The sequence below is a fragment of the Tenrec ecaudatus genome, chromosome 4 (assembly GCF_050624435.1).
Source record: "Tenrec ecaudatus isolate mTenEca1 chromosome 4, mTenEca1.hap1, whole genome shotgun sequence".
In the NCBI taxonomy this organism is placed as follows: domain Eukaryota; kingdom Metazoa; phylum Chordata; class Mammalia; order Afrosoricida; family Tenrecidae; genus Tenrec; species Tenrec ecaudatus.
Genome location: NC_134533.1, coordinates 118,382,177 through 118,512,305, shown reverse-complemented (window position 1 = coordinate 118,512,305; position 130,129 = coordinate 118,382,177). Strand labels below are relative to the sequence as shown.

Below are 130,129 nucleotides of genomic sequence, written 5' to 3'. Positions count from 1 at the left end.
AATAAAATGATCCCAAAAAAATTTTAAGAGCACGCCACACCTGCATTCTCCTAAGGGCTAGACTGCCCCTCCCCGGGCTGGTCAGGGGAGGTAGCAATCCACTTTATCACACCAACAGTTAATGGTAAGAAAACGTAATGGAGTTAAATCTTCGGGGTGATCAGAAAACTGACTTTAGACTTTCACCCTGAGTGTGGCTTTCCACAAAGCTAGCACTCCAAAGTTAAATCCCAGTACACCCAAACCTAAACATTTGTCCTTCTCAAAAGCAAAAATCTCTTCGCTGTTTGTCGTGAGCCAGAAATGTCATGACTAAGGGCACGTGTGACCACAGTGCCAAAGCTGTGACGAAGCCAAGCCTATCCTGAGATCCCTCTTCAGCCACACAGCACAGTGCAACCCAAGATAAACACTGACCCAGAAGATCTACCCAAAAGCACCAGTGTGCGACCAAAGGTTAGCACTTACTCAAAAGCAAAGATTATGAGGGCCCGGGGACTATCGCTGTTGTCAGATGGCCAGGAGGCGGTTCTGACCCAGGATAATAACCCCGTCCTCGCCGTGTGCCTGTGGCTGAGCCCTCTGTCACAGCCGCCACTGTGCCGCCCAGCTCGTAGAGGGCCTTCCCCTCCGCTTTAGCCGGTGTGATGTCCTCCAGAGACTGGCCCCTTTTCACAATGTGTCCAAAGTATGGAAGACAAAGTCTGACCGTCCTTGCCTCCAAGGAGCACTCTGGACGTATTGCTTCCCAGACAGATTGGTTTGACCTTCTGCCAGTCCACGACACATTCAGTGGTCTTCGTCAACACCGTAATTCAAATCACGGATTCTTCTTTGGTCTTCCTTATTCAGGGTCCAACTTCCACATGCACACGAGGCCATTGGAAAGACCATGGCTTGGGTCTGGCGCACCTTAGTCCTCAAAGTAACCTCTTGGCTGTCAATAGTCTAAAGCAGTGGTGCTCCACCTCCCTAAGGCCGCGACCCTTTCATACAGTTCCTCATGTGGTGGTGACCCCCAACCATAAAGTTATTTTTGTTGCTACTTCATCACAGTAATTTTGCTACTATTATGAATCGGACGACCCCTGTGAAAGGGTCTCGACCCACAGGTTGAGAACCACGAGTCTAAAGCGATCTTATGCAGCAAGCTGGAGTCCTGGAAATGAAATAAGCAGAGCACAATTTAAAAGATTGTTGAACCACACAGCCTTGCCCCAGAGCGCGACGGTGCTCATCTCCCACGGGCCTTGAGACCCAAGCAGGCCCGCAGCGTGGGAGCCCGGGTGTGGTTCTGCAAGAAAGTGTGGTCACTGCGGGAAATTTCCTGAATCGGACGCCTGGTGGGAGGAAGCAGGGGGCAGTGACCTTGAAACTGTGTTGCCACTTAGCCCCTGGAGCCACTCCTGTGCAGCTGTGGGAAACGGGCCTGGAACAGAGTGCATGCGGACACATTCTCGATGCTGGAAGGTGAGTAAGAAGCAGGTTCGGGGGGCGGTGGGGAGACCTTCACATTTGTGAGTTGGAGAAGAGTCCCAGTCACATTCTCCTAATTAAAACTCATCCCCACAATGTCCTCCCAGAACAGTGCTGCCTCCTGTTCCTCTACAAGCACACACTGATCTGATAGGGCCGGCAGGCCCTCTCTAGGAGCAGATGGGTTTGGATGTTTTCATTCTCCTTGTTTAAGGGGCAGCCGACGCCCCTGTGCCCGCCCCAATGCTAGCATTAGGTTTCTCCCCCAGGGAACTCAGTCAGGGACCTCTAGGGTTAGGACACTGCCCACCTTGTTAGGTGTGTAATTAATGAGGTCTGGCTGCCCTGAGACTTTATAAACACATTGTTAAATGAATTCCCTGCCCTACCCCCTCTCTCTCCCTTAGACCTGGCTTCATGGAGGAGGTGAGCACCCAAAACTTTTTGTCTGTCTCTTTATTTATTCCTTTCAATTACACAATCACTCCACAAGACCCCTTCCTTTGTGGGGGCTTGTTCTCCCACAGCAGCTGGTCTGCAGGACTGAGAGCACAGGCTTAGCAGCACATCAGGAGGCTGATTTTTTTAAAATCATTTTATTGGGGCTCGTGCAATTCTTATCACAAAGCATACATCCATCCATTGTGTCAAGAACATATGTACATTTGTTGCCATCATCATTCTCAAAACATTTGCCTTCTACTTGAGCCCTTAATTTCTGCTGCTCATTTTCCCCCTCCCTCCCCCCTCCCTCGTGAACCCTTCATCATTCATAAATTATTATTATTTTGTCATATATGACACTGTCAGACATCTCCCCGCCCTCTTCTCTGCAGTCCCTCCCTCAGGGAGGAGGCTATACGTAGATTCTTGTAATCAGTTCCCCCTTTCTACCTCACATTCTCTCTACCCTCCAGGCATCGCCACTCTCACCACTGGTCCTAAAGGTATCATCTGTCCTGGATGTCCTGTGTTTCCAGTTGCTACCTGTGCCTATGTACATCCTCTGGTCTAGCCAGATTTGTAAGGTAGAATTGGGATCATGATAGTGGGGAGGAGGAAGTATTTAAGAACTAGAGGAAAATTATATGTTTCATCGTTGCTACCCTGCACCCTGCCTGGTTCATCTCCTCCCCACAACCCCTCAGCAAGGGGTGTCCGGTTGGCTACCATTGGGCTTTGAGTCTCCACTCTGCACTCACCCACATATTCAATGATACGTTTTTTTTTACCTTGATGCTTGATACCTGATTCCTTCGACAGCTCGTGGTCACACAGGCTGGGGTGTTTATTCCTTGTGGGCTTTGTTGCTTCTGAACTAGATGGCCGCTTGTTTATCTTCGAGCCTCCAAGACCTCAGACGCTATATCTTTTGATAGCCGGGCACCATCAGCTTTCTTCACCACATTTGCTTATGCACACGTTTGTCTTCAGTGATCGTATCAGGAAGGTTTAGTCCTTTGATGTCTGATAACTGGTCCCTTCTACACCTCGTGGTCAGCCAAGCTGGTGTGCTTCTTCCAGCTTTGATGCTTCTCAGCTAGATGGCCTCTTGTTTATCTTCAAGCCTTATCTAGCTACATCTTTTGATAGCCAGGCACCGCAGGAGACTGATTTTAAAAAACATAAAACATTTTTAAAAATTTTCCTGAGTCCTTCTTACCAGCACTGGAGTTGGTGTGGAGGAGGGAGGCTAAGGAGGCTGAGGCCAGCTGCACAGCCTGTGTAGGATGGTGAGATCTGAGGGGTGGGGCATGCTGGGCTTAAGCCTCACCACTGTCTGGGACCTTCTCCCACCAGCTCACGGGCTCTGTGGACATTCCTCCTGCGCCCACCTTTGATCATCCCGGGGAGAAGAGGATACCCACCGAATTTGACTGTACTCAGCCCCTGCCTGATAGGGGAAGTGGGAACTCCCAAATCTCTGGGTAACTCTGGCTTAAGCAGCTGGCCCTATGGGGACTATGCTGGTGGGAATCCTGCCTGAAGGTGGTTTTCTTTTCTCCTTCTGGCAGAGTTCTTGAGCAAGCCCGCTCCCCACCCCAGGAGAGTTCTCCTGACTTGTAATGCACAGTCCTCCCGCAAAACAATCATCATAATTGCGGTCTTGGAAACCCACAAGGGCAGATCCACCCGGCTAGTCGCTGAGTCAGAATTGACTCGACGGCCGTGAGGGTGACTGCCTGGTTTGTTTGGCACACTGGGACAGGAGCTCTCTGACAAAGAGGGACCCCATTCAGTCTGTGGTCGGATCATCCATCCAGAGCCACAGAGCTCCCAAAGACCACCAGTCCTCAGCAGCTGCCGACTCGGTCTGTTCTTGTTTGGGACCCCGTGAGAACAAGGGCCCCTCCTGCGGTGCGGTGGAAAGGAGCCACGGAGCGTCAGAAAGGTGTTTTAGCCGCAGCACACGCTGGGGTCGCCCGGCCCTTTGTACAGACGATGGCCTGCCTGCTCCTTTAAAAGTGTTGAGCGAGAGGTTCACCAGCCATTTCCCTTCTTTTATGAATAAATCCACTCCTGACCACATCCCCTCAAGGGGCAGGTGGGCAGTTTGAAGCCACCCCCTGCTGCTCGGGAGACAGTGCGGGCTTTCTACTCCTGCAAACAGTTACCTCTGGGAAGCCGCAGGGCGTCCTGTGAGGTCTCTGAGCTCTTCCCTCGCTTCCCACCACTCACTGACTGCCTGGCCCCATTCGCCTTTCCCCACCGCTCTTGTGGGACAACCACGTCGTCTACCTGCAGACAAATGGTTCTCTTTTCCCTTCTTAGAACAAAACAAACACTCATTGACCCAGCATTTTGCATTCACCGTCCTACTACCCTCTCTACAGCTGCCGGCCCGTCTCTGCAGGCGTCGCCAGGGTGTATCCCTTCAGCCCGGGAGAAGAGCACTTGTCCTCCACCCAGCGCTGGGCGACAGCAGTGCTTTTGTGGTGGATTTTGGGGGTCAAATGACCCTTTCACAGGGGTCACCTACAACCATCGGAAAACATTTGTCTGTCTTAGGAACCGAGACACTGTTCCTCTATCCACTCCAGGCGGTCCGCCCACATGCAGATACACCCACCTACAAGTACCCCAGTGAAGACTGTTACCACGCTACACCATGCTTCCCGACGAAATTTCATTTATTTGCCATTAGAAATAAATACTGCGCAATATATAATTACATATTGTTTTGTGATGAATCACTATGCTTTAATTATGCTCAATTTGTTAACAATGCAAATACATCCTGCATATCAGATATTACATGATGATTCATAACAGTAGCAAAATTAAGTCATGAAGTAGCAACAAAAATAATTTGATGGTTGGGGGGTCACCACAAGCTGAGGAACTGTATTAATGGTCTCGGCATTAGGACGGTTGAGAACCACTGGTTTAAGCAGTCCTCTGACGGACACGTGCAGCAACCGACACCATGTTGGTTCCCCGGGCAATGAAAGGGGCCACCAGCAGCAGGCAGAGAGAGCAGAGTTGGGCCCTGGTAATCATGTTTGGGACAGCTGTGGGGCTGCCTCAATCCTGGGGTTAGGCTGGTGCCAAGAGCACCCTTGGTCGCCTCTCTCAGGTGAAGGCAAATTGGTCCTGAGGAGACAGGGCTGGAGGGAGGTAGAGGAGGTGAGCACGAAGTCTAACACAGCCTGTGCCCTGGGCCTGCACTCAGGATCGCCAGCAGAGATGCCAGCCCCTTAGGAAGCGTGTCTTCTTCAGCCGCCTGCCCGCCTCTCCAGTTGTCTGGGCATAGACCAGTAACTCTAAACTTGCCTCAGTGCTGAGAGACTGAAAGACATGGCTGGGAGGCCCAGGAGGGTCACAGGAGAGCCTCATGTCCCCCAGGGGGAGGGAGGGGTGTGACAGCTCTGGTGAGCAAAGGCAGAGGCTGGATCCCAGGGCTCTGGACTCACCAGGCCGCCCCAGCAGGTGTCACCTCAAGAGGGACTTAGCAAGCCCACAGAGAGGTGAGGAGGTGAGCTGGCCGCAGGCAAGAGTGCAACAGCAGTCAACCACACAAAAGCCCGCTCCCCTGTGGGCGCCTTTGGATCCTAAAACCGAACCCCTCCCCAGGACCCACTTTCAGTCAGACAAGACAGGCCTAGAAGTGAACCAGACCACCTGCGGGAGAGGCATGCACTGGTCAGGACAGGCTAGGCTTTGCACTAAAACAAAGCTAGAGGCCACTGAGGGACGGACGGGCACACGCGCGGGAGGAGTGCTGCTACCCTGGGGGAACTGTTGAATGGAAAATGATCCGTTCTGTAAACTTTGACCCCAACCACAAGAAGAAGAAAGAAGAGTGTCGCCTGGCCAGGAGAAACGTAGCTAGTGCCAGTGAAGAACTGTGGGAGAATCGTCGCCTCTGAAGCTGACTTGCTGTGTAAACTTTCACCAGGAACTCAATGGAGGTAACGATTTCACACGCGTCAATCCGTGTTCCAGCACGGGAGGAGACGTGTGCGGAGGCACCTCCTCCGAGAAAGCATGCCCCCCCTTCTCCTGGCTGACAGCTCAGACAGACTCATGCCGTCAGGGTGCTTCCAACTGCCACTGTGAGTTTCCGGAACTGAGAAACTGTACAGGAGGCGAAAGCCAAATCTTTCTCCAAAGGAGCAGGTGTTACCTAGTTCACTTAGGGACAGGGGGTTGTCCCTCCCAGGCCTGCAAAGGCCCCCATCCCCATCCAGGAGGTTGGAAAGAAATCAGGCAACCATTAGACACCTATGAAGACCCCAAACTGAGCATGCTCCTACTCAAGGCCCCAGCCAGGAGGGAAGTACACCTGGGTGGGCCGAACTAGGCCCAGGCTCATGACATCACCTAGGTGGGTCTAACTCAGCCAATGAGGGCAACCCAAACCATCAACCACCCCTCCCCAGCCAGGGGGCGGGCTAGAATAAAGGCTGGGACCCTCTCTTACCCTGCTCCTGGTCAGAGGCAGAAGGAGGGGGAGGGTCATCCTCCCTCTGTGGGCACACAATGGCCCGCTCCAGGCCTACTTGGGGCCCACAGCCTTTGGGCCCACGTGCTCTCAGCCTCCAGGGTTCTTGGGCTTCCGGCCTCCCAGGATCCCCCCAGTTCCGCACATGTGGGTGCTCTTTTCCACGTGGTTGTTCAGGCCCAGTTGTGAACCCTTTGAAACGTAAAACCTGAAACTTGTCCCGTCCTTCATAAAATCCCACTTGGATTACCAACGGCCTTCGACATGAATTCTTTCATCATGGGGAGCCAAGAACCAAAGTCTGACCCACTGGAGAAACCTAACACAGGTGCTAGGTCCATACTGCTGAACTTGCTGCTGGCACCTGATGCACCTGGAATATGGACTCGGCGTGGTTCTGCCAACTGGCGTGTGGTCACCTAGGAGAATGTCTTTGTTCTTAGACAACACGGACATATTTCGGGGTTAAGGGACAACAGAGTACTCTCCGATAATTCACATAGAATAATGAGACATACATAAAGGAGCCCTGGTGGTGTAGTGGTTACGTGTGCGTTGAGCTGCTAACCCGTAAGGTCAGCAGTTTGAAACCACAAGCTGTTCCAAGGGAAAAAGACAAGGCCCTCTATTCCTATAAAGATGGACAGCGCCCAGACCCAGGGGCAGTTCTGCCCTGTCCTGCAGGGTGCCTGTGAGCCAGCATCCACTCAGTGGTTGGGAGAGAGAGGAGCCATGGTGTCTTCATGGTGCCATGCTTCACAAGGGTGCCGGCTGCTGACCATGAGATTCCTGGTTCAGGCCCATCAGCTGCTCTGCAGGAGACTGCTCACTCCCATGGGATTCACAGCCAGAACCCCTGTGCAGCCACTGGACTCGGTCCTCCTCAAGGGTCGCTCTGAGTCAGGAAGGACCGGATGGCAGTGGACTAAGTGACTGATCTGCTCACCAAAAGATGACCGATCGCAGCCTCCCCAGGGCGCTGCTCAAACTGGCCGTGCCTGGGGACGATTCCCTGGAAGCAGCCATTGAAACCCCTTTGCAGCACAACGCGACTCTGACCCACACGGGGCTGGCCAAGAATCAGAACAGATCTGATGGCAGGGTAACTGCGGGGTGTGTGTCTGTCTCCCTCACAGGTGCAGGCTCCTCAAACACACGGACACCCATCTCCCTCCAGTCCTCCACTTAGAGCCTGAACAACATCCCAAGTCGCATCTCCATGGAGCATCTCCAACTCCGTCTATCTGCAGCATCTCTGCTTTTGCTGAAGTGCTTTCATCACGGAGGAAAAGCCGCCTCCGTGAGACCTTGTGCTTCCCCAGCTCAATGTCCTGCTTCTCAGTCCTGCCTCCTGGTGACCTACATCGCAGACGAACCAGCAGTTCACACTAAGGGCACCAGACGGCGCTCTGGGGCAAAAAGAAATAGAAGCACTATTATACACTCGGTTCCCATTTGATTACTTCCCTTTGGGGCTGTAACGGTGGCTCCCCACGTTCTTCACCCAATCCCGTCTCACCCGCCCAAGCTCATCTCTTCTACTTGTTGGACTTCGCATTAGCCACGGAACAGTCTTTCTTGAGTACCGGCTGCTTATATAAGGAGACTTACCAAAAAAAAGTTTGTTGGGGAAACAAGGGAATGGAAAAGCCACAGCACTTGTCCATCAACTCTTTGACACTCCCTCATATAAGGGCGATGTCCAGGATTAGGGCTGGCGCTTACGGTCCCCTCGAGGCATTCCACAGAGACAGATAATGAACTAGAAAGCTTGGTCTTGCTGTGCAAATACAGACTAGTCTCGTGACGTGACGGACGTGACGTGGTTATCAGAAACCTCTTCCAGCAAGCTGTCATCCACTTAGCTTCCACCTCTTGGCAACCCCAAGCGGAATGGATCCAAATACTGCCCAGACCCGAATCTTTCCCAGGATGGGCTCTGAGAGTCGCAGGGATTTCAGAAGCTGGACTTTGGAAATCCACCACCAGGCTTCTCTTCCTAGTCCAGCTGATCTCGGAAGATCTGTCAAAACCTGTTGAACTGGGGAAAATGAGGAGCTGATCTCAAGGGCTCAAGTAGAAAGAAAGTTTTGAAAATGATGATGGCAACAAATGTACAAATGTGCTTGACACATGGATGGATGGCTCGTGATACGCGCTGTAAGAGCCTCCAATAAAAAGACCTTTAAAAACCCCCAAAACTCACCTGCCGAGCATCATAGTAACACATAAGCTTCCCCCGACAGACTGGCAGGGGCTGCACATGATATGTATTGACCAGGAATTGAACCTGGGTCCCCTGCATGGGAGATGAGAATTCTGTGGAAACACCACCGCCCACACAGCTTGCCTCTAGACTTGCATTATGATGTCCATTCCCAGGGTCTGGCCACTCCTGCATAAGAGCCCTGGTGGCCTAGTGGTTATACATTGGGCTGCAAGACCCAAGGTTGCCAGTTCAAAACCACTAGCCTCCTCCACGGGAGAAAGACTGCTTTCTACTCCGGCAACAGTTAAACAGCCTCAGTTAAACTCACAGGGGCAATTCTATGCTGTTCTGTAGGGTTGCTAAGTCAGCATTGACTCAATGGCAGTGAGTGGGTTTTTTCTGTTCTCTCCTGACAACATGTCCAAAGTATGTAAGTCTTGCCATCTCACCTCTACGGAGCGTTCTAGCAGTGCTTCGGGTTTAGTCAGCGCAAAAGAGGAAAGCACTTGACGAGATGCATTGACACAGTGGCCACGACAAAGGGTTCGTGAGTGACTCAGTTGGAACTGACCCACTGGCACCTAATAACAATAAACGTCTCCATGTGACCTCTCATGGAAGCCTTAACCACGTCAAGAAGGATTTTCCTGGCCAAGAAGGCAGGTCAGATATCCTTCCTTTCCTGAGTTTCTTCTGAACATCCTGCCTGTAGCTCACAATTCAGGAGTTAATGCCTTCGTCATCCCGACAGGTATCCGGCTCAGGATGGGGAGGCTCGGAAATCTTGAGTCAAACTTTAGTTCCAACCCTCCCAGGCGACCCATGGCTTAGGCTGTGCAGCCATTTCCTCTGTTGTGAGGATTAAGAGAGATGCTGCTCATGAACTTGTTCCTTAAACGAGACTTCAGAGCTCTAAATACTCCATCCAAGCAGCTCTTCCCTGGGCTTTGGTGCTGCGGTGACCTTGAATAAAAGCCGGGGAAGCTGCCGGGAAGAAACCCCCAGCCTCGGGGTGGGGGTCGGGGGTTGGAGTTGGTCAGTGAGTGAGCTCTCACTGCTTTGAACACTCCCAGGGCAGCGGAGCAGCAGGGCTGTCTCAAGGCCCCATCCCTTCCTCTGCTTGCAGTCCAGTGTTGGAGACCCAAATTGAACACGTGCTTTCCGTGGTGATGGGCTGCGAGCAGAAGGTGTCTCTCAAAGAGTGTAACCTCGTCGCAGTCTGACATCCCCTGGGAGCCCCTTCTGGCCCCAAAGGCGACTCTGAGCTTTTCAAGTGCGGTGGGATTCAGAAAGACCTCTTTGCCTCCCTCCGCCTCCTTTCTCGGAGGTCAGCTGTGCAGAGGTCCCACCTGGGGCTGGGGCGGAACAAAGCTCGCCTCCTGCAGGGTTCCTCCCAGTTCCCCAGGGAGAGCGGTTCCCTGAGGCTCAGCAGGACACCCGGCTTTTCTTCAGGCTCCCTTCCCTCCGACCGGCTGGCCTTTCCTCGGGGCAGTTCCAGGCAAATTTAAACAGCTCCCAAGGGACATTCCACTCCCTCTGTGGTGGTATTTTGGGGAGCGGATGTGAACTTCCCAGAGGGGGCGAGGTGTCCACTCCCAGGCTCATCGCCACCACCAGCCCCCCCCCCCCCCGCCACGTCCCTGTCGCATCCTCCGTGAACGAACCACATTTACAATGGGGGCGGGAGACAGGCCGTCCAGCCCTACAGAGATCTGAGAATTTGGGGTGCAAGGCCCTATCATTGCAGTTGACACAGGGCGCTGGGCGGCAGAGCTGAGCCTCAGAGGCAGCCTGGCCGCCCCCTGGCCCTGTCCGGATGTCCCGACGCCGAGGGGCCCCGGGCTGGGCGCACGACCCGGCTCGGTCCCTTCCCGGAGCGGCGGAGTCGCACCCCCTCCCACGCCCCCGCCCGGCGCGGCGCGCTGTGAGCATTTATGGTAATGTTTGGGTTGGGGCGAGAGGCGCCGGGTGCCCCGCCTCCCAGGACTCCCCGGGCCGGACCTCGGGGCGCACAGGCGCCCCGCCCGGCTGGCTGGCGCGTTCGCTGCCCAGGCTGCGCTCAGCCCCGGGGCGGCCAGCCGCCGGGACCCGCGGTTCTGGAGGGCTGCGGGCAGGCAGGTGGGCTGGCCCCAAAGGCCGGAGGCGGCCGGCGAGGCGGGGAAGGGTCCGGCACCCCTCCCCCATCCGCTGAGCCCCCTCGCTCGGGCTTAAGGCTCCCGAGGCCCCGGGAAACTTCCCGCGCGAGCACTTCCGCTCTCGGATGGTCTCCCCGCAGCCCCTGGCAGGGAAGGGGCTGAGAAGTCAGGCCAACCCCTCCCAGGGGAGTCGCTGGAATGCTGGGAGCCTGGGAACAGACCCTGCAGGCAGTCCCTGGGAAAGCCAGGCTGTGGGAATCCCACCCTCAGCCCCCTCCCCAGGCTGGGTCTTCAAATGGATGTCAGAGACGCCAGCTCCCCAACAGGGGGCTTTGTGTGGGTAGAACCGCCCCCCACCCCGACACCCACCACCACCACCCAGACCCAGCCTGGCTCGACCCCAGAGTTCAGTAGGCCAGCTGTGACGAAGACACCCCTCCCCCACCGCCGCTTCCCCTGCTCCATCCAGAATAATCGCCACCATTGTGCCGCACGCTCCCCGTGCCTCACTCCCCTCCGCAGGACCCCTGCACAAAGAGGCCTTTGCAGCCTCCAAGGCCCAGGATGGAGATGAATTCACGGTGTTTCCAAGTTTAAAAATAGCCCCTCCCAGCTCCCCAGTAAGCTGCCTCTCTTCCTTTTCCAAGGGGTGCTTCTGGGGTACATCTCCCTCCCTTCCTCCTGCCCCGGTCAAGTGCAAAGGACCCGGGGGAGACTGCATCCTGCCGGGAAAGGGGCTGCTTCCCCCCATTCAATCTCGTCCCCCCACGTCTTCCACCCAGCCCCCCAGTTTCCGGTTTCCTGGCCCAATGGTGTCCTCAGCATGACTGTCCCCCACCCTGCTTCCCTCCCGTGCACACTCGCCTCTCCTCTCAGACCCTCGTCCTGGAAAAACTCCGTGGGCCCCTCAAAGACCCAGGCAGGATCCCAGGGCCTAGCCCTGCCAGGGGCTTCCCCAGCCTCCACAGCTGCCAAGATGGCTGGACCCCTGCCCTCCACCCTCATGCAAGCATGTCTTTATCAGCTTCCTTTATCAGCTTCCTTCCTTCCTTCCCCGGCTGAGCCCACCCTCCTCATGATGCCCCTGGGCCAGAGGGTGGGTGGAAGTTCACTGTGCCCACTACAGTGGGGCAGGGGGACAGTCCTGGCTTCAGGTCCCACTGCGGTGAGGCCTCCGAGGACAGGGCCAGGCCTGTGTCCTTGTACCTCCAATCCCACTGCGGGTGGGACCACTCAGAGCCCCACCCCTCCTCCCTGCCTTACAATGCACAGAATGGACACCCTCCCAGAAGACTGACCTCCAAGGGCCCAGAGTATAACTACCATCCCACTCAGCCTCAGTCTCTCCACCTGTGACCAGAGCTGTACCACACTCACACGCAAAGCACCACGGGCCCCACCAAGTCCTCTCATCTCAGGAGCTGGGGTGTATCACAGGCTGGCTGACACAGGAGCCTTCCTCCAGGAGAGGATTCATTAGGACTGTCCCCAGGACGCACCCTTGGTCCAGACCTACCTCTGCGCCACCCTACCGCTGCCAACCTTGGCCCCAGCGAGGAGCCCTTCTGGTTTGGGAGGCCCACCACCGCCTCCCTGACCTGACCTCCTCTTGTTCGCTGCAGCTTCGCAAGATTCCTCTCAGAGCAGCTGGAGGGTCCACCCCCCCCCCCCCCCCCCGTCCCTGTCCCCCCATTCCTCCCTCAACCGTGGTTCTGCTCGACCTCCTCCACCCCCTCCTCCCTCTCCTTCCCGCGGTGAATCCTCTCCCAGCGCCTGACTGCTCTTTAGTTTGGAAGCTCTAAGTGCCTGGCTTTAGCCACCCCAAAGCTGCCTGTCCCCTGACCTCCACACCCCGCCTCTCAAAGGCAGACAGCCCCGGGCGGCTGGCCGCCTTGAAGCACAGCCTTTGTGCTTCTTTGGTGGGGCCTGCAGGGACGAGGGGTGCCATCCGGCCCTCGAACCTCCATTCCCAGACACTGGCGAGGCAGCTCCTCCACCCCCCTGCCGAGGGCGGAAGACGCCTTCGGAGCGGACTGCCCTTGGCGGTTGGCTGGCTTTGTTCTTGGGCCGGAGGAAAGGCGAATGATTAGTTAATGACGTTAAGTGAAAAGATGGTGGGGGTGGGACAAGGAAAGCAGTGAGCTGTGCCCTGCGCTCGGCCTGCGGGGCAAACAGCCTGCTGCAGCCATTCCCACTGCTGCCCCAGGACGAATGACAGCACCTCCATCCCGCTCTGGCCCTGCGCCCGAACGGACATCACCCAGCGGGCTGGGGGCCCGGGGTGCGCGTGCTCTGGGCTCGGCCTCCCGGCCCTGGGGCTGGCCTGGGCTGGCATGGCTTGGGCTCGGGCGGGCTGGAGACTAATGGAGAGGGCAGAGGGAGTCAGCATAGCTCTGAAAGACAAGGCTGATGTGGTTTTCCGGTCATCTCTGCGTCATCAAACGCCACCCGGAGCGGGCGCTGTTCGCCAGCCACCTGGCCTGCCCGGCAGTGTTTGCTGCCTCACGCCTCCCCTCCCCCTCTGTCCAGCACGCAGGCCGGCCTGCAACCCAGACTCTGGCCCGCTGCTCTCCTATTTGACCTTCCCTGTGGCATGGGCACCTGGCTGGTGTGGACCCCCTTTCCAGGACCCAGGGCAGGGGGCTGGGGATCCTCAGCAGACAAAACTCCCGCTCCCCTTCCCGAAGCTGCAGAAGAAGAGAGTCGCGGCAGGGCTCCGCACACCTTGCTGCGCGGCAGGCCCCACTCGGCAACCATGAAACCAGACCGGATGCCGCTTCTGGGCCCGCGGAGCCTCGATCAATGGGGCTCAGCTGGGCTGGGGCGCGGGGAGCTAGCTGCTGCCTACTACAGGTTTCCAGAGAGGGCCCAGCTCAAGACCCATTAACTCTTTCACCCCCTCTTCATCCGGGCGCGAAGACAGTGGGATCCAGGCTGGCCTCTCGGCGTGAAAGAATCCTGAGTGGGCTTGGACAAGGTCCCCGCAGGGCAGAAACGGTCCTGTGGAGCCCACTCGGCGGTCCCGAAGAGGAAAAGTCGGGTCTGGGGATCCGCTGCTCCAGAAACCACAGCCCAGGATACCTTCGGAAGCAGTTCCGCCTTGTCGCGCCCTGGGTCGCCCTGAGTCGGACAAGATTCAGGCCAGTCCCCTAATAAAATGATTTTTAAAAAAGATTCAAGGCAGATCCGTTTGTTTGTTTTAGAGGGGGCACGTGGGCAAGAATGAAAAGCTTGGTCCCACGAATTCACGAATTGCAGGCGCTCCATTCCCCGAAACTGGCACCTCTGGGCCTGTGAGACTCGGCACAGGGCTCTTCCCCAAAGCTGCCAGTGTGGGCAGCGAGGCTTGCGGGCAGTGCCAGCCCGGCGGCCTTCTGCGCAGTGGTGCAGTAATTCCAAGTCCGGACGCACTGAGGCCCAGCTGAGTTTTTCTGTGGTCCCCCATCGGGACGCCCACTGACACCCCCCCCCGCGCCCCTCCACTAGGAGATCCCCCAGGACTACATAGGCTGGCCAGGTTGGAGGTTGGGGTGCGAGCTGGTTCGGACTCAGGGCGACTCTGGGCATCCGGGTCAGCTTCTCCCCGCAGCCGCTTCGGCCAGGCGGTCGGGCCCCAGACACCTGTCATGCCCCTCACTTGTGCCCAGTGCCCGCCCCATGCCGGCGGCGCTGCTCCGCAGCTATGGGTTCCCAGCGCAGGGGCCCGCCCTCCCGGCTGCCGCACACGCGGCGCGGGCGGGGAGCGGGGGGCGCGCGGGGCGGGGCGCCGGCCCCCTCCCCCGCCCCCCTGACGTCAGCCCCCGGCCGCCCGGGGCTCCCGCACTCGGCGCTGGCCCTCCCGTCGGGAAGCATGGGGCTGCCTGAGCTCTTCTGCGCCTTCTTGCTGGCCGCCTGCTGCTGCTGTCGCCGCGCCGCCGGTGAGTCCCCGGGGCCTGCGCTCCTCCCGGCGCGGCCGGGGCAGCGGGCTGGCCGCCGGCGGGGCCCGAAGCGGGGCGCCCCGCGCGCGCGCTCTGCTCGGGGCTCGCGGGCACCGTGCGCCGTGTGCGCGGGCAGCCCTTCTTTGCAGCCAGTTTGCCGCGTCGGTTCTCGGGCATCCCGGGAGAAGGAGCCGGGAGGCAGCCACGGTGTGGGGCGGGAAGGGGTGGGGCCGAGCTTCACAGGGGGGCCGGAGACCGCGTTTCCCCCAGGTGCTTACTCCGGGTTGGGGGGCGCAGTGGAATCGGGACGAGGACGCAGGCGCACCCCCAATCCTGAATTCCGCGCCCGCCTGTTGCTGGAAAAGGCAGCTTTCTTAGCTGGATGGGCGCGCCGCTCCCTCCCCCCTCCGCCGGGCACCGGGCCAGGCTGGAGGTGAGCAAGCGGGTGGGGGAGACGTGCTGGCTCCGGCAGGGGTGCGGGCGGGCGGTTCACCTCGCGCCTGCCTGGCTGATGGGGTCGTAGGTAGCGGAGACGGGGAATGGTCCTTTTCCTCACTTATCTTGTTGGACCTCCCGGACGGGCTGGAGAACTCGTCCGCCCTCGTGGGAAAGAGCGTCCCAGCACCTACGGGATTTTCTCAGGAGCCGCGTAGTGGCCCGGGCTGCCCTTGTATGGCCGGCAGCAATGTCGCGTGCCCCTCTTGGCGCTCTCTCCCGGGTCCCGGCGGGCTCCTGCTTGGGCGGGGCGGGGCAATGCCCGGCCCGCTGGCCGCGCGCCCGGGAGACGCGTCCCCAGGGCTCGCCGCCTGCCGCCTCCCAGGATGCCTTTATTTCTGGGCAAAGGGCTAAGTCGGCAGCGGCCTTCCTTAGCAGCGTTCTAGCTCAGGGGAAACGGAGGCCGGGAGTCGAAGACCATCTTCTCTGCCCTCCTTGTCTGGGAGCCCGCTCAGGGCAACTACCCCAGGCACCCCAGTCCGCCCAGATGGTACCCAGTGACGTCACCGCCACTGCACAGGGCTGGCAGCGTGCTGGCACTGCTGATGTCACTCCTGCCCACTACGTGGACCTTGCCTTGACCCCTGGGGAGACAGGCCCCTCGTCTCTCCCAACACTCAGGATGGAACACCCGGGCCCGAGGGGGTACTGAAGAAGGCATTGTGGGGCGCCCCCTGGGACTGCTAGGGGGTCTGAGAGGGGATTCTTGGGGGCAGAGGGTGGAATAGTGACGTCTGCTCTTAGGGGAGGGCACACAAAGGGCCTTGTATGCCCCAGCCTGGCACATGCCTGGCATTCCCACCCTCTGACCTCATTGGAGAGGAGCGGGCCTGGATGGAAAGGGGCCTTCCTCTTGGCTCTGAGCCCGGGCTGCCCCTCTGCCAGCCTCACTGCGAGGGGCCTGGCGCTCAAGGTCTCTGCTCCAAGGGCCAGGGATGCCAGGTCCTGTTCCCCTGAGCTGGGAGAGGGTGGGCCTCAGCTGGGGGCAGGTGCAGGGAGTGGCTGAGTTTGGGGAGGGCTGGGCTCTTCAGTTTCTCACAGTGGCCGGAAGCACAGCTGCAGCTGAGCCTTTGTGTGGGGAGGGATGGAGGGCAGCTGGAGCTGACACACTGCTGGTGGCATGTCCCCCTGACCCCCAGGTGTGCCGGGAGAGGCGGAGCAGCCTGCGTCTGAGGTGCTGGAGGTGGAATTGGGCAGCACTGTCCTCCTGAAATGTGGCCTTTCCCAGACCCAGGGCAACCTCAGCCTCGACTGGTTTGTTGTGAGTGCCAGGCCCAGAGGGCAGCAGGGGATGGGACGGTTTACCTTTCCTCCACCCACCCGCCCCCAGGACCCCCACAACCCTCACCTCCACTCGGCCCCTCCCCTTAGGTCCACAAGGAGAAGCGATTGCCCATCTACAGGGTGCGCCAGGGCCAGGGCCACAGTGAAGCCGGCGAGTACAAGCACCGGCTCAGCCTCCAGGGCAGGGGAGGCACCCTGGCCTTGGCGCATGCCAGCCCCCAGGACGACGAGCGCATCTTCCTGTGTCAGGGCAAGCACCCACGGTCCCCAGAGCGCCGTCTCCAGCTCCGAGTCTACAGTGAGTGCCCTGCCTTGCACCTGCCCTGGGCAGTGTGGCTCCTGGGGAGGGGTGGCCTCATGCCCCTTATCCTTTCTCACCCACCTAGAAGCGCCGGAGGAGCCAAGCATCCATGCCAATACCGTGGGCATCTCTGTGAGCAGTGAGGAGCCCGAGGAGGTGAGTCGTGACAGCTAGCAGGGGGGGCAGGGCGGGTCTCAGAGACAGGGAGACTGACAGCCTGCCCTTCCTTAGGTTGCTACCTGTGTGGGGAGGAACGGGTACCCAGTTCCTCAAGTCACTTGGTACAAGAACCGGCTGCCCTTGAAGGAGGAGAAGAGCCGTGAGTTCCACCCCACTTACCCCTGAAAGCTTGTCTGTGGCACCCTCATAGGGACCACCTTGCCTTCTGCTCCAGCATCTGATGCTTGAAAGTATTTTCCTAAGAACTTATTGTACCTGAATACACACACACACACACACACACACACACACACACACACACACACACCCCTAGACTGAAAAACTCCTTCCTTCCCAAAGGAAATCTCTGCTCTCGATTAGGGTGTCGTCTCTCAAGCCCATGTCTGTCTATATATAGAAAATCATTTTATTGGGGGCTCATACAACTCATCAGAATATATACACACATCCATTGTGTCAAGCACATTTGTACATTTGTTGCCCTCATCATTCTCAAAACATTTGCTTTCTACTTGAGCTCCTGGCATCAGCTCATTTTTCCCTCCCTCCCAGCTCCTCTCTCTCATGAACCCTGGATAATTTATAAATTATTATTATTTTGTCATGTCTTACACTGTCCGAAGTCTCCCTTCACCCACTTTTCTGTTGTCCACCCCCAAGGGAGGAAGTCACATGTAGATCCTTGTAATCGGCTCCCCCTTTCTACCCCCCTCCCTCCACCCTTCTGGTATCAACCTTCTCACCACTGGTCCTGAGGGGTTCATCTGTCCTGGATTCCCTGTGTTTCCAGTTCCTATCTGTACCAGTGTACATTCTCTGGTCTAGGTGGATTTGTAAGGTAGAATTGGGATCATGATAGTGGGGGGAGGAAGCATTTAGGAACTAGAATAAAGCTGTATGTTTTGAATGTCTGCATATTACACAGGTAAATCCATCTAGAAGTCGACTTTCTCTGTAAAGGTTAAACCAGTGGGTCTCCATTAGGATGTTTGTCCCCAGCCCCCAAGGGACATTCAGCAGTATCTGGAGAGATTTTTGGCTGTGACAACTTAGGTGTTGCGAGAAGCCAGGGACGCTGCTGACCCTCCTATGAAGCGCGAAGCGCGAGGCAGCTGCTCGGCTCCAGATGGCATTAGGGCCGAGTGGAGAAACGCAGGTGTAAGTGGGATTGTGCTTATTGTGACACTTTGTTCTCCTCTGACAACGAATCTTTGGAAAGTGTCCAGGCCGGTCTATCTGCATCTGCCCAGAATCCCACGGAAACAACCAAACCCACTGCCATGACACCGATTCTGACTCATCGCCACGCTGTGGGACAGTGTTGACTGACTGCATAGCACTTCTGAGGCTGTAGATCTTTTTTTATTTTAAATCATTTTATTGGGGCTCATACAACTCTTATCACAATCCATACATCCATCAATTGAGTAAAGCACCCTTATACATTCGTTGCCCTAATCATTCTCAAAATTTGCCTTCCGTTTGGGTTCCTGGAATCAGCTCATTTTTCTTTTTTTCCCTGCCCCTCCCTCCCTGCTTCCTCCTCCCTCATGAACCCTTAATAATTTATAAATTATTATTTTATCTTATCTTACACTGCCCAGCGTCTCCTTTCACCCACTTTCCTGTTGCCCATCCCCCAGAGAGGAGGTATATGTAGATCCCCGAGATCGGTTCCCCTTTTCTCTCCCCCCCTTCCCTCCCGGTGTCGCCATTCTCACCGTTGGTCCTGAGGGGTTCATCCGTCCTAGATTCCCTGTTTCCAGATCCCCACTGCACCGCTGTGCATCCTCTGATCTCACCAGGTCCACAAGGCAGAGTTGGGGTCATGGGAGGCTGTAGCTCTCAATGGGGATAGACAGCCTCCTCTTTTCCTGAGGAACGGCAGGTGGCTTTGAACCACTGGCCTATGGTTAACAGCCCAGTGCTTAGCCCCAAACCCAAAAAACCTAGCCGTGTTGCTCTCATTGAGTCAATTCTGACTCTCGCAATCCTGTAGGGCAGGGTAGAACTGCTCCGGTGGGTCTTTAAGATTGTTACTGTTTACAAGAAGGGAAAGCCGCTGGGACTTTCCTCCCCACCGGAGCAGCTGGTGGTTTCAAACTGCTGACCTTGCAGTTAGCAGTGCAATGTGTAACGGCTCCACCACCAGGGCTCCTGCACTGTGTGCAGTGTCCGCTAATGAGCCAGCTCCCCATCAGTAAATAGCTAGTGTTTCCCAACCTTTAAAAAAAAAACCAACGCCAAATCCTTTGCACTCACATTGTACATGGCCGCTGTGTGTAGCGCCATGGGAACATAGGGAATCTACCTTTGTGTTTGCACCAAGTCCCCTCCGAGGGGCCACGTTCCTTTATGGCTCCCCTGGGAAACCCACAGGCAGGCTTGGTGGCGGCTGAGCCTTGCCCTTCCCACCCAGGAGTGCTCGTCCAGTCGTCCCAGACGGCCGAGTCCAGCGGGCTGTACACTGTGCGGAGCGTTCTGAAGGCCCAGCTGACCAAGGAGGACAAGGATGCCCAGTTTTACTGTGAGCTCAGCTACCGGCTGCCCAGCGGGAACCACATGAAGGAATCCCAGGACGTCACGGTCCCCGTGTTCTGTGAGTGCGGTGCTCCCTGGGACCTGGCCCCGGCCCCGCCCCGCCCCCCTCCACGCCGTCCACAGGCCTGAGAGCCGCCTCTGTGCCTCCCAGACCCCGCGGAGAGACTGTGGATGGAAGTGGTGCCCACGGGGGCACTGAAGGAAGGGGACCGCGTGGAGATCAGGTGTTTGGCTGATGGCAACCCCCCACCCCACTTCAGCATCAGCAAGCAGGTGTGGGGGGAGGGCCCACACGGGGTGCACTCAGGGCTGCAGGAGGAGGGGTGAGGGGTCGGGAGGGGAACGGTGCTCACCCCGCTGTCCTCCCAGAACGTCAGCACCATGGAGATGGAGGAGAAGGCCACGGACGACAACGGGTTGCTGGTCCTGGAGGCCGCTCGGCAGGAACACAGCGGGCTCTACGAGTGCCAGGGCCTGGACCTGGACACCATGGTGTCGCTGAGTGACCAGCGGGAGCTGCTGGTGAACTGTGAGGAGGGGCTGGGCACCAGGCCGGCGCCAAGACGGGGCCCTGGGTCGCGCTGACACGGGCTGACATTGGCTGTGTCCGCAGATGTGTCAGCTGTCCGGGTGAGTCCCGCCACCCCTGAGAGCCGAGAAAACAGCGACGTCACCTTGACCTGCAGAGCAGAGAGTAATCAGGCCCTGGTGTTCCACTGGCTGAGAGAGAAGGTACCAGGCAGGCCGCTGTGGGGCGGGGCGGGCGCCTCCTTCCAGAGCCGACCGGTGGTGTCTCCCGCAGACAGGCCAGGTGCTGGCCGAGGGGCCTGTGCTCCAGTTACACAATCTGACTCGGGAGGCCGGGGGAGGCTACCTCTGCATGGCGTCTGCCCCCGCTGTACCGGGCCTGAACCGCACGCGGCTGGTCCACGTGGCCATTTATGGTGAGGCCCTCTGGGCAGAGAGCAGGTGGCTCCTGGGAGCGGGGTGAGGCAAGTCCCCTGTTGCCCGAGTCTCTGTGGGCAGCCTGGTCCCCGTCCTGAGGGCAGGGCTTGTCCCTTGTGGGGACCTCTGTGGGGAGTCAGGAGGCCAGCAGACTGAGCTGCCTCCCTCCTCCTGCCTCCTCCCAGGGCCCCCGTGGATGCCCTCCAAGGAGAAGAAGGTGTGGGTGAGAGAGAACGAGGTGGTGAGCCTGTCCTGTGAGGCACTGGGACATCCTCGGCCCACCATCTCCTGGAATGTCAACGGCACCGTGAGTCCCGCCCCCACGAGCCCACGCTGCCCTCCCTGCCCCGGGGTGGCCAGGCCAGAGGGCCCCACCGCCTTCAGCTGCGCCCGCCCCCCATAGGTACATGAACAAGACAAAGCCCCACAGCATGTCCTGAGCACCCTGAGTGTCCTCGTGACCCCAGAGCTGCTGAAGACGGGCGCCGAGTGCGTGGCCTCCAACACCCTGGGTAGCAACCGCACCCGCGTCTTCCTGGAGCTGGGTAAGGGGCTCTGGGCTGCAGGTCCGGCAGGGCACGCCCAGGCACGGGCATTAACTCCTGGTGCTTATCCTAACCCGCCTTCCTCTGCCTCCCAGTCAACTTAACCACCCTCCCACCCGACTCCACCACCACCACTGGGCTCGGCACCTCCACCCCCCTCAGCACCTCCACTGCCAGCCCCCATGCCCGAGCCAACAGCACCTCCACAGGTAAGAGGTGGGCGGGGCCGGGAAGGGTGCGTGGGGCTGGAAAGGCAGCCGCCACGGTGGCAGCAGGTGACCGGCAGGGTCTTTGTGGGACAGAGAAGAAGCTGCCGGAGCCCGAGAGACAGGGCGTGGTCATCGTGGCGGTGATTGTGTGCATCCTGGTGCTGGCCGTGCTGGGCGCTACACTCTATTACTTCTACAAGAAGGGCAAGCTGCCTTGTGGCCGGTCCGGCAAGCAAGAGATGTAAGCAGGGTCCTTGGCACACTCCCCCCAGCCCGCCCATCTCATACCGCCCAGCTTGCTCCCTCCTCCTGTGCCCACTGGCCCTGCAGAAGGTCCAGGGCCCTGACTCTGGGGCCAGCCCGCTCTACCGCTCCCCTTCCCCCCTCCCACGAGCTGGTGCCCAGGCCACCAGAGCCCCCAGTCCAGTCCAATTGCCTTCCCCACGGACCTCCCCTGCCCTTGAGGTGCCAACCTCTCGCCTCCCTCCCTCCCTCCTCCCAGCACGCTGCCCCCGTCGCGTAAGAGTGAAATGGTAGTTGACGTAAAGTCAGATAAGCTCCCTGAAGAGATGGGGCTCCTACAGGGCAGCAACGGTGACAAGAGGGCTCCGGGAAACCAGGTAGGAGGCGGTCCTCGGGGCCGTGCCCAACACCTCCGCAGGGCCCAGGCCACCCACTGGGGCCCCTGCTCTTTACTGGGATAGGCAGGGATACAAGTGTCTGCAGGCCCCCGGGAGAGGGTGGCTCGCCAAGCTGAGCAGCCTGTCTCCTGGCCTTTTCCTGGGTACCATTGGGGCGTAGCTTCCGGGGGAAGGGGGGGCTGGATGTCAGGCTCTCCCTCCCACCACCTCTGCCCTCTCCTTGCTTTCTCCCTTGGGCCGCTGCCTTCATCAGCTTTGCTCCTTCCTCTGCTGGCACCTTGAACTCACTCTGGCCATGTCCTGAGGCTGTCCGCTTACTTCTCCAACTACAGGGAGAGAAATACATCGATCTGAGGCATTAGTCCGCGGACTCCACCGAGCTCCCCGCCCTGCCTGCCACAGCTCCTGCTGCCCGTTCCCCAGCTCTCAGGAAGGTGGCCGGAGCCTCCTGCTTCTCTGAGGCCTGCAGAGAAGACCCCATATTTCAGAGGCCCGGTGGGTGGGCAGGGACCGGAGCCATCTGAGAAGCCCCCCCCCCTCCCTCCGAGGTCCCCGCTCTGGGCTCAGCCCACTGCAATTCGCCATTGCTGAGGGATGCTCATCCCCCGGGAAGGAGGGGGCTCAGGACCCAGGAGGGGGCAGGAATCCCCAGCAAGATCTGTTCTACACGTGCCCTAGATATGCAGACATCCGTCTCAGACCATCAGCTGATTGGGGGGCTCCCCGCTGGTCTTGTCCTGAAGGCTGGCTTCAGCCATTCCACGCAGTCACGGACGCAGCCCTTGCCCAAATCGCAGAACCAGGTTGTTCATGAATGACCCCAGCAGCAGCTAAGCTGTTGCTGCTGCCACCTTCCCGCCTGCTTCCGTGGGACCCTTTTCGATCCTCCCTCCTCTGGGCTGAAGCCACGACTGGTGTCCTTGCAAGACATGCTGGGTCTGCCCACTGTCCCTGGCAGCGGCTGCTTTCCAGTTAGACTCAAGGCCCTGCCTTCACTTGGCTGGACTGCCCTCAAGGGACCACCCACATCTCTGAGAGAAGGGCAAAGGCGAGGCCCCGCCCGTGCTTCATGGAGATGAACGTAACAATGGAATAGTACGGAACTGCTACAAATTGGAAAAGGGCCCACCCAATGAGGAGTCTGGGAGTAACGGGGGCCTGGCCAGAGTTGGGGTGTGTGTGTGTATGTATATATGGTTTTGTTAGGTGTAAATTTGCAAATTGTTTCCTTTTATATATATATATGAAATAAAGCTTAATTGTCCCAGAAACCTTGCATTGCCTCTACCTCCCGTTTGTTTTTATTGTGGGCAAAATAGTAAGCGTTCCCAATTCAACTTTTTACAAGAGTGGCTGCTTCCACTGTTCTGAACCGTCCCCCCAGTAGCAGACCACTAAGTGGGGTCAGCGCGTGCCCAGGTTTCCTTCATGACCAGCACGGCCATGCTGTGTGCGCGCCCAGCCCCGAGGTGGGTTCTTCGGTCGGTTCCACCGTGGCTGGCTTGCTGCAATGGAATTCCTGTGCAGACTTCTGCTCACGTGGAAGGATGGGACAGAGAGACTCGGGGTTCTCCCACCACTGGAAGCCCCGTGTATGGCCCCGGGCTGGGCTCCTTATCCCTGGTGCCACCAGAACCCCACAGGCGCGCGCTCAAATGGGGACGACGTCGACAGGACATGAAGCTGTAACTGCTAGCAGGGACCAGGGGTGAATTCAACTTCTGTTGACCACCGGACAACTGCCCCGCTCCAGACAGCTGGCGGCACGGCCGAGCAACTGCCGGCCAGGCGCAGCCTTTTCCCTCGGCCCTCGGCAGCAGTGCATGCTCCCTGGGGACCCCAGTGCCCGTGACGTGCCCCCTCTCCCAACACTCTGGCAATGAGGGCCCCAGCAAGTCTGCTAAAACAAATGAAACTTTATTTAAAAATATTTTTTTTGTACAGACATGGGTGCTTGAAAAAGCTCTTTAGTTAACTGTGTATGGAAATGAAAAATTAATAAATAACATTAGTTTAACAGACCTCTAAACATTAATACATTGGCAAACCAAAATGGACTTAAATGAAAATGAATCTTAAAGCTCTGCTATTCTCTGTAAGAATATTTACCTTCTGTTTTCTTACTCTTTACAGGTGAGTGATTAAATACTGCTAATATAACTTTTTTTATATTAATGACACACTTTAAAATAGTCCACGAGGAGCTCCTCTCGGGCCCGGGTGTGACCCCGACCCCAGAGTGCACCCCTGCCTTGGAGCCGAGCACGGGCTCCCCAGCCCCATCCACACCAAGAATGTCAACATCCGGAATGAGGGCGACTTGGGAAAGAGTTGTTTCTCTCCCCCATGTCTGGATGAGTCCGAGGCAGGGAAGACGAGAGGAAAGGCCGACAGGGAAGATGCCACCCCGCCACGAGCTTGCCCTGCCCCTCCCACGCTGACCCTGGCCGTGAGCCGCCTCCTGGCTGCTCTCCCTGCAGAGCAGAGGGCTAGCTGCTTAATGCTCTGGTTGGAGTCTTCTGATGGCAGGAAAGCCAAGTCTGAGGGAGAGGCAGGCAGGAGGCCGGCCAGGCCTGGACCCAGCCCCCCCCAAAAAAAGACCCCAAAACAAACAAGAAACACACCCCAAATCCTTCCCCTCGGAGTTTGTCCTGCAGTGGTCGTTGGTGAGGGCGGCTGGAAGCCACGGGCAGGCGGCCTGCTCTCCCCACAGGCAAACCACGCATTCACGGCCCCTTTCGTGCAGTGAGGGTCCCCTGCGTGCCGCCCCTGCAGGGGCTGCTCCTTGGGGCAGAGGAGCCCCAAGGCAGAGGAGCAAAGACTCTGGCGTTTCCATATTAAGTCCTAAAATGCAGCCTGGGACACAGCGCTGCCTTAGAAAGGCACAAACGTTTGGCTTCCCACCCCCCTCAGTGTGCTAAAAATTGTTTTGTTTTGAATGAAGGAAAAAGATATATAAGGTTAAAAACCCCACGTCACCCAGTCAAAAAGCAGCTGGAGGAGGTACCTCATAGCTGCCAGGCCTCTACCACACGTTCCAGCAGGAGGGCAGGCTTCTCCTCCAGGGCCAGGACACCCAGACACCGCAGGGGGGGGAAGGTCGGCAGGCACCAGGCCGGCAGAGACGCGGAAGAAAAGACACATTGACGGCACTCGTCTCTTCAAACGCCCAAGACCACCCTGGCCGCCCTCACTCCAGACAGACACACAGTCTGATGACACACATGCCGGTGGACCTACAGGCCCTGCACTCCCACCTGAGCATGCTCAGCAGGGGCGTGGCATTGGCGTAGCCCCAAGAGCTGCATGTAGCCTGTCTTGAGCAACACTCCTGTCTGGCCCCCCAGTCTGGCCCAGGGTGGAAGGAGAGTGTGTGCGTGGCCATGTGGCGCTCTCACCAGTGCAGCTTGCCAAAGCGGTAGAAGATCTGAGGGTGGCTTTCGGCCTTTGCTCTGTACAAATACAGGGAGGGGTCGGTCACATTTTTCTCAAGCAGTATGCACAGGGAGGGGCAGCAAGGCCTCCAAACAGCTGTTAGTCAACAGCTGGCCCTGCAGCGTGGTGCTGTCCATTTGACTCTGAATGGGCCTCTCGAGGCTGGGCCCTGCTTTCCCACCTATTAAGCATGCTACTCTCTGGGGGCACCAGCCCCTGCACTGCCCTGGAAACCAACCTGGACCACCCAAGTCCCTGTGGAGGCACCAGGCACTGGTGCCCCCAACTCCTCCACCCAGGAACCTGGGTGGGGCCAGCAAATGTAGTCCGGTACCCTATCCTTTCTCCCATGCCTCGACCTGTATCTTTGGATTATTAGGTTACTTCTGGGTATATCAAATGACTCTGCTGGTTAAAAAATTATAATTATGAACCCCCTTGCTAAGTCAGGACAGGCACTAGGATGAGAAAAATAAGAGCAAAAGACTCAAGTAATCAAGTGTAGTTTTTACAAAGACAGAAAGGCTTATAATACAAGACTAATGTTAGTGCCCCTAAGTGCCCCCCTAATACACGCTCGTGCAGGAAAGCCACTTTGGAGGCACCTAGGAAGGTCTGCGTCAGAGAACTCCTGCGCGCAGCTCACGGCCTCCGGGGCTGGGCAGGGAAGGGACATCCGTGTGCCCAGAATAAACATAACCCCCGAGTCCACGGGCAGCCGCAACTGCGGGGTTTTCCATCGAAACATTGACGGCCCGGATGAAGCCAGGCTGGGGTGTGATGCTCCACACAGCCGAGTACTCTTTTGGGAGAAGGGGCTGCAAGGCTGGTCAGGAGAAGGAAAAGAAACAGTGACCAGAAGTTCCCTAAGAATTTCTTCCATGTCACAAGCATGCCCATAGGCCTGCCTGACCGCTGTCAAAACAGCAGTCCAACAGCCACCGAGTTTCCTGCTGATGTAGGGCCTTTGTGCAGGGCTGTCGCTGCTCGGTGTGCTGCCTCTCCAGGGTCCATGATGCTCCCGGGAACGGGACAGCTGCATGGGGCCACAGGTGTTGATTCAAAAGCTGAGAAGTAGGACAACAGGCTCAGGGCGACATCTCCCCACTCCAGCTCTGCGAGCTCCCGTGCAGCCTTGTAATGAGGACCTGGTGGGGTTCCAAAAGCTGACAAGCGGAAGGGCAAACAAATAGCCTCTACCTTACCTTCTTCCACTTTCCCCAGAAAGGAACGCTCCCCACTGCTTCCTCCAGACATTAAATAGCTCTCTGCAGTTCTAAATACCGGTCCCTACTGTAGGCTGAGCGCAAGGCAGTGGGAAACAGTACTTCAGTCTGAGTTTTCTAGTCTCATGGTCTATGCTACTCGTCTCTGACGGTAAGCTCTAGGGTCTCTAAACTCTATCCTGACCCAACCCCCAATGTAGCATCAAGTTTAAGCCAACAGTGGTTCAAGATCAGGACTCCAACACCTTCAAACCGTGCTAAGGTATAAGATTAGCTGCAGACACTGAAGGATCAAAGAAGATCCTAAGTAGTGTGGGAGACAGTGACAGGTCTCAAAATAGTGGTTAAGGAAGACTTCCTGACAAGAAGTCAGGGGCCCGGCAGCTCAGTGAAGAGGGAGGCAGGCAACTGTGAGGAGATGCTTTCTTTAAGCACGTTAACAGCCCCGTTGTCTCCTGAGCTACCCGGACCTCCGTCTCCATCTCAGTGGCTGGTCCAACAGCTTCCATGGGAATCCATCCGGACGCTGGGCACCCACCCACGAGACCTACACAAGGAATCTGAGCCAGAGCAGTAGGGCTAATGGGCAAGTCTAGATGGAGTTGACCATGCAGGGTGGCTCTGTCTCGAAAGTAACTAGGAATTAAAACCACACAATCTCAGTGGAAAGAACTATTTTGGGGCCAAATGCCACTGCTAGACAGCCCAAGGACAATCCCCCACTACGGACACCAGCAGGTGGTGACAGGGAAGAACACATGGTCTAGGGACACTTCGCCTCATGGACATGTGCTGATCGACACAGTTAGGACAGTCAGCTCAGTGGTCCCCTGGGTGAGAACGGCTTCTTTCTGACTGTCAGGATGTGAGGTAGGAGAATATTCTGCGCCAACACCACTGCTCATCATCTACAGAAAGGACAAGGACTTACTGCTGGTGCCTTAGCTAGAACATACAGAATTAGTCCCTACTTTGCAAATAAACTGTTGTAAAACAAAACGAAACAACCGACCCTCCCACCTCCCAATGCTAAGTTTGCTGGTTGGACCATCAAACAATTTAATTTTCAGTAGAGGAAATAAGCATCTTAAGGAGGGGGAACCCGCCCCACCAGGGGAAAAAACCCAGAAAGACAATTGCATAAAAAAAAAAATTCTAGAAGATCCTAAAAGTAAGAAGTGGCCTGAAAGTGTGTGTGGTCAGAGGGGACTGGAAGGAGGGCTTGAGGAGGAGGACACCCTCTGCAGGCCTAGTCACCATGGACACATGCTGACGGGTGACGGCCCAATGGAGGGAGGCATGTCCAGAGCGCTATGCTCATGGGTGAGGCCTGGAGAAAGCCCGGTCCTGGGTGTCCTGGCACCAAGGCCAGTTCTGAACCGCAAAAGCCAGGAAGCCATGGGGAGAGCAGAAAATGGACTGATCAGGCAGTCACGCATCTGAGGAGAAGGGAGACAGCAAAGTGGGTTTAACCATATCGACCTGCTAGTTAACTGAGGAGGGACTCTGCATAATCGGAGGAGGAAATGGGGGGAGGGCACGCTTTGTCCCCAACCATGGAGGCGTCACTTCATGAAAGGAGGGTTTGGATTACTGGTTAAACTCACAGAAGAACCAAGTAATTAAAAATTGCCATACAACTCAGAAGAGGTTATTGGTTATCTTCCAAAACGTCAAAAACTGACTGCCACCAAGTCAATGCAGACTGGGAGACTTTAAAGGGCAAGGAAGAACCGCCCCTGCGGGTTTTTGAGATGGAAACTCTTTATGGAACTGGGTGGGAAGCCCTGTCTTTCTCCTGAGGGGAGGGGTGGCTGACCGTGCGACCTGCTGACTGCAGCTAGCAACCCAAAGCATCACCACTACCGCACTGGAGCTCCTATGGGGAGCTTGGAAAGAGCCTTAAGACCAGAGCCGTGTGAAGATGTTCTTATGACTTGCCTGGAAATCCCAGAGCAACTCAACCCAAACTCTCACAAACCGGCCCGAAGCTTTAATCCTGCACAGACACATGCCGGACACACCAAGTTCTGCTCAGCACAGGAACTGGGCCCCACAGCCACAGGCCTGACCATTAGAGCCTCGCCAGGAGAGGAAAGGATCAAACTGCCCTCGGCAAGGAGAACTGTGAGCTCCACATCTCAGTTTGCATGCCCTGACCAAGAAGGGGTGCCGGCAAGAGCAGCCGCAGCGCCGTAGCTCCCTGCGGGTCTCCAGGCAGCGGGCAATGTCCACCGGCGAGCAACAATTCTAACCTGGATGGGCAGGGAGGTGGCTGTCACTTTCTGTAGTTCATGTCTAAGTAACAGGTGAAACGGAAGGGCACCTTAAATGCAGCACTCTCCTGGCTTTGAGCACATTGTTTACGATTTCCTGCATCCTGCCCTGTTAGCCTGCCTCCACCCTCTGCTAATCCAGGGCCTCCGGTGTCGGTGTCGTGTCTGTGGTGGGCAGCGCTGCTTCCTGCCCTAGAGCAACACCATGAAGATCCGGTACCATCGGCTGTGGGAGGGTGAAGGTCTCAGAGGCAAGAGGCTAGAACAGAAAAAACATCTAAGGATAGCTGAAAGCCACAAGAAACACGAGCTGGAGTTTTAGACTCAAAGGTGACAAGATTAGAAAGAAGGGTGATCTAAGGAAGGTACTCCCTGTCTGGCCCCCTCAAGGCAGACCGATGCTGTGCATCTCGGTGAGGACAGTGATCAGCTGTTCAGGCTCTGCCAGGGAGGGAGGTCACACAGCGCTCGGGAAGTGGGCAGAGACACTCCGGCAGCATGGCGACCTGGGTAACACTGCAGACCGGACTCTGTACCACAGAAGCGGCCAGTCTTCCCTCTGCCTAGCCAGCAAGAGACCACAGCACACGAGGTCTGACGACTGTGGGGCACAGGGCCCCAGAGTGCAGAGGCCAGGAAACTGCGAGGAGAGAGGGGGAGACATTACGTTCCCAAAGCCACAGGCACAAGAGAAAGCCAAGGTGTTGGGGGCACCAGTGAAGGAAGTGCGACCATGGTGGTCCCCCGCTCCTTACATGGCAAGACTTATCCAGTTCTGAGGATACACGCCAAGCGGCCCGCGGGAGCAGAAAATACTGGACCCTGGACAGTGAATGCCCATCCATGTTGTGCCACTTCATGGACAAGGCGGCGAATAGCAAGTGGCTGAGGCTTCCTAAAAGCTTCATGGCCTCCGGGCCAGAAGGCCACCCCAGAAGGAAATGCTCGTCCGTTCCCTTGAAGCAGAGTAACTTATGACTTGCACAAATCGGGCACCAAGGCAACCGTCTCCCGCAGACAGTTTTCTGGGGAGGGCGTGGAATGTGTGTGAAGGCCTCTATCAGTCATTCTGTGATTAGGACAATAACAATCTCTTATTTCAACAAGTTCAATGTTCCTATACAAACAGTGCTTTGGAGTGGCCAGTGTTAGCTGCTAGTATCAAATATGATTATAACGGTAAAGCAACAATACCCCCCCGCATCCCCCATCTACCAAACAAACCCACACCACCATACACAGTAAAGAACATCCTGTAAGCTGCTTGGCCTCAGTAAGGCTGGGGCATAGCAAGCCCACTGCCAGAGAAGAACACGGAGGAGCAGTAGGAAGCAGGAGGTAGGGAAAGGGCAGTCTTCTAGAAACACACAACTTCTGCTATGCACAGGATAATCCGAGTGAGAGGGGAGTGTTGGCATTCAAAGACACTCATACTAGGGCTGGGTATAACACCGCAGAAAATGCAAGTCTTTTACAGATTCCCTGCCTGGGAGCAACACAATCAGCAGGTTGATTGTTATCATCTCAGGACACAGGCACAGACAACCCAGGAAGGGCTGCATCCTCACTGAAGGGTTTACAGTATAACATGTGCCCTACTGCATTTTGGACCATCCCCCAGGGAGACTCGACTACAGGGCAATGCTTCCCATGCACGCTCAAAACAAGCAAACAAAACACCCTAGCTGCTCCGCTTTCCTCCCACTGTTCTGAAATCTTGGAACCACAGGCGTGAGATCCCAGACGGACAGGGCAAGACTTGGCTGCGAGGCTCCCGGGGAAGCTGGCACTGGCAGGTGCTCGGCGGGTGGTGAGGACAGGCAGGAACCTCCAGCTTACTGGTCCTCCACAGCTGCTGCAGGGAGGGGAGGCGCTAGGTGGCGACATGGGCGGGAGAAGAAATTGAGACAAATTCCCGGAGAATGTTCTTGGCCATTTCGATGTTGTTGTGGGCAATGACCAGAGCTTTCTGGATGTCTTGGTAGGAGTAACCCTGACTCATGAGGCTCTCGATCTCACTGGAGAGCTGAGGTGAGGTGGCGGCGGTGGCGGAAGCGGCAGCAGCAGCAGCGGCACCCCCGCTCTGCTGGCAGGCACCCACCTTCCGTTCAGAGTTGATTCTCCGAGGGAACGGCTTGGGGGGCCGCTCAGGAACTTGAGAACTCTCAGTGAAGTCTAGGAGAAATAAGAAACAAAGTATTTGCAAATGTGGGTGGGTGGTGGTGGTGAGGGACACACAGGTTGTTATGAATGGCAGTTAGTAACAAACATTAATAACAATATGCTACCATTAGGATATCGTTCTGGGGGAAAAAGATATCACAACTGTGCACACGCCTCTTTGGGAAGAAGGTGAGGTTTTAGAGCTCAAGGGCTCTCGTTCTCATTGCCAAGGTTCTACTCAGAAGGGACACCCCACTAAGCTTACAGGAACCTCTTCCGTGAACAGAACCACTCGCCAGCATGCGCACGCGAACACCTGTCTCTACATCAGGCTGTACACTCGGTACCAGGTTTGCCCACACATTATTGTCTTGGTTGTTTAAAAAAAATTCTTGGGGGCTAAAGAAAGTAGATACTTAAGGTCTCCTTTTTCAAATAAGGAAACAGAAACTGGCTGAAGCTGTAGAGCACAAGTGCTAACCAAGATGGGTGGGTAGTCTTCACTGCCTGTACATCTCTGCCACCAGTTGTCCTGAGAGTCAGCTCAAACTCCCAAAGGGACAGCAAGTCTGTGTGCCGTCCTACCACGCTGCCACAGGCGACAGCCAAGACCCAAATGTGGGCTAGCTCCAGGCCCTTCCAGGGTGCACCAGAAGTCTGGAGCCCTGTGGTCTGAACCATCACAGCTTAGGCACCTGTCACAATGCAGGCTCACAGCAGCAAGAGCCCCTCCCACACAGGGGAGCCACCCCTTAGCCTCGCCAGGCAAAATCCTAAAAAGCCTGGCTCACAGCTGAGCTTCCTAACTTGGGCCCTAGAACCAGTTTCCTTCCCATTTGGGCAGTAGGGTTTCGCTCAGAAATGGGGAGGGCACTCACCGGTGGCGGAAGCCCCCTCTAGAGAGAGCCAGGCAAAGGCAGAGCTGGCGGTAGAGATGTCTGAGAGAGTCCGCCGGGCCAGCACTGCTGGCACAGGTGGCTTAGGGACGTCGTAGCCATCTTCCTCCATCTCAGACTCCTCGGTGACGGCATTGGCATGCGCTGCCGCCGAACTCCCGTCACCTAGAGAGAAGTGTCGGCAGTTATTCCCGACTCCTTCTTTTAACTACAGGGCGGTCTGTCAGGCAGACGCTTACACGGCCATTTTGTTTTCCAGGCAACAAACAGCTACCCAGTGGTTACTGACCAAAAACCGTGTGAAGTCCTGTGGGTGGAGATAAACACACAGAGAAATAAGATCTGCTCCAATCCTGCAACTCTCGTTCTCGAACACGCCCAAGGAGCCCTGCGAGGGCGGCAGCCCCGCGCCAGCGAACACTTCACAGGCCCTCACCACGTTTCCGCTGGGTCTCACCGCAGAACACCGGCCAGAGGGCTGCGCGTGCCGGCTCCTTGAACGTTCCACTTGGTGAACTAGCTAGCATGGGAGCCGAGTACTCGCCACCCCACACACAATTCACCGGGAATTAAACAGAAGAAGAGCGGCTTGTGCTCCAGGCCAGGGCCACGGAGTTCACATGGCCCGCCCTGCAGGAAGCCAAAGACTGAGCTCTCACTTAGACACAGCCATCTCATTCGACACACACCGCAGGCCCGTGCCAACTTCACACCAACCACCTTCCAAGCAGCCCAATGGGAACTCACCAAAGGTACTGCTCTCTGTGACGGGTGTGGCCTGGGACTGAATATTGTACATGGCTTCATATGTGCAGCTGTCACCCTGCTGGTCACAGTCACTCGCTCTGAGGAGGAGAGAAAGGGCGTGGTGACCCTCAGCCTCTGTTCAGGGCGACCTCCCCGAGCGGGCTAATGAAGGCTACTCTGTGAGGACAGCACGCTCTTTCGGCAGGCGGGCGTCTAAGGCGCCACAGGGGGCTGTGATGCTGAGAAGCCCCGAGTGGCACTGCCTACATCCAGGAGAGGCTGGGTACAGCTTGTTGAGGAACAAACACACACACACAGATACAGAGAAAAGAAACAAAATTGCTTCTGGGAGTGTTGGCACGCAGTGGAGCGGCAGCAAGCCGAGCAGTGAGTGGTGCCAAGGAGGAGATCCCGGACAGGCGCGGCGCAAAGCAGGCTTGCTGCGAACCTACCGGGCGCCCGGCGCTGGCTCCACCGAAGGCCTTTTGGGCTCTGGCTTTTGCAGGCCCAGAGGCCTAGAGGAGGGGGTCATATACTCAGTGTCCTCCCCGCTTTCACACTGCTCCCCAGGGGGCAGCTTTGGCACAGGAAGAGGTCTGGAAGACAAAAGGTGAAAAAAGGTAAACAACAACAACAAACAAACCGAAAAAAACACCTGAAACAGGAGACGGTCTTTAAAAGGAAAAAGGGTTTGACAAGCTCGGCAAGGTGCACGTGGCTTCCTGCTGCCCTCAGCTCCACCTCAGTGTCTGACTTCGGGAGCCACCACAGGGAGAACAGGGAGCCCGTCCTGAGCTGTCAGTTCCCCCAGCGGTGTGGCCCTGAAATAGGCACTCCGCACTGGCTAGTGCCAACCAAGCCCACAGTAGGGCCCCCAGGGCATCTCAGCCACAGAGCTGGCACTCCTGTTCCTCTTTCACTAGGGACGACATAAGAAATGCCAGGGGGCTTCCCAACAATACCAAGGGGTAGAACCCCCCACCCACCCACCCAACAAAAAAAAAAACAAAAACCAGAAGGTGTTTTTCGAAGTTCAAAGCTAGGTATTTAAATTTTTTTTTTACAAAACAACCCATCACCTTCAAAGCACTCTCCATTACCCTTAATACATTTGTTAAATCTGCAATTCCATTCTTGGAAACATTTTTCAAACTCATCTGTATAGATGGGTCGCCTCTGGACGCCCATCAGGACAGGACAGCCACACCTCCCTCTTTTTTCCTTCACCTACTCTACATCATCAAATTGCTATCCTTTCATGTCCCTCTTCATTTGCAAAAACAAAAAGAAGTCGCACGGAGGGAGGTCAGGCAAGCCAGGTGTGTGGGGCAAGAGAGGCGTGCACAAACTGGCACACTGAGAGGGCCATGTGAGCAGGTGCATTGTCATGGTGGCAAAACCAGTGCCCCGGCTGCCACAATCAAGCCGTTTTTGTCGTACACAGTTACACAATCTTTTCAGAACCTCTAAAGAGAAAGCCTGATGAACAGTCTGACTTGGTGGAACGACCTCCAAATGCACTATCTCCCTCATATCAGAAACAAAACAAAAACAAAAAGCAAGCATCTTCTTGATATGTGATTTCATATGATGAGTTTTGGGGGCGAGGTGATGATGCCATCTTCCACTGGCTTGACTGATGTTTGCTTTCAGGGTCACAATAAAAGCACCGTGTCATATGCTTGACGCAACTGGTGGGTGGATTGTTCTAGAAGCTGTAAGATTCCCCCAATAAGAGATCTTTTAATAACAATAATAAAACATACACATACAAAAGACTAGCACTTGTCTCGTCTTCAGTAGTGACCTTGGAAAAAAGTCTGGGTCGCTTCGGAGCTGCTCTTTGAAAGCACAGCATGTTCTGGTCGGCGCTCTTTTTCCTGGTCAGTCAGAACTCGAGCACAAAATTCACAGAGATCCTTCTGATTCCCAAATCTGCTAACATTCACTGATAGTCCAGATAGCTTCCCCATCTCGTCCAGGGTACCTCAGTCTTCAAGTTCAAGTAGTGCACGGATTCTGTCAACATTTCCTACTTTCAGGAAGCTGACAGACGTCCAGAGCACAGTTTTTCATCAATTGATTTTTTTTAAAAGAAAAAAAACACACAAAAAACCACTTCCCAGACGACGCCACCGGATACACTAACTCAGGGTGAGTTGCCCGATGCTCCCCTCGTGGTAAACATCTGCCCAATGGAGCCTTTTCCTTTTTTGGTACCCCTTATGTTACCATTGCTATCAACTTGACAACCTACCTATGATTAAACAAACATTGTAATATATATGAACTGACAAAGCCTTCTCACTCTAGTTCACCGTGCAAACACTTTCATTTTAAAGAAGACAAATCTGGCAGAGAATGCTAACATGACTTGGCAGTTGTCCCCATCTTCTGACGAGCACTCTGGGATCTTGATCTTGCCGTTTTGCTCGTACAAACCCTGTGCCAGAAGCTTCATAAATGAAATTTTTGGGATACTATTCCCTGAAACAAGACAAATAACAAAATCCCGCCAGCCAACTGAGTGAGGAAAGCAGCGAGCACCATGCAGGGGATGCACTGGCTTCTGGGAGCGGGAGTTGGCGTGTTTTCCCTTCCACATACATGTCTACGCACACGCCACACACAGACCGGGCACCCACTGCTTTTACTGTTCTCTCTGCATTTCACCGGACAGAGATCAAACTGCACTGAGGGACGGCATAAGGTGACTGGTAGCTCTAGTCTGTTCTGAAGTGCTTCAAGAAGGAAGTATAAAGTAGATCTGTAATTAAACAAGCATAATAAAATGTATCTGAACCGAGTCCAGTTGGTGAGGATATAGTGTTTACTGTAAAATTATTTCTACTTTATTGACATTTTTTAGAACAAAATGCAAGAAAGGAAAAAAATGATCCATAAAGATTAAGTTAAAAAAAGCATTGAGGAAAGTATTGATCAAGAGGCATTTTCTGATATAGCTTTAGAAACAAAACCCTGTGCATTTCTGGCGTGAAATTCAGCAAACATACTAAACCCAAAGTGTCTCTGCCCTTGGACTCATTGAGTTCACCTCTGAGAATGTTCCCTAAGGAGATGAGGGATACCCACTAGAGCGTTATTTATATGGAGTACTAAAATTAACACCCTAAGTGGCAAGCGATCAGGCCTACTAGTTTAAAGCCATTTAAAAGTCAATGTCACTAAAGGATATGTAATAACAAAGATGTTCAAGATACTTTCACTGCCCTGAGTCGATTCTGACTCCTAGCAACCCTCTATGACCGAGTAGAACTGCCCCTGTGGGTTTCTGAGACTATAACTCCTAAGGGAGAGAAAAGCCTCATTCTTCTCCTGAAGAGCCGTTGGTGGTTCCAAACTGCTGACCTTAGGGTTAGCAGCCCAATGCACAACCACTACATCACCAGACACTTTGTCAAGATACTCAAAGAAATAAATAGTTCTTTTGTTGGTGGTGTTTAAAAATATATCAAATGATATCTCCTTCTCAGAAAGCATCTTGGTGATAGGCAGGTGAGTTGATAAGTCTTGCTACAAAAGCACAGAAACTTTTACTAAGCAAACCATCAGGACACGAAGAAGCCCTGATGGCACAGCGGTTCTGAACTGGGCTGCTAACCACAAGGTTGTCAGTTCTGGACCAGCCTCCTTGGATGAGGCTTTATACGCCCCTGAAGAGCTACAGTCTCAGAAACCCTGTCCTACAGGGTCGCCCGAAGTCAGACCCAATGATGGCTGTAGTTTGACACAAGTTTATCAAGATTTGGAGCTGCTGCTTCTCAACATACACCCTCCCACTTATGGGTACACATTCCTGAAGGCACGAGCCCTTGCGGTGTAACGGACTGTGTGTTGGGTGCTCACCAGAAGGTTAGTGGTTCAAATCCACTAGTCGCATCTCTTAGGAAAAAAGAGGACATTTTCTGCTCCCCTGAAGAGATGTCACTTCAGAAACCTAGAGGGGAAGGCCTACGCTGTACTGTAGGGTCGTTGAGTCAGAAGCAATGACTTTTGAACTGCCCCCCAAAGGATCAGCATTCTTGGTTTTACACCACAAGACAACACCAGGCTTGCCATCTTCACGAGACTTGCATAATGTTCCTTTTCCATGCTCTTTGAGTTGGAGAATAACAGATGAAGGAGCAGATCAGGGTTGTAAGATGTCTGGGTCAGGCTTCCCACGGAAACTTTACGGGCAGGCCTTACTCAAGCACACCGCTGTGATGGAAAACAATCTTCAGTGTACCCTTCCTGGCCTTTGTTTCCGGTTTTCTTCAAACTTCCTCCCAGAAAGTCCCCATGATCATCCTGTCCCCTTCGAGAACACTGATTAATACGACCACCTTGGAGTTCCCGCTCATCTTCGCAACCCAAACAGCCTCCAAAACCTCTGGGTGGACCTTTCTGGCGGGAATGGCCCTGGTCCAGCAGGTCCCCTTGGAAGCCATGGTTTTAAGTAACTCCTTGTGTGGAGACACCCTAATTAGACTAAGACAAGCACACTACTAAGAAACCCGCCTGCAGCCCCCTCCTGACTACAGACACACATCTAAGCAGGTTTTGTTTGGAGCCCAAGGATGCATGAACTGGGACTCTCCGAGCAGTCCCTTTATAAAAAACTTATCCTTACCTATCCCACACAAGGACGGACGGACACACACACACACACACACACACACACACACACACACACACACACACACACCCTTACCTATCCCACACAAGCAAGGACGAACACACACACAGTAATTCTAAATTCAAACTCTGTAAATATATTCTATACTCTGGTGCATCTCTGATGCTTCCGAAGGGCATTCTTGGAAACATCATTTGTTACAATACCTAACAACAGAAGACGAATGCTATAGCTACAGCACAAACTAGGCGATCACTAAAAGTGAGCGTTTCTTTGGTGAAGAGCTCTGTAAAGGTCTGGGGGAAATGATCATGACACGATGCTATTTTTTAAAAAGGGGGACGACCTATCCAGAGAACCAGTTCAGCAGCACTGAGACCCAGGTCTGTGCTGAGTCTGGCGAAGCAGTGGTTAAGGGGGCACTGGTGGGGACGTGGTTTTCAGCTCACACTGGTGGCCTCCCTTGCCTGGATGATACGTCTCTGTCTTTGTGTTGTCTTTGTCTCTTTGAAGACTAAACAAAGAGCTGGAGGTATCTTTAAGTTAAAAAGTAAATAAATGAAATAAATGGTACTTGTAATCAGGAGTTTTTCCAAGGTGGGTGGCTGGGCAGCTGTCCAAAGCAGAAATCACAAATTTACATTCCTTACTCTTTTTTAACCTTCGTCTGCGCACCAACGGTGTTCTGACAGCAATGGTGGGATAATGAGCTACTTTGGGGATGGCATTTTTTAATACTTACAGCAGTCATTAGGGCAGCAGACCGGCTGTTAAATTACTTGAATCCCACCACTGCATATAACCCAATTTCACTTGGAAATATTTTTAAAAATCTATAAACACATACATTATATATACACCATATATACTCTAGTAAAAACCGACCCGAATATCAGCCAAGGCACCTAATTTTACCATAAAAACTGCATGTAAAAATGTGCTGACTCCCCCCAACTACCATGATTCGAATTCTACCTTGCAGGACTGGATAGGGCAGAGGTTGTACACTGGTGCATATGGGAGCTGGAGGCACAGGGAATCCAGGGTGGATGATACCTTCAGAACCAGGGGTGTGAGGGGCGATGCTGGGAGAGTGGAGGGTGAGTGGGTTGGAAAGGGGGTTCCCTGATTACAAGGATCCACATGTGACCTCCTCCCTGGGAGATGGACGGCAGGGGGGGGAGGGGAAGGGAGACTCCGGATAGGGCAAGATATGACAAAATAACAATTTGTGGATTATCAAGGGCTCATGAGGGAGGGGGGAACGAGGAGGGAGGGGAAAAAAGAGGACCTGATGCAAAGGGCTTGGGTGGAGAGCAGATGCTTTGAAAATGATTAGGGCAAAGAATGTACGGATGTGCTTTATACAATTGATGCGTGTATATGTATGGATTGTGATAAGAGTTGTATGAGCCCCTAATAAAATGTAAAAAAAAAATGTGCTGAAAACCTCAGCTTACACACGAGTACATACGGTACACTAAAAGCCCAAGAGAGCGAAGCAGCTGAAGAGCTAAGTAGGCATTTGGGGAACTTTGCCAGTCCAGAAAAAGAACAGGAGTCATCACAAAAGGCCTTTAAACCTTGAGAATGATTGGGGCAGGGAATGTATGGATGTGCTTTATACAATTGATGTATGTATATGTATGGATTGTGGTAAGAGTTGTTTGAGCCCCTAATAAAATGTAAAAGAAGAAAAGAGAAAAAAAATGATTAGGGCAAAGACTGTACAGATGTGCTTTATACAATTGATGTATGTATATATATGAACTGTGAAAAGAATTGTATGAGCCCCAATAAATTGTTAAAATTAAAAAAATAAATAAATAAAATCTAACCACCAAAAAAAAAAAGGAAAAAAAAAAGGCCTTTAAAATATGCAAGTTATATATGTTTACTTTTTTTAAAGTAAAAAGATGTATCTGAGTAAAATTCACAGAATCTCAAAAACAAAACAAAACAAAAATAACTCAAAAAGATGATGGAGAATTTTATTAGAAAAGTAGAATCACTCATTAAAAACAAAAAACACATGGAAATTCTAGAATCTAAAAGCTCAAGAACTTAGGGCCATGGTCTCAAAGGATGCCTTAGTCAACTGGCATGACATAGTCCTTAAAGGATCTATATTCCACCTGAGTATCAACTGGGGACTTAAGAGTTTGCCAGAGGCCATCTAAAATACCTGAGACTGTAACTCTTCATGGGAGTAGAAAGTACACAGATGCAATTGCTCTAAAGGACCAAGGGACTGTATAACCCACAGCCCCGCTATCCTGAGACAAGAACTAGACAGTGCTCCACTAGCACTACCAACTGCTATGACTGGCTGGGTGCTAACAGGAGCTCCTCAACAGAGCGGGGGGAAATGCCGAGCCAAATTAGAACCATAAAAAACACCAGCTCATTGTCTACTAGACTGGTGGAACTCCTGAGATTACAGCTCTAGCCACCACGTCAAGCCTGGACCCGAACTCACTCCCAGAGGTCACGTTCAGCTAGACAACAGACAGGTCTCTAAAGTGAACAATCAGAGCCAGCAGGAACGTGCTCCACAGAACAAGCAACCACCCAAGACCAACGGGCAGCATCTGCCAGCAGCAAAGCTCAGAAGACAGGAGGGTGACCAGAGAACTGGAACTGGAGAGGAAGTGCCCAGAGAGCAGTTACAGATAGGTTTATGGGCAGATTGGAAACAGGCCGGGGGGCGGGGGGGGGGGGAGGGGGGAGAAGTAGGAACTGTTTAAGCAGTTAATAGATGTGGTAGTTACATAATTTCATGTCAATTTGAAGATCTATAAAGTGTAGGGGTGGAGCTTAGCCTGTACATCAGGTTGCAGCCGATGACCTTGCTTGGAAGTGCGCTGAGATATATAGCTCTCTGGAGGCTGACACCTCTTTCTCTCTCTGCCTTCACCTTCCTGCTTGCTGGCCACCCTGAGAGCTGCTGGAATCCTGGGATGCCTATTGGATCCACATGACTCTACATTCACCAAGCCGTGATCTTCCTGCATTCTGCACCATTGCATGCGACTGCATGAGTCTGGAGACAGACTTAGGGACTAGTATCAGACTTATGGAGTTGGATTGGACTGGGACATTTTCTTGATATATAATTACTCCCTGATATAAAGCTCTTCTTTATACAGATATGTGTCACTGGATTTATTTCTCTAGTTAACCCGACCCAACACAGAATTGGAATATATTCAAAGTAACGTGAAAAGAGAAAAAGTAATATAAAACACAAAAATGAATATAAGAAATATATGAGGCACTGTGAAAAAGGTCTAACATCTAAGTATCTGGAGTCCCCAAAGGAAAACAGTATGTACTACTCACTATTGGAAGAATTATCGAGAACTTTCTAAAACTGATTAAGAACATCAAGTTACAAATCTTAAGAATACTAAAGAAAAAGAAAACAAAAACTACCTATGAACATTTTCACAGAACTGCTAGTAGCATAATACAGATGGAGAGCTAATTTCCTAACAGAAACGACAGAGAGTGGTGTTTTAACGAAACACCAAAAGAAACAGTGGGGACAGTGAGTCAATTCTGACTAACAGAGACCACTGAGGACAGAGTAGCATGCAGGAACGAGCACCCTCATTCTCAGCTGGCAGGATGGCGAGGGAGTTTGAACTGCTGACCCTGGGGTTAGCAGCCTGGGGGGCCCTTTCTCTGAATACAGTTATCAGTGAAAATACTCAAGAAAAACTAAACCAGAGACAGTTCCTTTCACACAAAAATTCAGAGAGCCCATTGACAGCAAACACTCAACCACAGACACACACTACAAGAAGGTCTTTGGACGGAAGGAAAATAGTCCCACACGTAGCCGTGTCAAACTAGGACGAATGAGGAGCACGGAAACGGACAACTATGTGGGAAATTCCCATGGCTCGGAAGTGTCTCGGGGCACTGATTCATGGTCAGCTACTAAAAGAATTAACAGAAACAGTTCCATAAATAAGAATTCCTTGATTCAAAAGAAAGCAAGAGGGGGGAAATGGAAAATAATAGGATCGAATATTCTCTTCTCTTGAGATATGATAAATTGATTAGTTGTAAAATAAATGATTATAAAATAAAGAGTGCCCGGCTGGATTCATGGAAGAGAAACAAACAGACATGTATGTGCAGCTTAATGAGAGACTTATTTTACAAGCTCTGGCCATTCCGTATCAGCAACTCTAAATGTTTAAGTACCTGAATTACATAGGTTAAGTACATATATAACACAAAAGACAAATTCACAATCACTTTCTCCTTCAATAACGAACAGATACAAAATCAGTAGAGACACAAGAATTGGACACAATTTAACAAGCTCAACTTCACTGACAAATACAGAACGTTGAATAGAACTGCAGATTGCATTCTTATTAAATGAATATGGAACATAATGCCACAATTTACCATCAACTAGTCCCTGGTGGTGTAATGGTTAGGCATTTGGCCACTAACCACAGAGTCAGCAGTTCAAAACCACCAGCCGCTCTACAAGAAAAGGATGAGGCTTTCTCCTCCCATAAGAAGTTAAGAGTCTCGGCCCCAGTCACTGAGCCGCCGCCGAGGACTCAGCAGCCTCCCCCTCGAGCCCCCTCGCTTCCCGACGCTCCGTCCCCCCTGCCCGCCTTCTCCAGCCGCCGCCTTCCGCAGGCCGTTTCCACCGAGGAAAAGGAATCATATCGTATGTCCGCTATCCAGAACCTCCACTCTTTCGACCCCTTTGCTGATGCAAGTAAGGGTGATGACCTGCTGCCTGGGGGGACAGAGGATTATATCCATATAAGAATTCAACAGCGCAACGGCAGGAAGACCCTGACCACTGTCCAAGGGATCGCTGATGACTACGACAAAAAGAAGCTGGTGAAGGCCTTTAAGAAGAAGTTTGCCTGCAATGGGACTGTGATTGAGCATCCAGAATATGGAGAAGTGATTCAGCTCCAGGGTGACCAGCACAAGAACATATGCCAGTTCCTTGTAGAGACTGGACTGGCTAAGGACGACCAGCTGAAGGTTCATGGGTTTTAAGTGCTTGTGGCTCACGGAAGCTTAAGTGAGGATTTCCTTGCAATGAGTAGAAAAATTCCCTCTGTCCCTTGTCACAAGTTTAAAACCTCACAGCTTGTATGATGTAACCATTTGGGGTCCACTTTTAACTTGGACTAGTGTAACTCCTTCATGCAATAAACTGAAAAGAGCCAAAAAAAAAAGAAGTTAAGAGTCTCAGAAGCCCAGCAGGTCAGTTCTTACGGCACGCTCTGGGTGGCAGTGAGGACGCGTGTGAGACCATCAGGAAGACCTGAACAATGAGCCTGGTTTCTGAGTGCAGGTGAGGCAGGCAGGGAAGCGGCGACAAAAGGCTACACAGAGGCTACAAGTGCTTGAAAATCTAACCATGGAAACAACTCATGCGTCACATAAGAAATCAAAGGTAGTGTATGTTAACCTGGAAGACACGAAATAAAACAAATCAAATTTGTGAATGTATCTAAGCACCTATTTCATGAAGCTAAAAATAAAAACAAACTAAGCCTAAAATAAATAAATAAATAAATAACAATAACCAGAACAATACAATGAATCAAACGCATATGCTCAATTAAGAATTTTAAAAAGACAAACTGCTTCTTTGGAAAGATGGAGAAACACGACAAAGCACCCAAGCAAGACCCCAGCACCTGTGCATGAGGCGCCTGCAAGAGTTCACGGACAAACCCCGTCATCGCTCAATTCCGTTTCTACAACCCGTTTGAAGCCCTTTCTTTTGTATGCACAGAAAACAATTTTAAAAAGGAGGAAGGAAATATCCCACAGCATAACATGATTACGTTCCAAAATGGCGTGAGCACGGGTCCATTTTTCTTTCTTTCTTTATACTCCTTTGGGCTTTAAATTTTCTGAAAATAAGCTGTTTACAAACACCAAATCCACCGTGTGGAAGCCACTGAGTGAACTTACCTGGACGCAAGAGAGTAGATGGCGCTGGCAGATGAGGATGGTTTGATTTTGGGGTGCTCGCACTCGGCACCTCCTAGTGGACTGTTACTCACGTTCTGGAAAGAAAAGGACACTTGAAAAAAGAACCTATCACAGCTACATCGTCCCCTATGCGGTCAAACCAACCATCACAATACAAGACTGTACTCTCAATGCCAAACCCAGGCTGCTGCAGCCAACAAAGCCACACTGCCTTGCATACGTACGGGTTAGGGAGGCGACAGAACGAGGCAGATTAGAGTCCACTGGCTGTCTGCACAAACAGCACCCACGTCTAACTTAAATCAAACTATCCCAGCTCTGCACTGATACCCCCCCCCCCCCCCCCCGGAAATTGAAGCCAATCCATGCTCACTGGCCTTCCATCACAGACACCACTTAACTGTTCCTGTATCGCAGAAGCATCAGCGCACTAAGGATCACGGCATTCCTCCCCCTCCCCTTTCCCTGCACTCTGGGTCCGTCCGCCTCCAGAGCCAGCAGCGGCCACTCTCCACACTGCTTTAGGTCTGCTCAGAACAAATGCCCAGCCCTGCGTGCACCTCCAGCCCAGCTCTCCGATACCCCGCTCTCCTCATTGTCCAACATGCGTGTTTTCCACCTTCCCCCTGCCTAGAATGTCCACTCTCGGATAGCAAGAAGTTTTGCTGCGTGCATGCACAGATGAACAAACCAATGACTACATCCCTGCTACCCTCCGTTCTGATAAGGAGCCCTGGTGGAGCAGTGGGATACATGATTGGGCTGCTAACTCCAAGGCCAGCAGTTTGAACTCAGCAGTCCCTCCATGGGACCAAGATGAAGCTTCCTGCTCCCATAAGCATCTACAGTTTCGGAAACCCAAAGGGCAGTTCAACTCTGTCCTACAGGGTCACTCACTATTAGTCAGAGTTGATGGCAGTGACTTTGGTCTTTGGTTACCTCCAGTTCTGGGCCTCTCATTCACTAATCTTCCTTTTTTTCAATTGATCCCCTTCCAATCTCTCCTTTGTGCTTTGTTGCTGTTGAGTCAATTCTGACTTATGGGCAGCTCACGCATGTAGAGGTGGATTTCTAATTCTGACTTATGGGCAGCCTCACGCACGAAGAGGTAGATTTCTCCAGAAGGGTTTCAAGGCCGTTGCTTTGGGGAAGCAAATTGCCAAGATTGTCTTCCAAGGCACCTCTGGGTGTTCAAATGTGTGCACAATCCAGGGACTCCTCCCGAATACTGCTTCAAAGCATAATCTCTTCAAAGCATAATTTTGATTAAACCATCCCCAATTTACAACCTTCTAATGCTCCTTGTTTTAATCTTTCTTTGGGTCCTTTCTCTTACTTTGCTACACAAAATTCCCACCCTGGCCCACTAAGGAGTACCACCACTCTACAGTACACTGTACGCATTTCTGTCGCTGTTAAGCTGATCTGTCTTAAAATGGTATCCCTTCCCCAAAGTATTTCAGATGCCACTTCCATAAATCCTCATGACTGATCTATCTGGAGATAAGCTCTCCTTCCTCTGAAACCTAATCATTTGCTCTTTAATACTGATCATGAGATTTATTTATACATAATGGACCTTTATTATAATGCACAGACCAGCTTTATCTGCTTCATTAGTATCTGTACTACTTGAGATGGGATTATACTGCAGTATCTCTGGAGTCTACAGAAAGTCTACGAGAAAAGCGTGGCCGATGAAATGCCGCCCACAAATACATGTGAAGAGAACTCACTCAAAAGCAGGACTCACCATGGAGGTGTCCAGACTGAACGTGCTTCCCAGCCTAGGCACATCTGCTCTGGGTTCCGATTGTGAGGGTAATGAAAATGGAAGGGAGTGCCGGTTGGTTAATTCTCGTCCTGTCCAGGGCTCACTAGGGCTTGGGGATGCTACTGGCACTTTGGGGATTGGCCGGGGCAGCCACGACTCTCCAAGTCGGCTGGAGGGGACAGGGGGCAGTTTTTCCCTGGACGGACAATCTCCTGGTGTACAAGGCAGAGGACGTCTCTGAGGCCGGGTTTCTGCGCCAACGGAATACGGTCGGTCTGGAGGGGGTGGTGGTGGAAGGTCTCGAAGTGTGGGAGGTATTGGTAATGGTTTGTCCTTATGGAGGGAGCCAGAAGCAGCCTGTGGTAACATGATGGAAGCGCATTAGGGCCCACGACTCCATAAGAAGGAACGAGGACGTGGCAGAAATGGATGCTGCTTTACCTTTGAAGCCGTTCCAGGACCAGAAGCACTTGTAGAAACAGACACTCGCTGCTGCAGCAGGTCAAGCCGTGGCGGCACTGGGGGAAGGGAAGCTTGTGGGGCCATGGAGAATGGAGAAGGAGGCCGTTCCACCTGGAACAAACAACATTTCCTACTAGACCACTCTTGTTTGGTCTAGGAGGTCAAACGGTGCTTCCCCCAAATCCACATGCACCTGCAGCCTCAAAATGTGACCTTATTTGGAAACAGATCCTTTGCAGACATAATCATGTTACAATGAGATCAGACTACATCCGAGTGCATCCTAATTCAATTGGACTGGTATCCTTATAGAGGGCACTGAGCAGGCACACACGGAAGACAGTCACAGGAAAACGGAGCTAAGTGGGAGGTTTGAGAAGTTGTCTAATTTGGTGTAAGTGCAAAACCCCAATGATCTGATCCGTAAACCTCCCCAGGAACACGAAGGCTTCCCAGCCACAACCAGAAGCCGGCTCTGCTGACATCTCAATGTTGTGCTGCTGGCCGGCAGGACTGAGAGCTCATCTGTTAGCGAGAGGGTGCTACAGCAGCCAGAGGAAGCCAACAGAAGGGGACTGGCATCTTTCCATTTCTCTTCCGGCTGCAGGCGGCAAATCTCACATGGACACCGGCTATGACTGACTATCAGTGGACTGGACTTGGGAGCACACACACGCCCTCTTTTAAACCTCTGACCCGTCCAAGGTTCTTGCATGTCCCGAGTTGTGCCACCATAAGAGGGCACTGTCACTCACGAAATGCCCAGCCAGTGGCGTGCTGTGGGCCACTGTAATTTAGAATTCACCCTCCGATTTCCCTCCTTGTGCTGCTGTTACAGAGAAGTTTCCTGGCTGACACTCTTAGAAAGGTCAGCTTTCCACCTCTTCATCTTCAGAGAAAGAAAACAAGCTTGGAATTAAAAAACCCTGATACTCATCTCAGAAGCTCCCCTGGGAAGACCATGCTTAATGGGCAGAATGAAGACAGAGCACAAGACAACAAATGCTCTACGGGTTACGTTGAAAGAGAAAAAGAGTTAAAAAAAAAAAGAATTATAAAATAAAAATGAACAATAAAACATGACTAAAAATTATTCCAGTCCTTCAAAAGAAGTTTCCTTGATTCATTGATAGGGATTAACATTGCTTATCATTTTGCTTTCTAAAAACCAAGTACCAAATCAGAAGAAACAATACATTTCCATTTCCCTGTCTGAGCAGGGTGATGAATAGCTGAGAAGCTGGTCAAAGTGACAGACAGTAATTCCTACAACACGCTGCTCTGCCTTTGCCTTCCCTACAGGAAGCAACGCTGACGGGCACTCATGTAAGAAGACAGCAACCCCAGCAGCCTGCATGCACGCGGCCCAGAGTGCCGTGGAGAGCAGGCCCCCACCACTGTGAGCAGCAGCTTCCACTCATGCTTAAGGAAACAGGCTCCCTTGAGGGAGGGGGAGCGGGAAGGGAGGGGAAAAAAGGACCTGACGCAAAGGGCTTAAGTGGAGAGTAATGCTTTGAAAAGGATGAGGGCAAAGAATGTACGGATGTGCTTTACACAATTGATGTATATATGGATTGCAATAAGAGTTGTATGAGCCCCTAATAAAATGCTTTAAAAAATTTTAAAAATAAAATGGAATGTAAGATCAATATTCTAGACATTAAAAAAAAAAGAAAACCGGCTCGCCGTCAGCTGACCACACAGCATGGGCAGCCCAACACCAGGATTAGAAACGTCAACATCAGGTCAGTCCCTTCAAGGATAGACTACATCGTGTCATGATCTCCCAAATTGATTGTTCTTTTCCATCTACTTAGCTCCCTTCAGACCTGACTTATTAAAAACCACGTTCTAGCGAGTCTCTCCCCGTTCTCACCAAATCCATTACTGGCTCAACCACCCTCGGATACTCATCAGTATGAAGACTCAACAGTTAGCTCAATTTCCTGTCTTCCATCTCACTCTCCTGTCTGGCTTTCAAAAACCTCACTCATCTGTTCTCCCACAATTCCCAGGAGCTGTCACTGCCGTCTAGAGGGGGCCCACCTCCTCGGTGTTTCTGCACATGCTGCAGTGCTTCCCAACTCCGTGATTTTGTACAGGTTGTCCTCCTCTCCGGTGGCCTTTTCAGCCAATTTTAATTGATCCCACCATCCCTTCGTTAGTTTATTGTGCCAACCTGGCCGATAAACACATGTGGGATTAATTGAAGGGCAGAGGGATAAATGGCTCCATGAGCCTCGCCTTTCTAGTTCTCAGGTCTCTTGCTTTCTGACGGTCGGACCAGGGTGCAGCTGCCTTAGTCAGTTCCCTGATTTTGCTTCCAAGGCTCACTTCCTGTAAGACATCCCTGAGGAGAAGCCACATGGACCTACCCCGATGCAGCCCTGGGTGCTGGAGCAGCCAGGTGGAGACCCCTGCCAGCGCTGAGATGCTTACACATTCACTGACTCGGCTTTCCTCCTGCAGTCGGCATCATTGTGTGTGTTTTGTGAGATGGAGGAGGACTTTGTGGATTGGTGTTGGACATATGGGTTAATGTTGGACTTGTGGGCTTGGGCAGCACTGGGTTGGGATGTTTTCTTGATGCGCACTTTATATATATCTAATACAGGAGTTTCTGTGGATTTGTTTCTCTGAAGTACCCAGACTAACACAATCCCTCCGCTTCATTCCTTGGCTCAACACCCTTGCTTTGTTCACATATGTCGTTATCTCAACATCAAACAGGGCTCTAGAAGGAGGGGGAACCCAAGGGGAGAAGAGATGACCGAGAACAAGGTACCTTCTTGACATCCAAGGGACACCAATATTGACATTAAAAGGGTTCCCTGCCCACCAAGCTCAATAAAGGGCTGGAAGCTCATCACAAACAAAAACACCCGTTTCATAAAAAAGATCTTTGGAGGCTATGCTTCACCAAAACAAGGAAATAAAGCAAGAGAGAGGGAAGCAGGGATTATGAAACAGGCCCGCTGACAGAGAAGGGAGCCACTGAGTCCTGCGATGCAGCAGAGAGAATCTCAAGTTGACAGGCAGTGCGGACGGAGTCTCTGAGGAAGAACTAGTCAGCATCGACACAGAAACATGGAGTGCCCCTGCATACCGGGCGTTCAGACAGTTCATGGAAAGAGCCCACTCCCACCAATGTTGTGGTCATTATATAGTCTGTTGTCAATTTGTGAGGATTCAGAGTGAAGGGGTGGAGTTTATCCTGTAAGTCAGGTCGTAGCTTGATGAGCTCATTTGGAGGCACTAAGGAGATAAAACAGCTCATTGGAAACAGGACACAAGAGACTCCCTGTGAGAAGCCACATGGACCTACCCTGACGCAGCCAGAGCCCTGGGAGCAGGGGAAGCCACGTAGAGGCCTCTGCCAGCACTGAGATGTTCACAATGCACTGGATCCACAAGACTTTCCAACCACTGGCCTGCGATCTTCCTGCATTCAGCATCATTACATGTGTTTCCTGAGTCTGAAGAGGACTTTAAAGATTGGTATTGGACATACAGGCTAATATAGGACTTATGGACTTGATCTGGACTGGGCTGGGATGTTTTCTCAATATTTCATTGCTCTTTCCTATACACATGAGTGTCTACAAATTTGTTTCTCTAGTCTACCCGGACTAACACAGCATACTAACATACTATATAGTACATCTGCTACATTAAGATATTTTATACCATGAAAAATTGAGAGGATATTTTAGAGCATGGTAAGACTAGATAGCCTGGTAAGACTTGTTGGGAACTGAAAACTAAGCAAATAAAAACAAAACAATTATTGTAGGAAAGTAAAAAGGTGTCTAAGAAAGCAAAAATCATTGTGGTGTATTACTTAGCTTAGAATATGGATTTAGTAAAAACCCAAAGTATCAGGGGTTTCCATGGCTGGCTTTGAGCACATCTCCAGGCCTTTCTCGTGAGATTCTTGGGTACACTGAACCCCATCCTGTGGGTTCACCACAAGTTCACTGTTGGCACCACCCACAAACTCCTTTAATAAACTAGAGGGGGAATATCAGGAGAGGGGCAGAGGGAGCTAACAGGGGATCTCAATCCTTTTCTACCACATCAAAGCCAATAGATAGCTAACATGGAGAGGTAATGGAGAGAAAGCAGGGTTTAGAAACAAGTATGAAACTCATGAAGTGAAAAACTCAAGAGAGGGCTAGAGAGGAGGGTATGAAGCAGTGTTCCCCCAGAGTGAACCATACCGCCCCCTGGGGGGGTTGGAGCGGGTGCTGGGACAAACCATGGGGCAGCAAAAGCAGATACGGGCTGCAGCACAAAACTTTTTCATTGTCACGTGAGGTGCTGAGTGATGTTCATTCTGAAAAGGGAAGTAGGCCAAAGAAAATTTGGGAACTTCTGCTACAAAGCTTGTCACCCCTCCTGCCCCTTAAAGCCCTGCAGTTGTCAGATGTAACTTCTAAATCTCATTTTCCCATAGAGATGGGCCCTTTGTCCTTGTAGTCTGATGGTCCTAGTTCAGGAATCTGTGTGACTTTTGGTATTGAGGCAAAACATCATAAAATTGATGATTTCAACCATTTCTCCCATCTCCAACTTCTTGCCTGTGTCTACCTTTTCTTTCACCCTCCTTTCTGATCTGTTCCTGCCTTTGGGGCTTTATCTCCGAGCAAATCCCACCCTTGTGATTTGACATGGCTGATGGTTCTAAGGAGCACACACACCCCCCTCAGTGTCATTGCTGTCTTATGGACCTGCTATTGTTTGGCTGCAGGTTGAGGCAACAGGGTGAGTTCAGTTCCAACCCTTGGCATTCTAGCCATTTTTCAGTATACAATCCCGTGGCAGTACCTCCATTCACAATGCTGTACAACTATCACCACCAGTATCTCTTTCCAAACCCTTTTAGCATCTTACACAGAAATTCTGTAAGCTCTGTGAGCTGCCAACTCCTCATTTCTCCCCCTGCTCAGCTCTTGGTAACCCCAAAACTACTTTCTGTCTCTAAGAATTTGCCCTGCTATTTTCAATAGCCTCACATGTAATAAAAAGCGAGACCATGAACAAAGCAGACAGGAGCAAAACTAGTGCATTTAAATGATGGTGCTGGCAAAGAATACTGAAGTATCATGAGCTTCCCAGAAGAACAAACCAATCTGTCTCGGAGGAAGTAGCCAGAAAGCGCCTCAGAAGTCCAGATGGCAAGACTGCATGTGTACTTTGGGCGTGTTGTCTATCCGGAGGGAGCGGTCCCTCGAGACGGACACCATGCTTGGTAAAGCCGAGGGTCAGCAAAAGAGAGGAAAACCCTCACGAGACGGACTGACCCAGCGGCTGCAACACCGGGCTTATCGAACTCGTCGTGATGGTGCAGGGCCAGGCAGGGTCTCACTGTGCTGTACAGTCCGTCTACTCTGGGTGTACTTCCTATTTCATCTGGCCTTTCTAGCCACACGCCTCCATCTTTTGATGTATTATAAACCTTAGCTAATGTGTATTAAAACAAGACCTTCTGGCTTTACCAGGTGACCCGCCAGCTGCCAGCTCCCGGGGTCACAGAACTGACACGACTTGGCGCGCCTACGATGTGCAGCAGTCATCGGTAAGTCCTCTACCTAACGTTCTGAGGCCAGGAGGCAGAAATCACAGGAACCCTGACAGGTGGGGCAGTCCCACCCTGTCACATAGGGTCGCTATGAGTCGGCCTCAACTGAAGGGCTGTAACTTTTTTAGGCAAAAATCACCCCACCACCGAAGCCCAGGATGTGGCAAGACTCCATCTTTGTGACCTCCCCTTCCAGACTGAGCATGTGCAGAAGACTGGTGCACACTCACCAGTCAGGAACACTCACGAGTCACCAGTTACCATCCCCAAAAGGCGAGTGGCCCAGGACACAGGTAGCCACTGGGATGTGAGTCCCAGCAAGCTCCTTTGCCTGGCTAAGCCAACGAGACCTCGTTCACCTGGGACACAGCACGTCTCTTGGTTGCCTGGCACAGCTTTGGCAGTGTGCTGTTGCTCTGGATCCTGCACCTAGCATGGTTCTGCCTGGCCTCTGGTTTATGGGGCTTGTGCCTGGCCTGATTCACCAGTTTCTGCAGCCTTGCGGGTCACAGTGCAGATTTGGTGTGATTGGGGAGGATTCTTCAAACAAAGGTCTGAATTTCAGTTTGGGATTTCCACAACCATGAGAACCAGTTCCACAATGGTCGGAGAGTTCTGTGTGGCGACTGCAGTGAATTGCAGGACCCTGGGATGGGACGTGAGGAACTATTATCAAGGGGAGGAGTAGTCGTTGCATTGACAATGGAGTAGTAGAGCATTTAGGAAAGTCAGACATTTGGGGCATCTTTAATCTCCACCTTAATGAGCCCTGGTGGTGCAGAGGTTACACACTGAGCTGCAAACCACACGGGCAGCAGTTCGAAACCCCAGCTGCTTCAAGGGAGGATGAGGCTTTCTACTCCTGCCTTGGAAACTCAGAAGGGCAATCCAGTTCTGCCCTATAGGGCTGCTACGCTCGTTTTGTTTTCCTCTCCACCTTAAAGAACCAAGCTTGTATTATCTTTCTAAAGGAAATTATTTGAGCAGTCAGTGTCAACTCAAGGGCACCCAACAACGACAACAGCTTTTTCTAGATACTCATGTAAGTGGAACCATGTATCTACCTGTCCTTTTGTACCTGGGTTATTTCAGTTAGCGTGTTTTCATGGTTCAGTATGATTTAGAATTCCACTCCTTCTTCTGGCTGCTGAACACACTCCCTGTATACGTACATAGGGCCCTCATTTTGTTTAGCCTGCCCTATGTTGATGGACATGGTTGTCGCCCCTTGTGCAAGCACTTCTTTTAATTAAACTTAAACTCGTTCAGATACTCTCGTCATATGAGGTATAAGGAATAAAGTCTATGAGGAATAACGATTCATAAGACAGACAAAAACACCCACACACCTACCATCCAGTCTGGGGCAGTTCTACTCTGTCCTAAGGGGTCACTCTGAGTCTGACTCGACTCAACAGCAGCAGACTTGGGGGCTTTTGGGTTTAAGACTCGCGCCATTGATGTTTTTGTGCACTTGTATTTCCTTAGGAGAACCATTGGAATGGAGCTGGTCATTCAAATTGTGAAGGTTACCTTTTGACAGATGACAAGTCATCCTTCATGACTGTGCCCGAGTGCAGTGTCTGTGTCCCCACAGCTTACAAGTCAATGAAGACACACGGTCATGTACGTTTCACATAAATACCCACAGAAATGCGTGTTTCCCTCCATCTGTAGACAGGGCAAAAAACTCCGTTTCCCTAGTCTTCCAAGAGTGATGACTGAACAGAGTCATCTACATAGGAACAGAAATCTTTTAGGGGTCAAAGAATAGCTTAAAATCAAACTAGAAGCCTGCCAAGTTGACAATAAAAACCACTGTCAGCCTCAAGAAGCCGAGAAGCTGCTGCTCAAATGTCTCTATTCCCTCAACCACCCATCAGTGGAGCCCAGGTGGAGGGGTTACTCTTCTCACTGGGCCGCCCACGTGGAAGCACCAGCAGCCCCGCGGGAGAAAGGGCAGGTTTCCTCCCTGGTGAAGAACTACAGGCTCAGGCTAACTGCAGTTAGTTCCTAGGGTGGCTAGGAGCTGGGATTGACTCGATGGCAGTGAGTGGAGTTGAGGGGGCAGTAGTATCAGGCACCTGTACATTTGTCAAGCCTGCTCTGACATCTTTCCAACTCCAAGCCAACACTGAAAGGAACTACTAGGTGTCCAACTTTGAATAGTTAACTACAAATAAGGCATGGCTCGTGCCGTTTAGGAAGTGAGGATGGTAAATACTTTCAATAAAATATTACACAGTAATCAGATCATACACAGGGTCTCAGAAAGACACGGCCACACCTGTGTTAGATATGTGTGAGTTGAGGAGGAGGGAAGCAGGGTTCAAGAAGGAAACAGTGCCCAGATGCAGACAGACCAGGCTGAAGAACAGAAATGACTACACCGAGCAGGGAGGGATCCAAAGTGGGAGTCAGGATGGTAGAAGGCAGCAGGGTCTCTGACTTCTTCTTTCACTGGGGGTGGGATGTGTGCGTGCCATTATCTGCATCAGCTGCCCAAGGCTGAATCTTCTGACGTGGACATCAGACGTACCTTCTCTTGCCAACTCGTTCACCCAGTCCAACACCAACTATTCCTCCCACGTGGCAAACTCTACCTCTCTATTGGGTTCGACTATTCTAATTTACAGACAGTGCACTTGTGGCGTCTATAAGAGAAGCAACAGGCTGCAATTCAGGCTCAAGATAGAATTCCTCCATCAGCACAGCCTTTCCTCAGCTGTGTGCGCGGTAGGGCTTTCTCTGCTACGCATGCCTCCCCGCCCCAGTCCGGCCTCAGCCTAACTTGGGCAAGCGGTACAAAGCTCTCTTAGCTCTGCTGATTAAGCGCCCTGAAGCACACTGTTAGCCCTCCAGTAAGCTTCCAGCTTCTAGCTCTATGGGACACGGAGGTATCTCACTCTGCCGGCAAGCTTCTTGCACTGACACTGTGGCAGTTACATAGTCTATTGTCAACTTGAGTCTAGTCTGTCAATCAGGTTGCAGCTTGATGACTTCATTTGGAGGCCCAACAGAGATAAATAGCTTACTGGAGGCTGGATATACACTCTCCTTGCGAGACAGTCCTGTTGACAAGCCAATGGAGCTATGCTGATGGAGACAGAGTCCTGGAGTTGGGCCACATCACATGGAGACCCACAACAGCGCTGAGATGCCACTGGATCTACAAGACTTTCCACCCACTGGCCTGTGATCTTCCTGCATTCAGTGTTATTGCATGTGTTACATGAGTCTGAAGAGGAATTTGCACTGGTATCAGACATATGGGCTAGTATCAGACTTACAGACTTGATGTGGACTAAGCTGGGATGTTTTCTTAATATACAATTGCTCTTTTATATAAAGCTCTTTCTTATACATGAGTACCTCTCTGGATTTGTATCTCTAGTCACCCTGGACTAACACACACAACACACTCCACTTTCTCTGTAGGCTGGGAAGCCCAATGCTCAGCCTCCAACCAGTCTCTTGAGTTCTACTCTACTGCCTCTGCTCCGCTGCTGCATTTCTTAGCTACTGCTTCTCGTGATCTCTGGCATCGCTACTCTCTTGTCACCTGGTAAAGGAGGCTCGGCAAAGGGGCCTGGCTCGGGTCTAGAGGGCATTCTCCACTCCTGGCTCTTCTTCTGTGATGGTAATGGAATTCCTCTTTTTGCCTCTAGGGGGGCTCATTTTAAGCCTACTAGGGATAGAAAACTGACATATCCCCAGGTCAGGGCTCCATGACTTAGCTGCACGAAGATACAAGCGTACACACTCCTACATTACTAGTAAGTCATCCAGTGACTACATTACTAGTAAGTCATCCAGTCTCCTGGATGAGTCAAAAGCTCCGCATTGGCACAGTCCTCCCCAGTCACATGATGAGTGACAGTCTAACCCAAAAGAACAAAACCCACTACTGTCAAATGGATGGCAGCTCACAGTCACCATACAGGATGGAGCAGAACTGCCCTGTGGGTTTCAGAGACTGTCAATCTTTACGGAACAGACAGTCCAGAATGACTGGCGGCTCCAAACTGGTGAACTTACAGTACACTAGCAGGGCTCCTTTGAAAGGTTAGAAGGGTCACCCTGGGTGGGTTAGCTTAGTGAGACCATTAAAAACGAAGTGGAGAGGCGTGCTGGGCAAATGAGAATGAATTTAAATGAACCCAGTCCATATGAGACGCCACCAAAGACTGTGGAGGCCTCATTTGTGTAGCCGATCAGTCACTCCGGCAGCAGATCAGATCGATAATGAATGTCTGTGATAAGTCATGACACAGCAATCAGAAAGGAAGAGACACACTGGCTAGCATCACGGAGATATTTTACTGAACTCCTACTATGTGACAGGCAATCTGCTGCTGGCATGAAAGAATGCTGCTTCTGCAAGTAGGACATGCGCCCCGCAAATTAATAAAACATCCCAAACTATTGAATCTATAGCATATTGGAGCCTTTCGTTTGTCCTGCACTTCTGAAAACCATTGCCTCTCCGACGTCAGAGTGGGACCACAGCCTGACCTTTCTTACCTTTACTCAGGCCTTCTGGTTTGCTGGGCTTCCATGGGGTAGCTCCTAGCTCCCTCTTACCACTTTAGGTGCATTTATGTGATTATTAAGAATGCCACTTCTCCCCCTGCCCTAACTTTCTAAAGCCGAGACTCCGTTGAGGAAAAGACCAAGAATCACCCATTCCAATCACAGTAGCGAAAGAGGGCCCGGTTCTTTGATTTGCTCTGCTCTTCTGCAGCAGGCCTGCGGAGTAAAGCCTGGGTCTACAGGGCAGGCAGGAAGAACATGGGGTCTGCAACCAGACTGCGTCTTGGGCAATCCCCCAACGTCTCTGTGGACTTGTCTGCCCACGCATGAGATGAGGTTAAGAAGCGTGCCGGCTCTAAGGTGGCGAGTACAAGTAGGCAGAGCGCTCACACAGCAATGCTCAGTATCGGTAGCCAGCACTCACGCCCGACAGCTGGAATGTCATCAAGTACGCCACTGCTTCAGTACACAGCTCACCTCTCAGGATGTCCCGTCAGTTCCCTCAATCGCAGTCTTACCTTCGCACCAGCCAGTTCCTTCATCATAAAGAGAGAGTCGTCCGCTCGCTCGTCGTCGTCGTCGTCGTAGTTTGGAGAAGGAGCGCCCTCCGCTCCCTGCCGCAAGAGGCTGCCATTTCCTCTCGGGTCAAACGGGTCGACCACAATGGGCTCCGTACCTTTGATTTCACAGCGGCAGAAAGGGCAGCCCTGGCCTTCTGATTCCTGCAGACGAAGCACAGCGTTGTAACACACCCACTGCAAAGCACTGCACACTTTCACTCACTAGGAAGTGCATTTCTTAGAGATGAAATCATTACAGATCTGTCTACCAACCAGCCCCGCTTTTTCTCTGCAAAGGACAAAAAGACCCACTGCCTCAGAGCCATGGCAAAGCCGAGGACAGGCCTGGCGTGGGCCCATACCTGCCAGGACGTAAGACAGGAGGTGCACATGAGGTGGCCACAGGGCTCGATCTTTACATCCTTGTCATTTTCAGCACATATCTTGCACAGCTGGAACGTGGAGCCCATCTCACAGTAGAGTTCATATTGTTCCTTTGATGGAAAGAGAGGGGAGAAAATTAAGGAACTACTCACCCCATCCCAACAGTAGTTGAACGAGTGAATGCAATCACAAACGCTAAAATCAAGAAAACTCAAGATGGAGTGTCAACAGATGTGTTTACTTAAAATGCTCAAACAGTGGTGATGTCTTTGCATGACCCTGGAAGCTCTGTTGTCATGATCCTATTTTAAGCTGCATGATTTACGGAGAAATCACACAGTTGTGTACCCAGTAAGTGACTGCATGCTAACAGGTCCCCAGCAATACAGTGACACTGTCTGTGAGTTCTACAGAAAGCCGGATTCCTTGCGCGGCTACACTGTAAAGTGAAACGCACCTGGGTCACTTTGATGTGGTCTTGGGGAGTTGGTTCACAGAGGCCCGTCAGGTCTGGATTCTGATTTCTTCCATCAGGAAACAAATAGCTGGACAAAGTGAAACCAATAATGGAGTTTGTAATTTTTAAAAACAAATTTGCCAGTGCTTTAACACAGATAAATGACATCTAGGAATTCCCTTATTCTAAAAGGACAACTTTATATCAAGCTTACTAATAATTAAAAACAGGATTGGGGAGAGAGGGGATAAAGGGAGCTGATATCAAAGAGTTTAAGAAGAAAGAAAATGTTTTGAAACTGATTGTAGTAGCAATTGTACAATTATGCTTGAACTGTATGAATTATAGAATGCTATCACATCTGTGAGAGCTCCCAATAAAATGATGAATAAAAATTTTAAAAATTAGCTCACTACCAGCGGGGATCGGTAACGTAACGTCGCACCGAAGTTCTCAGCGCCCGGCATGGGTCTCTGGCCTTCCTGCCTCAGAAGCGCAGCAGCCGGCACTGCAGGAAGGTAAAGAGCTTCCCCAAGGATGACGCCTCCAAGCCGGTCCACCTTACGGCCTTCCTGGGCTACAGGGCGGGCAGGACCCACATTGTGCGCGAGGTCAACAGGCCAGGCTCCAAGGTGAACAAGAAAGTGGAGGCCGTGACCATGGTGGTGCCCCCTCCCATGGTGGTGGTGGGCATCGTGGGCTATGTGACCTTCAAGATGGTCTTTGCCGAGCACATCAGTGATGAGTGCAAGCAGTGGTTCTACAAGAACTGGCACGAGTTGCAGAAGAAGGCTTTCACCAAGTACTGCAGATGGGCAGGTGACGAGGGCAAGACGCAGCTGGAGGAGGACGTCAGCAGCATGAAGAAGTCCTGCCCGGTCATCCGCGCCATTGCCCACGCCCAGATGCGCCTGCTCCCCCTGCGCCAGGAGAAGGCGCACCTGATGGAGATCCAGGTGAACGGGGGCTCCGTGGCTGAGAAGCTGGACTGGGCCCAGAGAAGCTGGAGCAGCAGGTGCTGGTGACCCAGGTGTTCAGGCAGGACAAAATGATTGACATCATCGGGGTGACCAAGGGCAAAGGCTACAAAGGGGTCACCAGTCGTTGGTACATCAAGAAGCTGCCCCGAAAGACCCACCGAGGGCTGCGCAAGGTGGCTTGTATTGGGGCCTGGCATCCCGCCCGCATGGCCTTCTCGGTGGCCCACACTGGGCAAAAAGGCTACCACCACGCACGGAAATCAACAAGATCTATAAGATCGGCCGGGCTACCTCGTCAAGGAGGGCAAGCTTATCAAGAACAACGCCTCCACCGACTACCATCTCTCTGACAAGAGCATCAACTCCCTGGGCGGCTTTGTCCACTTGGTGAAGTGACCAATGAGTTTGTCATGCTGAAGGGCTGCGTGGTGGGCACCAAGAAGCAAGTGCTCACTCTGTGCAAGTCCCTGCTGGTGCAGACCAAGCACTGTGCCCTGGAGAAGATCGACCTCAAGTTCATCGACACCTGGCCATGGCACCACTCAAAAAGACCAGATTGCGGAGGAAGAAGGCGCATAACAAATGGTATAGCTGGTGGGATCAGAATAAAGACTTCTTTTCCAGTGGGAAAAAAATTAAAAAAACCAAAGCCTAAATTATGAGGGGTACCCCCCTACAAAAAAACCCAGAATATTTTCCTCCCAAAGTTACATATTTAAGTGTTTTGACAAAACAACCCTATCACTTTCAAAGTATTCTTCATTGCACTTAATACATTTGTCAAATCTGTGATTCCATTCTTGGAAACAGTTTTCAAACTCATCTGTTTGGATGACTGCCAGAACCTTCCCCGTTGTTTTCTTCACCTCCTGTACGCTGTCAAATCGCTATCCTTTCACGTCCCTCTTCATTCGAGGAAACAAAAAGAAGTCGCTTGGAGCGACGTCAGGTGAGTGAGATGCACGGGGCAAGAGAGGCATGCTGTTTTTTGCCCAAAACCGGCACACCAAGGAGGCCAGGTGAGGTGGTGTATTGTTGTGGTGGCAAAACCAGTCGACTGCCCATCGACCGCAAATCAGGCCTTTTCTGTGGCACACTGTTGCAAAATCTTTTCAGAACCTCTAAAGAGAAAGCTTGATAAACAGTCTGACCTGAGAACAAACTCCAAATGTACTACAAGTCGAGTTGACATTTTCGTCCATTTGGGAAGCTGACAAATGTCTATAAAGAGGTTTGTCATCAATTGACATTCACTCTTCTTGAAACGAGAAAACCACTCGTACACTTGACTTTTTCCCCACAGCGCTGTCCTTGTAAGTGATGTTCAATATCACAACAGTTTCCGCACCACTTTTCCCGAGCACTAACAAAATTTCACAGTTGCATGCTGTTCTCTTAATCGGCCATCACAAAAAAAAAAACGAGGTTCAAGCAAAACTGCTTATATGAAAAAATTCACTGTGACCAGAGAATCTTCCCAAACAATACCACTGAGTGATCTAGCTCAGAGTGAGTTGCTTGATGCTCGCCTAGTGTGAAAAAATACAAAAGCTCCACCCAGAGCAATTCTGGGTTTTTTGGGGGGATACCCCCTCATCTAGGCTCCAAATGCAGATATTCCTTCTCCGGGCCACCTGGCCACAGGGTTCTCTTTTCAGTAACAAGCCACAGAGTAAATATTTTGGGCTTTGAGGCCAAATATGGTCTGCTCCACATTCTGCTTGCGCTACTTGTTTTTAAACTGTCATCAGATGCCACCAAGCTGATCCAGACTCAGATACACTGTAACAAAGAACTAACCCCATAGGGCTTTTGGGACTGTGATCCTAACAGGACAGAGAGCCAGGCCTTTCTCCGGAGTCACTGGGTAGGCTCAAATGGGAAACTTTTTGTTTAGTGGTGTCTAACCTGTTATGTCACCAAGCCTCTTTATTTCTTCAAATGGCACTTTAAAAGAGTAAAACTGCCTCCGCTGTAGGCTTTGCAATGAATGGTCTGGCCTGTGGGCCATTGTTTCCAACCCTTATTTCGATCTATGGGTAAACTACAAGATAACAATGTGAATTTAAACTGCATTTGCTTTTGACCAGAAACTATTCTTGTTTATAAAATTAAGAGGCACCACCTCAAAAGACATGTAGGGAGAAGCAAATTAATTCTCCCATCAGCCAAGTTGTGGCTTCTTGAGCCATCTATGGCATTTGAGTAACAACTCTCTCAGCCCCAAGGTAGTACAGAAGCTCATGCTTACGAGAAGATGGATTTTCCTTATCCCTTTAATAGATTAGCTATTTTCGTGATATCTGGTCAACTGCTAGTGTTTTTAGTGCTTATCTACTGCTAATCAATTTGAATTGACAAAGGAATAGTAATTCTGGAATAAATGAGAATTTATTCAGAAAAAAATCACTGGTTACAAAAGTCTGAAGCCACAATAAAGTGACGTCAGAAGCAACTGAAGACCACTGAGGTCCTGCTCCGGGGAGGAGCAGCGAATCGCCCTGAGGGTGGAGCGTTTACTAACTGAGGAAATGTACAGCCAGTAATTGGGAAATTTGGGGGGAGTGGGGAGGGGGGAAAATGAGGAGCCGATGCCAGGGGCTTAGGTGGAGAGCAAATGTTTTGAGAATGATGAGGGCAATGAATGTACAAATGTGCTTGACACAAATGACGTATGGATGGATGGTGATAAGTCCCTAATAAAACGATTACCGCCCAAATTGGAAAATTTTGCCGGCAGATTTAAAAATCATTTTAAAAAGCTGGTCTCACTACTTTTGCCCTTACAGCAGTGCAGACCCTCTAGGGCAGCGGTTCTCAGCCTGTGGGTCGCAACCCCTTTGGGGTCGAACGGCCCTTTCACAGGGGGTGCCTGATTCATAACAGTAGCAAAATTACAGTGCTGAAGTAGCAACAAAAATGTTATGGTTAGGGGTAACCACCACATGAGGAACTGTATAAAAGGGTCGTGGCCTTAGGAAGGGTGAGAACCACTGCCCTAGGGGCTTGTCCCCAGTGCATCCTGACTTTACTACTCAATAAACCTGCTGTCCTGCCTCCGCCTTTTAAATGAATGAATGAATGAATGAATGGAAGTAAGCTGATGGTGGGCAAAAGGAAAAAGGAAGGAGTTTATTTGTGGTAACAGCAGAAGCAGCAATAGAGAAAAACCGTCTTACTCAAGGAGTCCCTACTAAAACAAAACCATATAAAAACCAAGGTCAATCAATGTAATTTCAATGACCAGGATACTTTGCTAGATAAGCATAATTTACAATCATATATTTCCTGAATCTTCACTTGTAGAGGTCACTAGGAATGAGCGCATTAAAGATGAACTTATGCAGCCTGGTATTTCTTCTCCACGCAGACGGTAAGCAGTGGTTACTCACAAGCCTTCCCTGAAGCCATCAATCAGTGCTTGGAAGAGAGGTTTATTGTGAGGGATCGTCTGGAGGATATTCCCATCGGCGGTGACATAACCAATAGCCCACTGGCCCAGACGAGTACAGCTCAGCCGGAAAATGTAACTGAAAACAGAGATAGACAAAAGCTCTCAGACATGCTGGTACCAGAGCAGGAAGCAAGAGCTGGTCAAAATCACAAGGCACATCAAGAACAGCTTTCCTCACCTCCTCCTGTGCGACGCACAGGTGATCACCACCTGAAAGCTATGGGATTGGAGGTCGCTGGACTTTGGCATGAAGCTCTTTCTTGGAGGGCACCCAGTGAATGGTGGCCGCAGAATACCATAGATTTACTATTGGTATGACTTGTGTTGGTCTGGAAGGCAAGCCTTTGTGAATGAGGCTTATTAAAAGTTTTGCCCTATCTCCAACCTTCATTTAATGTAATCATGTAAATTTCATGTAAATCACTTAAGCTTTTAATCTGCACAAATCAACAATTCACTGGCTCATGCACTTTAATTTCCTTTTCTCAGCAGTGTTTTAAATCCTACACCACTGGGTAAATTAGTGACACTTCGACAGAATTACCTTATGTTCTATGGGGATGATTTATAATGTTTTCTATTATAAAATGAAAGTGAACCAGAACTATATATAAATCACAGACATGGATTTGGGACTCACACTTAATGGTAGCCCTAATCTAAGAACAGTTAGTTCCTATGACATGGCCTCATGAAGACGTCACTGATGATGTGGGTGCTATAGGACCGTGTGATGAGGACGTCAGCATCTGAGGTCTTGAGCACTTGCCTTCAAACAAGCAGCCGTCTAAGGGAGGTGTCTACTAAGTTCACAGGGAAGAAGCACAGCAGCCTTTGAGACCCAAGGACTGTGAACAATAAAATCCAAAACCAGAGGAGGGAATGGTCCCAGCGCTTAAATGCTAAAGACCCATTTGTCAGGAGACTGTGGGTTCCACTTGCAGGGTCCCCACGTGCTAGCCTCCAGCGAGTCCCCTCTGACCACAGGCCAGGGTGGACAGGCAGAGCAGTGTCACGCCGAGTACAGCACATGTTGCTATGTGAAAACGTGACACCGTTAGCATTTGGTCGCCCTTTTGACCCATTTTAAGTTGTTTTGGGTCATAATAGTTTCTGCTTTCTGATTGAGGTTGCCCCCGGTTAATTTTGTCATTGTTGTTGAGTATTGTTTGTTTGTTCTGTATAATTTTCTGTATATATGAAATCTAGGACAGGAATTAATAATTGTATTGGGGCATGGAGTACCTAATAACTGGGCTAATACTTACCTTGGGGCATGGCAGGGGAGGGAGGTCGGGGAGACATTGGGTGCTGATAACAAGAACACTGACAGTGAGCACAAGAAAGGAGAACATGTTGATGGTGGTGATGACTGCACTCCTCTAATATGATGGAGCTATTAAACTGTATGATATGTAAATTATATGCCAGCAATACTACTAACAGAAAAATACAGCTTCTTCAATGACTCCAGACCCAAACCAAATGATCCCTAAGCCCAATTCTTAAATGACTTAAAAGCATTTATGAAATCACAGGATCTGATTAGTTCATTCCTCTGAAAAACAGACACCATGTCTATTAAGGAATTTTGGTATGGAGAGCTAACACAAGATCTTGTTTTAGCAGAAGTCACACCAAGAATCAGATTCAGGAGAGTGAAACCTCTCTGCTTCGTGGCACTGACCTACCTCCCAGGTTTGTGAATGAACTTCTGGAGCCGGGCTTTCACTTCATCATACGTCAGGAAAGCCATGTACCCGGGGTGAGTCACGGCCAGGCTGTTCCAGTTCCGGAGCAGAGAGGACCAGGGCTAAGGAAACAAGAGATGGATCACAGACGAGCCGGCTCAACACGCACTGCCACGCTTCAAGTAATGAAGAACAAAGCAAAAGCAAACCCTGTCAACTCTCAGGGAGAGACTGCCGCGTTGGTGCCACAAAGTCTCAGCTACAGTGTCATTTCTTGGGAAGCTAAACATGTTTGGAGATACAAAAACCTTGAAAAACTAAAAAGAAACACACACACACACAGGGTGAAAATAAAGACATGTGAAAGCACGCTAACCCACAACAGAGGTTGAATGACAAAAATGAACAGACCAACAGGACGAGGCACACATGTGCAACCAGGGACTTCCAAAGACATTCTTATTCAAGTTGACAACAGGTGCACAGGGAAGAAAGCGTTCAATTTAGGGGGGAAAGTGGTGTCTTTCCCCTCTGTGTAGCAGTCCTATGTTTCCCTATTAAGAATTTCAGTGGGGTGCAGGGGGAGAAGTTCTTCAGTGTTGGCAATGCTACATGAGTAACATCACTGATGCACAACACTGTGACCTAAAAAATGGTGATTGGCAAAGGTGGTATTTTATATGTTTTACAATAAAAATACAAGAAAAAAGAATTGCATTACAGCTGGAGAAAATAACATAAGTGCCTAATGATAATAGAGAAGAATTAAATATGCTCTACTACGCCTTTTTTTCTAGAAGTTCTCCCACTAGTAAAATGATCGTGAAAGAAGAAGAGTAAGATTAGAACGCAAGGGGAAACAAGCAGATTGCAGGGCTGTTTTTAAAAAGGATTGGTACACACACACAATACATAAAAAAACAAAATGCACAGGGTAGTTGTAATTTCTACTTGTGGTCCCTAAAAGGAGTAAAACATACTCTTATAATATGTAAAACTTTCTCCAATTAAAAGAAAGAAAAAGGCTCTTCAGAAAAGTAGTTGAAAATTGTTTAGTCAACTCTTTATAGTCTCCTACCTGAAAGAGTCGCGTAAAGATGTCAAATTCAAACACTGAAATATAATCATTGCAGGTTAGATCAATAGTGGATTTCAGAGCCATGGCCTCCAGCCCAGAGCTGATGGGGTGCACTTCATGCAGAGCCTGGCGAAAGCTCTTCCAAGGGACTATGGTCCTGAGGTGGGGATGGGAGAGAAGGTACAGAGTGAGAGGAGAGAGAGGATTCCAGGCAGTGCTATAAACAAAGGGCGGGGGGAGAAGAGTCACATTAAGGTTTCATTATCAATTCAATTCTCTTACAGAAGTGAAGCGATATTTTGCAGTAGGAAGAGAAAGAAGGGAGTTAAAAGCTCTACTTCCTAACTTTTTTATGACTAAAAAAAAAAGGAGATTTCCCCACTATCCTTACACAGTATGTCTCCAATCTCATCTCAACTCTCTTCAGCTGTCTGTTCTACTACAAAGGCCAATAAAGAAAGATGAGGTAGTCAGTCCTTTTTCTAACAGCTGTGCTATGGCCAGACAGACGTTTCTGTCCTATGTTTAAAGGAACCTATGAAATAAAAAACAGAAGGTGGGGAGGGTGAAGGGATTTGGGGAGCAAACAAGGAATGCAGGAGAGAGCATTAGGATTGTGATGATATTTATACAAGTCTTTTTAAAGGCGATTTATCGTATATACTTGAGTGTAAGTTGATCCGAATATCAGTCAAGGAACCTAATTTTACCACAAAAACTGCATTAAAAATGTGCTGGAAAACTCGGCTTATACACTAGTATCTATGGTAACTAGGGAAATGGATAACAAGTGAATAAGACACCAAGAAAACTACTTAAAAAAGAAGCCAAACTTGACCAGTGGTTACCAGTGGTGAAGGAGGAAGAGTTTTTGCTTACGGGGCACTGAGTTTATGTTATGGTGGTGGAATATTTTGGAAAAGGATATCACCACTGGCTGTACAACACGAAGAATATAAACAACGGCACTGAATTACACATGTAGAAGTTGTTGCATTAGAGAATGTTTTGTTGTGTGTATTTTTGCCACAATTTAAAAAATACATGATGAACAATGAGTATACAGAAGAAGAAAATGTTCTAGAATTGATTGTGGTAGTGATTGTGCAGCTCTTCTTGATGTGACTGAATTACTGAATTGTATGTCATGGATAAAGTGCCAATAAAACTATTAAAAAGAAAAGAGTAAAGTGTTCTGTATTTTATTAGGAGCCCAGATGATCAAAGACTAAACACCACCACCACCAACCCCCTGCAAAAAAAAAAAAAAATCACAACAAAACCTACTGCCACTGGGTAGCCCAATGCCTACATGCTCACTAATGCTGTTATATTCTTAAGCTCTTACAACACGTTGTGAAGAAGAAGGCAGAGACACCTGGAGGGTGAATGAAAGGAGGCATGTGGGAGGTGTGAGCGGTAGGCTCTGTGTAAATAAGCCTCACTGTTTTGCTTCTTTGGGTTCCACTTTGGGCTGCTACCTTCAAGCCCGTGGTTAGAACCTCTCACTGGAGAAAGAAGGAGCTGTCTATGCCCACAAATATTCACAGCCTCAAAAAGCCAAGGGGCAGTTCCACTCGGTATGAGTCAGAAATGACTAATGGCAGTGGTTTAGAGAACCCAGTCCAAGACCCTGAGGATAACCCACCAACTGCTCCAAGAGAAACAGATGGGGCTCCCATAAAGATTTACAGTCTGAAGTTCTGAGGAGCAGTTCCACTTTGTCCCTGAGCCTTCCTCACACAGCGCCCCTTTCATGCAGCTCCTCATGCGGTAGGGACCCCCAACCATAACGTTATTTTCACTGCTACCTCATCACTGTCATTTGCTGCTGTCATGAATCGGACGACCTTTGTGAAAGGGTTGTTCAACCCCCCCAAGGGGTCGTGACCCACAGGTTGAGAACCACTGTCCTAGAGGATCACTAAGAGTAGTTATCTACCCAATGGCAGTGAGTTTGTAAAAGTAAAAAACAGTACAGGAGAAGTTTAACATAAGAGTAATTAAACACCACATAGGGCTAGTAAGGAATACTATGGAATTTAAATTTGAGATTTTAAAAATGGTCTGCTTGAAAACAGACCAACGTCCTTAAGTCATTTCTAATATTAGTTACTAAGCTGAACTTAAACACATCTCCGCTTTCTTCAAGTAGGCTTTTAAAATGGCCAATTATGCATTATTTTATAACTAGACAATTATTTAATTGTTTTTCTTTTAAATAAGGATGGCCTGTAGAGAGAGACTGAGGGAGCCCTGGGGGTGGCGCAGTGAGGTAAGAGTTGGACTGATAAATGGGAAGCAGACAGTGAGAATGTCACAGTCACGCTCCTGCTTCCCTAGTGAATCAGTCCTGGCGCTCCATTGAGGCAGTTCTACCCTGGCCGGTAGGGTTGCTATGAGCCAGAAATCAATTCAATGGCAGTCAGTTTGGTTTGATGAGTTTGAGAGGGACATCTAAGCATCTTTTCAGGTCTTTCACCCAAAATTTGTAAGGATATTTTCATTAATATTTAAAACGTAAACTTCACTATTAAGTTTGTTTTAAAGATGGGTACAGCATAACAAAGTGGAAAGAAAAGGCCTAAGCCAGGAGAAGATATTTGTTATGTATGGTAATAGAGAACTAGTATCTACAACAGTGGTTCTCAACCTGTGGGTCACACCCCTTTGTGTGTGGGGGGGGTGTCTAACGACCCTTTCACAGAGGTCGCCTGATTCATAACAGTAGTAAAATTACAGTTACGAAGTAGCAATGAAAATAACTTTATGGTTGGGGGGGGGGTCACCACAGCATGAGGAACTGTATTAAAGGGTTGCGGCATTAGGAAGGTGGAGAACTACTGATCTAGAACACATTCTTCCAATAGGAAAAAGAAAAACAGCTCATTGAGAAAATGGACAAAGAACAGCAAAATGCAAGCCAGAATAAGATTTGGCATTGATCATAAATGTAAAAAGTACTCACCTTCCCCTATCATCAGAGAATGTAAACTATAAAGCAAAGTATGGTAGCGATTCCTATTCCTAATGTTGGCCAAGCTGTGGAGCTATTGGAACACAACTGTACACTGGGGGGCTCACAACGAGCACGAGAAGGAAGAAAATGTTCTGATTATTGTGCTGATGACTGCACAATGATGGATTAAAGTATATGACATATGCATTAAAAGCCAGTACAACTATTTAAAAAGAAAAGAAACTGGTATCGCGACTTGGGAAATTCCACTCCTGGGGAGGTAAGTAAGGAGAAATGCTTCTGCCAGGGCACAGGAAGGCAGCTATCACACTGATACCCCAGCACTGTTTGTGAATACAAAGAATTTCAAATGTAAACATCTACAAACAAAACAAATGGAGAGGAAATTTAATCCAGGAGCATGGGTTTCAATGGAATATGCAAAGCTTTATTTCTTTAATGAAAGTGAAAAAATTAGGGGAAAAAAAGTTACTATTTCCCAAAGCTGGGGAGGTGTGGGTATACACATGTCCATCATTTTCCTCTATGGTTCCCCACATTTTAAGTATTAGTAAAATAGAAACAAACACAACAGCCCATAACGCATGCGTTAGCTTTCATAGTTCCAATTTATTGCAGAGACTTACTTTTCTCCAAAAGCTTTCCTCCAAAACTCAGCAGCATCTGCTTTAGTAATCCGAAATGTGTCTCCCTGAAAAAGTCCACTTGGAAAGATTCCTTTCAGTTCTGCCAGCATGTGGCTGAAGATCAGCGACAGTTTGGTTAGGTTTCGCCTACAAATGGTGACAAGTGCAGTGATTAAATAAACAGGATTGCTTTTATTTTAAATGCACCCGACTCACCGCACAAGGTACTCAACTAACAGAACATTAAAATAGACTTGCTAAGAAAGTCTTCGCCTACGCCTCCTGACCAGCTCTGCTCTGTGACATGGAGCACAGGGAAGGTGGGAGGAAAGCCACTCTCGGCAGGGCCGTCTAGGTTCTAAGCACTTTGCTCTGCCGTCATATGGAAGCTGCAAGCTGAATAAAGGTAACTGCACTCACTGAATCCATGCACCTGCCTTACGTTCCAACAGACGCTGGTGGTAAATAAGGTAAAAAATGTTAACAGCGAGTGCTTGTGTTTTCTAGTTTTTGATCTTAACTGAACCAGGCCCATTAACTGGGCATAAGCCAGCAGAAACAAATTTACTTTTATAGAGGTCAACAAATAAAATATAAGACCTTGTGCATGGCTATAAAGTAAGTGCCCCTCCCACAAAAGAAAGGAAATTCTAGAAAAGCAAATGTATTATTTCTTGCATTGCATATGCTATTCCGGATAACACCCATCATATACAACACATTCAGAGTCTTACTACAAAGAATTCTCTAATGTCCAGACTTAATAACATTTTCCCTATACCAGGACCTCTAGGAGGAAAGTTTTAACAGAAAAATGAATGACCCTTCTTCTGTTTTACCAAAGAAAATGTTTACATTCAAACACTGTAATAAAATTTCTAGAACAAAAAAATCCTATCATTATGAAGGAGGGGGAGTACGGAGCGCAGACCCAAAGCCCATCTGCAGGCAACTGGACATCCCCTTACAGAAGGGTCGTGGGGAGGAGATGAGCCAGTCAGGGTGCAGTGTAGCACCAATGAAACATACAACTTTCCTCTACTTCTTTAATGCAAAATCATGATCCCAATTTGCATTACAAATCCAGCTAGACCAGAGCATGTACATTGGTACAGATAAGAGCTGGAAACACAAGGAGTCCAGGGCAGAGAAACACCTCGGGACCACTAATGAGTGTAGTGATACCAGGAGGGGAAGGGGAAGGTGGGGGATAAAGGAGGAACCAATCACAATGATCTACTTATAACCCCCTCCCTGGGGAACGGACAACAGAAAAGTGGGTGAAGGGAGCCATCGGACATGACAAAATACTATTAATTTATAAATTATCAAGGGTTTGTGAGGAAAGGGGGGTGGGGAGGGGAAAAAACGAGGAGCTGATACCAAGGGCTCAAGTAGAAAGCAAATGTTTTGAGAATGATGATGGCAACAAATGTACAAATGTGCTTGACACAAAATGGATGGATGTATGGATTGTGATAAGACTTGTACAAGTCTCAATAAAATGATTTTTAAAAATTCTACATATAAGTGATTATGCTACTATTCTTTTAACAATTAGTCAACTTTGTTTCTATAATCTGTTTAACAGATGTAATTACAAAGATGTTATGCAGTATCAATTTGATACCTCCATCTTGGAACTTCTAAGTTGTGCACTTGAGTAAGATTAACTTTGCTATCTTTATTGCCATTATCACGCAGAACATGATATATAAATACTGTATCTATACAACAAACCACTACTGAATCCCCTTGCTCAATCATTTGTATTTGTTCTTTACTCAAAAGTCTATTCCTGTCAAACACATTGACTATAAGATTTTATATCCACTCATGAACAAATGATTGCCCAAAAGGCGTCCTCAGAGATGTTTCTTTTTCTGCAGCATCCTGAAGAGTCACCCTCCCTCAGTTCTCCATCTTTCCTGGATACCAAGCACAGCACCAAATCAACCACGTGTCTTTCCAAGCCCTCCCTTGGCGGCATGCGCTTGAACCTCTGCAGTCAGCTTCGACGGGCTGGTTTCTGACAGCCCGCCATTCCTCTCTCTGTTCCTGAAGGCGCCTCACACAAGCGAGAAGGTTAATCAAGTCCTAAATAATCTTTTGTCTACTCAGCTCAAGTCTAAGATTAGAAAAATGCATGCGTGTGTCCATTCCCTGAGAGCCTCCTTGCACTTTCAGGTCCTTCAATCACTGCTGGTTGGGACCATTTTACCAAAGGGGAAGCTCGCGAAGATGAAGAAAATACAGAGAACTTGGTAGAAACCCTGTGAAGCACAAGCTCTTCCCAATGAATTCACTTTCAAGATTTCAGCAGAACAGCTGACTTCACAATCAGTGGTCCGGACCTCAGACATCTACCTGCTAAAATGTCCGTCCTTGAAGACAGACAAGTGAGGTTCCATGATTCTCTTGGCAAACCAAGCCCAGTGCCTTCAACTCAATTCTGACTCAGTGACCCTATAGGAGAGAGCAGAACACTGCACCTCAGGATTTCCAAAGCTGTCCTCCTTCAGAAGCAGACTGCCACCTCTTTCTTCCCCAGAGGTGCTGGGGGCGCAGCCTGGCATTTAACCATGGGAGCAATTAGGGCTTCGAGACTTGCTAAATTACTGAAAATATACTATCGGTAAAATACTGTGCTAGACAGGGTAGTACAATCAAAGCATAATATGATGCAAGATAATAGATGTGAATCTCCTTCTTGAAAGTACCTTTCCTTGGTTTCTCACTGTGGTCATCTCTTGGTTCGCATACTTTCATTTGTTCTTTATTTTGCATCCCTTCGTACTTCCTTAAGAAAAGTATTTCACAAGAATGTACTCTGTTATTTTCCTTTCCCCATGTATTCTCTTCTCTCTTGCAGGTGCATAAGCAAATGTGGTGAAGAAAGCTGGTGGTGCCCGGCTATCAAAAGATATAGCTCCTGGGGTCTTAAAGACCTGAGGGTAAACAAGCAGTTATCAAGCTCAGAAGCAACAAAGCCCACATGGAAGAAGCACACCAGCCTGTGTGATCATGAGGTGTTGAAGGGATCAGGTATCAGGAATCAAAGAACAAAAAATCAAATCATTGTGAATGAAGGGGGAATGCAGATTGGGGACCCAAGACCCATCTGTAGGCAAGTGAACATTCCCTTACAGAAGGGTTGCAGGAAGGAGACGGGCCAGTCAGAGTGCAGTATAGCAATGATGAAATATACAACTTTCCTCTAGTTTCTATATGCTTCCTCCCACCCCACTATTGTGATACCAATTCTACCTTACAAATCTGGCTAGACCAGAGGATGTACACTGGTACAGATAGGAACTGGAAGCACAGGGAATCCAGGACAGATGATCCCTTCAGGACGAGTTCTGAGAGTGGCGATGCTGGGAGGGTTGAGGGAAGGTGGAGTAGAATGGGGGAACTGATTACAAGGATCTACATGTGACCCCTCCCTGGGGGACAAACAACAGAAAAGTAGGTAAAGGGAGATGTCAGATGGTTTAAGATATGACAAAATAATAATAAATTTATAAATTATCAAGGGTTCATGAGGGAGGGGAGAACAAGGAGGGAGGGGGAAAATGAGGAGCTGATACCAAGGGCTCACATAGAAAGCAAATGTTTTGAGAATGAGGATGGCAACAAATGCACAAATATGCTTGACACAATGGATGTATGGCTGGATTGTGATAAAAGTTGTACGAGCCCCAATAAAATGATTAAAATAAAAAACTATCTTGTGGAGGATTCCCACATTTGGGGTCTTGGTGGCTTTACAAAAGCCTTCCACATGTCCCTACCTGTGTGCTAATACCTCGAAGCAACATGCTTAGAATTAAACTAATCTTTCTCAAATCTGCTCTTTCTCCCTGGTCCTTGTTTCTGAACTGATCACATTTCCATGACTTCCCAGGGGCCCCAAACCTTATAGTCTTCTTGGCTTCTTCCTTTTCCTCTTCTGATCTGGATCTAACCCAACTGACTCCTTGGCACTTCACCAGCCCAACTGAAGACCTCAGTGCCCTGGGCTGCACTGTGTCCCCCAACATTGGTCCACTTGGCTGAGCAATCACCCCCATTGATGTGATCTGTCAATCATGTGTAAGGGATTGGGGGGGGTGCAATACGCCTGCTTTGGTCCCAGCTGGATTCAATGTACAGGGAGTTTCCTTGGACTGTGGTCTTCATGGATCAGTTGTTGCATGGGGATAAAAGGAGAGAGAAGAGAGCAGGAAGGAGGGTTCTGGGATGAGACTCCTAACCTCAGGACACAGAGAGCTGATTAAAACGCCAGTCCTAGAGATCCAGAGAGCCTTCCCTAGGAGCTAGCCCTGTCCACTGGGACGTGTAGCTTCTTAACATGTGACAGAGTACATATGTCTGCTAAAGTCCGCCACTTATGGTATTTCTGTGATAGCAGAAATAGAGAACCAAGGCACTTAGCTTTCCTTAGACACAGCACCCTCTTCCGTGTTCTCCTCTCCGAGTCTGTGCTAAGACCCAGCTGAAATGTCCACTATTCAGACACCAGTGAGAAGGAACAAACCACTCCAGTCTTTTCCTGTCGTCTCTTAGGTCATCTGAATCTATCTGGTACATCATCACCCGTGTGCATGTCTCGTTTAACCTGACAGTGTTGTGCCATTTACAGTCCTCAAGAGCTGAACACACTTCTGATTTGTGTTTATATTTCTCCAGGCATCTGGCACACCTCTCATCTTCATTATACCATCAGAAAACATTCAAGTGGATGGATACACACACTCCTGGTTGCAGGCATTTTACATTCCCACAGAACAGGATCAGGTGCTGGGAGGGCAATGCTTTGAAGAAAAATGAAACTGTAAAAAGAGAGACACAATCAACCAAAACAAAGAGACCAAAAGAAAGGAAAGCTAGGTCTGAGAGGGCCGTGGCGTGGGCATCCCTGCCTTAGAGAGTGATTTGGAATGCCTCACTGAGTGTTGACATTTAAGCAGTTTGGGGTGAAGAGAGGGAGGGAGTCTTGGGATGTCAGGGCCGTGCCGTTATCTTTGGCCCTTCAAATATGTTCCACTGAGAAGCCACCAGGTATCCAGCATTACACTGAATCAAAGACGAAACCAGCAATTTAGAGAGTACTCCTACTCAGGCTCTGCAATCAGCGGATGATTGCTGACAAGCTCCCTCAGGATTAGACACTGTCTCCGTGTCATCAGGGCAATCAGAGAAGAAGGGTTCTGAGGGGTCTGCTGGGCGAGTCAATTCACAAGGTTCTGGTGACGGACATTTAAAAAGAGCACGGTTTGAGTCCCCGTGGGCATCAAAACCGCTGTTTCAGCCTGGTAGAAGTGAAAGAACACAGAATTCTCCAGGGCAGGGGAGGAGCTGGAAGGCCTCTCTTCAGAAGTGCGCAGACCCAGAGGGACGACACACTGAGAGACAACGGCTTCACGTGGAGGTGTTCTTATTTAGGAGACCCGCGGCAGCACTGGGCCACACTCTTTTACTTGCCTCCTGTATACCAAAACAATAATGGCAAGGAAGCGGCTCTAATTGGAAGAGTGAGCACAAAATGGGGAAAGTTATTGATCGCAAGGAGGTAATGGCACCAAGGACCTAAGAGCAGTTCAAAGTGCAGACTAAAATAGCTACTGGAAAATCAAGTGAAGACACTTTTCTACTCAAGGATGTAACGATGGCAACAAACAGAGCCAGCTTGACTTCTGAAAACCACAGGCGTTATGCACCGTAAGCATCACACTTCTTAATAGGAAAGCAAGACCTCTAAGAGCCCCAGGGTCCGAGCACTGATCTGAGCTGAAATTCTGTTCAGTGGTGTATAAGGGCAGGATTTAATCTGCAGAATCTGCCAACATGTGCATTGGGAGCTTTAACAGAGTAGGCAATAGCTCTCAGTGACTTCAATTCTCCTATGTCCAAACATTTTACCAAAGGAACACACAATTGATTTTCTCTCTCTCCCTCTCTCTTTTTGGTGTGTGTGGGGGGAAGGCGGGTAAATGTCATAAACAAAATTTTTGTCTCTCCATTGGACAGTGCAAGACATGACAAAATAATAATAATTATGAATTATCAAAGGTTCATGAGGGAGGAAGGGGAAAAATGAAGAGCTGATATACCAAGGGCTTAAGTAGAAAATGTTTTGAGACATTTGATGACGGCAAATGTACAAATGTGCTTGACATAATGGATGTATGTATAGATTGTGATAAGAGTTATACAAGCCCCCCAAAAAAAGATTAAAAAAATTTTTTTTGTCTCTCAAGTTCCAGCAAGTAGTATTGGTTTTTCGTTCACAGTGTTTAAGGACAGAGGAAGCTATTTATACTGGATTATCTTGTTCTACATTTAACTGTAACCACCTTTATCTAAGTCGCTGTAAAATCTACTCTGTAATGTTCCCAGCTTCCTCTTCTCTCACAACTAACTCCCTCAGAAGCAAGTGCCAATTCCTTAGCCAAAGCCTATTTTTAAAGAATTCATAATTGGTGTCACTTATTTTCGCCCTACCTCAGGTCCTCTCTAAAAGCCAACGGACCTTCATCTCTTAGGCCTAACGTCAAGAAATAAAAGGCACCTAGATTACAAAGGAAAATGATCTCTATTCACAACTGGTATGATCTATATAAGGAGAATCTGAGAGCACAAGCACGCACGCCCATGCACACACACACACGATCTTCTGGAAGTACTAGGAAACTTACAAGGTAGAAAGTCAACAAACAAAAATCAGTCATGCTTCTATACACCAGCAACGAGAAACTAAGGAAACCATTTCACTTACCATAAAAGAATAAAATATAAGCAAAGGTTATAAACAAAAGTTTCTTTCTAATGATTTTTAAAAAATAAATGATTTTATTGGGGCCTCTTTGGAGGGGCGCTCTTACAACAATCCATATATCCATTGTATCCAGCACATTTGTACCTTTCGGTTGAATTTGTAAGGAAGTTTGAACTGGAGTAAAGAGTTTTTATATAGCCTTACTTTAGTGCAAAAACAGGTTCACAGTCTTTCAAACTGTTTACAAGGTGCACATGCAGCAAGTGAAGGTGACTGGGTGGTGGCGGATTTGAAGAAGCAAGCATGAGTTGTACTAAGTTAGACTTTCAAAACTCAGAGACTTACTATTGTAACTAAGAATAAATCTAACTGGGATGTGAAGGAATTTACATGATCAAAACTAAACAACATTGCTATAAAGGGTTTTAAAAGATTTAAGTAACTTATGTTTCATGTTCATGGATCGGAAGACTTACTATCATTAAGATATCAATACTATCCAAACCAATCAATAGATGTAATGCAATCCTAATCGCTTCTCAGCCTTCTGGCTACAAAGATCAAGTGTTGATTTAATGCAATCCTGATAAAAATGTCAACAGCGTGCTTTCCAGAAAGAGGGCATTTCAAGCTTCCAACAAGCACATGAAACGATGCCTAGCATTATTAACCATTAAAACGGCACAAAATCACAGTGAGTCCCACTGGGATGACTGAGATTCAAAACGAAACCAGAAAACAACAAATGTTGGTGAGGAGATGGGCAAACGAAACTCTTAACCATTTGCTGGTGGAAACGCATATTAAGAGTGGAGCAATTTCTCAACAAAAAAACTAAACTGAAACATGTTGCTGTTACGTTCAGTTCCAACTCATAATGACCCTACGCATTTACAACAATGACCAAAACATGAGAGACAGAAGCTGCTAAGGCTGTTTTGCACAACCAAAATCCTTATGGGATTTGTTTCTGTGGTAAGGGGAGTTAAAGGTCATGGTTTCAGTGAATAATCAAGTTAGTGCCTCTGGATTTACCTCGTAAGGCACTCTGATGCAGCCAGGGGTTAAGCAGTGGGCTGCTAAGCATGAGGATGGCTGTTCAAACCCACCAGCTGCAGCTTAGGAGAAAGGCAGTCTGGCCGCCCCATCGGTTTTACTCTCAGAAACCCTGGGAGTCGTTCGATTCTGCTTTCAGAATCAATAGGAGCTGGATGGTAGTGGGTGGGTTCTACTTCGGGTTCGATATGGACTTCATTTAAGGGCTTAAGTGATTTCAGGTGGCTAGCCATCACACAGCAACTAGTTTCTATTTGCCCAGAACAAGAGAGGAACAAGGAGTGTCAGGAATTGGAAGATAGGAGTGGATAGCAATTACCTCCATGAGCAACTGCCTGTGAACCAAGAGATTAGAAGAACTGTATGATGGATGCCCAGCTAACATTAGGAAACGTTTTGAAAACATACTCCATGTGATCAATATAAGTATTGATCAATAGAGGGAAAATACAGCGCAGAATTTAACATTCTCATGGACTCCAAACTTCCTGGAACATGAACACTGGATCAACCTCGGGAGCTAATGCTCTGAATGAACCTTTAAACATTAAATCTAAAATATCTCCTGAAATCTTCTTGTAACGAGTAAAAAAAGTCTGCCTTTATTATGCTTTTTAAAGGACTATACTGTGGGGTCAAAGTGACAACGCAAATTGAAAGGTTAGATAGGAACCTTACAGGGCAGTCCACCTACACTAATGGAAGAGGGACAACTGCAAACAGGCTGGTGAAAATGGCTTCTCAACTTGAGGTACAGATAAGCGGTACATGTAGAAACTGCTAAACTGGCATGTTGATTGTGTATATAGTCAACAACAAAATAAATAAAATACTAAGGAAAAAAAGGGAGTCATCAGTCTCCTCTTTCCCAGAGCTGCTGGTGAATTTGAAGAGACAGCTTCACAATTAGTAGCCCAATAATGAACCCACTGTGCCACCAAGTCTCCTGTACCTTCAAAAGTAGGACCATTTGATAAAAACCATGACCACCATTTATGTAGATCAAGAGAGAAATGAAAAGTGGCCTTTCTATAAATGAAGAAGCTTCAGGGCACTACTATTTAAAACATGGAAAAACAAGTGGCCTTGCAAATCTTTGCAAAGAAAAAGGAAATGAAAAAAAAAAAGATCAGTGTAGGGAGCTAAATTAACCCCTTCTATTAAAATAGATGAACATTTAAGACAAGTACCAAAAGTAGCCCTGCTCTTTTATGTTTTACTGAACAACTGTAATAAACAGTTCCCTTTAGAAGAATTATGCAATAGTTTCAAGGAGAAAAAGACTGCTGTGAAATGAATATGAAGAGATTAGGATCCTCTGGAATAAAGCAAAATGATGACTTACAAAACAAAGAAGTGCATGTGTTCATAAAGATATTTTCTTTTACGGCTAATTTTAAATATGTAACTAAATTCTGACGACGAACTAAATGCTACAGAAATGGGTAAGCATGCCTGCTTCTCCTTTCTAAAAAGCATGTCTAAGAGATAAACACAACGACATTCCAGAAGACTGGGGTTCCAAATGTATTTCCGGATCTGCCACTAACTTACTGTATTCCTGGAGCAGCAATTTAACCTCCGGGCCTGCATCCCCCCCGAGGGAAGGAGGAGGCTGTAGGCATCACTTTCAAAGATGCGTCCCCATCTATAAAAATGTCTGACTTACACTCAAACTCTGACTTTAAAATGGAAAAGAAGTTAAATTCAGCAATCTGCTTTGGGCAAAGAATTTAAGAAAGGTACAAGAGAAAGTTAGTGCTCACCCATATGTAGCTGAGGTCTAGAACTAATATCAAGAAATAACTATAAAAGTATGTTTCCTCCCTCAGGACCAATAATGAGAGTAGCCATACCAGGAAGGGAAGGGGCAGGTGGGGGAGCAAGGGAGAACCGATCACAAGGATCTACATATAACCCCTTCCCTGGGGGACGGACAACAGAAAAATGGGTGAAGGGAAATGTCGGGACAGTGTAAGACATGACAAAATAATAATTTATAAATTATCAAGGGTTCGTGAGGGAGGGGATAAGAGTTGTACAAGCCCCCAATAAAAATGATTCTATTAAAAAAAAAACATTGTTAATAAAAAAAAAAGTAGGTTGTCTTTGTGGGCACCACCTGCCTGTGACATTTAAATGAGCAGTTAATTACATGTACCTCATATAGGGCTTGGAAACATTAATCTTCTAAATTAAGATGCTGTTGTTCTCTTCTCTACTGTGGGGGCTTGTGAAGTCCTAAAATGTGTAGTATATTATTTTATTCAAAGATTTTTTTTCATTTCCAAAGAAGTAACACAGAAACATAAAAAAGCATCTCAGCCTTTTCAAAGTACTGTCTCATTAAGTAGAAATGGTTCCAAGGCTCAAAAGAGTAGTTCTTTGAAGCTGACAGAGAGACAAAAGCAGAACTTTCCTTTTTTAAAGCAATAATCTAACTAACCGTAGAATCTAGGAGGCAGGGATATATTATAATATACTTTCAACTTTTCTGTATGATTAAAAATTTTCATAATAAAACACTGGGGAGGAAACTCCAGTAATTTAGGCCTGATTGTATTTTAATAACCTTTGTACATGTAATCAGCTATTTCCAATGGGAAAATTTCAAAAATGATTAACACTTTATAACGCGATGACTAACAAGTACACATTCTATCATATCATTTTGAGGTTGCAAACAAACCCCCAAATGAAGTCACAATATAACCCATGCTTCGCATTCTGCCACCGTGTAAATGGAAGAAGTGACACAGATGGCGATGAACTGGTTACACTGAAGTGACCAGTGCTTTTAGAGTTCATTTACTGGTGCTATCAGTGACAAGCGCGCCGCCAATCTTGTTCTTACGCTCCCAAACCTTACATGTAAGCCCTAGTTAGCCACAGAAGGCAGAGTGAGAAATGCTGAGCTGACATTTATAATTCCATAGCAGGAGCCTCTGCTCACAGAAATTAGCTTTTTAAAAACCAGATAAAATGGAACTTCCTTTCAACCATTTCACAGGAAGTCATCCTAGCACTAGTTTTTAAGAGCCAAACAGAAAATTACCTACAAAGGAATTCTAAGCCCAAATGCCTATTTTGCACTTAGCAGCTACCCTGTGATCCAGTATTTTGTGTTTCAGACACCTCTGAAAAACTCTCTGGCAGCACCCCAATGATCTGGCTTCCACGAAAGGTTGCAGCCAGGCTCAACGTCTCCACCCTCCACAGACCACCCCCAAGAATGGACTAGAGTTTTTGGTGGTGACCATTCATCCACGGCATGGGGTTTGGCCACTGAAGGGTATGGGGCTACCACAGGATGGTGAGATGTGCAGGCAGCAGAAGACTGGGTGAGAGCTCGAAGCTGCTGAGGCAAGGCAGGAGGAAGGCCGTGAGGAGCCGAAAGACAAGGAGAATCCCTGTCCAAGATGGACAACATCCAACCAGCAGCAGCCACCACCAAAACCTCCATGGGTTCTGCAGTGATGTGGAAGGTCTGGTAGGAATGGTGGACCATCCATGATATGCCAAGCAGTCTAACAATGGACTGTGAGGAAGTGGGTGTGTTGGAGTGGTGGGATGTTAGGGATGCTACCAGAGCCCAAGATGAGTGTGCCCCTCCCACTCCTATCTCCCATAACACCAATTTCACACAAGGACCTGGTCTTTGGAATCTAACCGTGTGATAACTGAGGAGTGGGTATATATTTGAAAATATCATAACCCTTTTTACTAAACCTATACAAGTATTAAGGAACTCTGATGATGAAGTGGGCTACTCACTTAAGCTGCTAACCACAAGGCCAGCAGTTCAAATCTACCAGCTGATCTCAGGGAGAAAGATGAGGCTTTTGTTCTTGTAGAGATCTACAGCAGTGGAAACTGACTCGGGCAGTTCTACTCTGCCCTATAGGCCACTGTGAATCAGAATTGATTCAATGACATTGAGTTTTTGTCTTTATTCCAAGTACTAACTGTATTTGTTTTTGTTGTTTTTAAATACATATAAGCTTATTGTACAAAATTAAGGCCTTCATACTGTTTTCCCGAAAGTAAGACATCCCCCGAAAATAAGACTTACTTACAGTTTTCCTCTCGATGAAATATAAGGCATCCCCCACAAAATAAGACCTCCCAAACATAAGACCTCCCCGATAATAAGGCCCTCCGAAGCTACCCATGACTCTGGACTGTAGCGGCGGGCGCCACCACGCAGCTCACTGTTGGACTCAGCACAGCCAGAGCAGACAGGAAGTGAGAGTAAATGTACCACAGATTATGAGTAAATGTACCATAGATTGTTGTACGTGGAAATAATGCTAGTAACAATGAATTCTTGATACTGTAGGATTCAGTTTGTCTGGTTATGCTGGTTTGTGATGACAACTACTACCGTACTGTATACAGGTAATAAATTTCCTTTTTTGTGTGCTCAACAATAAATGTGTACTGCATTCTTCTTCATGGAAAAATAAGTCAACCCCTGAAAATAAGACCTAGCGCATCTTTGGGAGAAAAATTAATTTAAGACACTGTCTTATTTTCGGGGATACAAGGGTAGCTCACAGCTCACTAAGGTTAACAAGATTAATTATTTAGGTCCACAAAGTTTTAAAAGGTTTAATTTCACTGTCCCCTTCTGTTTTTAGTTATCCAACACACATTATAAATGAAGCAACATCCTTTAAAGAAGACTACCCCAGATATTGTTTCTTGGTGTAGGTGAACCTCATGGCATAGGAAGGCATGATCTTAGGTACTTGTGAAGCGTGCCTGGCAGCTCCAGCCTTCTCATCGTTTGCAAATTCAACAAAAGCAATGCATGCCTTCCAGGTACCAAGCTGACTTCCTGAAAGCCAGGAGACAGGTTAAACGGCATGGATAACACCACCTCATCTGTTCAGTTATTAAGAAATAAAATATAGTTTGGAGGGTAATCAGGGACCGGAAGACTTGGGGCTGAATTTCCTTGAGTAATACCTGAATTTGGTGTTCCCTGGCCAAATTTTGTGTGTGTGGTTGTTGCAGTCTGTACCACAGTTTTAACTTTTCTTCTCTTTGTCAGCAAAAGTGCCAACCTGAAACCTTTTGCTACTTATAGGGGTAAAGGATGGAATTCTAAATTCACTACTAAGAAAATACATGAAGGGACTTCCAGAAGGTCATTAAAAATTTGTATCACCATTATGTCCAAATGATTTTCATCATCCTATACAGAAATTCCATATCCTTGAGGAATAACTCGCCACTTTCCCTGTCTCCTCACCCCCTGGTAACTAATAATAAATGTTTGTTTCTGTGAAAAAAAATTTGTATCACCTTTTAATTCTACTTCCTCGTGTACTTTTGTCTGGTCATAACAATGATATTGTCTGCAGAGACAAGGTAACTAAAAAGTAAGCTCAAAATTATAAAAATAAAGGAAATATGGTTTCAGAAAGAAGGAGGGAGGGGACAAAGCAGTCCACTCATCTCAGGCCTTTGGGGAAGGTGCTACTCAACAGTATGAGGAGTTCACCAAAGCCAAAAATGATATTGAGGATCTGTTGCTATTAGACACTGGGCTAAACCCAAAATGTCACAGTTAATTCTGACTGTGAAATAGGAACTTCTGATCATATTCTGAAAATGAGGAAACAAAGACTCAGTGACATGGAGTAACTTGCCCTAGGTCACAGAGCACCTAAGTGGCAGAGCAGGTCAGTCTCATTCCAGAGCCCAGGCTCTGCGGCATGACACTCATTTCCTTTCCAACAGTGATGGAGACTGCACTCCTGCCATTGTTTGACTTCTCCAGTTCACTTCAGATGCCACCTCTGAAACTGTGCGCGGGGAGGGAGGGGTGCTCCCGAATGCCCGCCGTGCCTGTGTGCACCCTTCACAGGCGTCACTGTATCCTACTTTTTACTCGCTGTCGTACTTCCATTGGGTGACAATAAAAGACACGAACCAGTGTCTTATGTGTTACACTTTAGCTCCTGCAACAGTGAGCATACTGTCCTGCCCTGCATTCATAAAACTGAACTGGGAAAGATCCCTTCTTAAAATACATACACAAACTCCATTTTTAAAATAACACTACATTTAAGAAGTCACTGGGAGGCCCCGCTTTTCTATTGCCATTGCATGTTACTGTGGTGCATCTGTCGGCCAGAACTAGGAACCGATGGCGGGCGGGACTCAGACTCGGACGGCAGCTGACTCAGCTGAGCCTGCTGCAGGAGCCGAGGCAGCTCTCCAAAGTCTCCTTTTCCTGTGCTAGGTTTGTGGTCTCATAGCCTCAACTGTTTTGGGTAAAGGTCGGGTAGTTTGTAGACTGTCCCCCAATTGGACTTCGGTGTTTTCTTCACATTTAGACTGAGCTGAGATTTAAGGAGAAACACCCTCTGATGTACTCTGTCATTGTGGATAGCCTTCTTGAATCTGTTAACGTTTTTCTGTCTATGAAACCCAGGATTGATGCGCCCAAAGCACCAATAACTAGAACAAGGGCTCCAGGGGGGTATGGTAGGGGATGTGTGTGTGTGTTGATATCAAGGGGTTAAAGAAGGAAAAAAATGTTTGAAATGGATTGTGGTAGCACTTGTACAACACTGCTGGACGTGACTAAACTATGGAATGGTATGGTATCTGGATTAGTTCCTAATAAAATGATTTGGAGACAAAAAATACTAGAGGAAAATGCTCCCTGTGATGTCATACCAAGGGATACATGATATTCAACATCATCACTGGTGTTAATTTGACCATCTGGTTAAGAGCATATAGGCCACACACGTCCACTGCAAAGTCACAACTGGAAAAAATGATTTCTTTCTGCTTCCCCCCCTAGCTTAAGAACACTGCACTGGAGTCAATGTTGTGACTTCTCTGATACCACCTTGGTAAAGTATACAGTATTGTGTATTCTTAAGCTTGTACCTTTGGTTTTTAGTGTGGTTGGAAAACCTGAAAATAGTTTTGAAAAAAAATCACTGTGAACATTCAGCACTACTAATTAAGCCACATGAACCGGTGGTGCTTTCGTCATTTCCTGCAGAGTTCAAGAATATAATCAGACTTTTTAATATTTCAACATAAGCCTTGGATTCACTCAGCCCTGGTTCTGAAAGACAAGTATGTTTCATAAAAGTCTCATACACTGGAGCTTCTGTCCAGAGCCAAAAGTACAAGTTACCCTGACTGCTGGTTGCTACTTCTCTGTATCAGTTCCCTAAAGGGATGTTTAAAGACATCAGAAACATTAACAACAACAACAACAAAAAAAGCAGAACTTTCAGATACTTGTCAGTCCCTCCCCTCATAAATCACAAACAACTCGCCAGGCCCCTTTCAGAAGCCTTATCACCCATGCACTGAACTACTGCTCGAAGAGGCAGGCATCAGCCTGAGCGTGGGAGGACTCTCTGACACAAAGGGGGCAGTGGTTACCCTCATTCCCTACCTCTTGAGTACATGGCGCATCCGACAGCAACCTCCCTTTAGGCAGGTATTTGTACTTTCCTGTACAAATAGAGAACAGTTACTGTTACTCAACCTGGCAGTTGTCAGGGCTGCGGAATCATCATGAGAGTTCCTCTACTATTTGAATCAAGAAGCAGAGCAGGGGCATCCTGCATGGCTTACACCATCAAGACAGGTGGGCACCGCAGTTGTATCCTCCCACCACACTATTCAAGCTGGATGCAGAGCAGGTCACCAGAGAAGCTGGATCAGATGAGGAAGAGTGTGGCATCCGGATTGGGAGAAGGCTTATTAACATTCTGTGGTATAAAAATGACACAATCTTGCTTGCTGAAGATCAAGGGATTGCAGCCTTTAGTATAGATTACAAATCAATGTAAAGAAACCCCAAGTCCTCACAACTGGGCCAATAGGTACCGTGACACATGGAGAAAGGATCAAAATTGCTAAGGAGTTTGTCGTGCTTGGATCCACAATCAATGCTCATGGAAGCAGCAGTCAAGAGATCAAATGACACACTGTATTGGACAATTCTGCTGCACAAGACTTCTTTTAAGTGTTGAAGAACCAGGATGTTATTTTGAAGTCTAAGGTGCACCTGATGCAAACCATGGTAATTTCTTTTTTTTTTTAATTTCTTTTTTAACCATGGTATTTTCAACTGCCTCAAACGCATGTAAAAGTCTGGACACTGAACAAGGAAGACTGAAGAAAAACCCATGCATTTGAGCTATGGCTTTGGCGAAGACCACTGAAAGTACTGTCAAAAGAACAAACAAATCAGTCTTGGAAGAGCTACAGCCAGAATGCTCCTCAGAAGCAACCCTTGTGCTTTGGACATGACATCAAGAGAGGCCGTTCCTGAAGGCCATCATGCTTGCTAAAGTAGAGGAGCCGCGGGAAAGAGGAAGGTCTGCAGTGGGACGGACGACCAAGGGCCTACAATAATGGGCTCAAACACAAGCACGGCTGTGAGGACGGGGCAGTGCCACGTGGGGTTTGCTCTGTTGTACCTAGGGTCGCTATGAGCCGGCACCTAACAACAATATCTCGATCTAAGACTAGCTGAAGGGCCAAAACCAAAGAAATCTTCATTTCCACCATTTCCTCCAGCATATTTTCTGTGAAAAATAATCCTCAAGGTCCAGATTCTGTGTCTCTGTGCAACACGTCTATTTGTGGTACCGTCTCAAATTTAACATATTTTTATTAAGAAACTGTATCAAGTCATCATAGTTATTTAACACTGGACACACAGGTCTGAATATGTCATGAACCTGGCCACCTGAATACTTCAAGTATAAGGGGAAATCATTCAGGGCTTTAGAACTGGAGAGGTGACATCCTGTCTGCCTTGAGGGCCTAACTGACAGGAAGTGGTATGCATGATGAATTAGAGGGGAAGTCCCAAAGCAGAGAGGTCAATTAGGCCGGCACAGCAGTTCAAAGGTACGGGGAGGTGGAAGGAGAAAGCAACAGGAGCAGCAGACTTGAGAGATACTGCAACAGTAGAATGCAGATGAGTCAAGCTGAGCCAGCGCTATCAATAATAATAAGGTCTTACCATGCAAGTGCTCTGTTCGTATTTTACTATTTAATTGATCCTTACAATCTGATAAACCATCCAAGAGGAGAGAACCTAAGCCTAAAGAAGTTAGGCAGAGAATCCATTCCCCACGTTGCTGCTCTCCCCACTATACTGCATTGCACTGCACTGCACTACACGGACTCAATTAGGAAACAACAAAGGGACATTGATTTGCTGTGAGGTGCCTGAAAAACATTAACAAGGCCGTGTCTGGGAGTGCAAGCCAAGGAGCAAGGAGCAACAACCACTTGTAAACAATTTGGGTCATATTGCTAACCTTCTTGGGAAAAGACAGCTTCTACTTCCAGATCCAATCTTCTGTTCCAAAGAAAAGTCAAATAAAGCAGAATTGTGCACAGCCAAATAAGAGTTGCCCCTTAAAAGGAGTGTGATGGAAAACGGCAGGGCAGTGTCCAAAGGACGGAAAAGAACAGCGCTAGCAGATTTTGCCGAGGAAGAGCAAGGACGTAGCCCGTGTGAAAGGTGTGTATATATATATATGGTGGCCAACATCTCGAATAAACTACATGCAATAAAGGAAACCAGACTGGTTTCTTCACTGTTCGCCTCCCATACAGATGTACAGCTTTGGAAACCCAAAGAGAGAGTTCGACATTGTTCTAAAAGGTCACTGTGAGTTGGAATCAACTCAATGGCGGGTAAGTTTTATCTCTGCTCCTTTTAAAAATCATTCTTCCACTGGGAACACTTACATAGAACTTGTCTACTGGAGCCATTATGCAGAAAAGTAAACCATGTTTACTGTGTTCAATAAATTCAGTGATGCAAATAAAAATGGTAAAATTTTCAGTCCAAAGTAATAGTTAGTGAATGGGGGAAATAAGTGTAAGACTCAATAAGGAGCTGCTATGGGAATCTAATGAGCAGCACCAAGGCCCTCTTACAAGTGTGCACAGCAGTTCTACATGATGAAGAATTTCTCTGCATCCTGCAAGATTCTCATGTCCCTGGTAAATTCATGCTGATGAAAAGACAAATGGAAAAAATCATAAATGAGGAAAACAAAATCATAAGCATATCTTGAATAGGTCACAAGAAATGTAAAAGCTACGTTAAGAAGGCCATCTTGAATCTACCATACAAACTTCAGGATGTGTCAACTCTTAAAATGTAACAAATAGAGACAGAACTAAAAAGACAGATGGGTTTAAAAAAGAGAATACAATAAACTCTTACCCAATAAAATTCAAGTAGTTTATTCATTTCAGAGGAACTTCTAGGCTAAGACAGGTTGTGAACCAGGGCCTAGCAATTATCCCAATAACAGCCAATAAAATAATGAAATCCCTAAGGATCACCAAGGTCTGGTCCAAAACAGACCAAGGGGTTGGTGTAGGTTCAGACAATCCTTCGTTGCACTGTGCATGGGGTTGCCAACTTCACAATTAGCAACTGCTATATGGCAAACACTGTTCTTAAACGTATTTGCTGGAAAAATGAACTTTTCTGAAAAACATTAATTGACTCAGGGACTCTGGATAAACCAACAAGCAATCGGAGGAGTAGACATGAAAACCTACTCCTCCTCCCTCACACACAGACGTAGTCACTGACACACAAGCACACACATTAGTCTAAAACAGTGGTTCTCAACCTTCCTCATGCCGTGATCCTTTCGTACAGTTACTCATGCTGTGGTGACCCCCAACCATAAAATTATTTTCGTTGCTGCTTCATAACTGTAATTTTGCTACTGTTATGAATCAGGCAACCCCTGTGAAAGGGTCAGGTCGCTCAACCCCCAAAGGGGCTACGACCCACAGGTTGAGAACCTCTTGTCTAAAATATATGGTAGTAAGTGCTTCCCTACAAAGCTAATTCTTGTCTTCTATAAACTCTCCCTGAATAAAGAAAATGAACTCATTTTGATCGATTCCAAAATTGGACAAAATATCATAAGGGAAAAAAGTATAGGCTAGTTCCCCTAATATATGTAAATGAAAAATGATTCCTAAACTGGATGCAGTGAAATAATTTTTTAAAATATTTCTCTACAAATGAAGGCTTATCCTAGCAAGGCAAGGACGGTCTAACTTTAGAACCATTAACAGCACTGCTGCTACACAGCATGGCAAAACAAACCCACATGATCCCCTCATCTCATTAAGCAGTCAAGCTAACGAGACTAGGGTCGCCTCCCTCCTTTGAATGAGGTTCACGTTTATCCCCTCGTCCCCAGGTTCTAGGTAGCTAGTGTCTCAGCAACTCCTGTAAACAGGGGGCACACAAGTACACAAGTACATACTATCCCCACAAGAACAAGAAAGCGGAGTCTGGGTCCCTGCTACCCTTCTACCCCTGAGTTTCACAGCATGACACCCACTAACATTCACCTTCAGTTCATGAGAACTAGTTCACTAAGTATTTGCTGAATAAACAGTTGCACTAAGAAAAAGTCAAGTCTTTGAATTCTTTTAACATTTCTTTTAACTCTTGCTTAGCTCCATAACGTTTTATCAATGACCCTATGTCTCTCATTTTTTACATTAGATGCTGTACCCTGCTTACTGTGAGTCAGACACTCTTATAGCAAGTACTTTCTAAATATTAACATGTATATTTTAATGTAAGAATCCAGAACACTTTTAAATGAGAGTTGAAGTGAAGAGAAAAAAGTTACCTAAGATTACATAAATAGTAAATGATAAAAACTCAGTGACCAAAGAGTTGACTCTGACTCTTAGTGACCCTGCAGGACAGAACTGTCCCTGTGTACTTCTGGGACTCTTAACTCTTTCTCCTGCAGAGCAGCGAGTGGTTTCAAACTGCTGACCCTACAATAAACAGCCAAATGTACGGCTCACCACGCCACCAGCACTCTCTAGTAAAGGGCAGAGGACTGAAGTACGGGCAATCCAGCTCCACAGCCTGTGCACTTAATCTTTATCCCCCTTTGCCTTAGCTTCACTGCTCAATGCAACACGTTTAATGGCACTTATGTGGGCCAGTGAATAAAAAGAAGAAACTATACACCAGTAACTTAATCACTCAGATCTGCATTGTGATCTAACCTATAAAACCTTAATCTAGTGATTAAAAACAGAAAAACTGTTTCTCTGTGGGAGGGCCATCTGATAGTGCGTCACAGAGAGGCATATAGGAGAACTTCGCTCTGTTGAAAAGAAACCATCAGAGATTTTCTTTCCTAAGTGGCTTTTTAATTGTGCTCACTGAAGTTAGAGCAAAAGACAGGGAGGAAGGGGATCACAACTGTTTGGGTCAAGCTTACGGAGAAAAGAAAATATCCAGAGAATTATCTTAAATACAAATTATCTAAAAGAAACCCATAAAAATAAAAACAAGTTTAGAAACATAAAATCTAAATCCTTAAGCTTGGCGTGCAGTGAGCACCTAGATACATCAGTCACCACTCCGGATGCGCGCTTCACACGCAAAAGGAGTCGGGCGAGGGTTGACAGAAAGGAAAATGTTCAGGAATGCGTGTTACTCCATTTCTTTAGCAAATGTACTACACTGGACTCAGCTCTCTACAGAAAAGATTTGTTTCAAGTTCAACACACGAAATTAAAGCACAAAGTTGCCAGGTAGGACAGTCACAGCACTGTTAGTATTTCCCCATAACACTACGAGCTGGCAAGAGAGGCGTTCCTGAAGCCAACTCTGGAGCTTGGTCTTTAAGATGCTCTCATTTAAATGCAGTTGTAGACTTCACAAGTATTGTAGTTTTAGAGCCAGGCTTTGTGGGCACTGTGGAAGCAGAGTAATTAGGGAAAAGCTCCTGCATCCGAGCTGCGGCCCACTGCTTACTTTCTCTCCGTGCTCTGCATTTACCACACCATCTACCACTGGTGTGAGGGCAGGGAGGGTACGCACCTTCCTAGCTCTTCTGTCTGAAGAAACTTCTGCATCTAATACAAAAATTAACAAGCACAGAGAATATAACTTACTGATGATAAAAAAATCCTAAGCCACAGACAAGGTTATCAAAATTGCTATTATAACCAAACTCCTGAAGTACACAAGGGTAGAGAAACACTGGCACAAGCTTAGCAGACACCAAGCCAGACCCCCTGCCACAGGACAGGGCAGAACTGCGTCTGTTGGTTTACGAGATTGTAACTTTACATAGGAGTAGAAAAAAATGACCTTTCTCCCCGGGAGCGATTGGTGGGTTCAAACTGCTGACCTTAAGTAGGCATAAAAGAACTTTAATACCCCCAAATTCAACTTCCAGAGATGAAAACTACAATGTGTAAGATTAACAGAGGATTGGAGAAGAAATGATTGCTAACACTGGAAGACACAATAGTAGAAATGTCCCAAAACAAAACAGAGAAAAGAAAATGAACAGAAGACAAGTGGGGCCTGTAGGACAGCTGCAAGCAACCACACTTACTCGGAACTGAAATCCACTAGAAGAGGGAAAAGGACAAAAATATTGAACAAAAGATAAGACATTTCCAAATTTGATAAGAACTAAAATTTATACTAAAGAAAGAAGTACAGACAGCAAGTTATAACTCCTGCATACCTCTTCCCTGTGTCAAAGGAAGATACTCCTAGTTTACTCCGGAATGCCCCTCACTAAACCCAAACTCAACAAGGCAATCTAAGCAATTGCTATCTGTCTGCAGGGTCTGGTACACGAATTAAAACCTCTCCACCAACCCTCATGTCCAGTTCCTTCAAATGCACGATGGACGCAGCACAGAAAAGCTGAGAATGGCGTCCCGGTCCAGAATGCTACAGCAGCATAGGAAAGTCCGTGAAGTGTAGCAAAACGACAGCAACACAGATCCACGTGCTTTTTCCCTTCCTTGCTTCCTATAATGTGGCTATGGCATTAAAAATGTACATGGCTATACATATATGTATAGAACGAGAGGGGAATAGAACTATGTACTTACATCTATATGTTAAGAATTAGGTTACAGATAGACATTGGGCTTTGACTCAAGTACTCCTTCAAAACAAGAATTTGTTCTAATAATCCGGCATTCTGTGATGCTCACCTTCCCGATACAATCACTGAAGACAAAGCGGGTGCATAAGCAAATGTGAAGAAAGCTGATGGTGGCTGGCTATCAAAAGATATAGCGTCTGCAGTCTTAAAGGCTTGAAGATAAACTAGAAGCCATCTAGCTGAGAAGCAATAAAGCCCACATGGAAGAAGCACATCAGCCTGTGTGGTCATGAGGTGTCAATGGGATCAGGTACCAGGTATCTAAGATCCAGAACAAAATCATACCCAAGGTGAATTGGGGGGTGGGGGCATGGAGTGACGACCCAATGCCCATCTGTAGACAATTGGACATCCACCTACAAAGGGGTCTCAGGGAAGAAATGAGTCATTCAGGGTACAGTATAGCACCAATGAAACACATAGATTTCCTCTAGTTCTTTGGTGCTTCCTTCCCCCCACAATCATGACCTTAATTCTACCTTACAAATCGGATTAGACCAGAACATGAGCACTGTAACACAGGGAATCCAGGATAGATTAAACCCCCCAGGGTCAACAATGAGAGCAGAGATACCAGAAGGATTGGCGGGGGGTGGGGGGGGGGGTGAGAGGAAGGGAAATGATCACAAGGATCAATCTATAAGGCAGGGGAACAAACAATAGAAAAGTGGGTGAGGGGCAACAAAGGACGATATAAAGTATGAAAATAATAATCTATAACTTATCAAGGGTTCGTGAGGGAAGGTAGGGAGGGGAAGGAGGGGAAAATGGGGAGCTAATATCAGGGGCTCAAGTGGGAAGAAAATGCTTTGAAAATGATGATGGCGGCATATGTGCAAATATGCTTGACATTTGAATATATGGACTGTGAGAAGAGAGGTAAGAGTCCCCAATAAAAGTATTTAATTTAAAAATATGGCAACAGAGTCTCAAGATGGCATCACTATCTTTCCATATATCATATGGTTTGTTTTTCCTAAGGTGTTGAAATTTGAATTGATGATAGAATAGCAATTGTGGGTAAGAAAGAGCACTGTGCCTTAGCGTGCATAAAGGCACCACCACCAGCACGTGCTTGTAGTCGCTACATCTGCATCGAGGAAGTAAAGACAATTTGCTAGTTATACTTGACTGCCCTCGATGACGCTGAAAGATCATTCATTTTATCCAAACCTGACTGCTGAGGACATGCTCCTCACTGGAGAAACCCGGAAGCTGGCCTCAGGAAAGTAACCATACAGTTGCTTAAATGGTTAGATACAAAAGGCGCTCTTTTCAGGGAACACCATCATTGTAACTTGTGAGAAAGCTTATCAGGCAAACTCTGGCAGACAGTCTCTCCAAAGTGAATGAGTGAGCCTGCCTTTCAAGAAAAACAACTGATTGTTGCCAATGATAAATTTAAAACACCGAGTAAAACTTAGAATTTCTGAAAGCTTGTTTGTGAACATGAGCTCGACAGCTAACCAACTGCTAAACTCTCCTAGTAGGATTTAATTAAAAGTGTGATGGTCTGACATTGCATGGCGACGTGTCAACATTTAAGCAGCAGGACCAGGGTGCGTTTGGTTTTGCTATAAACAGTATCCCTGTGGTCAGAACCGACTCCATGGCGCCTAACAACGTAACTCAGTGGGCCAAGATTCTCCACATGGCCAAGGTCTGATGTCAGAAAACCATGCACGGGAAAAGGTTCACTCTACCGTATATACTTGTGTATAAGTCGAGTTTTTTCTGCACAGAAAATGTGCTGGAAAACTGGGGTTCTGCTTATACACAGGTCAGTGGCATGAATGGATGTCATCTGGTCAAGCCCGACTAACAAAAGGAGTAACTCTCGTGAAGCCTGACATAGAGTTCATAGCAAAGTGGGTTCGAGATGCATGGGAAGACATTCCAGAAGACATGGTGCGACGTGCCTTCCAGAAATGTAGTATTAGCAATGCTGTGGATGGCAGTGAAGACTGCGCTTTGTATGAAAATGACAGCAGTGATGGTGATGACGGCGATCTCAGTGAGGACAGTGTCTATGATGACCTCACACCAGCTGAAGCTCTGCATTGGGATACGGATGATGATGAGGAATCCAGTTTTGAAGGATTTTAACTCTTTACATTTTAGTTTGGTTGCTGATTGAGCTCAGGGAATAGTACTCTTAAGGTGTCATTGTTGATACCTTATTGTTTTTGTTGAACCTATTTTCCACTTACTGTGCTGGTTTACTAATGTTAAATGACTTGTCCTTTTATTTATGTTTTTTATTTAAAATAAATATTTAAATACATTACTCCACTGAGGTCTCAATTTTTAGTAATTTTATTTTCATTTGTTTTGATTATTGAAACTCACCAATAGCTTCTGCATTTTCCATCCTAGGCTTATACTCGAGTCAATTAGTTTTTCTGGTTTCCCAGGTAATAATTAGGTGCCTCGGCTTATACTCGGGTGGGCTTATATTCGAGTATATATGGTAAGTGCAATACAAACCAACGAACTTCAATGTGTAGACAGTATAAAATGTTCCTTGAGGTGCTTTCAGATATCACTTTTTCCCACCCTCCTTTCTATTTCCAATTGATCATCAATCTGTCCACTCTATCACCCTTACAACATCCTTCTCCCTTGTCTAAGTTACCTCACTTCTTATGCTAATAACCTTGCAGCCTGCCCCTCTACTTCTATCATCACTACCACAAGGCCGCTGTAACTCATTTCCACAAAAGTCACTACTATCACTGCAGATAGGAATCAGAGTGTGTCCTTCCCTGGTTAAAGCCTTCTAGTGCCTTTCCACTGTATCATCTATCCAGTTGCTAAACCATAAATCAACCCAATTCATTCGCAAGTCCCATCATGCTGGCTCTACAGCAACCAAGTTCTATATCTCCCTCTCTCTTTATCTACTAGTACTGCGCCTTGGGAGAAGCCATGGCTTCCTTTCTCCGGAAAAGACAGAGGATCAAGAGGTTATCCCAGATCCACGCACAAGAAAGGCATTGCTAATCTAAGTGGGAATCTTTTCCCACCAAGCTCAAATACCGCAACACAACACTGCCATTATCTCCCGAAAGGATTTGGCACAAACATTGAAACCTATTTCCACCGTGCTAAGAAAAGACTACAAGTGGCACAAATTCTTCTGTCTAGTTTGTGAAACACCAGTGTTCCATTGGAGAATCATTTTAAAAGCCACTGAAATAAAGGGGAAACTAGGGGGGAAGAGGGATTGTGTTATGTTATTCACAGCTCTACCTCATCCCTGTAGCAGTGCCTGCCACACAGAAGGCACTCAGTACAAGTTTTTCTAGTGAGCGTTTAGCTATTTCTGAAATATTCCGAATGAAATACAACAAAATCATATCTTAAGTCATTTCAACTAAACTACGCTCAAAAACCCCCACCAGACTTATTATACTAGCAAGGCTTAATCTTCCTTCTGAAACAAATAGCACAAGGCAGTGACATTTTCAAATGAACTGGGTGTCATCCCACCGAGCTTCCAGTGTACTTCCTCTACACAGAGGTAAGCAGGTGCAAGCACAGGCGCTAACGATCAAACGGTGAGAAAGTTGAGTGTGGTTTAGCTTGGTTTTTTTTTTTTACAACGGCTGAGAAAAATGAGGGCAAATTTACCTTTAGGGAATTGTAATCCATCTACTGTCTTCTCTAACACAAAACCAGGAAATGACTGTATTACCTACTGATGGATACATGTATGTGCACTGATGTAACAACTGGTCTGGAGAATATGTCAGCCGTTGCCTGCCCAGCACCCAGCCTGGGAACTAAGCTCCTGTGTACTGGTCGTGGGGAACCGTTGGTTCCTAAGTCACAGTTCGCGGTTGGTTTGGAGGAGGGCACATGGGCCACACTGGACTAACCACATCATCTGCAGCAAACCCAAGCCACACGGAAACTGAGTCAGGCCCTCTGTCAAAGTGGAAACCCATCAGGGGTTGCAGGGTCAAATCTGACTGCCATTGCAAAGCCAATGAAAGTGACGCCAGAAGAACCAGAGGCAAGGGATGAAAAACCCTCACAGCCATTTCTGTGGTTCCTGAAATTTGGCTGTATTCTTGTACTTACTACAACCCAAACATTTGCTTTTTCCACAAGTCTACGAATTTCCACTAGGGTGTCAGTAATCCAAACTAGTTTTCTCTTTATGATTTTGTTTAATTTATATCATATTTAACTAATTCCAACTATTTCACAACCTCATCTACCCCAAACAGGAAAACCACTTAATTAGTTGTAATTATCCATGAGTTGCAATTATCAGTAATCAGTTAAGTAGTGTAATTATCATTACCCTGTAATGATAAAAGCACTCAACAAACAAGTAACAGAAGGAAATTTCCTCAAGAAAAGGACACCAGAAACAGCCCTCAAACGACATCATACTTTAATTCTAGACTCGCAGTGATTCTCGACCTTCCTGAGGCCGGGACCTTTAACACAGTGCCTCATGCTGTGGTGACCCCCAACCATGATTGTCTTCGTTGCTACTTCATAACTGTAATTTTGCTACTGTTATGAACTGGGCGACCCCTGTGAAATGGTTGCTTCTCCCCCCACCCCCCATGGGGTCGCGACCCATAGGTTGAGAACCCCTGAAGAGATACCGATTCATTAGGTTGCAAATAGAGCCCAGGGAGCACTAGGTCCACTCCATCCCCAGGCGATTCCAATGACCAGTTAGGCTAGGGAAGCTAGGATTTAGCCTATCCAGGCATGTAGCAGTTAGGGAAGAAAAAGACATACAGGGTATCCAGAATGGAAAGGAAGAAGCCAAACTCTTATTTGCAGGTGACAGGATCATGCAGCAAGAAAATCCTAAGGAGCCTACTAAATACATGTTAGCAAGGTTGTAAGACACAAAATCAATATAAAAATAAAATAATATACTTGTACACTAGTATAAAACTCTGAGAAGAAAAGAGGCATAAATCTGCATGACCTCAAAGTAAGCAATGGTTCCCTAACTATTCACAGGGAAAGCACAATGAGCCAAGAAGAGAAGACTGAGCGTGGTTAGAATCTTAGAGCTTTGTATTTCATAGGGTGCCGTCAAGACAGTAAAAGTGAACTACAGGTAGGATACTGTTGTTGTTGTTGTTGCAAATCCTGTATCTCCTTCTATTGATTCCAGTCTCCTTACAATTCAACCCCAAACAAACAACTTTTAAAATGGACAAAAGGTATGAAAAGATATTGTTTTTAAAAAGGCATACCAATAAACACATGACAATGTCAATCCCAGTGAAATGCCACTTCATTTCCATTAGGATAGCTACAAAAGACAGACAATAAAAAGTACTGAGAGAGCGTGAAGGAGGTAGAACCCTCGTCCAGTTCCTATAAAAGCTAAATTCAGTTACTCGACAAACCAGCAAATGCACGCCGAGGTATACACCCAAGAGAATTTGAAACAGGGATTCCAATAGATACTTGTATGCCAACATTCATCTAACATTATTCCTAGTAAATAGTCTAAATCATACAAATGTCTATAAATTAATGGATGCATAAACAAAATGTGGGAAATCATCCAATGGAATAAAATCCTGACACATGCTACAATGTGAATGGAGCTTTAAAACATTAAATGCAGAAAAAACAAACTTGCTGCCATCAGGTTAATTCGGACTCATAGCAGCCTTACAGAACGCAGTAGAACTGCCCCTGTGGTGTCTGAAGCTGCAAATCTTTGCTGGTGCTTCATCCTTTTCCATGAAGCGTTCAGTGGGTTCAAAGTGCTAACCTGTCGCAAGGGTCCCTTCTTTAAAACATTAGGTGAAGTGGAAAGAGCCAAAAATCAAAGGCTACATGATATTTGATCCCATTTATATGAAATGTTCAAAATAGGCAAATCCATAGAGACAGAAAGTAGGTGAGTGGTTGCCAAAGGCTGGGAGGGAAAAGTGGAATGAGGAGTGAATGGGACATGACTGCTAATGGGAGGATGTTTGCGGGCAGGAGGGTAATGAAAATGCTTTGCAATTACAGAACAGCAATGATTCCATGACTCTGAATATAGTCTGTTCACTTTTTAAAGGTAAATTTTATCTCAACTGAAAAAAACTTGAATGAGGAGGGGAAAGCCTCTAAGCTACAAGAAAGTACAGATCAAAGATTACACCCCATAGTCCGTATGTATTACCCTGCCAAAAACAACTACCCGTGGTCTCTTAGTCTCTCTTTACACAGGAGTGTAGAAACCTGGTTGTATGGGTTCCAATGGTAGCTGATTAAGAGCTTCAAATAGAAAAAAACAAATGCATAAATGAGCTCTGAATAGGGAGAACAAGAGCCCTGGGTGCCACACACAGTCCTAAGAGAAAGGTTGGCTGGTTGAGCCCCACCAGAGGTGCCTCGGAAGTCTCCTCCCTGTCTCTCTGTTTTTACTGAGACCCCTAAGGCGGGAAAACTTACGGGGCAGAGGCAAAAATCAATCCAACAGCAACTAGATCTTTTTAAAAATAGGTGCCATTTTAAAATTATTTTTAAAATAAGGGAATAAAATTGGTATAGATAAGAATACTGACAGTGCGGTAGAAAAAAAAGCAAAATAACTTGTAAGCACAGCCCAAAGGCATTTACGATACAATTTTATGCTGTGGTGCCCAGGATTGCTTTTATATGACTTTTCTCGTCAGTTGTAATTCCCACCAAATGCTTGCGTGGGAATATGCAAACAAGGAGCTGATAGCCACCAAGGGGACTGGACCGCTTAATAATGCATATAAGTACATGGTACTCTCATGGGAGTGGGTCAGGAAATTAAGGTGTGTGAAACCATAATGAGGTTACTGGTCTGTTTTCCATCTCACTAAGCTTAAAACAATCCATTGCAGAGGGGAAAGAGAATGCTTCACTACCACTCGGAAAGAAAAGCCAGGAGTGGAGTGTGTGAGAACTTCTGAGACACAAGAGGCACCGAGAGCTTGAACACTGTAGTCAGCAAGAAGCAATGGCAGAGAAATGGTGGGAGCAGGAGACAGTGCAACAGGCTGACTGACCCGTGGGAGAGCAAGAGTGCCTTCAGGTAGGAGGCTTACTGGAGGAGTGGAAAGCCTTGGGGTCAAGCCATATGGCTAAAGGCTCTGTGACACCTGCCTGAGCAGAGCAGTGGCCAAGCTAGTCCAAGAGACCGAAAGAGGCCTAAGAGGTCAAGCGCCTTTGAGTATGGCCCCCAAAAGCTGTCTGACTAAAAAACTGTATCCTGCTTCATTCCCGATTCTGAAACCTAACCTGTTACTTTCCTAATACAGCCAATACCTGTGAATATGGCCTGTGCATCCATGTAATCAATTATAGACCACTGCCGAGAAGTAGAGCAGCAAGCAAGAGCCAGCTGGGTGAGAATTGGGGGACAGGTTCAAGGGTAGAGGTAGGTCTGACTTCCACATCACAGCAACCAAGTGTGGACTGGACGTTACTGCCGACAGTGGTTTTCTCCTCCCACGGGAAGTTATCGGTCTGACGCCCCTTAGCCCACCAAACCATTCTTACATAAGCCCTGCGCAACCCCAGGAGGTATTTTTATTAAACCTGCTATGCTTTTTTTTTTTAATTAAAAACAAAAAGCATAGTTCACTTACAGAAATGCCATATTGGAGGAAGGCTTCAGTTGGAAAAAACAAACAAGTGGCACACATGTTTTCGTTAAAATACAGCAGGTAAGAACAAAATGGTATATTAGATCCTGATATATCAGACATATTATTTATGCCTACAGGATTAACAATAAGATAGCAAAAACCAATCTATTTTTTCACAGTGCCAAGCAGCGCTCTTCTAAGACCTGACTGTCACTCCCAGCAAGCCCACAGAGACCGTGTCATCCAGGTGCTGTGGAGTCCACGTCCCCTGGCAGTGGCTCTCTGAGCACTCCCCTACAGTCTCCCGGCTGTCATCTTTGCGGAGCAAATCACCAGGGCGCTCCTTAAAATTAGCATGACTGCAGCTTGATTTTATTGATGGGGAAAGTGAGGCTCTCAGGGTTAACTAAGTGGCAACAATAAGATCAAGGCTGGACAACTGATCTCAGAGTCTATCCTCCTTCTAATACTCTTGCCATAAGCCTGCCCTGCCTCCACCCCGGGTGTGTGCGAGGAGAGCTGTGTGCCAGAGGGCTTTCGTGGGCTCCCTTACATTAGATTGCCTTTCTCAAGGGCGAGGCAACGGTCGTAAAGAACAGCTATGCTTTGCTCACCATGCTCCAACAACACAGGGAACATCTCTACATTTTATTTCACTATAAAAAACATTCTTAAAAAAGCAACAACAACCTGTTCTATGCTAGCTATCATCCCATACTTAAAATTTACCTAACATGCTTCAGCTTCTGGCAAGATCTGATGTCTTCTTTACTCCCAAGCTCAGATGTACCTTAGCCTTCTAGCCTGCCTTCTTCCAACTCACCTACCCACACTGTCACAATCTTTGAGGTCTCTAAAGACTGTTCCAACCCATCTCCATGACTTCAAGTAATAGGCTGTTGTTCACAGGTAATTAAATCTAGTCACGCTAGGGATGGCCCAATGAGTTCCAAGACAACCCTTTTATATAAAACACACCTTTAAGTCAAATGTCATCTTTTTATTTTTAGCATAAAACTAAAACAAACTAAACTACTTCTACTCATTGTCCATTCAGGTAGTCACGGACCTGAATTAATATTTGTGTAGTGTGCTCCATTACCTAGGCTGAGAATTCTCCTCATACATTCTTTCTTTGCCCTCCTTGAAGAGGCTTATGGTCTGCTTAGTTTTCTTCATCAAATTCTCCATGAACACCCTAAAATACTCATTTTCTCCAAGTGTTTCCATCTTCCCCTCATATCTTGACAAGACAGTACGGAGATGCTGGTAGGTATCTGGCAGCAGGTCTAAGATATAAGGTGGGCTATTCTTTAGCGCCAGCTTTGGGTTCTGACACAACCGCACCACCTGCAACAAATGGAAAAAAAGGGCTATTACTTGGAGGATAGTAAGGACAATTTCCCTTTTTGAAGTTAGGAAACAAATTGGTTATGAAGTATGTGCTCTTTTGCAGAAATAGATAAAATAAGAAATCATGTATAGACCCCACTGTCCGTAGGCAATCATTTCACAATTTTGTTGGTTCCCCCTAAAAGCGTAAGTCCATGAAGTCCTGCTGGAGAGTGACACTGCAGGAGACAGGGGGCAGGAAGCTCCAGAAATCAGGCCCTCCACCCACACAGATGACCTACTGAAACACTTGTAACAACCAGAGGAGAGCTTGAGGAAGAGGCTGGTGAATTTTAGTAAAACTGACCTCTTACACAGGGGCCTACGACACGGTCATGGGGCCTTCAGCCTGTGTTCTTGGTGAAACACGGTGGTGGCAGAGTGAGCAATAAGGAACTCGTCTCTCAAAAACCAGGGTTGTGTATTTTGGTTGCTAATCACTGCTTTCAATTGTTCAGGGGCTACTCTGAGGCTGGCCATTTTCCAATCCCCAGGAACTGAAATGGCTTCCTAGGGGGCCTCTGTTAAAGAGACAATGTTGAATTATTAGAATAAAGTGTTCTTGTGTTGAGGGAGTACTTAAGTCGAGGTCCAATGTCCATCTGCTACCTAAATTCTTAACATATAGATATAAGTACACCGATCTATTTCCCTCTCGTTATACAGAAATACAATTACATATGTACATGCCTGTATTTAGACCTCTATAAATGTCCTTTGCCTCCTGGTTCTTTCCTCTATTTCCAGCATTCTGTGATGCTCACCTTTCCAACACGATCGCTGAAGACAAATGTGTGCATAAACAAATGTGGTGAAGAAAGTTGAAGGTGCCTGGCTATCAAAAGATAGAGCATCTGGGTCTTAAAAGTTTCAAGATAAACAAGTAGCCATCTAGCTGGGAAGCAACAAAGTCACATGGAAGAAGCACACCAGTCTGTGTGATCATGAGGTATCAATAGGATAAGGTATCAGGCATCTAAGACCCATAACAAAATCATACCAATGTGAATGGGGGGGTGGGGGAGATGAGGAGTGTAGACCCAATGCCCATCTGTAAATGTGGTAGTTACATAACTGTCAATTAGAGAGGATTACAAGTGAAGGGGTGAAGTCTAGTCTGTCAATCAGATTAGAGCCAATGAGGTTTCTGTGTAGGCATGGCCTTCTCCTGAGAATTCTGGGAAATCTGGTATTTCCTCTTTGGAGGTGGGAGACTCCCTGCTCACACCCCGGGAGACATAGGAGCTGACAAGACACATGGACCCACCCTGATGCAGAGACCCCTGCCAGCACTGAGATGTTTCCAATGACACTGGATACAAAGACTTTCTACCCACTGGTTTGAGATCTTCTTACATTCAGCGTCATTGCATGTGTTTCCTGAGTCTGAAGAGGACTTTATAGATTGGTAGTGGACATATGGGGTAATATTGGACTTATGGATTTGATCTGGACTGGGCTGGGATGTTTTCTCAATGTTCAATTGCTCTTGTATATAAATCTCTTTCTTATACACATATGTTTGTCCATGGATTTGTTTTTCTAGTCTACCCACACTAACACAGTAGACAATTGGACATACCCTCATAGAAGGGTCACAAGGAAGAGATGAGTCAGTCAGGGTGCAGTATAGCACCAATGAAACACACAACTTTCCTCTAGCTCTTTAATGCTTCCTCACCCCACTATCATGATCTCAATTCTACTTTACAAATCAGATTAGACCAGAACATGCACACTGCTACGGATAAGAGCCCCGAACACAGGGAATCCAGGATAGATAAATCTCTCAGGGCCAACAATGAGAATAGAGAGACCAGGAGAATTAGGGGAAGGTGGGGGAAGTAAGGGGGACTTGATAACAAGGATCAACTTATAACCCCCTCCCAGGGGGATAACAACAGAAAAGTGGGTGAAGGGTGACAGAGGACGATACAAGACATGAAATTAATAAGTTATCAAGGGTTCATGAGGGAGGGAAGAAGGGATGGAGGGGGAGGGAAAAATAAGGAGCTGATACCAAGGGCTCAAGTAGAAAGAAAATGCTTTAAAGGATGACGACAACATATGTATAAATGTGCTTGACATAATGGATGAATGTATGGATTGTGATGAGATGTAAGAGTCCCCAATAAAAGTATTTAATAAAACAAATAAATAGACAATGCCCCTTTTTGTCCTTTTCCCTTTGGAAGCCATTCACAGAGGGCAATCTTTATTAGTTCGCTGGCTGTCCACAGAGATAGTAAGGACTTCTGTGAGCATACACAAGAAACACATACGGCAAAAATACTTTAGGCCGCTCGAGATTTCAACAAGGAAAAATAGCAAAAATCCCTAAGGGGCAAAAGAATTAGCTTTCAGAGCTACAAGGTTGTATTCAAATGCTAGTTCTCAACAAAAATTACAAAACATACAAATGGTACAGCTCATTAGCATTCCCAAGAAAGCTCAGACACTGGAATTATCGGTCAAAGACATTAAATCAGCTGTCTTAAAATAAATTTGGTGAGCTGAAGGACCTCATGGATAAAGAACTACATGAAATATGGAAAAGTGCCTGAGAGACCTGTTGGAACTTCATCAAGTGTTCAAATATATATTTATGCCCAGAAAGCTGCCTCATCCGGGGGGGGGGGGGTTTAAAACACTAGCCTGCCTCTCAACTAGCCCCATAGCAACAAAAGGCAGGGATCAGCAGCCAAAATGCACAGGGCTACACAAGTCCTGGAGCCCTGGGGACACAGTGAGCTACTCACCACAGGTCAGCAGTTTGAAACCACCAGCCGCTCTGAGGGGGAATGACAAGACTTGTTACTCCCCAAAAGATCTAGTCTCAGAAATGCACAGGGCCACCCTGTCACTCTGAGTCCAAAGGACTGGATGGCAATGAGGAGAAAAAGGGGGGAAAGAGGGTGGGGAGCACAAAAAATACTTGAAGAAATACTGGTGGAAAACTCCCCTATTTGTTAAAAGCAATGAATATACACAGTCAAGAAGCTTATTAAATGATACACCTTGAGATAAATCACAATCTGTTGAAAATCAAAGTCAGAAACTGAATTTTGAAAGCAGCAATACAAGGAATCTCCAGTTAAGATTAGCTACTGACTTCCCTTAGGAATGGCGGAGATCAGGAAGCAGTGGGATGGGGTAAAGTTCTGAAGTAAAATACACTGTCAATTAAGTATTCAATATCCCACAAGGCTACTCTTTAAGAGGGAAGGAGAAACTAAAACATTTCCACATAAACCAGCGGAAGGAGTTTTTACTAGAGTTTACTAGCCGTTAGAGCTGTCGACAAAAAATGCTGAAAGTAATCCTCACGGATGAAAAGCCTCAGAAAGTAACTCCATCAAAAAGAACACTAGTAAGGTAACTTTACAAAGTAATATTGTGCTCTGGTTTGATTTATAACCTCTCTCTTCCTACATGATTGAAAAGGTATATGCATAAACAAGTTACATATTTATGTTAATCAGCTTACAACATAAAAATATACAGGAAAGCATGGTGATGCATAAGCAGTGTATACTACTGAAATTAAGTTGATAGTATTCAAACTACAGTGTTTTAAATTTAAGATGTTAATTGTAATCACCATTAAGAATGTTAACATAAACGTGTGTATATGTGTGCGTGTGTGTGTGTATATGGACCCCCAACCCCTTCTCCCCCCAAAAAGAAACCATCACATTAAGTTGACTCCAACTCCCAGTGCCCCTATAGGACAGAGTAAAAACTGCCCTGTGAGTTTCTGGGGCAGTAACTTTACAGGAGCCTCATTTTCTCCCACAGAGAGAATGGGGGGTTTGAAACGTTCACCTGGAGATCAGCAACCCAACACACAAGCCACCATGCCACCAGGGCTCCTTTCAAAGATAAGAGGGACATCTAAATTAAACACTACCAAAAAATCTAACTAAATACAAAAAAGCAATTATGAAAGAATGGAGATACAAAAATATATATATACATATATACAGAAAGCAAATGGCTAAAGGGCAGGGTTAAATCTTTTTTATCAGTAACTGATATATGTAACAGTTATAAATGTAAACGGATTAAACCCTTGCATTTAAAGTAGAGCTTGGTAGATTGGATTAAAAACAAAACAGGAACATCTATATGCTGTCTACAAGAAACCATTTTAGATATATGGGCACAGAGGTTGACAGTAAAAGATTAAAAGAAGTTCCATGCAAACAGTAACCAAAAAATAGTTGGGAGTAGCTCTATAAAGGGACTTCAAAAAGTTTGTAAGAAAAAAATGGGATTAAAAGATAGTGGGATTTTTCTGGATCTTTTTTTTAAGTTCCATTATATTACTGTCAACCAAAATAGACTTTACATCAAAAAAGGTTTTAAGAGACAAGGAAATGTCCTATTGGTAAAAGCATGAAAATGTATCATTTATAAACATATGTGAACTAACAATAAAGACCCAAACATATTAAGCAGGAAATGACAGAATTACAAAACTAAATTTCCACAATAGTTGACAATATCAATATTGCATGTTTAATAATGGATGCAACCTGACAAGCAATCAATATAAAACTACAAGACCTAATGGGCATACACAGAACACTCCAGCCTACTAACATCAGAATACACATTCTTCTCAAGTACAAATGGTAGAACATAGGGTAGGCCATTAAGAAAGTCCTAATAAAAAAATTTTTAAGTTGAACACAAAGTATCTTTTCTGATCCCAATGGAATAAAATAAAAAGTTAATTGACAGAATAAAGTGCAAAACTAGGGGAGGAAGGGTAAAAAGAGGAGCTAATACCAAGAGTTCAAGCAGAAAGACAATGTTTTAAAAATGATGATAGCAACATATGCACAAATGTGTTTGATACAATCATTATAAGAGCCCCCAATAAAATGATTAATTTTTTAAAACCTGAAAATTTGATTAATGTTTGAAAATTAAATATATTCAAGCAACCATCTGGAAACAAGAAAATACCTTGGGACAAATGAAAAAAACACTCAATATACCAAACTTAAAGGATACTTACTGTGAATACAGAAAATTTACAACTATAAATGTATATATTAAAAAATATAAACTGCTAAATCTAAAATGTAAATCCTCCACCTAATGCATAATAAAAAACTTTAAAGAAAAACATTTGTAGGTATGCATGTACATGTGTGTACATATATATAAAATCAATACCTAACTATATCTTAAGGAATTATAAATAAAAGAGCAAACTAAATCTAAAGATAGTATAAACCAAAATTCACTGCCATCAAGTCAATTTTGACTCACAGCAACCTGACAGGGAACAACAATCCCTGCTGGTTTCTTAAACTGTAAATCTTTATGAGGTAAGAAAACCTCATCTTTCTGCCAAGGAACCACTGGTGGGTTCAAACTGCTGACGTTGCAGTCAGCCGCCCAACACACAACCTGCTATGCCACCAATGCCCTTTACGTGAAACACAGAATAGAAAAACAATCACCAAAATTAGCACAACGACTTTTTTGTTCTTTAAAAAGATAAAATTGGCAAATTTCTGACTAGTTTGAAAAAAAGATCAAGTTCAAAATACTAAAATCAGAACTCAAAGTGAAGATATGTTACTACTGATTTTTATGGAAATAAATAGGAATTATAATAGAATGCTATAAATAGTTCAATTCTAACAGTGTATAGAACTAAGGAAAATCTATCAAACTGACCTAAAACTATTAAGAAAATTGAGTTAGTAATTCAACTAGGTCAGATGGCTTCACTCATGAATTTTACCAAATAATTAAAAAATTAACACCAAACCTTCTCATACTCTCAAAAAAAAAAAAATTGAGGCACACGTCCTAATTCATTATGTAAGGCCAGCGGTAAAGCACCACATGGCAAGAGCAACCACACACCGATACTTAGGACTAAAGATGGAAAAATCTTCAACGAAATACTAGCATACCAAACTCAAAAGCACTTAAAAGGATTATACACCATGACCAAGTGATATTTATTATCAGAATGCAAATATGGTTCAACTTAACAGAAATCAATGAAATCAACTACATAAATAAGGGGGTATGGGTAACATGATCACTTCAATTTTGCAGAAAAAGCAGTTGACAAAATCCAACTTCCCCTTTACCCAATCGCGCTGGGACAGTGCAGAACCGCTCCACCCACAGGATTTTTTTGGCGGCGATCTTCTGAGAGAGGCAGGTCTTTCTCTAGCAGAGTCTGGGGCAAATCTGACTGCTGAGCTTTGGGTTAGCAGCTCCATGTTTCAGCACTGGGGCCCTTCTTCAACATTCAGATAAAAAAGCACATACATTTAAGCTAACATCATACTCTAACTAACAGTGGTGAAAGGGTAATGCTTTCCCTCTCAGAGCAGGAATAAGTGAAGAATGTCTAAAAATATATAATAATCTGAAGGGGAAAAAAAGAGAAGAATGTCTACTTTTGCCATTTCGATTGAGCGTATCACTAGAATTCTAGCAAACAAGGTAGACTTTCAAGTCGGGAAGGAAGCAAACATGATCCTTCAAGTAGAAATCCCTAAAGGCCAAGAAACCCGTTGCCGTAAACTAATTTCTACTTAAAAGGGCCCTAGAGGACAAACCCATAAAAAAATTTTTTCTTTTTTGAAATTATGATTTGGGTAAAGTTTACAGAACAAATTAGTTTTCCATTCAACAATTCACACACATTTTCAGGTAACACTGACTGCACAATGTGACAATTGCAGTTTCCCCTCTTCTCTGCTGGATTTAATCACCTCCCTTGGATCCCGCCACAATCTCCTTTGGTTGATTATTCTAATAAGTGCACACCTCCAGGCGTACTGTTCACCTTACAGGTATCATCCCACTGAGAACTGGGCCCTTGAGAGGGTTCCATTCAGGCGAGTCTGTAAATCTTTACAGCTGTGGAAGCCAGCTGCCACACTGGTCTCCTGTAGAGTGGCTGGTGGTTTCAAACTACCAACCTTTTGGTTGGTAACCAAACGCTTTCAACCACTGCACCACTAGGGCTCCTCAGAATCCCCTAAATATTGTTTTTTAAAGGTTAGTATAAATAAATGAATTCAGGTAAGTTGCAGGACATAAATCCAACACAACACATTGAAAAAGAGATGTGTTCTCCATACTTGCAAAGAACAATCTGAAAGAAAATTGAATTCCATTTAGAAGAGCATCAAAAAATATATAACACACACAAGTATATATAATACTTATGTAAATTTAATTAAGGAGACAAAAACTTGTATGCTTCAAACAACAAAAACACTGCGGAAAAGATTTAAAGGTCTAAACAACCAGATAGACAAAGATAGGAAGACTTAGTGATGTGAAGATAACACACACTAAACTGATTTCTTGAGTCAATGCAATACTTCTCAAAATCCCAATGGCTTTACAGAAATAGAAAAAAAAATTGTAAAGGTCATAGAGACTAAGAGAAAGGTCAAATGGAACCTAGAGATCCTCAAATTCCAAAACAATCTTGAAAAAGGGCAGAATAAACTTTGAAGACACATACTTCCTAATTTTAAAATTAGCTACAGAGCTACAGTAATCAACATAATATAGTATTAAAATAATAATAACAGTGTGGTATTGGCACAATCTTAAAGATAACCCAGAAATATAATCTCACTTGGTTGGTCAACTGATTTTTAAACCAGAATATAAAGTAATTTCAATTAAAAAAAACAAACTAACTAAAAAACACAGTCTCTTCAACAACTGCTGCTGAGAAAACTATAACATCCAAAAGAATAAAACAGGGCCTGATCCCACATACAAAAGATAACTTCAAATGTATCCAGGACCGAAAGAAAACAGACACATAACATTTAAAACTTTTTATTATTTTAAAAGAAAACATAAGCAAAAATCTTTACAACCTTAAATCAGTCAATGATTTCTTAAGATACCAAAAAGCACAGGCAATAAAAAGAAAAGACACACTAAATTTCGTCAAAAAATTGTTAAAACTTTTGTACATCAAAGGACACCATCAAAAGAATGAAAAGACAACTCATAAAATGGGAAAATATGGGAGGGGAGAGGCAAGAGGGGGAAAATGAGGAGCCAAGGGATCAAGTAGAAAGAAGATATTTTGAGAATGAAGATGGCAACAAATGTACAAATGTGTTTGACACATTGGATGGATGAACGGATTGTGATAAGAGTTGCATGAATCCCTAATAAAATGATTTCTAAAAAAAGTGGGGGAAATACTTATAAATCATACATCTGATAAGGAATTAAGATCCAGAATGAACAAAGGGCTGTCAAAAAGTTGGTGGAAAAATAGGATTAAAGACAATGGATTTTTTCCACCAACTTTTTAAAGCCCTTTCCTATATAATGAATTCCTACATCTCAACAATATTTTTTAATTAGAAAATAAGTCAACCAATTAAAAAATGAGTGAAAGAGTTGAGTAGACATTTCTCTAAAGAAGATATACAAATGCCACTAAGTACATGAAATGATGGTCATTATCATCAGTCTTGGTTTCAGCTTTATCTTTTCATTAACCTTACTTCTGATTGAATGTGGGTATTGCATATTTAGAATTATAGAAACAATCTGAGACTATGAATAATATTCATTTGCTTCTGGCCAAGGACTAGGCTAGGGACACTAAGAATCCCAGAAGATTCAAAGCTGGGCTTTTTCTTTTTTTAAATTTTATTAGGAGCTCTTACAGATATTATTACAATCCATAGTTTCACTAGATCAAGCATACAATTGCTGCCCTCATCATTTTCAATACATTGTCTTTTCTTCTTGAACGCCTTGGTATCAGCTCCCCTTTCCTCCTCCCTCCCCCACCCTACCACCTCCCTGAGCCCTCAAGGTTATGTACTACTATTCTTTTTTTGCCTTAACTTTTACTCTTCATATATCCATTCTCCTTAAATTGTGCGGGTCATTCCCTTCGAAGGGGCTATAAAAACTTTGTTTCACCTTTTCTCCTAGATCTAGGCCCCCCCCAAGAATCAATCCCAAACACCTAGGGTATTTCTCAGGGATGTCCACTTAATTTTGGAAAATCCTACTCAGTTTCTCAACTATCACTATCAATCCTCAAGGGGGGCAAAGCGACCTTAAACATCAGGTTCACCTCTCAAAGCATCCCCGTCTTGCAGAATTTGGGCCCCATCATTCCCCACTGCTCTGATATCCAGTGTCTTCTGGCTTTTCTAATTGTCAGCAGGCCATTTGGTTCAAAGCACCTTAATCTACAATTGGTGGAAGCAAAATTATGACAAACTACTCTTTATTTCACAGTAAAAAACAAAAATCAGTAAATAACATTGCCCCCATCATCAAAAATCCAATATAAGACATCATCAAAAGGAGTAAATAAAAGAAAAAATGTCAGCAATAACACATCAGATAAGGGACTAATCTTGAAAATCTATAGAAAACTGCAACTCTTCAGCAATAATCCAATTTAAAAATGGGCAACTGACATGAATGGAAAGTTGACCAAAGAAGACATCCAAGGGGCCAACCAACACGAGCAGCTCATAAAGCAAATCAACACAATAACGAGACATCAGCACATCTCCCTAATACCAACATCGAGAGCAAAATGTTTAAAAAATGAAAACCAGAAAGTACCAAATGCTGGAGAGGGTGTGGAGAGACTAGAACCCATATACTGCTGGTGGAACTGTGAAACTGTGCACCCACGGTGGCAAGCAGCATGGTGCGCATCCTCAGACAACTGGGGATAGAAATATCATGGTTTAGGGGACAGGGGACCCCAGCTCCAACAGAGACTTAGAAAGAGCATTTGTTAAGGCGCAGAAGAGACAATGGCAACACAAAGACACAGACACATCACCCAGAGGAAGAGGCCATCACCAAGAAGCTGAAATGGCAGCTTTGAAGGTTCACAATGGAGACTCATAAATAAGGGGGTGGCGGGCAAAGGAAACTGTCACAAATGCACAAGATCAATACATCACAGTCACAGGTGGGTCTACAGAAGTAGGAGGGAGACCATAATTGGGACCCGTACACTGGTTCACATACATAGAAGGGTTTCCAAGATTGGTCCAAAGGCCTTCCCACCAAGACAAAGGTTTTCATACCAAAGACAACAAACTCTGATGGGTAGCCAAGGGGAGGGAAGAGGAAGCAACAGGCTAGAATGGACAGGTGTTAACCTGGGTGAAGGGAAAGAGAGTATTTCCAGAAGAGAGAGAACGGGCAGGGCAGTCTATTGGGAGGTTAGATAAGTAGTTTTGAGTTGTTAAATACAAAATGGATTCACTGAAATGTAAGCTCCTGCCTAATTCACAATACAAAAATTTTTACCAAAAAACTCATTATAAACTTTTCAGACATATCAAAATGGTTCTAGTCCACAGATATGCAATAGCATGGCTTAACCACCCCCATTTTGTTATAACATTCAGCTTTCCAGGTTTTGACTATTGTAATCATTTCTGAAAAGAGTGTTTGTATACACTTCCTTTTTCTATACATCAGATTATTTCCTTAGGATAGATTCCCTAGAAGTGAAATCCTTACATCCACTAAGAACAACTGCAAAATTCCAATTTAATGATTAATCAATGACTCTTCAAATGATAAGCCAACATGAAAATTTTAAAACTAGGTAATTCATTCTCTGTACACCATTATCTTGCACTCTTAAAAGTAGTCCTATATATAAGCCTGGAAAATAAAGGCAGACTGAATCAACAAAAATACTTGATGTATGAATATTTTAACAGTGTTTTAAGAAGCACTCATCCGCGTTTTAAGAAGCACTCAAGTGTTTCAATAACAAAGCCAAGAAAAAAAGACTCCAGATCAGCAGACAGACAGCTATATTCTAAATGCAAACACAGCTAAGAATTCTTATTAATAAAACAAATACAGCCAGCCTGCAATTTACAAATGACATATTCCAAAAACGCATTGGTAAGCCGCCGGCGGTTTATAATTCAGAATATATTTTTCAATGTTGTTGCTGTTGACAGGTGGCTCACAGAGGCCTGTGTACAAGAGAAAGAGACCAGGCCCGAGCCTGGGCCATCCTCACAACTGTCATGCTTGAGTCCATGGTTGCAGCCACTGTGTCTTCTTTTTCACTTTCTGCTTTACTAAGTATCATGTCCTTTTCCAAGGACTGGATTCTCTTGATAACATGTCCAAATTACATGAGACAAAGTCTTGCCATTCTCGTTTTTAGGGAGCAGTCTAGTTGTATCCCTCCTTCCAAGACAGATTTCTTTGTTCTGACAGTTCATGGTGTGTACTTTCTTTACTGTTTGCCAACTCCCTAATTCAAATGTATTCTGTGATTTTCCTTAGTCAGTGTGGGTCAAGTGCACCTTAGCCCTCAACGTGACAGCATTGCTCTTGAACAATTGAAAGAAGCCCTCTGCAGCAGATTTTCCCAATGTGTTAAGTCCTTTGAATTACTGGCTGCTGTGTCCCTAAGTGTTGGTTTTACAGTAGGTTACAATGGTGGGTTTCTAGCTTAGACCAATGAGGGAGAAGAGGTCTGATATCCAGACCAAGGAATCAAGATCCCCTAAAAGCTGCAAGGGGGGTAGTAGTATGGTTGAAGAAGTTTGTTTGTTTTTTTCTTCAAAGACTAGGGAACAGATGTTCCACCCGGAGAGAGAACTAGGAGACAGAAAGCACTAGCAAAGCTAAAGTCCCTGGTAAAAGAATCAGAAATGGGCTCTAGACCACAGCAAAGACTGTCAAAAGGTAAAGACTATCTTCAGAGAAGGAGAGAGGTTCAGAAAGAATGAAGCTGTTGTGGACATGGACACTGTCATTGCAGGAGGATGTATCAGATCGTTTTGAGGTGGAAAAACAATTCTGAATTTGAGAGTAATCGGGCAATAAAACAAACAAATCAACAAGAAAATGCCATGTTCCATGTAGAGGATTAAGATAAAATAACCCAAAAAACAGTAAGTGCATTGGTAGAATTTCCCCTTCCATGAGAGACATCTGAGGTTGGTCAATGGCCTTCTAGCACAGCCACCACCCTACCTGTTCACACCAGCCCTCATAACACACCTGATGTAAAATATCATCATGGATTAAGAAAGGCCTCCAAAGCACTTAATACATGTTTTCCAACTAGCACCTTGTACCTTCCATAAAAGTTATTGTCTCTCCTTAGAATGTGACCTAGGAGCCCTGGGGGCTATGAACTGGGCTAACTAACCACAAGGTCAGTGTTTCAAAACCACCAGCTCCTCTGCAAGAGAAAGACGAGGCCTTCTACTACTGTAAAGAGGTACGGTCTCAGAAACCCAAGGGCCAATTCTATCCTGCCCTACAGGGCAGTGAGTTTTTGAGGAACTGTGACCTTGACCACAGTACGTGTGCTTTTCTGAAACTCTTTTTCAGAGGGGACATCATCACCTCACTGGAAACAAGCCTGCACTGTTCGCTCCGGAACATTAACCTGACCATAAGGAAACATACAGGCCTATTCTGTTGACATTAGTATCTTTCCAAAGAAAAACTAAAAATGCTGTGAACGTTTACAACCTCTAGAAAAAACATTCCATAAAGGCTCTCTCTGAATAATTCAAAGTCAACAGTTGGCAAACATTAAAAACCAACACAACCTGTTATTACTACTCAGTCAATTTTAAAGTGGCAGTCCCAGTCAACCTCCAAAGCACAAGCGTGCCCTTTGGGCTTCAAAAGCACTCACGGAGAAAGTTAAAGCTCAAAGATTTCTTGCTCAGTTGGTCCTCCACGTGGGTGTCCTTGACTTTCAGTAGCAAAGCGGCCGGCTGCCTTGTACGGACTCCTTGTTCATCTATGGTATTGCCGGTACTTCGAACAATGTCAAAAAGAAATGGGCTTGACTGCATTCCTGTCGATGTGTTTAAACCTCTGATTGTCTGGTATGTGGACGATAGGTTAATAAAACTGTTCCAATAAACAAAAAGCAAAGGGTTCCGCTCTGGAAAGCCAACAGGATCCTCGCACAGCTGCCATCTGCCCATTTAGAACCCACTCTCTCCCCGGCTACCTCCTCCCCTGCTTCTGCCACCGCTTCCTTGGTGGCGAACAGAGAAACACAGGTCCTACACTCCCACTAAAGAGAAATAAAACCCCTGAAAATGGCCTAATTTTCTAAATGAGAAAAAACCTAGAGAGAACAATGTCTGAGCCTAATTCTGTTGTGAATGCAGAATCTTTTCTAACACTAAGAAATTTACATTTCCAATTAGGCAGAAAATATAAGCTTGCAGAACTATGAAAGACTAAGTATCTCTATAGACCCCAAATTTTTATCTCTACAGACCCCCAACTTTTCATGAAGCATTTCTTCTTTCAAACTTTCTCAGGCTTAAATAGGAATAAAATAAAGACTAAGCTATTGCACAGTCATGCATCAATGTCAATGTTTTGTAAAATAGATATTAAGTGATTTGAACACCTACAGGCAGTCCCCCGACCACAAATGAATTTCATTCCTAAATCTGCTGTAAATCGTATGGATCTAAGGCAGACCCTTAGATATAATTAGTAGTATCTTACAGTCAAATGTCTTAGTATACAGTATCTCTTTCTGTGCCCCCAAAATACTAAGGAAATTCTTCCAGATGTATGAAACATCTTTAATAGTATTTTGGTTCATATTGAAAAGGAGCGCCTGTGCATTATTAAAAAACATCGCACATACCTCAAAGTTGTAACGTAATAGGCTTACCAGGAACTGAAACCATGGACAGATATATTTATGGTAAGGCCCTGTCCAAGTCGATGCTCTGTGACATTTAATTACAGACATAAAACAACAGGCATAGTTTTCTTCTTTTTGAAAGAATCGATATTGCTCAAGAGAACACGAGGTACGTACTTCAAGAGGGGGTTCAGCAGGTTCATAGAGAAATGGAATGGAAAGACCATGGAATTTTCCTGCAAGCTTCTTGAAGCCCTGCCTTATGTACAGTGCAACGAACACCAGAGCAGGAGTCTGGAGACCTGGGTTTAGCCTGGTGACTGACATTAATGGGCTATGTGCCCTAAGACAGGTAAATTATTCAGCTGTCTGCCTCTGTAAAACGAAAGTAGTAGATGATCGATTAATTTCTTAATTCTGCTGAAGCATCAGGTTCAGAAACGACATCACTTCAGACCCTTGAAAAGGTGTAACGGTTTGACACGCACACAGCTAGAGCAAAGTTTTTCACCGAAAACAACTCAGGGAGGTTTTTCAAAGACAAATCAGAAATCAACACTGTGAGAAAAGAAACATACTTTTACCATTGCTATATAATGGTCCCAAGGGGAAAAAAATTCTTTTACTTCTAATTACTACTCACTGTTATTAATTTATCAAAACTCCATTCAGGGATTTGAATTGTAATTACATAACACTTATCCAATAGCATTTGTTAACAACACTGTACCCCTTATCACTGATTACCTCTCTCATTACTTTCACCTTCCACATTAACGGCAAGAGTGCCGGAGAGTCCAATGCTATTTTCAAACACATAGCAAGCCCCAGAACCAACTGAAGCTTCTGAATCCTTGACACTTGTTGGCTCAAGACAACAGGAAGCCAGCAGCCCAAAGCAGACACATTTTAATGTGTGAAATTAAGTTAACTGACATGTTCTCACAACATACCCCAGGCTGTTTTTATACATGAAATTCTCTTTCTAAGAGGGGAAAGTCAGCCCTCTTAATTTTTATTTCTTTGCTTGAAACTAGCCTGTGTGTCATAAAAGAATCTAAGTCAAAAGGGTTACGAGGGGAGGAGAGGGGGACACCGAGGGCTCAAATAGAAAGTAAATGCTTAGAAAATAATGATGGCAACATATGTACAAACATGCTTCATACAATTGATGTATGGATTTTAAGAGTTTTAAGAATCCCCAATAAAATAATCTTTAAAAACTACGTAAGGCAGTTTCTATTTTACTTTGCCTGTTTAGAATCACTCATGCCTCTGTCAGGTCTGGCGGGCAAGGAATCTAGAATGTCTTACGGCTGTGACTCTTCTCTCTCATTTTGTTCACTTTTACTTTTATGCGTGAAATGTGACACATGTTGTATGCAGCAGCACATCCCATAATTCTCCTAATTGTTAAAGGATCCCTGGTGGTGCCCTGGGTTAAGCATCAGGCTTCTGACCACAGTCATCAGTTTGAAACCACCCATCGTTCTTCTGGGAAAAAATGAGGCAATGTGCTTCCAAAAAGATTTACAGCATCGATAATCCCCTAAGAGGCGGTCCTATTTTGTCACATGGGGTCACCAGGAATTCCTACATGAATCAGAGTACTGCAGAATCACCTGTTTCATCCAAAGTCCCTACCCCATTCCCACCCTCCTTTTGGTCTTCTCAGAAATTATGTTTTGCCTCAAGAGTCCACAAAGAGTTCCCAGAGCCCTCACCTACTTCCACGTGGCGAGCTTGTCTCCCAGCACCTGACACACAGTTTGTGTCCGTGAAAAGTGTGACTGTGTAAACATTCCAACCTGGTTTGTCACCTACTCTAGTTCACTCATCCAGGCTACGAGGTGAAAGGCAATACAGCAGTAGATGATTTCTTACAACTTTAATGTGTAAGTCTTTTAATGCAGGTATTTCATTTACAGTTTACAGTTTTAAGAAAAATACAGAAACTATCTATATGATGGCTGTTCAATGCAGCACTACTTCTCATACCAAAAACTGGAAATTACCTACTAGAGTGTCAACATGAATTCACCGAGTTAACTGCTATGATACTACCAAAATCCTACTGCTATGAATGGAAATCGACTTGATGGCAGGGAGTTTATACAGGTCTTTAAAATGTCAAGGAGATCTATATGTAGTACTAACATGGGAAAATTCCAAAATGTGGCAAATTTTTAAAAGGAAAAAAATTCCACAACCATTTTTTGCTTTAAAACCCCATTTTTGCTTAAAAACTTATACCTTTATGAGTATGTATTACTTTTTATATATGGTCTTTTATATATGGCCTCTCTGGCCCTGTGTTTATAGTTCTGCCAAGGGCCAGATGTTTTGCAAAATGGATTTGCTGGGTTAATCTTGTGAAAAACTGGACGACTGACTATGCTAATAAGGTACATAAAACCCTTGGAGGGATTAGACCATTGCTATGCAAATTGAGGTGACTGGCCTACTGAAGGAATGAGCTGTCCTTAATCTGGATGGGAAGAATACATTTATAAAAGAACTAATCCCAGAGGGTGGGGGCAGGGGCTCACTAACATCAGCAGGATCCTGGAGCAAAGCCCATGAACCCAAGGTTCCTGTACTGGGGGCCTCAGAGATGCAAGAAACAGAAAGAGTTGACCACGGAGACAGTAGGAGTCTGTGGTAGCTGTGAGATAGCAGGAGATGGGTTCAAAAACAGCTACACAGACCAACGTGGCTGCAGTGGGCTTACCAGTCCATGGAGTGAGAGCCAAGTGCCTTTAGGCAGGAAGCTTGTGGGCAGAGTGAGAGTGGGGTGCCTCTGGGTACTTGTCAACAAGGCTAAAAAGCCATTGATATTTGCCCAAGGAGGACAGAGGTCAAAAGCAGCCTATCATAGTCAAGTGAAGGGTCTGCGGCCAAGACAAGAGGGAGGCCAGCCTGCAGGCAGGGAATGGCATAACTGACAACTCCTGGTTGAAAGCGGTCCTGGAGTCCTAGTCGTGCAGCAGGTGAGAGTTGGCCGCTATCCGCAAGGCCAGTAGTCTGCAAACACCAGCAATCCTGCGGGAGAAAGCTGAGGTTTTGTGCTCTCTCAAAAGACAGTCTTGGAAACCTATAAGGGAGCTCTGAGTTGAAGGTGACTCAATGGCAGCGAGTTTCGTCATATCTTATTAGAGCCAAATTGATTCTGATCCTAGGTGTAGCCTATTACTTCCCTAAAAAGATTATATCATTCTAACAGGAGAGGGGACCACCCACTTTGTGGAGGAGACACTGGTGGTTCTGTTGGTGAGTCTGGTGGGTGATTGGGAGAACCAACCTCACAGAGGGAAGGGATGATAAACAAGTGTGGGGAACCCAGAGGGACAATAGGCCACATTTTAGGTATCTGGGCAAACCTACGAATTCATTTCTACCCAACCTGCGGTGAACCACTCCGTGGACTAAGCACCAGGATGATCATGGAAGCTGATCTGGCAGGCAGCAAGGCAGAACTCAGGGGCTACACCAGAAGGGCTTCACAAAGGCTGAATGAACTGAGCCCTACCTCGAAGCTGCCTGCACCTTTGGACTGAGGGCTGGGGTATGTAGATGAGAGAGGAAGCAGAGAGTGGCCGCCCCAGGACTGTGGACGTGGCGGTCACTGGACTTGGGGGGAACCCCCAGCTCAGTGGGTGTCCAATGGAAAAGGACCCAGGTTCACTATACATGTAGTGCCCAACTTGCAGTGACACGACAGGTGGTGATCCGTTGAGCAGGGATCTGCACTTGGAAGAACTGATCCAGGAAGGTGCCCCCTGGCATCAACCCCCATATTTAGGTAGGGTCAACAGAGCCCAATCGAATGAGAGCTGGAACTGTATAGGACACAGACTTGTAGATTGTGGCTCAAGCTGGAGCTGTACTTGCACAGACTCCTCATAGCGACAGTGTCTGGACTGTTGGGTCCTTGGGAATATTGGTAACAGTGCATTGGGGGGGGGGCGGTGATTGACAATGCTGTACTTCTTTGTGTATTGGGGTTTTTTCTTTTTGGAAGTGTGTGTTCTGTTTGTTTGTTTGCTGATTGGCTGATGACTGCTATTGATGCAGTTGGTCTTACAGGGTTGTGACTTTGTCACATTACAACCACCAAAGTAAACCTGAGACGTGCAAACCCCAAGGACACGCAGATGGAGTGTGGGCTCCTACTCACTCTAGCCCCAATTCAAGAGCAGTTACTGCGATCACATGGTCTGGCTCGGTACCCACCTCCACGAGATGATCACTGAAGGAAGCTAAGGGTGCGGCAGCAGAGTGTGGTGCAGGAAGCAGACGGGCCTGGCTATGGATCGGAATAGTGTTTGGGGTCTTAAAGGCTTGTATTCAGACAAGTAGCCATCTAAGCGAGGGAGGAGTCAACTAAGTCCACAGAGAAGAAGCACACCAGCTTGTGTCATCTAAAGATGACAATTACAAAATTGGAATAAGACAAAGGGAAAAGTATCAGAGCTAAAATTATGAGCGCCCAATTTGTAGAAGGCTGTGGAGGACAGTGGGAGCCCCAAACCCATCTGCAGAGCATCTGGTCGAACTGTGCCGCGTGGCAGATTCGCTCAAGCCACAGCCAAGAGTCTTGAACAGCCTTCCAATCAGGCAGAGGCCACTGTAATCTTGGTTATGCTGGACCAAACTCAATACTTGTCTGGTGAACCTCCCTATAAACCCAACCAGAATTTGTTCTGGGTGCAAGTATCTCTTACTTGCTCTATGACAGAAATTTAGTCCCTGGTTTTTTGAATGTTGATGGGGGTCTTCTTTCTTACTCATTATTTGTATTTCGGTCTGTAGATTATTATTATTTTATACTTACCACCTTATTTTGATTTGGTTTTCTACTGTTTCTGTTGGGTTTCCCAGTTGGGGAAGCACAGGAGTGGGTGCATAGTGACAATAACTGATACAAGTGTTGACAGGGGATGCAGGGGTGGGGGTGGGTGACAGGGAGGGAATGGGGATTTCAGGAGGGAAGAGGGAGCACTAGAACTGATTGTGATTGCACAACTCATTTTAAAGGTGATTTAATGAGAGGGGGTTGTCTAAAATTGATGTGGTAATGATTGTACAACTCTCCCTGATAGGATTGAATGATTGAACTATTCAATTACATGATATGTAAATTATGTACTAATAAAAGTGTTAAAAAATGAAATTTTAAAAAATCATATAATGCTAAGCGGCCACTGCAACAAATGATCAAAGCCGGCGGAGAAGCAGAGTGCCTGTGGGAGGGCAGCGGTGTCAGAATTGGTGAAAAATTTGGAGAATGGTGGTTTGTCTGGCCTCTACCTCCTAAAAATCCTCTTTGACTGATACGGACTTTCCTTCCCCATCAATACTTTAGACAGCTTCTACTGCCACCAGGTTGTAATACCCCACTGCCATTCTTTAAAAAATAAAAAACTGTTCAGATTAATCCAAATCAGAGAAACTGTGGTCCCTGGACTTCTGCAATGAGATCTTTGGTGAGGGCCTCAGAAATGCTTAATGTAAGACTCCAACCAGATTCTACATTCTAACAAGGTTCAACCAAAAACAACTGCACTCACTGCATCAAGACAACGGTGATGCACGAGAACAAAATTACTAGCTGGGTAACTAAGGTTATTTAGTCACCTTGAATCGGTTTCATTCCTCTCAGACGCATTATTTTCAGATTTGGTGATGTTATTTGCACATGTAAAATTGTAAACTGCTCTATTAGGAACTTCTAATTGTCAGTCCATGTGTAAAAGTGTTATAAAGTCAACAAGTTGAAGCTGTTCAAATCTTGTTGAGAGTTGTACTCTGTCTCTAGTGCTGCTCCCGCCCCCCTTCCTCCCTTGGACTCCCACCCCACCCCGGTACATCTCAGGACCTCCTTTCCCACCATTGTGGAGCCCAGGGGTTGGGAGAGATGGTGACAGATCGTTGCCCACGGCTCTCTGCCCAGAGCCAGGGCTCTGCTTATATTCTGCACACAGCCCACTGACAAGGGTGGGGCACACCTGTATGTAACCAGCTCTATGCAGTCTCCTTCCATCTTCCCACCTCTCTCTATCAACCACTCTAGCACCTTCAAGCCCAAGCCTGGCCTCCCCCGCTGCTTGCCTGTGACCTTGCCTGGTCTGTCACCCCAGCCTCTCTGAGGCTAGACTCATGAACAAGAGGTTGGCTACTGTCCCGGCTGTGGCCAAGTCAACATTGGGGCCTTTGGTCTACTATCACTCAGGGTGGCCCATGGAGAGCACCCCGGGCCCATCCACAGCCCCAAGTGAAGGCCCTGACCACTGGAAGCCATCTTGAGGTTTTTTTTCAAAGCTGTTATACATGTAAAATGCTGGATAATAAGACAGTTGATCAGTGAGGAGTAGGTGTATTTGTTCTATTTTGTGATTCATAAATTGCTTTTGTTTTTCTGTAGAGAGTGCTAAACTTATGTGTTGCTATTCCAAGTAGGTCTAAGAAAGGAAGAGGCAGAAAATGAGAACCTCATCCCACCCACTCAAGGAAGTACCAGAGAGCTGGCCGCCTTTCTCTCCATCCGATCCCAGCTCAGGAGAGGGGACAGCAGCCAGACCTGAGGCAGCAGAGTCTGCACAGCAAGAAGCACCTCACCTCACCGCGCTGTCAGTCAGAGAAGGGGAGGACACCCACCCGGCATCACAGTATTCTCTGGAGGAAGCCTGGGTGCTGCAGTGGCACGTCCCCAGTCGGTGTGCCACCATTGCCGCCCCTTCTCCTCCTCCTTTGGGAGGTTGCTTCGAGAAGGACATCACGGGGACAGCACAGAGGCTGGCTTCCAGTGTGCCTGGTTGACTACTCCCACCTATTTCTTTGCAGCACAAAATGTGCTCATCAGGCAAGCATTTTACAATGTTTTGCCTGTTACAATCCCACCCTGCAACAAGCCTAATGTAAATCAAGATGAGCATCTTCATTGAAGAGCATGGCTCAAATGTAGGCTGTTTTCTAACTAACACATGGCTTTTTTTTTAATGGTAGCTCAGGACTATCATATATTCTCCATTGTAATGCCTTACTTTCTTTTAAAAAAAACATTTTATTAGGGACTCATACAACTCTCATCACAATCCATACATACATCAATTGTGTAAAGCACATCCGTACATTCCTCGCCCCCATCAATTTCAAAGCATTTGCTCTCCACCCAAGCACCCTGCATCAGGTCCTCTTTTCTTCTCCCTCCCTCCCTGCTCCCCCCTCCCCCATGAGCCCTTGAAAATTTACAGACTATTATTTTGTCATATCTTGCCCTATCCAACATCTCCCTTCACCCACCCCTCTGTTGTCCGTCCCACAGGGAGGTCACATGTAGATCCTTGTAATCGGTTCCCTCTTTCCAACCCACTCACCCTCTACCCTCCCAGTATCGTCCCTCACACCCCTGGTCCTGGAGATTTCATCCACCCTGGATTCCCTGTGCCTCCAGCTCCTATCTGCACCAGTGTACAACCTCTGCTCTATCCAGACTTGCAAGGTAGAATTCGGATCATGATAGTTGTGGGGGAGGAAGCATTTAGGAACTGGAGGAATGCTGTATTCTTCATCGGTGCTACATCACACCCTGACTGACTCATCTCCTCCTCTAGACCCCTCTGTGAGGGGATCTTTTTTTCTTAATTGTTCTCTATTAAGCTATTGGTAATGATATTTCACACAATCAGTGCGGTAGTCAGTCAGAGTATGAACTCTGCACCAAGTAGAAGAGCTGGGGATGTGAGACTGAGCCAGATTAACCAGCAGACAACCAAACACCAAACTCACTGCCATCGAGTCAATGCCAACTCACCACAACCCTATAGGACAGGGTTGAATTGCCCCTTTGAGTTTCTAAGACGGTAACACTACTGGAGTAGGAAGCCTCATCTTTCTCCTGCAGAGAGGCTAGGGTTTTGAACTGCCAACCAGGAGGTAACCACTACACCACCAAGGCTCCTTAGCACACACCTGGGGAGCTTCAATTTGGTGGCATAAAATCAAGGTCATCATATGAATACTGCTGGCTAGCAGCGTGTTTTTTGTTTGTTTTGGCTAGCAGCATGTTAAACACTGGCTTGCCAACAACCAACAACAACTTCAACCCAAGTCACAACACAAGAACAATGTTCTTCCCTAGCAAGATCCTATGCTTAGCCGATAGCTGTAGATGTTTCTACCACTAATCAACTAAAATTCATACCGGATGACTGTTCGGGGCCGGAGACCGGGTTAGGGCGCACAGCAACCCCATGTACAACAAAAGGAACCCCGCCCAGGCCTAGGCCCTCGGCCCAACTGCTGCCGCCACTGCTGCCACCACTGCGTCACTCCAGCTTGTCCGGGATGCCCCTCTTTTTTGTGGCCTGTCCACTTTACCAAGCTGTCCTTTCCAGGGACTGAGATCTCCTGACAACGTGTGACAACGTCTCACTCTCCTCGTTTCTGGCAGTCCACAGTACTTCCCATAATCCTCAACAGCACCGTAATTCAAAAGCACCAATTCCTCTTCAGCCTTCCTTACTCCATGTCCAACTTTCATATGCATACTGAAAAGATCATGGCTTAGATTAGGTGCACCTTAGTTCTCAGTGATATCCTTGCTCTTCAATGACTTAACGAGATCTTGTGCTGATTTTTCTGAAGCAATGCAAAGGCATAAGGGTTGAACACGCTCTAAGGGTGCTTTAAGGGGCGCTCCCGGCACAGAAGCTAATCACAGGGCCAGAGGTCAAACGCACCAGCCCATCCAAGGGGAGAAGACCTGGTGGGCTGCTCATGCAAAGACTACTGACGGCCCCTTTGCATTTCCTGGACTGTGACTGTTTACGGGAGAAGAAAGCCTTCGTCTTTCTCCCACTGAGCGGCTGGCTGGTGGTTTTGAACTGCTGGCCATGCAGTTAGCAGCCCAACGTGTAACTCACTACACAAAGACTACAGCCTAGGAAACTCCACGAGGCAGTGCCCCTCCGTCCTGTAGGGTTGTTATAACTCAGAATCAACACAGCTAAAATTAAGAACCATAAAAATAGCAATCATCTTCTTAACACGAATACAAATTAACCTATAGTAAAACAACTTTCAATAAATATTACTAATTTACCACTCAAAAAAAGGGGGGACCCAATCAATCAGTTTGAAAATGAAGGAATATGGTAATATGACTCGATCCCATTTCACAGGTGAGAAAGTTTGTGCTTCCTTCAGTGAGCACTAGCTGTGGTAAGTTCGACTCGGGCACTGCAGTTTGACAGATGTGTGGTCCTGCGGAGCTCGAGAGAGTGGGGAAGAGACAGATCCGTAACCAAGCTGAAATCCCAAGTGGTAAGTACGGCAGCTGCTGTTATGTGTCACCCCGCCGAGTCAAACTCCGAGACCCTCCCTACAGAGCAGAGGGGTGCTGCTTTGCGCGCAGCCTTTACGGAAGCAGCCTGCTGGGTCTTTTCAGCCTCAGAACCACGGGCTCGGCGTGACCTGGGCATCAGGGGGAAATGAGGTGAGCCGCTCTGACTAAAATACCATGGCCGGCCGGCCTCAAGTCCTGAGCGAGCACACACACCAGCAGAGCTTCAAAATGTTTGTGAAGGGAAACGAGGAGCTGATATCAAAGGCTCAAGTAGAAAGAAAATGTTTTGAGATGATGGCAGATGTACAGATGTGCTTGACACAGTGGATGGATGTGTGTGTGGATTGTGATACGAATTATATGAGCTCCCAATAAAATGATTTTCTTAATGTGGGGAAAGTGAGGACACTCAATTCCATTTTCTACTAACTGTTTGAAGTCCTTCATAATTTGAAGATATAAATCTTTATCTTAAAAATTAAACAATTGAAATTTTTAATGTTCTTCCTTTCAAAACTAAATGATCCTGAGAGATGAAAAAGATGGTTGCATCCTGACCACCGACTGGAAGTACTGTATATACTCGAGTATAAGCCAACTTTCCCAGCACCTTTGTGATGCCGTTTTTGTGGTAAAATTAGGTGCCTCAGCTGATATTCGTGTCGGCTTATACTGGAGGATATATGGTAAATAACTACAAGATACTTTGTTGACTGCTACTAGTTAACACACCAGTTTACCAGCATTAACAGGTCTGACAGACACTGCTGGAGACCCTAAAACTAGGGCTTTAGGACACTGTGCAAACTTAGAACTAAGGCCACTTTCCAAGACCATGACCACCAGGCAGGCAGGCAGAGAGAACAATGACGGCATGAGGAACAGAACGCTCCCTCAGAAGACCCAGCTGCCTGGGACCAGGAGCCCCACTCGGAAGGCGGGGCAGGGGCAGGCAGGTGAGCTGGGGCACGGAGAGCGGGCGTCCGGGTGGAGGTGGAGGAGCACTCTGCCACAGTAAACGGTTCCATGGGAACTTCATTTTCGCTGTAAGCTTTCACTGAAACACAAGCAATGAAACGTTCTGAAGCAAAGCCATCTCTTTAGACAGTCTGGTTTGCTTCAAGGTGAGCTGTAAAGAATGTTGTACCTGCATTGGTCGTTTTAAAAAATATTAACTTTACGGCTGTTGAAAAGGCAGACAGCAGAACACAGTAATTCACCACTTTCCACATGTGCTATTTGGTGGAAGCGATGGCATTCCCTGAGCTGTGGGACCATTCTGACACCCTGGTCAGAGTTGTCCCTCGCCCACTAACTTAGCTTCACTTTCCCCGGGGTTCCCATCCAACCCTTTGTGTTGTTCTAAATTTGGTTGCATACCGATAGTCCTTAAACGAGCACGATGCTTAAGGTAGACATTTTTCACTAGTTAAGCTCCACTAGCGTTCCATTTGGGAAGCTCTGGTAGTGCAGTGGTTATGCGCTGGGCTGGCTCCGTGGGAGAAAGATGAGGCTTTCTATTTCTGTAAACAGTTAAGTGTGGGAAAGCAACAGGGACAGTTCTGCCCTGTCCTGGTGTCTCTGAGTCAGAATTGACTAGATGGCAGTGAGTGAGTGGTAATTTGGCTTCAAGACTTTAGAGCAGGTGTCCTCAAACTGCGGCCCGCCGAAGACATGTATCAGGCCTGCCCGGTGTTTTTGCCATGTTTTGTTTTTGTTTTGTTTTTTTACTTCAAAATAAGATATGTGCAGTGTGCATAGGAATTTGTTCATAGTTTGTTTTTTTAACTATAGTCCAGCCCTCCAATGGGTCTGAGGGACAGTGAACTGCCCCCCCCCCCCCCCCCCCCGTTTAAGAAGTTTGAGGACTCCTGCTTTAGGTGATACTTTTGGTTTGAAGATTATCTCAGGGCAATAGTTTTAGGGGTTCATCCAATCTTCATGGCTCCAGGAGGTCTGGAATCCATAAGAATTTGAAACTCTGTTCTATATTTTCCCCTTTTTGATCAGGGCTCTTGCCATGCAATAATTGATCAAAATTGCCCAATAATGGTAGTCGGACACTACCCAGTTCTTCTGTTCTCAGGCAAAGGAGGCAGAGTGGGTTGCCTGTAGGTACTTCGGGGTGGAAGGAAGGTAGGCTTGCTAACTCCACTCGCTAGAGCTGAGTTCAGGCGAAGGCTTTCTGGCAGTGGAGAGCTTTCAGACATTTCCCCGCAGAACTCAAAAGAGTTTGCTAACACTTGCAGACGAGGGCAGAGCCCCAGGGGCTGTGTGGCTCAGAGACAGAGGGCAAGAAAGCCATATCTTGCAGATGTGGCTGACAAGAAACTGTTATGACTGAAGAACTGCATCCTGAGCATGACTGATCCTGAATTGTAACCTGTTAACTTCCCTAATAAACCCCAGTAACAAGGGTCTTGCCTGTGAGTCCTGAGAGTCACTCTTCACTACAAAGAGCTCACCTTACCTTGGGAAGGGACAAGCCTAATGAAACATACTGGTGCCTAAATTCCGTTAAAAGCGTCTTGCTTAACAGAAAACATAGGTAGTAACCCCGGGTGCCTCTGGTGTTGATGCTGGAGGGCGAGAGGGAGTAGAAGAGGGTGGGCAGGACAAAAAGGAAATAATCCTCTCCTGGATTTACTGCTTTAAAACTGAAAATATAAATAAATACATTTTAAACAGAGGCCTTAAGGATAAGAATAGTAAGCAAGCTTCGTGCTTTGACTATGGCCCACAGCCTGTTCTTGTTCTCCTGTGAGCCAAGACATGCACAACGTACGCGACCTCACAGGCCTGCTTCAAACCCACCAGTCAGTCACTCCTCAGGAGAGCTGTGACTATCTGCTTCCATAGTTTACCATCTTGGAAACCTGATGGGGCAGTTCTATTCTACTCTGTCCTACAGGGTCCTAATGAGTCAAAATTAACTCAATAGCAGTGGGTTTGGTTTTGGTTTATGTGGCCCGGCTGCAAAGCCTAAAATATTTACTGTCTGTCCCTTTACTGAAAGCAATTTTCCGACCCCGGCTCTACTTCAAAAACCTCACAGCTAACCACACACACAGACAATGTTTAAGCTTCTCACGAAACACCTCTGTACTTCTCAAAATTACATTTAAAGCAACTTGCATGCTACCTTTCTCCACTGCCCTGTCCTTCCCTACCCAGTTGTGGCTTTCCTGACCGGCCACTTCCTCCATGAGGCAGTATTTACGCAAACAGTTATTACAATATCCTGATGTGACCAAAAAAAAAAAAACAACACCCGAGCAGCTGGCCATGTCCAACTTTTATTATTGAAAGTTTTATCCCTTTATTAAAAATTGGTGCAAACACTTTTTCAACAATAAGTTTAGGTTCCATAATGGGTAACTACATTAGTAAATTGGGTCTATGAAAATCAGTAAATTTACACAGTAAATTAGTAAATTGGGCCTATGCTGACTGGTGACTTACATCAGCTGCATACCACCAGAACTTAGGAGGGGGGCGGCGCAAAAGAGGGGGACGGGGAGACGAAGTACCAGTGCAGAGATCAATTAGTATTAAGAGACTGGAATAAAATTCACCAAATTTTTTTAACAACACTAGTAAAACAAGTAGGTACGAGATGGTCACTTAGGGGCTAACCTCAATAAAGGGGAGGAGAGATTTGCGGATTTGCCAGCAAGTTCTTCACCTCTTAATTCCTACCACATGAAGTCAAGAAAGTTTAGGGACGCATTTAAGTCTTTCAGAAAGGAGAATACAGTAAAAAAGGAGAAGCTGTTATGCTTCAGGACAGAAGAGGTTGTGATCTTAACCACGTAACAGCAGCCTTCAGGAAATCTGGAAAGAGGGGTAAACCAACTGGACCACTGCATCAGGAAGATTTCCATCCCAGCACAGCCAGTAAGGTGTGTCACGGGGCAGAGTGTGCGACCATCCTCTGAGGCGCGCAGCACAGGTAAATAAAACACCCTCTTCCATACAACAGAATGGACACGCTCCAAGTCCACTCGCAGGTTCAAAACTTGAAAGCACTTGAACCCAAAGCCTCTCAATTCATCCCAAATAATTAAACACTGCGGGAGTAAAATTCAACACGCGTATTCTGAAGTGATGTGGCCTTAATGGGAGAAACTTAAGTGAGAAACCTTTAAAGAGACAACCAAGAGTTTGAGAAAGTTTCTTAAGGAGAGCTCACTAATCAATACTATTTTGATACATTGTATGAACATCTCTGTTAGAAATACAATTATTTTTTCCATCCAGGAAAGTCTTTTAGGTCTCAGTAATAAGGGGCTGGGCCCATTAATGAATGCAGAATCCCACTCAAAGGAGTGGGGTGGGAAGTTATGGGCACATAGAATCTGCTGCTTGGCGTGCTCTGTCAACCTATCTTTCAGAAGATAATGGTTCTACCCAAACATTGTGGTTTAATCAGTGCATAGCTCAGCACCAACAATGGATCACATCCAACGTTTGGGAGAGTAATAAATTGTTTTTTAAACTTAGGCCAGTGCAAAGTGGAGAAAAAGTTCCTTCTTTGCCCCATTGGAGCACCTTACACCCTAATTCCTTATATCCTGGTATCTTAATGCAAAGCAATTTTTTTTTTAATTTCAAAATCTCTACGCTCCCCCAAAGCCTGGGGCTGAAGGCAAGCCCCTAGCCAGACCTAGACTCCTCAATCAGCCAACAGCCCTAGCTGGTAAATCCAACGCACTTCCTTCTCCTCCTCCAGCCGAGCTCCCGGGGCCAATTCCGTGACCCACATCCCAGCACCCAGAGCCCCAAACTCCGCACCCCCAATAGACTTCCGCCCCAGTGGCTTCCCAGTTAACCTTCGCCCCAGCCCCCACCCCACCTTTGTCTCGCAACCCCTCACACACCAGCTCGACGCTCCCCCAGTGCCCACCGCAGCACGCCCCCCACCTCCACCCGGCGCCCACCCCTACCTGCCCAGTCTCTTCCCCACCCCCACGTCCCTCTGCCCCCGCCCGCCTCCGGGCCCGTCACCCCAGTGCCTAGGCTCCCCGGCCTCGCGTGACCCGTCCCCTCCCCCAGCTTCCTCTGCGCCTTCCTTCCCCTCTCGCTCCAGCCCCTCCGCCCACGCCCACCCCGCCTCCCGCGGGTGCGGCCGGGCGTTTCACCTTGTCCATGAGCTTCCAGCACTTCTCCACCATCTTCTTGTCCACGGTGCCCGGCGGATGCGGGCTGAGGTGGTGGTGGTGGTGGTGCGGCTGGAAGGCGTCCTTCATGAGCCCGATCAGGCCGCCCGAGCCCGAGCCCCCGGAGCCGCCGCCGGCCCCGGCCCCAGAGCTCTTTTTCACGTTGCCGGCCATGGCCCGGAGAAGGTGCGGGGCCCCGCCGGGAGCGCCGGCTCCGCTCGGCTGCGAGCGAGGGAGAGAAGGGCGTGAAGGAGGGGCCTCTCTCGGCCGCCGCCGCCGCCGGCTGTCCCGGCGGAGGGAGGAGAGTGGGCGGGGCCGGGCGCGCGGGGCCGCGCGAGGCGCGCCCCGTCAGCGCGCGAGCCCGCGGGCGGGAGGCGCGCGCCACTGACTGACGGACGGAGCGCGAGAAGGCAGGAAGCGGCGTCGGCGGAACCGGGCAGCCCGCCTCCCTCCCGCCGCGGGCGGACCCGCAGCTCCGGAAAGCCGCGGCCCAGTGACCGCGCCCGCCGCCCGGCCCCGCCCCTAACCCCTCCCCTGGGGGCGGGGCCAGGCGGAGGCTTCACTGGGGTCCGGACCGGTGCCTGCGCCCCCTGCTGACGACGCGGGGGAAGGCAGAGGGTGGAGCCGAGCGCCGAGTCTGCGCACTCGGCAGGAGCCAAGCTCTCCACCTTCATTGTGGGCCAGAAGTTGGAGCTTCCTGAGTGGGTCCGGTCAGTGTGCCAAGTAATACAAAGTAGCGCTAGAAGGCGTCTTACCATGGTCTCTACCCCATGGCTGACAAATAGGGGAACTCAGGTTCAAGCTAGTTGCTTCACATTGTGGAGAACTGGGGTGTGGTGGGAGGGCGGGTTGATTTCTCCGCCCCGTGTTGTTTAAAATTGTTCAGCCAGCGCAAAGGCAGGAATCCAGTGCAAGCTGCAGATGGTTCTCCATTTCAGTCTGAGGAGTCCCTGAGAGACCTCAGGCCTTGAGCTCTTCTTCCAGACTCTTGACCTCTCTTCACAACAAAGCACTTCCTTTTTTCCTCTCTCTCTCTCTCTATCTCTCTCTACTGAATGCTGGTTCCTTTTCTGGGAATTGAATGGCCACTTAAGATTTCTCCGGCTCAGCACTTTGTGCCGCCAGTTCTGCTGGGCCAGCACCAGGCCCTGCTCAGGAAAGCGAAGACTCCGCCCCGGAGCCCAAAGGCAGCTCACAGTCACTTACACTTCTCTAATCTAAAAGTTCCGTTGGAAAAACTTCAAGAAAGAAAAAGGGAACCTCGATTCCAAGGAAGGAAGTGCCCGGCCCTAATTTGTTCATTCGGAGCCTCAACATGGGCTTGCTGGCCGAGCCGCGTCAGTAAATTCTCAGTTCCGCTTCAGCTGCCTCCACCCCTTCCAAGAAATCCTTAGCTGATTAGGGAATTGGAGTTTATAAGGGATTCGTTTTCCCAGCCCCTCTGCTATAAAGTCCTTTCGGACTCATAATAGAGACCCTGTTGGACTGAGTGGGCTGCAAACCTTTATACAGAAGGAAACTAACACATCTCCCACAGTGGCTCGTGGGTTTGAACTACTGACCTTTCAGTTAACAGCCCAACGCCATAACTTACTGCTCCAACAGGACCCCTCTAGGTACTCCTTTGAAAGGGGTGGGGGTGGGGGACTACCTCTGAACCCAAGGACCCATCAGCCGAACATCTTAAATTTGCAGTTCATTTGCAGTTGGATTTCCTTTTATCTTGAATTAATTTCAGTATCAACATCATTTCTTATCAGTCAGTTTTCATTTTATTAGTCCCTACTTAAAAAGAGTGAGAAGAGAACACACCAAATGAAAATCTACAAAAAGCTCTTGGTCATCAAAACATACTAAGCCTGATGCCATTTTCCTGGCACCAGCCCTGCTTTCCCTTCCTCTACCCTGGCCTGCTGCTTTCCCCGCCTGCCCAATCCATCCTGTCATCAGATTATTCTTTCTACAGCAGGGCTGGGGGATCTCCAGCCCCTTAGTAAGTCTGAGAAGTCATCAATACCAGTTCACATGACCTGGAAACACAGGGAATCCAGAGTAGATGATCCCTTCAGGACCAGTGGTGTGAGTGGTGATACTGGGAGCGTAGAGGGAGGTAGGTTGGAAAGGGGGAACCGATTACAAGGATCTACATGTGATCCCCTCCCTGGGGGACGGACAGCAGAAAAGTGGGTGAATGGAGACGTCGGACAGGGCAAGATATGACAATATAATGTATAAATTATCAAGGGTTCATGAGGGAGGGGGGAGTAGGGAGGGAGGGGAAAATATGAGGACCTAATGCCAGAGACTCAAGTGGAAAGCAAATGTTTTGAGAATGATGAGGGCGATGAATGAGCAAATGTGCTTTACACAATTGATGTATGTATGGATTGTGATAAGAGTTGTATGAGCCCCTAATAAAATGATTAAAAAAGAATACCAGTTCACATCACAGACCTTACCCAAGAAAAGCAGTTCCAGGTATCACTTTAAAAAACAAGAAAACTTACTGCCATCGAGTTGATGGTGACGCATGGCGACCCTATAGGACAGGTAGAACTGTCTCTGCGAGTTTCTGAAGCTGTAACTCTTTACGGAAGTAGAAAGCCTCATCTTTCTCCTGCTGCACAGCTTGTAGTTTTGAACTGCTGACCAACGTGTAACCCACTACACCACCAGGCATCCTTAGCCATCACTTAGGGGTTAGTTAATTAAATGTTTGCTCGGTTTGGCCCTCAAATGATGTTATAAATATCCAAATGACCCTTGGTAAAATAAATAAGGCTCCCCACCCATGACAGCTCTGAGGATACCACCAAAATGTAAACACTCCCCATTGCCTCCAGAATAAAGTTAACAATCATGATCTTGTACTGCTCCCATTGTAGACGTGGGGCCCTGGTGGCAGAGAGGTTATGCCTTGGGCTTTTAACTAACTGCAAGGTCCGCAGTTCAAAACTACCTGGCACTCCCAAGGAAAAAGATGAGACTTTCGGCTCCTATAAAGAGTCACTGTCTCAGAAACCCATGGGGCAGTTCTACCCATCTTATAGGGTTGCTATGAGTCAGAACTGACTTGGTGGCAGTGAGTTTGGGTTTTTAGTGTATACAAGTGAGGAGGTGAGACCTCATCTTACATGCATTGGACATGTTATCAGGAAAGCCTAGTCCCTAGAAAAAGAACAGCACGTGTGCTAACATAGAGGGTCAGCCAAAAGGAGGAAGACCCCTGACGAGATGGATTGACCCAGTGGCTACATACAACCTTGGACTCAAGCAGAACCATCACAGAGAGGATGGCAGGACGATGTCATACAGGTATTCCCAGGCTGCATGATGCAATTCACGCTTTTGTTGTTGTTGGTTTTG

The 130,129-nt window shown here is 47.2% G+C and overlaps 2 protein-coding genes and 2 pseudogenes across 4 annotated transcripts; 3 read left to right on the top strand and 1 right to left on the bottom strand.

The window, feature by feature from the left end:
- Positions 1-14,558: 14,558 nt before the first annotated feature.
- On the top strand, positions 14,559-23,088 carry MCAM (melanoma cell adhesion molecule). 2 transcript variants are annotated; one of them, XM_075546710.1, is made up of 16 exons: positions 14,559-14,682; positions 16,317-16,438; positions 16,549-16,759; positions 16,848-16,918; positions 16,994-17,081; positions 19,362-19,541; positions 19,635-19,756; positions 19,853-20,012; positions 20,097-20,215; positions 20,286-20,427; positions 20,614-20,735; positions 20,832-20,973; positions 21,069-21,182; positions 21,276-21,423; positions 21,685-21,802; positions 22,156-23,088. In XM_075546710.1, exons 1-16 carry the CDS (start codon positions 14,616-14,618, stop codon positions 22,183-22,185), a joined length of 1,956 nt encoding a protein of 651 aa, XP_075402825.1. In that variant the 5' UTR covers positions 14,559-14,615; the 3' UTR covers positions 22,186-23,088. The 2 variants fall into 2 exon arrangements, with proteins under 2 accessions (XP_075402825.1, XP_075402826.1); XM_075546711.1 differs by lacking the exon at positions 21,685-21,802.
- Positions 23,089-23,719: 631 nt separating this feature from the next.
- Positions 23,720-127,066, bottom strand: CBL (Cbl proto-oncogene). Of its 2 annotated transcripts, XM_075546707.1 has the most exons (16): positions 126,746-127,066; positions 98,291-98,538; positions 67,760-67,906; positions 64,154-64,310; positions 63,076-63,197; positions 61,323-61,460; positions 56,951-57,038; positions 56,472-56,603; positions 56,068-56,271; positions 45,415-45,546; positions 44,953-45,330; positions 43,179-43,273; positions 33,019-33,162; positions 32,567-32,664; positions 31,802-31,984; positions 23,720-30,935 (listed from the first exon to the last, which is right to left on the bottom strand). In XM_075546707.1, exons 1-16 carry the CDS (start codon positions 126,935-126,937, stop codon positions 30,634-30,636), a joined length of 2,760 nt encoding a protein of 919 aa, XP_075402822.1. In that variant the 5' UTR covers positions 126,938-127,066; the 3' UTR covers positions 23,720-30,633. The 2 variants fall into 2 exon arrangements, with proteins under 2 accessions (XP_075402822.1, XP_075402824.1); XM_075546709.1 differs by lacking the exon at positions 98,291-98,538 and having other exon boundaries at positions 126,746-126,884.
- Positions 41,770-42,423, top strand: LOC142445148 (eukaryotic translation initiation factor 1 pseudogene; annotated as a pseudogene).
- Positions 57,060-59,622, top strand: LOC142444313 (large ribosomal subunit protein uL3 pseudogene; annotated as a pseudogene).
- Positions 127,067-130,129: the final 3,063 nt, after the last annotated feature.

Coding starts and splice junctions, on each gene's coding strand:
- MCAM (XM_075546710.1), top strand. CDS start 14,616: ATGGGGCTGCCTGAGCTCTTCTGCGCCTTCTTGCTGGCCGCCTGCTGC. Junction 19,757..19,852: donor ACTTCAGCATCAGCAAGCAG/GTGTGGGGGGAG, acceptor CTGTCCTCCCAG/AACGTCAGCACCATGGAGAT. Junction 20,736..20,831: donor CCTGGAATGTCAACGGCACC/GTGAGTCCCGCC, acceptor CGCCCCCCATAG/GTACATGAACAAGACAAAGC.
- CBL (XM_075546707.1), bottom strand. CDS start 126,937: ATGGCCGGCAACGTGAAAAAGAGCTCTGGGGCCGGGGCCGGCGGCGGC. Junction 63,198..64,153: donor TCTTTACGCGACTCTTTCAG/GTAGGAGACTAT, acceptor TTGTTTCCTTAG/CCCTGGTCCTCTCTGCTCCG. Junction 33,163..43,178: donor ATCTACTCTCTTGCGTCCAG/GTAAGTTCACTC, acceptor TTTGTCTTCCAG/ACCTCTTCCTGTGCCAAAGC.